Genomic DNA, 144,179 nt, shown 5'->3' with positions numbered 1-144,179 from the left:
ATGATGGAGAGGTTATTGCACCGCTGCAAGATATTGCCTTTGACATTGTCCAGTAGAGTGGTACCATTCAGGCATACATGTCTTCCCAGAAAGGTGGTGTAAGACCATCACAGTGAACCAAGATTATGTTGAAAAATTGGGTTTTGTAACCAAAATAGCGGGGAATAATATGGTGTACTGGAATCCTGAATAAAACAGACCTGCTTTCAGAAGAAAATGTATTGCATTACTTATTGAACATCCCTTGCATATAAATGACCTAGTGGGCCTCTCTGCAGGCAATAGGCCTGCTGTTTCCCACATGAAGAATGCAACACCAGAATACTGTAACAAAATGCAGGAAGATCTGTAGAGGATCAATGATTGGTGCAACGGCTGGCAGCTGTCAATTGCTCTCAAAAACAAATCATCGCTTTGGTATCTACTTTGAAGTAAGCTATGAATTATGTCTCTGTACAAAAATAGTTTTGTGAAACACTGTCTATTTCCATCAACTGGTACAATGACTCAAGAACTGCTTTCGAATTTGGAGACGTGTTGCATGCTGTGGCTGTGAGCGTATTTGAATTTATGCAGCAAGTCAATACAAAGAGAGTCCTACAGTACTCTTTGGTGTCACTGCCAGACACAACACTTGCTAGGTGGTAGCCTTTAAATCGGCCACAGTCCGTTAGTATACGTCGGACCCGCGTGTGGCCACTGTCAGTGATTGCAGACCGAGCGCCACCACACGGCATGTCTAGAGAGACTTCCTAGCACTCGCCCCAGTTGTACAGCTTTGCTAGCGAAGCTACACTGACCAATACGCTCTCATTTGCTGAGACAATAGTTAGCTTAGCCTTCAGCTACGTCATTTGCTACGACCTAGCAAGGCGCCATTACCAGTTTATATTCAGTGTAATAATGTCTAAACAAGAGCGATGTTCTCCAATTGTGGATTAAAGTTAAGTATTCCAAGAAGTACGTTCTTTTCTTTATAGGATAATTACTTTACCTTGTTCCAGACCTCATGCCAATCTGCGTGAGCTTAACGCGTGCCTTTCGGCTACCTCCGAGTGGCTTGGCTGTCTTGCCACGCCACTACATACTCATTCATCAATAATAATATTGAACCATGTCTTCTGATAACAGCTTTCTCATTCAGAGCTCTAAAATGATTAATTTCACTGCAATGAGATACAAGGTTTTAAACACTTATCACAAAAAGGACTAAAACTGGAATTCACATGCAGAGCCACAGCGGTAGTGTCTTCACTTGTGACCCCCCACCCCTACAAAAATATCAAATAAGTTTCTTTGAAGAGACAGTTTTTTTATAGAAGTGATTAAGTAAGAAAATTACAATGTTAACTATTTTCTAATCAGTTTTTTAATGGAAACAAATAAGTAAAACGGATTTTTAAAATAAAATAGTGTTGTGTCCTCACCAATGGACGCAACAGAGAGAGTTGCAGCTCATAGCTACAGTTCATAGCGGACATCTGCCTGCGAGACTCAGTCTACAAGTGTAGATGCCTATATTCTTTGCATAGGGATAAGTGTTTACTACAGTGATTGACAGTGTGGCACCCAGGAGAGGCAAAGTCTTCTTGACATTTTATTCAGTAATGCACACCTTGACAGCCTACTGCTTAGTCGTATCTGTCCACAAGCACATCCAACGAGTTGCTGAACAACTTAAGTATCACAGCATGATAAAGTGTACATATGTGTGTTACTGCTTTGTTTGCACTGTCACAGTTCCTCTCTCCATCTCAGAGTGCCTACAACTAATACAATGTCTGTGAGCCATTCTACCCAGATGACCTGTACACATCAAGTAGTTTAACTCATGATTAATTATGCAGTACAAATAACCAAAGATTTCCTCAGTGATAGGTGACTTTAAATGTAGCTTGCACTCTCTTTCTTCTAACTTTTTGTGAGACAAATTTTTAAAGTATGGCATCAAAATCAATAACTTTGGCTACACAGTTTATGACTGACAAAATTGCCAAAATAAAGAGTTGTACTTGACTCAAAGTGGACCTAAGATCATTTGTTAATTAGAACAAGGGAACAGATTCAAAAATTCTTACTCAGTGATGAACTGCAAGAATCTTAAAGATGTCAAACCAAGAGACTCATCTTTAAGAACTTTGGCAGGTTGCAGAAATCTTCTTATGTGTGGAAAGATAGTACTTTCAGAAATCTCATCATAGCTATCAGATTACAATTTTAAATAAGTGGTAAGTTCCAATTCTGATGTTTCTGAGTGATTTTCCAAATTTATTGGGTTTAGGGGCAGTCTGTAGTGGTACATGATATTACATATTTTTTGCCCTATAATGGTCCAAAATTCGTGAGTAGCGAACAATAGGCAGATTTCTGCATCTAATATGCACTTAATGTATTTCACACATAAATACTAAGGGACAACAGTATTTGATATCACAGTCCATTAAACAATCAAACTGTAGGTACTGGAGTAGGTATAGTACCTTGTCTCTCATGAAGTCTGTAGCGACAGTGGATAGAAATTGGGAATGTGCTGCCTATCACTGGTCCGCTATCAACCAGAAAGTTGCGTTTACCTGCTAATCTCCTGTCCAAAGCCATGGAGATACTATTGTTATTCATCTGCTGCAAGTGTTTCACCACCTAAATTGGTAATGTAATTAAAGAAAGGCTACAGTGGGAAAGCTATGTAACAGTAATAACGAGTAATTGAAATTAATTCCCATTATATTGAAAATTAAGTTTTAGGAAGTCTTTTCTGAAGGCATCTGTCTGGAATGCAGCCTTGTATGAAAGTGAAATGTGGACAATAAGCTGTTCAAACAAGAAGAGAATACAAGCTTTTGAAATGTGGTACCAAGGGTGCCCATATGATAGCTGATAGGGATAGGGATGGTGGTGTAGACCCATTTTTACTATATTGGAAGATGAATGGTGACTTGTTTGTAGCCCTAAAAAAAAGCTTCAGTCCTGGCCCTTTTAAAATCTGTACAATACCAACTTTTAAATCTCCACTCGCTACTCAGATCCTTAGGCCCATCCCAGAACCTCTCCCCGAAACCCGTCTCTCTGCTTACCCCTGCCACTCCCCGCACTCCTACCTTCTACATGCTTCCTAAAGTCCATAAACATAACCCCCCCAGGACGCCCCATTGTGGCCAGTTACTGTGCCCCCACTGAGAGAATCTCTGCTCTCATAGACCAACACCTTCAAACAATTATCTGGAACCTACCCTCCTATATAAAAGATACCAACCATTTCCTCCACTGACTCTCCACAGTTCCTGCCCCTTTACCACACGGTGCCCAGCTCATCACTATGGATGCCACCTCCCTGTACACTAACATTCCTAACGCCCGTGGCCTTACTGCTATTGAACACTACCTTTCCCAATGCCCAACAGATTCCAAATCAACAATCTCCTTCCTAGTCACCATGACCAACTATATTCTCACCCACAATTACTTCTCCTTTGAAGGCATTACCTACAAACAAATCCAAGGTATGGCTATGGGCACCCACATGGCACCATCCTATGCCAACCTATTCACAAGCCATCTAGAGGAATCCTTCCTAAACACCCAGAATCCTAAACCACTCACCCGGTTCAGATTCACTGATGACATCTTTGCTATCTGGATCAAAGGTGAGGACACCCTATCCACATTCATCCAGAACCTCAACAACTTCTCCTCCATTTGCTTCACCTGGTCCTACTCAGCCCAACAAGCCACCTTCCTAGATGTTGACCTCCACCTCGAAGATGGCTTCAACAGTACCTCCATCCATATCAAACCTACTAACCATCAGCAATACCTCCACTTCGACAGCTGCCACCCGTTCCATACCTAGAAGTCCCTTCCGTACAGCCTAGCCACCTGTGGTCATTGCATCTGCAGTGACGAGAGGCCCCTCTCAAAACATACTGAAGGTCTCATTGAAACCTTCACTGACCATAATTATCCTCCCAATCTTGTACAAAAACAAATCTCCCATGCCTTATCTTTTCACTCTCCCACCACCTCCCAAAGCCCCACTGTACGGCCACAGAGGAGCATTCCCTTCATAACTCAGAACCACCTAGGACTAGAGCAACTGAATTACACTCTTTGCCAGGGTTTCGATTACCTCTCGTCATGCCCTGGAATGAGAAATGTCCTGCCCACTATTCTCCCCATCCCTCCCACAGTGGTATTCTAACATCCCCTGAACCTATCGTCCATCCTTACGCAACCCCCTGCTCCCAGTCTCTTACCTCATGGCTCGTACCCCTGTAATAGATCTAGATGCAAGACCTGTCCCATGCATCCTCCCACCACCACCTACTCCTATCTGGTCATTTACATCACCTATCCCATCAAAGGCAAGGCTACCTGTGAAACCATTCATGTGGTCTACAAGCTAAGCTACAACCACTGTGCTGCATTCTATGTAGGGACGACAACCAACAAGCTGTCTGTCTGCATGAATGGCCACTGACAAACTGTGGCCAAGTAACAAGTGGACCACCCTGTTGCTGAACACGCTGCCAAACATGATATCCATCATTTGAATGACTGCTTCAAAGCCTGTACCATATGGATCCTTCCCACGAACACCAGCTTTTCTGAATTGCACAGGTGGGAACTCTCCCTGCAATACACCCTAGTTCCTGTAACCCTCCTGCCCTCAACCTTCATTAGTTGCTGTTCTCACCCACCCAGCCCCTTCCCTGCTCCCATTCCAGTACTACATAGCCATCATTCCACTACCACACCCAATCTTTTTTATTTATTTTATTTTATTTATTTCTCTCTATTTCTCTCCTTTTCCATGGCTTACCCCCTCCCCTCCCCTGCCCAACACCCAACCTGACCTGCAGCACTTCACTGTCCACCATCCCCACCATATTATCCCTCCCTCCCCCGCCCCAGTCACCTCCTTTCCCCCACCCAGTCTCCACTCCCATCCATCATGGACTGGTCGTGCTGCTCGCAGTGTGCTTTCAGTTGCCTGAGACTGTAGTCATGTGTGTGAGTTGCGTTTGGGTGAGTGTGCATGTACATGTGTGTGTCCATTGTTGACAAAGGCCATTAGCCAAAAGCTTTAAGTGTGAAATCTTTTTGTTGTGACTCAGCATCTCTGGTATATGGTAAGTAGCAACTTTCCTTCTCAGAATATTATGACTGCACTATACTTTTTCCTTTCCCTGTACACTGGGGAGGGGGGGGGGGAGAGACCCCCTTTCCCCTGGATACTGGTGCTCTTTGTGGTACTACAGAAGAAGATTAGATGGATAAATGATGTAAGTTCATAGAACACATTCTGAGACATCAAGAAACCATCAATTTAGTATTGGAAGGATGAGTCAAAGGTAAAAATCATATAGGAAGACCAAGAGCTGAGTACAGCTGGCAGTTGTAGATGGATGTGGATTGTATTTGTTATTAGGAAATGAAGAGGCTTGCACAGAATAGAGTATGTTGAGAGCTACATCGAAACAGCATTGAGAATGAAGACAACAACAAAATATTGAAAATTAATACATAAATTTGAGGTAGCCCTGTCACAATGTGTTACCATGTTGACTCACAATTCTGAGTGACTTGGCAAACTGCCACCTTGCTGTAGTACAAGTAATGAAATAGAAAATTCATCAAGACACAATGGAAACTAAATAAGAATGTGTCCAATCCCTAGTGAGAATATCCGAAGTGAGATGACTTAAGAGAAGGGAAGATGTTAGCCAAGAGTGAAATACAATCACGGAGACAAGAGCAGCACAACAAAGTTTACTGCATTGCTATCAGTGGAATCACAATGCTGGGTGCTCATGGTGCAAATGGCTTGATTGTATGGTAGCAATCAATGTAGTTGCTGCAAGCATTCTATCACAAAATATGTTAATTAAACTAGACTGTCTTCACACAAGGCTGCTCCCGTGGTAACAGAAGACAATGTTTGTGCATTAAAATGGTGGTAACTTCTGCTCTACTACCATCCACACTGGTAAGATGTCGACAATCTGCAACCAAATTGACTCAAAGCGCATTGTTTCCATGCTTTTGTAAACTCATATGCCACACCAGAGTGTGGGTCCATGATTACAAGAAGGTTCCCCTACCCAACATGACAGGGAGTGGAGGTGGAAGTGATGCTGCTGCCTCTGGCTGGTGGGACAGTATAACCTCCTGGTGCACAAGTTGAGGGACCTGCTTTGCTGCCAATTTTTCAAAAAGTGCATTGAATTTGTACCAACTTAAATTCAAAAGTAATGGCCTCAAACTTCAAGGGTTTTCTCCATCTTGCACACTTGCTAAATTAATTAAATAGTTAATCTGAAAATTAATTGATCTTATCAATCTATGATCCTCTGTGGAAGTAAGCTGTAGTTGGTGTCTGCAGGACAGATAAAATTAATTTTTATTAAATAAAATAATTGATTTAGACTAATGACCTTTTACTTAACTGAGGTCCTCAGCTGTAAACCATACTAACAGGACAAGTTGGTCATTTTTAAAAATTGCGCAATAAAGTTTCAACAAAATTTCATAAACAAGTACATCTATTATATTTCAAGTATATCTATTATGATCTTTTATTCAGACAGGTCATTGTTTTCAAATATTTCAGAGTAATGACATATTTTTAAAATTGTAAATTCAGTATGAAAGATATTCTCGAAAATATGTCAATGAGTATTTAACACCGCTACTTGCATATTAAGTGCACTTACCATGGGTTAGCAATGACTGACAACTGTGTTCTTGTTAGGTGAGTTAGTGATATATTACTGTGAAACATCACAAACCACAAAGTTCGAACAACCGAAGTTTTATTACCAATTTTTGAAATAATAAAGTGTAACAATCTAAATAACTAATCTCTGTTTCAGCAAAATATGAATAAAACAAATCACGTGGCATGTTTTACATGCAATAACACTGTTTTCTATTGACTCTCTCTTTCCACTGTTTACAACCAAGGTCATCAATTGCCAGTCAGGCCCACAATTACTATCAATGACCACAGAAATTTGCAAGCAATTCCAGTGTGTGATTGAAATTATGGAATTAATTTTCTTTGGCTCTCTTTCTTCATGATGAAGAGTGGATTGTACATCCATTGTGGCTTTGACATGTGCACTGTATGTATTCTAAAAGTCTCCACATTGTAAATGCATCTTTTATTTTCTTGCAATTTTCAATGTCTTATTGTTACACTACACAATATAATTGACCATACGGGTAGCTATAGCAAAAGAAACAGCTCTTTTTTTGTACTACACTAGTTTTACTATTGGGTCTTGCTTTTTACATCTGAGCGCTTGATTACCCCATCTCCAGGTAAATGTGTGATAATGTAATTCTGTTTTTTAGCAGGGCTCCTCTGGCCAAAAGGCTGTTTATTTCATTTGGTTTTACCATCCAGACCAGAATAAAAGGAGACCTTATTCATAGTGACCATTTCAACACCATAATTGATATTAATATTTGAGTAAGTATCATATTCACTTCCTTCAACCTTATCATGTTCAAGCTCAGAGAAACATCTCAAAATTCATCACTACCACCACCACCAGCACTGCAAAATAATCCCACAAGAATTTTCAGGCTTTGTGTATAAAAAAACTGATAAATAAATAAAACAGTAAAGAAAGCACTTGTCACCTTCCATATGACTTTTTGTTGTTGTCTATACTATCCTAATGCATTCACTACATTGTTTTGTAACAGCTTACATGTATTCCTATTTTCTTATTCATTGTTACACCTTTTCCTCCTAAACCTCTATTTGATTCTCCACTGATAATGTTGTACTGATCCAACCAAAAGTCCTGTTCTTCCTGCTACTGCACTTCACTAATTACCACAACATCCTAAATTCAATCCATCCTTTCTAAATTCTCTAAGCTACCTTAGGGGATCTAACATTCCACATTCTCACCCATAGAACAACAGTCTTGTTTTAACTGATAACAGCATCTCCCTGAGTAGTTCCTACCCAGAGTTCCAAACAAGTGAGCACCTTACCTCCAGAACATTTTACTGAAGCAGCTGCCATCACCATTAAGCCTCACAGAAGAGCAACATGAACTCGAGGAAAAGGGTAATGACTGGAGTTTCCTGTTGCTTTTAGCCATTTGCAGCAACTTTGCTAAGCCATATTAGCTGTTACAAGACTAGATCAGTCAATCATCCAGATCATTGTTCTTGCAACTAATGAAAAGGCTTCTACTACTCTTTAGTCTGGTGTCTCCACAGATACTCCTCCATCATGGCTGCATGTACGTTACAGCTATCTGTATCCTTCATGCACACAAGCCAACCCACCATGGCAAGGTCCATGGTTCATGGTGGGACTAAGAGAAGAAAAAAATGTGTACAAAAAATATTCATAACTATTTCCATGTACTTGCATACAAAAAAATAAATATTTTATTTGATCTTCTGTAGAGCATATCCTGCAGCATAAAACACTCACTCACATTGGATCACACACAATAAGAAGAATGCCATCACTTACATTTGGTCAGACACGCAATAACAGCAGTTTACTGCAAAACAGTAATACAAACAATGACCAATTACATTACTCCAGGCATGTAGACAATAAAAGAAAATACACTGCTGCAGAAAGTGTCAGAATAGGAACAGCTCATTTTGATTCACATTGAATACTCATGCACATAGTTAAAAAGTATTTAACAGTTCTGGAGAGAGCACAGCATCAAAGTTAGATGATTTAACAAATGTAACAGCTCTGGATTTGTTATAAATACGTACAACCAACTAGAGACCCTGAACAAAATTGTTATTTAATATACTTATATCAGTTTATATATATTCAAACAAATTAATTATATTCAGCTACACATTTTTTGCAGAAACACTTCACTGAATCCAGGAAGCTCTGAATTAGGTATCTCCTCCATATGGAACCTCAGTTTTTATCATCGGAGCAGCTGTGCTAATAAATGATCAGTTTTATTTATTTTACAGTCTCCAATCTCTACTTACCACAAAATAACAACAGCAAGAAAATGTTCACGGCACAACCCAATTGTAAAAATAATCTTAAGTACTGCGTGAGGATTTTTTTACACATTATTTGAGCCGTTATATGTGCGTATTCATGCTACAGGGCCTGATCCAGTTCGTAAGCTCTCTATTTGCCATCTGCTCCTACAAGTATCAGGAATGAAACATCGAATCTATATAACTCATGCCACAGAAGCTAGCAAGTTTTGTCATCCCCACAGACTGCACCTCCTGTGCCCCACTACCTGTAACACTTCACGTAAGCATTACATTTGTTTTCATCTGTTATTAAATTATACATTTGAAGTGCTGCTTTGGCATCACCAGGCCCATCTCATGTTGTCTATAAGTGACTCAATTTCACTTTGTGAAGCAATCTTATTGTACATCCTACACACAGTACTATAAAAAAGTTATGGCTGTCATACGATTGACCACGCTGTTCATATAGGGCATCCAACCTGGTCTGAAAATTTTAGCCACACACTGTTGTCACACGCAGGATTTATGACTTTTATTCGTGTGAGCTTCCACTGTAGCCATATAATGTCTCCTCTGTAACTTTTGAGAGTATCCATCTCCCCTAATGACACATTCATTATAAAAGTTGATGGCCATCCTTCTTCCATCTTTGTGTCAACATCTGACTGTTGCCTAAGGATGATTATGTTTTCCCATTTAGCTTTTATTCTGAGCCTTTATTTGTAAATGCATGACAGGCAAGTAGTTTTACATTGTTTGTCTTCTTACATCTGTGATAGGACTGAACCTCTTTAATTCCCACACTCAAGCTGTATGTTCTGCTTCTGTTTTACTTATGTGTAGTAAATTCATAGTAAAAGCCTTGCAGATAGGAATTATTGGACATAAAATCATCACTACCACAATGATGCACTGATCACTATTCCCTAATCACCAATATGTATCGCCCACAGGTGTTATGCTGTTATTATCTCAACTGTTCGCATTTTTTACAGTGCCCCACCGAATGTTGCAGAGAATGTGTGCCAATCATAACATTCTATAAACCCATGTGAAATATCAAATGTGGAAAAAATGGTTAAAGTTGACATTCCAAAGACTTTCCTTTTGTCATATGTGACAAATATGGTTAGACTAATCTTCCACATCTGCACTATTTATTTCCAAGAATGTCACTTAACCTGCCTCTGGCAGGGCAAAGTCATAAGTAAAAGTAGAGAGCATACGTATTGAGATAGAGTGGCGAACACTGCTACAGTGGTCACATTTTGTCCAAACTGAGACGTATCGTACAAACCGATGATAGTGGTGTGCAAAGTTCACAGAACTATTTCTGTCAGTGAGACAGCAACACATAATGAAATAAATATACCAGTTAACATTTTTTTAACTACTGGGTCAATGCTAGAATCCCTAGTGCTGTTTACACTTACACAACATGGAGATCATATAGTGAATGTAAAAGCCATTTAGGCACATACATATTTCAGCTTTGAAGCTTATTCAGGAGACAGGTCTCTGTGCCAATAACAATACAGAGAACATTTAAGATTTGTTTTCCATGTAAAGTGTAAAAAGTTGAAACTGAAATACATTATAGCAGATGAGAGACAATCATAAGCAGTCAGCCATTCTGACAATCGACAGTCTTTGAAAATGAAAACATTCACAGACTTATGCTGAAATAATTTCACGGTGATTTGATGAATAACAGTCACTTTAGAGATCCCATAAACTTATACCGTACTTCAAAAACAAAATAAGACAACAAATGTAACAAGAAAATAGCCTCTGCCGCACAATAAATATTACTTCCTTAATATGGATTTGTAGTGTGTCATGAGACTGTAAAATGACTAGGCAAATTGTGCAGCAAAAACTCAACTGGACATTTATTTACAATGAACAGTGCAAAAACAATGCAAAAAATGTGCTAACAATTTATCTGCTCAAACAATCATTAGTAATACCAAAACTGAAACAATGCCTAGTCTTCCAGGTTGCAATATAAGGTGTGATCAAAAAGTTTCCATTCAAAGGCCATATAGCCCAGAATCAGTATGCCAGTCAGTCATCCCACTGACACACCAGGTTGAGGATACCCATTTGATAAAATACCATGTCCTGTATCATGAAGAAGTCTGTAACCGCCTGCCGTACACCCTCATTTGACAGAAATCTTTCGATCATCAAGGCCTTTTTAAGGGACCAAAGGCATGGGGTTTGCATGGGTAGAGATTAGGACTATAGGGCAGGTGCCCAAGTGTCTCCCACTTGAGTCTCCCATAAGAGACTGGGCTCCCAAATTGACTGGAATCGTGTCAAATGGCGAGCAGTACAGGTCTTGGTGCACCACTCCACATCAGTGATTTTCAACAAACACACTGCCCCATATATATTCTTCATTCTCTGATGTATGTCTATTGGTGCCTGTCCTTTGGCAGCCACTTAAAGAATAACAGCATATTGGTCCGTCTGAACACATTTCTAACAACATCGCCACAGTTCATGTTTCTGCAATACCACACACATGAGAAACACAAATGCCATACTAATCCCTTGCCTACATACCTGCATACATAGCATATATGTTGAAGCGATGCCCCCAAACAAAAACTTTTTGATTGCTCCTCATAAAATTCAGATTAAAACTCTACATTATGAGCAAGGACCACCCAACACAAGCTTCATGGAGCCCGATGGGTGTAATGGTGATATTTTTAGAGATGTAGTGCACAAAAAAGTTACTTCATTGCACTACTTGGTGGTCCATATGACATGAGGGAAGATCAGAAGTAACACACAATAATTTTATTACCAGGAATTTTAATAGACAAGAAAACAAAAAAAATCACAAATGAACTTAAATTTTTTACCTTCTTTTCTACATAGCCAACAATGCTCTCAAACAGATGGAAGTCTGATGGCGCAAGGACCAGACTTTATGGTGAATACTGCAGCACCTCTCATCCAAATCTGGTGATTTTCTCATGAACAGGAGCAGCAACATGGAGCGAGCACTGTCATGAAGAAGTTTGACACTGTCAGCATTAATGTTGTGGCATTTGTCATGAAGGAAATGATAAAACTTAACCAAAGTTTTAATATAGGCTGCAGCATTCACTGTGGTCCCATGTTCAGCAAATTCCATCAAAAACAACCCGTGCATATCCCAGAACACTGTCACAACCACTTTCCTAACAGACCGAGTCATTCTGAATGTTTCTCATACTGGGGAACCAGCGTGTTTCCACTCCATAGAGATCTGCTACGTTTTGAGTGTGTGGTGGTACAGCCACGATTCGTCACCAGTCATTATTCCTTTCAGAAAGTCATGTCCTTCTGTGACATAACACATTAAGTGATCCTAGCTTGTCATCATTCCCCAGCCCTCGCAGTTGTCTATCGGTTACTTAGGAACCCAGTGAGCACTAACTTTACAGAATTTCAATGTGCCATGAACAATAGTGTAATCAGCCCATAGGAAATTTTGAACTGCTGTGATGAGGTTTGCATTTGTACACACCAGTCGTTCAAAATTGCTGTCTCAGTGGCTGTGACTTTTTGCGGGGTTGCAGCTGTAATCGGCTACCTGGAGCACAATGGATCACTAAGGTTCACAGGGCAATCTTGGATGAATCCACACCACCTGGAGACATTGCTACAGTCCATACAGTTGTCCCCATACACGGCATGCATGTCCCTGTGAATTACACTTGGTTTATGACCTTTGGGCCAAAAATATCGAACTACACTTTGCTGCTCTTCACAAGTTGACATGCTCATGCACATGAAAACAAAATATCCTCTGTAGTGCAAACTTCAAATATATCATCATGAAATTTCAGCATCCCATCTGGTATATCAGGGAAGAAAAAAATTATTGTGTATTACTTTCTGATCCTCTCTCATATTTGCAGGAACAACCTAAAACAGTCACAAGACATTTTGAGAGTCACAATGAGTGAAGTAAAGAACCAATGATTGTGACTGGCATAGGAGTAATCTAATAGATTCTTCTTGTGTAATGGAGGTTCAAAAGCAAGGCAGTGTCTATAGAAATATCTGTTAGTCAACTTCCAATGGACTTTTTCCCTGTGTTTTATATTTCCTTTGTTTACTGCTTATGTCCACTGATTTCTGCTTTCCTCATTCTGTAGAAATAAAAGCGTAGAATACTTTTTTATTTCTAGAGACCAAACCGTATTACCCCTGTGTATAATTTATGTCATTTTCATAACATGTTATTCTTTTTAGAAAATTATTACAGTCAACTGTGCAATACATTTTTGTACTTAACAACACTCAAAAATTCTCTAATCTCCAAAGCAACTATTTCAAGTGTTTTTTTTTTTTTAATTTAATTTAATTTTATTTTATTTTATTTATTTATTTATTTATTTATTTTCGAGAATTGAATAATACTGCTTTAGGAAACTGATGTCAAGGTGTTGATCTGCAAGCCCTGTAAGTCTGAATGAAATTGAAGAGAGCAAAGCAATTTCTAAGGTCCTCTTCTCACTCACTCGATACAGCCTGCTTCTGGTCAAAGTGTAAACACATACAGTGTGCATAACATGCCCAAAAATAAATCAGTACAATGCAAACATCGCACAAGGTTCAAAAACAGTATTCCTCTTCCGGCATACACAAAGATCACGAACGATACAGCAGAGAGGGCTGAGAGACAATGCCAGCCAATAGAATGCTGATTAGGACGTCAATGACAGGAGCAGCCTCTACACGACAAGATTAAAAGTGACACGATGCCTAGCCTTGGGCGCACTAGAAGGCGGACTAGAAGATGGGTGCTAGAAGAGCTGCACTAGAAGAGCCGTGACTTGTGATCCATATCATTTAATTGCACAGAAATTGTATATTTTGAAGGACACTGATTGTTTGCACGTCACCAATTGCTCGAGACACCACCTTGTACATGGGCAAGTTAAGTACTATTAGTTCAATTACACCACCTTGTACATGGGCAAGTTAAGTACTATTAGTTCAATTACTGTAATAAACACCATTAATATGATTTGCTTGTATGTTGTATAGCTATCCGAGACAATAGCTTCCTAGGCACCCTATAAGAGTAGGATCCCACAATTCCAGCAGTGAAAAGCACTGCAACATATTAATCAAAAGACAACCATAGAGAAAGCATGACCTCACAGCTGAAGAACCAGTCACGCAATTTCACCTATGAACACTCTCCCTCTGCATTCAAGTGGATGCTCTAAATAAAAGGCTGTGTTGGCACTACCATTGGCAAGAATTGGAACTGACTGTTGCAAGAGAGAGGAAGAACATCATAGTACACCAGCCAATGGCGGAGCCATTCAAACTACCACAAAAGAATTAGATGTAGAGGGAATGATAAAAAATATCTATAATTTTCATTTTAATAATGTAAAAAGAGAGTTGGATGCATACATTTCATATTTTCTATTTAGCCTGAAGGTTTCCCTGCTAGTATGAAGCAGGTGAAGCTGATTCATCATCTGCCCCCTTTTATAGAAGAAAATAAAAACCATAACTAAAAGTATTTTTTAAATTGTTGATACTTATAGTTTACAGGAAGTAGTGTTGAACCTGAAATTCCCATCATTTGCTTCCTTTTGCAAGGAAGTATTGTGTGCAATGTAGAAAGCTGTGTAGGAAAAATAAATTATTTTTTTATCCATATAGTGTCTTTTTTTTTTTTTAATTTACATATTAAATTCACACTAAGAAGTCTGTCTGTATTATCTGTCGTAAACTACTTAGAAAACTAAATCTAATATGAGTTTTACATCATAGCAGTATGCAATCATCATGCTATAGTTTTTGTGGCTCTATGTACAGGATGTCCCTGGAGGAATGGTAAATATTTAGCGATATCACTGGGACCATCATTCAAAGCAAAAAAGTCTAGTAAAAATGGTCTCTAAAATGCATATCATAAGAACTACAAGCACCATATCTTTGATACCATAAAAGAAATCTCTTCTACTGCAAGCTTTTTGCTTTCCAAATTTTGGGAGCAGACAGTATGAATCAAAACAAGAAGAAATTGTCTAGCAAACATGGGTAGTAAAATTAAACCCTTAAGAGCTATGAGCACTTATTTAGTAGATGAGGTGTGTTGCACAGTAGTGAAGATGAACAAGTGCTCATAGCTTTTACGGTATGCACTTTAGAGCCCATGTTTTCAGGACATCTTTCTCTTGGTTTGGTCCCATTCAAAGATGAAGTGCTCACGGATACTATGGTATGCATTTTAGAGTCCACATTTCCTACACTTTTTGCTTCATATGACATTCTTGTCATACCCCTGGACACTGACCATTTCTCTTGGGACACCCGTATTCCATTCATTAAGAGGTAAACAGTTAAAAAGAAATAAATGAAATGATCTATGAGTTTGCACCTCTGCAGTGAAATAAAAGATCTTTTTTTCTAACCTTTTCAGTGAATTAGTTATAAACTTATTTAACATTATTTTTTTCTTGTCGATGATCAATGCCACTTCATTTTAAGCAGCTTGATAGTGTTATACAACACTCTCAGGCATTGTGCAGAGTCAGTAGTGGTACATTGTCACAGAATATTACGTAGTATTACTAGTTACACAAGTTATTACTGGGTACAAGTGTCAGTGAAATAAGGAGCCAGTTACATAATATCTCACCCATGCAGTGGTAAACATGAGGCACAGGGCCACATTTAGGAACTATGGCCATTTCTAGGTAGAATCTTTGGTGCAGGCATTGCCAAGGGACATTTTATGATAATAATGCAGCAGTTAAGATTCACTATTACTTTTGTATAAAATTTTACTACACTATTTATAATTTAATGAACTGATGAGATCTAAAAAGTGAAAAGAACTGAAATAATAAAAATCAATATACCAGTTCTGAAAATAACATAATGTAACCATATGCAAACATGTATGTAAGGCAAATACAAGATAAAAATAATGTTACAACTAACCACTGACCTAAACAATCTGCCTTAACCTAAAAGTTTCAATTAATCTTAAGAGCGAATTGGTTTGCACCTACACTTCATACTAATGCACCTTCTTACATCATCATTATTCAATTTTTTTCAAACTATCACTTTCAATGTTAACCATAGACAAAATGTTGGGCCTGTCTTCTAACATCGAGATTTGAAGCGACATTAATTTCATTTTGAAAATGACCTCTTTCGATTACTGTTTGTGACCGTAGAAGGTAGGTACATTTTAGGACTGACATTGATACTATGATTCTACTGCCGCCAACATACATTTCGTTTAAGGACAACGAAGACAAATAAATGGCTCTGAGCACTATGGGACTCAACTTCTGAGGTCATTAGTCCCCTAGAACTTAGAACTAGTTAAACCTAACTAACCTAACGACATCACACACATCCATGCCCGAGGCAGGATTCGAACCTGCGACCGTAGCGGTCTCGCGGTTCCAGACTGCAGCGCCTAGAACCGCTCGGCCACTTCGGCCGGCACAACGAAGACAAAGTAAGAGAAATGAGGGCTCGTACAGAGGGATATAATCATCAGTTTTCCCCCTTACTCCATTTGCGAGTGGAACGGGAAAGGAAATGATTAGTAGTGGTGCACAGTACTTCAACCCATATGCCATATGGTGACTTGCAGAGAATGTATGTATATGTGGATCCACCTCTGCTCACTAATTACTTTTTTCTTGTTCATTTTCTTTCCAACACTCGTGGTAGAAACCCTTGAACTCAATAAATTTCCTAGTTGACCGCATAAGTCCTTGTTAAACATCTCAACTATGCCTTTGTGCTGCTGCAATTCTCTCTTCTTTCAGAATATATCCAGCTAGATTTCTGGTGCTTGAACAGTGTTAAGAGGTGACAAACATTTTCTTCTTGCACTGTTCGACATTTGTTCTCAATGCATTATGCTAACTCAGCAGCTTCCACCTCACCACCATCATCATAGCTGCCCTTTTGTTTCTATGAAGTGATGTCAGTACTGATGCAACTGTCTTCATGTAGAATTTTTGTGCAAAGTTTCATTAGTTTTGTTTATTTGTCTCAAAGTGTCATCCCAACGTATTGTATAGGGCCCATTTTCTTCTTTGACATTTTGTTGTCCATCTTTGACATTTTGTTGTGCCAACTTAAAGCAATTATGTGTGATCTGCATGGTCATTCCATGTCTTCTGAAATTTTAAAAAGTGAATTCTCAATTTTTTATGACCTCACAGGAGCACTTGTACAGCATCAGCTCAGCATGACCAATGTGTTGTTTTTATCCTTTCTGACATGACAAGTAGTTTATCAGTTTTGCTCTTTTCAAGCAGTTGGTTGGAACTTGTTTACAGCCTCAACTAACACGCATTAAGTTCTTCCACACAGAAAAAAATATTATCATCATCTTCTTGGAAATGTAGTTCATCTTTACAACTAAATATTTTAGGAGTGCATGAAATGAAATTCTTACTTGAGAATCTAGATGATACACAACATTACACAACTTATAAACAGAAACAAACAGTAAGAATAACAGAAAACACACCAATGTTTGAAACAGCATTTTATGTAAACAAAAAAGCTTAGACAGTATAACAGATTTTGAGTTAAAATCGGAAAGGATGTCCACATTAACAACAAAGTGCAAGGATAACAGCTACACCTAGTAAATTGTCTTGCACCTAAAAATGAAGAAAACATAAGAAATCTACATAAAGTAAACCAATTTTGGGATCCTTTAGAATATGACATCTGCAATACACTTAGAAACAACGTTAACCCATTAATGCCCAAAGCTTGTGACAAAGCGAACTGGGATATTTTACTTCCCCTCTTGGTTTGCCATCTGCCTCCTTTAAATTCATATTTTCTACTTTTAACTAATTAATAATTTGCATTTTCATAAAAGAGAAAGGTTGGCCCTCAGTTTTAAAAAATATAACACCAGATCTAATTTTGTGCTCAGTTTTATGTTTGTAATTGATTTTCTAATTTATTTCAATTATTCATAGTTAGTATCTTTCATTATAGGGCAAAATCAGTAATTGTTTCATAACTTAAATTCTATTGTTGACTTGAAAACAAATATAAATTCTGTAATAATTATAAACATTTGGAACACAAACTGCTACTAATCTTAAAGTATCTGTTTGGCTCTATTTGAAAACATGTTAGCAAAACCAGCCCTTAATTAATTCCATGTTAATTTCATCATTTCAACAAATAATTCAGGCTAAACCTTGTAGTAGAAGAAACTGTTAAAAATATAGAAGTTTTTGATGTATGCAATTAATGTAATGATTGAAGTTTTAATTGTAATTCTTGTAAATTTAACTTTGAACAATGTGTAGTTTCAGTACCTATTATTGTGATGATATATAAGGGCCTGATTTCTGAGCAAGAGACAGTCAGACCACGGCCGAGTTTCAGACAAGAAACCTGTGTTGGTTAGAACAACAACAATGCTTCAACTCAACTGTGAAATAACTGTTACACAATTAGGCAGTGTTAAGACAATGACAGTGTCTGCTCCATATGTACCTTGCTATTCTTCAAGAACTGTGAACTTTGTGATTACGTTTTTACTGCTCCTAGATGTTCAATAGTAAACTATTGTAGCAGTATGTGGATGTTTGCTTATCAAAAGTTAAACAATAGTGCAGTGGTCATACAACTGTGTAATATTGGAGCGCTGTAAACAGTGAAAGTAAACTACTGTGAAATGCAACTGTGCACCTGTTGGCTACATTATTTAAAGTAGACAGTGTTGTACTTCCACAACCCACTTTTCAGCCAGTGTAGTGACGCAGTACGTCGACATCAAGGGCAACAAACAAAGAAATAAAAGTAGGCAAGCGTTGTGACAAGCTATATTTTGTTTTTGATTCCGATGAAATTATGTCAAAGTAGTTCTTTTAAGAGTAACAGCATGTATAATGACTAAAACATTATTTTTTTAAATTTTTAACTGTTTTGTTTCATGTATGATAAAACATATGATGGGCATTAACATTTACAGTTCAAGAGCACAATGTAATTTTTTATGTTGCAAGAAAACAATGTTAAATCTAATTTTATTCATAAAAACTGATACATTACTGTCTTTCCAATTAACAGTTCAGTCTTTAATGGTATTAGCAAAATAAAAACAAACTGGATGAAGTCCAACATCACATCATATCAGTGATATGTTCTGTATTTTGCACAATGTTTACCTGTGATATCACAAGAAACAAGAATCTGGGTGAAGACCAACATTACATTTTATGCAACAAAATTTTGTTGCATTTTCTACAATTTTTACATCTTCTGAGTTAGAATTTTGTCCATGAGGTGTCTAACATTGTCTGTGCAGATATCGTTTGGTACATCTTTCCTGGATTTTGGCATGGGCCCTTGAGTTTTATCTATTACTGGTGACGTCAGTAGAGACAATACAACACCTCATTGGAACTCCCACAAACTTACATTAATCACCTTTCTTTACAGCATCCCTCTGGTCCTGTAACACTAACCAAAACGGCCTTGCTGTTGTGGTACTGCAAACAGCTGAAAGCAAGGGGAAACTACAGCTGTAACTTTCCTCGAGGGCATGCAACTTTACTGTATCGAACTGGTATCCCATCAGGTCCAGCGGCCTTTCCTCTTTTGAGCGATTTTAATTGTTTCTCTATCCCTCTGTCGTCTATTTCGACAACAGAGGGATAGAGAAACAATTAAAATCGCTCAAAAGAGGAAAGGCCGCTGGACCTGATGGGATACCAGTTCGATTTTACACAGAGTACGCAAAGGAACTTGCCTCCCTTCTTGCAGCGGTGTACCGTAGGTCTCTAGAAGAGCGTAGCATTACAAAGGATTGGAAAATGGCACAGGTCATCCCCGTTTTCAAGAAGGGACATTGAACAGATGTGCAGAACTATAGACCTATATCTCTAATGTCGATCAGTTGTAGAATTTTGGAACACGTATTATGTTCAAGTATAATGACTTTTCTGGAGACTAGAAATCTACTCTGTAGGAATCAGCATGGGTTTCAAAAAAGATGTTCGTGTGAAACCCAGCTTGCGCTATTCGTCCGCGAGACTCAGAGGGCCATAGATGCGGGTTCCCAGGTAGATGCCATGTTTCTTGACTTCCGCAAGGCGTTCGATACAGTTCCCCACAGTCATTTAATTAACAAAGTAAGAGCATATGGACTATCAGACCAATTGTGTGATTGTATTGAAGAGTTCCTAGATAACAGAACGCAGCATGTCATTCTCAATGGAGAGAAGTCTTCTGAAATAAGAGTGATTTCAGGTGTGCCGCAGGGGAGTGTCGTAGAACCGTTGCTATTCACAATATACATAAATGACCTTGTGGATGACATCAGAAGTTCACTGAGGCTTTTTGCAGATGATGCTGTGGTATATCGAGAGGTTGTAACAATGGAAAATTGTACTGAAATGGAGGAGGATCTGCAGCGAATTGACGCATGGTGCAGGGAATGGCAATTGAATCTCAATGTAGACAAGTGTAATGTGCTGCAAATACATAGAAAGATAGATCCCTTATCATTTAGCTACAAAATAACAGGTCAGCAACTGGAAGCAGTTAATTCCATAAATTATCTGGGAGTACGCATTAGGAGTGATTTAAAATGGAATGATCATATAAAGTTAATCGTTGGTAAATCAGATGCCAGACTGAGATTCATTGGAAGAATCCTAAGGAAATGCAATCCGAAAACAAAGGAAGTAGGTTACAGTACGCTTGTTCGCCCACTACTTGAATACTGCTCAGCAGTGTGGGATCCATACCAGATAGGGTTGATTGAAAAAATAGAGAAGATCCAACGGAGAGCAGCACGCTTTGTTACAGGATCATTTAGTAATCGCAAAAGCGTTACGGAGATGATAGATAAACTCCAGTGGAAGACTCTGCAGGAGAGACGCTCAGTAGCTCGGTAGGGGCTTTTGATTAAGTTTCGAGAACATACCTTCACCAAAGAGTCAAGCAGTAAATTGCTCCCTCCTACGTCTATCTCGCAAAGAGACCATGAGGATAAAATCAGAGAGATTAGAGCCCACACAGAAGCATACCGACAATCCTTCTTTCCACAAACAATACGAGACTGGAATAGAAGGGAGAACCGATAGAGGTACTCAAGGTACCCTCCGCCACACACCGTCAGGTGGCTTGCGGAGTATGGATGTAGATGTAGATGTTGATATGATTAAATGATGATGGCGTCCTCATGGGTAAAATATTCTGGAGGTAAAATAGTCCCCCATTCGGATCTCCGGGCGGGGACTACTCAAGAAGATGCCGTTATCAAGAGAAAGAAAACTGGCATTCTATGGATTGGAGCGTGGAATGTCAGATCCCTTAATCGGGCAGGTAGGTTAGAAAATTTAAAAAGGGAAATGGATAGGTTAAAGTTAGATATAGTGGGAATTAGTGAAGTTCGGTGGCAGGAGGAACAAGACTTTGGGTCAGGTGAATACAGGGTTATAAATACAAAATCAAATAGGGGTAATGCAGGAGTAGGTTTAATAATGAATAAAAAAATAGGAGTGTGGGTAAGCTACTACAAACAGCATAGTGAACGCATTATTGCGGCCAAGAGAGACACGAAGCCCATGCCTACTACAGTAGTACAAGTTTATATGCCAACTATCTCTGCAGATGATGAAGCAATTGATGAAATATATGATGAGATAAAAGAAATTATTCAGGTAGTGAAGGGAGACGAAAATTTAATAGTCATGGGTGACTGCAATTCGACAGTTGGAAAAGGAAGAGAAGGAAACGTAGTAGGTGAATATGGATTGGGGCTAAGAAATGAAAGAGGAAGCCGCCTGGTAGAATTTTGCACAGAGACTCAATCATAGCTAACACTTGGTTCAAGAATCATGAAAGAAGGTTGTATACATGGAAGAACTCTGGAGATACTAAAAGGTTTCAGATAGATTATATAATTGTAAGACAGAGATTTAGGAACCAGATTTTAAATTGTAAGACATTTCCAGGGGCAGATGTGGACTCTGACCACAATCTATTGGTTATGAACTGTAGATTAAAACTGAAGAAACTGCAAAAAGGTGGGAATTTAAGGAGATGGGCTCTGGATAAACTGACAGAACTAGAGGTTGTACAGAGTTTCAGCGAGAGCATAAGGGAACAATTGACAGGAATGGGGGAAACAAATACAGTAGAAGAAGAATGGGTAGCTTTGAGGAATGAAATAGTGAAGGCAGCAGAGGATCAAGTAGGTAAAAAGACGAGGGCTAGTAGAAATCCTTGGGTAACATAAGAGATACTGAATTTAATTGATGAAAGGAGAAAATACAAAAATGCAGTAAGTGAAGCAGACAAAAAGGAATACAAACGTCTCAAAAATGAGATCGACAGGAAGTGCAAAATGGCTGAGCAGGGATGGCTAGAGGACAAATGTAAGGATGTAGAGGCTTATCTCACAAGGGGTAAGATAGATACAGCCTATAGGAAAATTAATGAGACCTTTGGAGAAAAGAGAACCACTTGTATGAATATCAAGAAATCAGATGGAAACTCAGTTCTAAGCAAAGAAGGGAAAGCAGAAAGGTGGAAGGAGTATATAGAGGGTCTATACAGGGGCGATGTTCTTGAGGACAATATTATGGAAATGGAAGAGGAGATAGATGAAGATGAAATGGGAGATATGATACAGCGTGAAGAGTTTGACAGAGCACTGAAAGACCTAAGTCGAAACAAGGCCCGGGGAGTAGACAACATTCCATTAGAACTACTGACAGCCTTGGGAGAGCCAGGCCTAACAAAATTCTACCACCTGGTGAGCAAGATGTATGAGACAGGCGAAATTCCCTCAGACTTCAAGAAGAATATGGTAATTCCAATCCCAAAGAAAGCAGGTGTCGACAGATGTGAAAATTACCAAACTATCAGATTAATAAGTCACACCTGCAAAATACTAATGCGAATTCTTTACAGACGAATGAAAAAACTGGTAGAAGCTGGCCTCGGGGAAGATCAGTTTGGATTCCGTAGAAATGTTGGAACACGTGAGGCAATACTGACCTTACGACTTATCTTAGAAGAAAGATTAAGGAAAGGAAAACCTATGTTTCTTGCATTTGTAGACTTAGAGAAAGTTTTTGACAATGTTGACTGGAATACTTTCTTTCAAATTTTGAAGGTGGCAGGGGTAAAATACAGGGAGCGAAAGGCTATTTACAATTTGTACAGAAACCAGATGGCAGTTATAAGAGTTGAGGGACATGAAAGGGAAGAAGTGGTTGGGAAGGGAGTGAGACAGGGCTGTAGCCTGTCCCCAATGCTATTCAATCTGTATATTGAGCAAGCAGTAAAGGAAACAAAAGAAAAGTTCGGAGTAGGTATTAAAATCCACGGAGAAGAAATAAAAACTTTGAGCTTTGCCGATGACATTCTAATTCTGTCAGAGACAGCAAAAGACTTGGAAGAGCAGTTGAACGGAATGGACCGTGTCTTGAAAGGAGGGTATAAGATGAACATCAACAAAATTAAAACGAGGATAATGGAATGTAGTCAAATTAATTCGGGTGATGCTCACGGAATTAGATCAGGAAATGAGTCACTTAAAGTAGTAAAGGAGTTTTGCTATTTGGGTAGCAAAATAACTGATGATGGTCGAAGTAGAGAAGATATAAAATGTAGACTGGCAATGGCAAGGAAAGCATTTGTGAAGAAGAGAAATTTGTTAACATCAAGTATTGAAGTGTCAAGAAGTCGTTTCTGAAAGTATTTGTATGGAGTGTAGTCATGTATGGAAGTGAAACATGGACGATAAATAGTTTAGACAAGAAGAGAACAGAAGCTTTCGAAATGTGGTGCTACAGAAGAATGCTCAAGACTAGATGGGTAGATCACGTAACTAATGAGGAGGTATTGAATAGAATTGGGGAGAAGAGGAGTTTGTGGCACAACTTGACTAGAAGAAGGGATTGGTTGGTAGGACATGTTCTGAGGCATCAAGGGATCACCAATTTGGTACTGGAGGGCAGTGTGGAGGGTAAAAATCGTAGAGGGAGACCAAGAGATGAATACACTACGCAGATTCAGAAGAATGTAGGCTGCAGTAGGTTCTGGGAGATGATGAAGCTTGCACAGGATATAGTAGCATGGAGAGCTGCATCAAACCAGTCTCAGGACTGAAGGCCACAACAAACGACATACAGCATCATCCACATATTGATGAGGCTAACGTCAAGGCAGAATTTAACGAGAAGTCAGTACCACTTCTTGAAGTGGATCCTGGTTCTACACAGGCCTCTCAGTTTAACAAAAAGATTGACACCTCCCATCCCTTTGTTGTAGAGTTGTACTAAGGTCGATTGACCCACGGGTACATGCTTTTGTTCTCTCTCGCAGGTCTCCTTGGCAAGACAATCACTGATTTACAGATATGTTGCTAATGTCACTTGGCAGTTGGCATACCACCTTAGCAGAGTCAGTTGTTCATCTTGAAGGATGTGATAAGATCCACGAGGTTTCCTTTTTAAGTCTTTCAGTGGTGCTTTCTCAATCCTGTCTCTCCAGATAGTGCCAATGAAGTGTAGTTCATGCCTGCTTAGTGTTTCCAAGAGTGGCAGAGAGTTGAAATAGTTGGCAACAAAGACAACATAATTAGGAGGAAAAAAAACCTACCCAAATTTTTTTTCTGTAATTGAAGTTCCCAGTATATTTCCTTCTTCTTCGTCACCAGCACCAGAATAAGGACTGAATTTCACAACACAGCCATCAGATGTTGCAGGGCACCATAACTTGTAACCACAACAAATATGTTTTCCCCTTATGAATTGTTTCATCCTGTCATGTCCATAGTAGGGTTCCATGGCTTCATCTAAAGAGAATGAATGTCCTAGCGACCGAACAAGTAGCAGAAACATAATGTCGATGTGTTTCAAAAGCAGATAAATTTTGTAAGTGTTATTGCTTGGATCTATAGTTGTGTTATCATTGAAATGCGAAAGCGATGAATTTGTTCAAACCTGTTTCTGTTGAGTTAATTACTAGATAATTGTAAATATCTGTCCTTCTCTCCCAATACGTTCTTCTAAATGGCACAAAGGGACTGGATTGTAACCATAAAGAATAAGAATTCCAAAATATTTGTACAACTCATTAACTGAAAGTTGAAATTTTAATATCCTCTCTGAGCAGCAATTTTACTGTCTCTTTACAAGTTTACTCCACAAATTCTTCCTTGAAAACGTACTTGAATATATCTACAGGCATTTTATGAGACAGTGAAATCTACTTGACTGCCAACAGTCATGGTTTTCAGTTCCTTTAATATGCACTTCCTTGGTATTGTTTTATATTTCTTTGGTAGTTCTGGTGTGTTCTTAGCTGCACTGTTGCATTCTCTCACAGGCTGTACAATAACATCATTTCTGTTTCCTTCTGAAGTGGCTTGTACTTCTGTTGGTTGCAAAAGAACTCCTTTACCAGTGTCACAGAAACTAACAAGCCTTTCATTGTCACAAGGCACATCATCACGTGGTGCAAGAAGGACTAAATCCATCTCATCAGCTCGTTCTATTTCACTGCAGATACTATCTTCATCACTAAGATTCTTCATCACTGTAATTCTCAAGCACTTTTAGAATCTCTTCTGCACCACGGGGATTGTCAGGATTATAATAGTATTTGTCTGACCTGCCAATAAGCTATACTACATCAGAATCTAACAGAATGACCTCAGGAAACAACTGGAAATGGTGTGATCAATATGTGCAAAATGTTCCATTTAAAACTGGTGTCCACCCATTTTTGCAATCTGCAAAGAAATGCCAAAACTTTTCATCCCCATATCTAGAAGAATTTCAACTGCAGCAGACAGCTATATCCAAAATGAATATCAAGGAATTATGGATGTTAAAAGCGATAATAAATGGGGGAATTTGATAATATCGTAATCTCTTTGAGGTTGAAATATGAGCTAGCCCATCTAAGAGAAAAACAAAAACCCAGAAAGCAGTCAGGTGTAACTCTAGTACAGCCACTATTACAAAAGAAAATACGAAAAAATTATAGAACGCGAGACAGCTGAAAAAGGTGACTGGTATGAACTCCAGGTACAAATTACTACAGCAGCAAAGAAAACATTAGGATTGGTCAAAAATATAAAAAAATGATGAGTGCAAAGAAGCACTAGAACAAGTATTTCAAAAATGAAGAAAAGGAGATGTTCAGAAAAGAACACCTGAAACAATTAAGATCTCAAAGAAAAGAAACATAAAAAAATATTCTGGAAACTCAAAAGAAGCTTTGAAAATCTCAGCTTATAGAAATACATGAAAATTTCGTCAAAAATAAAACTTTTGAACACACATTTAAAGTGTATCAAGCCCCAAGTATTTGTTTAAAAGCTGAAAATGGCATATTGGGATTAAATAATACAGAAAGTTTTGAAATATTACTAAAAATTTTTGTCAGGCTGTTACACCACTTACCTCAAATAGTTAAGTTAGAATTTCCAGGAATACCAAAAAAATCTTGAGAAAGATTTCCCAATGACAGAGCTAGAAATTCATGAATACATCAAAACGCTCAAAAACAAAGCAGGTGAGAAGATGACATTTCAGCAGAATTATTGAAATTGGAAGACCCAAAGATTATTAGTCATCTACATTTGCTTTTTGAAAACATTTGAAGAATAGGAGAGTTGGAAACAGCATTAATCCACAAGCTACATAAAAAGGCAGAGAAACAAAATATCAAAAATTACAGAGGAGTATCACTTCTGCCAGTGGCATACAACATATTGCAAACATTCTCCTGGAAAGAGTTGAAGAAACTTTAACAGGCAACTGGGAGCGTATCAGTGTGGATACTGCACAGAACAGATTTTTAGCTGAAAAGCAATAATTTGCCACACAGTGTTCACCAATAAATAGTATCATTTACTGATTTTAAGGAAGCATTTGAATTGGTAGACAGACAAATATCAGGGTGTATATGCGGACAAGGAAAAATTCCCAGATTTTTCCCTGATTTCCCAGTTAAAAATACACTTTCTCTGGTGAAAACACTTTTTCCATGTTAAGTGACAGTATATTTTCCCTTGGAATTGCAAAACTTATCAATCCTTTGAATGGTTATGGTTTTATACACGGGCGTACAATTTCCCAGCACTTTAGAAAACGAAACTCAGGGGGGGAAACACCTTTTGAAAATATCTTTGATGTGCAGCAACATGTACGCTGCGTATTTTTGTATTACGAAAGTATAAATTGGAATTCCGCCATACACCGCATGTTACTTTCTGAATCATTGAAATCGAGATTGCAATGCGCTTTTGTAAGCGTCATAGCTCATGTCACGTGGTCTCGCCAGCCGATGACAGCAGATATTCAGAGCACTGGACCAGCCAAAAGCTACATCACTGTTAAGTAGCACGAACACACAAACAGGGAAAGTTAATAGTTTAAATTAATATACATAGTGTTGCTACAAGAAAAGTAAAGCTTTCACATATAATATAGGTCTCTAAGGTTAATAAGCTGCAAGAGAAGCTAAGCTTTCACATACAACGTTGATCTTTTTTGCACATGTTACACTTCAAGATATACACACAAATGAGCCAGTAAATTTTTTAACAATGACATAAATGTCTGATGTTCAGGGTTCGAAATTCTTCTAAATTGGCTCGCCATCAAAGAGTTGATTTTTAAATGAGAGTCAAACGCTCTGTGATTTAAGAAATTCATGGTACATTCTCGCACGTAGTTCAACTTAAGTAAAAGGATATTTACTTTGAAAGTAACGCTTTTCAAGCCACCATTCGCAATATTTTCCCGCGACCTATTAGAAATAGGTTCGTTTCAGCAGTTGCCAGAGAGCGCAGATAACAAGTGACATGGCACTTGTGCAGCTACCATGACGTAGGGAGCCAGTATGTACGTACGTGTAAGACACTGAAAGATCATAAATTATGCCAAAAAAGAAATAATACATCAGAGGATACTCCAAGAGCATCGTAATTTCATGAACCATACTAAAATGCGCACATTTAAAGTGCATACTTAAAGTGCACATTCGTATGTCTAGATTCCCAATGAAGTAGACCTCAACCTGATATTAAGCTTTTCAGTGTGGTTTTCAGGATGTAAATTTTCTTGGAGCACCAGTACTGTATTACATCATGTTTGGTTCATTATTATGGCATAACGCCATACATGCTGGAAGATGAAAACGAGCACTTGAAATGCAGCTAACAGCTGAAGACAGCCAGTACTGTGGAATTAAACATTTCGTTTCAAATACATTGACTGCCTCTGCTGGAAAGGTTAATGAAAGTCAAATTTCTTTAGCAAACAGACTAAAATAACTTCATTGTTCTGCAAGGTGATTAATGCTTGACTGTCAGAAAGGTGGAAATAAAATAAAATCTAAAACTAATAACATATTTTAGGCTTCCATAATTATGTGAATGTATTTTAATTCACTTGATAGCTCCCAGCCACAGATATCCGTTTTGTTTTCATTTGACATGAGAGTAAACGAAGGAGAAACAGCAAAATCACTAAACGTAAACACGGGTCATGTGGAGACTATCCACTATAACTCAAGACTGCACTGTGCATCAGCCCCAGATCTACGATATTTGATAACCCGGTCAATACCAAAAAAATTGAACTTTCAAAAATATGTTCATCTTGTAGCGCACATCTTTCTGAAAAGTCTGAAACATAAAACATACGTGCTCGAGAAAATTTAAGACATGTTATTTGGTCTTAAGTGTGCCAAAGTGCAGTGCCACGCCTCTTCATACAGCATTCTTCTATCACACGTCACTGTATTTCGCTCTGTGGAACTGAAACGTGTATATTTTGTAATGGATGCCATCAAACTGTATTCAGGACAGTGGAAATTGAAATGTCCTGTGGTGCCTCTCCTGCTCCCAGTCGACCGGTTTGACAGCCTGACCAACCCCCCACCCCCCCCTCCCACCCCCCCCCCCACCCCCACCCCACCCCCCTGTTTTAAAAAACGGCTCTTTGTGAAACAAGTTTTTTTTCCTCAAGAATATGAATTTAACACCCCCTTTCCCTATAGCATCTATCTGCTTGCTGCGACTGCTTGCATCACCAACAGCCACATTCCTGTAGCCAGAAACGGGAGAATCTACAACTCAAACGAGACTTAACTGTGTGTGCGCATGAACCCATTCTTAACTGCTAAAACGAATCTAATGTAAACAGTACACACTTTGCTGTTGGCAGATGCTTGCATGAGCACTGTGTGTCGTTGTTACATATGGCGCATTTCCTTTGCAATTTAAGTAATTTTCGTTTTTTTTCTCTCGTTTATGTTTTGTTGTTGAAGTATTATTCTGAAGTAGTGGGATACAGTAATATCCTTTGTTAGAGTATCGGTTCTTATCAGTCGAAATTACAAAAATTTAACAGAAAACTAAAACAATCTCAAATTCCCGGAATTCTAAAAAATTCCTGGGTTTTTCCCGGTTTTCTCCCGGATGAAAAAATTCCCGTATCTCCCAGTTGTCCCAGGTTGTATACACCCTGAATATTAGATAAAGTCCTTGGAGACTTTATCTCAGCCATGTGAAATAAAACAACATTTTTTGCAATGTTTTCGAAATAATTGTAAGAATCTGGAATTTTGAACTAAAAAAAAAACACAAAATTGAACCAACAATTCTTTCTGGTTAGAAAGACAAATGAGATTAAGGAAAAATGCCTGGCTTTTGCAGACATTTTCACAATACTTTCAGAAAATCTAACAGAGGCAGTTACTCACATTTTCTGGAAAAAAATAATGAATAGTAGTGAGCTCAAAATCTAAGCTGCAAAAAATGACAAATATCAAATATGCACCAAAACACACAGAAACACAAACAAGTAAAATTGAGTGAGACTATAAATTTAAATATTTTGGAGAAGCTTTACAGCAGAATGGAGTAGGTAAGTTTGCAGTAGAGACGTAAGAGTTATAACATTTTGCAAAGAAAAAACATCTACAATAAAAAATACATCTCTAAAAAAAGAAAACTAAAACAATCTACCACAGTTACCACTGTGGTAAGAATAGAATGTTTATACACATATGAAAACCTATGATGAATTTCATGCTGAGCAGAACAGAGCCAATTGAAAGAAGGTTTATTAGAAACATAGTTGATGAATTACAAATTAAAGATGGTTGGGAAATTAGAAACAACAGGGAGATCAATGAAAATATCAAGAAAGTATCAGAGGTGATGGCAAGGTGAAGATTAATCTCCTTTGGACAGTTCTACCTAAAGAATGAGAACACACTAATGAAACAAATATTCCCACTTTTTTGTAAAAAAATCAACAATACCATGAAATATAGAAATAACAAAATAACTACACAGAAACGCTATCAAGGAATCAGGAATAACAGACAAACATTTTTCAGAATAAAATATTAAATTTATATGTCTTTCAATGTAGAAAAAAAAGAAAAAAAAACAAACAAGAAAACAGGAGCAAAACGGACAGAAGAAAGGAATAGATGACAAGATAAAGCACAGGAAAAATAGAAAGCAGCAAAGAAAGAAGAGGTAATGAAGTTGTTAGGTGACTCTAGTTGACCTGCAGGGCAGCCACAGCTCAGATTGCTAAAGAACATACTTCTGGGTTACCTAGAGATGCACCAGCCCCAGATCAGATCCACCTTAGTGATTACTGGCGATGGACAGGATGCCAGTCAACCTGGCTGCGATCCTTAGCCAGTTTCGCACATCTGAGTAAGAAAATACCAGGCTGGTATCCACGTCCTGCTTTTATATACACATTATTCAGACACTCAGAAAATGTTATGCCATTTGAACTTGAGATATACATTAGATGACACAGATAAGGTAGTGGTAATGCAGATGACAGCTCTGTTGAAATGCTGTGCATTTGCATTTCCAAGCATATATTACAGATCATGGCAATTTAATCTGTTGCATGCTTCCTTTGTGGTGTTACAATTTACTTTACAACAGTGTAAAATAATTGTTGTCATAATTATATGGTACCTAATAATACATTTCTTCACTTACTTAATTTTATTTTTTACCTATTTTAATGCAAAAGAATTTTGTAGTGTAGTGCTTCAGCAGGTATAAATTTTTCTTCTTCCTTACTTAAAAGAACATCCCTTTCCTTATTTGCTGCTGCTGGTTACAGAAAAAACTCAAAGTGTCTTATTTTGAACTCAAAATGTTTCAGGATCAAATCCAATGACAAGTAACTATTCAAATTTCCAGGGAAGTGGACTTTGACCATAATTTATTGGTTGTGAAATGCATGTTAAAATTGCAGAAAGGTATGAAATTAAGGAGATGGGGCCCAGTTGAAAGAATCAAGAGGTTATTGAGATTTTCAAAGAGAGCAATTTGGCAACATCTGATTGAAATAGAGGAAAGGAATACATCCGAAGGTGAATGGACAGCTTTTGAGAGGTGAGATATTGAGGTCGGCAGAGGATCAAATAGGCAAAGAAACAAGGTCCAGTAGCAATTCTTAAATAACAGAGGAGACACTGATTTAATTGGTAAAAGGAGCAAATATAAAAATGCAACAATTGAAGTGGGCAAAGAAGAATATAGATGTCTGAAAAATGATATTGACAGGAAGTGCAAAATGGCAACACAAATATGGGTAGAGGGCAAAAGCAGGGCTGTACAAAGAAGCACGAATATTGCAAAGATAAATTAAAGAAATCTTTGGAGAAAGGAGAAGCACCTGTATGAGTGTCAAGAGATCAGATGGCATGCCAATACAAAGCGTAGAAGGAAAAGTTAAAAACCAGCAGGAATGTCTACAATGTGTCTGACTATTACAGGCAGAAATGAAAAGGAACAAGTAGAGGACAATCAAACCAAGCGAACAGTCTTAATAAACAATGTATTATCACTGAGTACATAAACACCTTGTAAAAGTTCCCAAGGATGCAGACTGCAGATATGCACATGGGAACAAACACATTATAACAAGTGTCCCACTTTATGAAGTATAACATGAGATTTTCCAGAATGACATGTTCCACTACTATCCTCTTAGGCTGATGAAAGATGATCATGAAAGTAGAAAACATAATTTAGGTAGTTTGTAGGTAGCAAACACACAACTGTATGCACTTTATGTTGATACATGCAGAAACAATAAATGAAGTGAGGACACAGGACATCGGCAAAGTGTTATGATGATAGAACATCTCCAGCTGCTGTGAAGGGATTGCTTATGCTTTGGCATCACAGCTTGGTGATATTTTGGATGGCAGAGACAAAGGGCTGCTGTCTACAGTGTCAACACCCAAGAAAACAATTGAAATGATTTAAGTCTGATATGTAGCGTGACTCGATGTACTCTTGACATGATGTCATAAGATTCACTTCCAATCTGTTGCTCGAATTAATGAAATATGTGTTCACCCAACTGTGTCATGGTTTTATTTGAGCAACAAAACTCAGAAGAGTTCTTTCAAAAGCAGTTACATCAATTCGTACTGAGTTGACATAGTTGTGAGCTCTCTTACAGGTCTTGAGCCTCCGCAGGTGACAAAGAAGTCCGCATGATATAATTTAATAGAACTGAGTAGCAGGTCCATAGCTTCAAGAAAATACAACAAGGTAAACATCAAGAGTTTTTACTATGTACAGCATTGGGGTGACAGATCCAACTAGAAGTGAGAACATAGTTACAATCCATAACAATGGAATCCCACTGTGTCCCACTTCAATGACCACCAATCATGTGAAGGCAGGCTTCAACACATCTCCTCATTGAGCCTGTATATGTTCATACATCCTAAGTATGTTTCAAAGGCACTGACAACCATCCACAATGCATTCCCACAGTTCACCAATTCTGTCAACAGGACTGGAATACATCTAAGATTTTTGCATATTTCCACACAAAAAAAAATCCAAGTGATTTAAGTAAGAGAGCTATGGCACTGGCAAACCAAGAATGATAATAAAACACAAGGCAGTTTTTCACTTTGTAATTTACTCCTCACTTGCTGTGTTTTGACAGAAACATAGCCTTGAACATCAACAGCCTTTTAACACTGGCACAACTGCACTTGTGCATCAGGTTTCCCAAACAATGTTTATCACAATTATATGGTTTTTTTTTCATGGTCCTCTACTTGCACCTTTAGTTTATGCTTATAATAGTCAAACACCCAGCAGAAGAGCTACACAACAGAAATTAATGTCAAGAGAAAGATATTAGTTTTATGTTCCACTGATAATTTGCACTGTAAATCATGATGTGGAATGAGTCATTTTACATTCAGATCACAAATTAATTTGTAGATATGGCTGCATGTGACGACTTACAAGAGTTAATATGTACATGTGAGAGAAATTTCTGTCCACCACCTTCCATACACTACAGCAACAGAATTTCTTCTATGAAATATCAGTTATCAAGTAGATGTTTTCAATTTGCTTTCAAATTTTACTTTGCTTTCTGTCAGACATTTTACATTACTGAGTAAATGATCAAAAATTTTAGTTGCCACATTGTGCACCCGTTTCTGGGCTACTCAAAACCTTATTGTGGTGTAATTAATGTCATTTTTTTTCTTATGGTATTGTACTTGTGAATGTCATTCATCCTTTCAAACTGCAGTGATTCATTTAAACAAACTTTATGATAGCATAAGTGTATTGTGAAGCAGTAGTCAAAATGCCTTACTCCTTAAACATATGTCTACAAGAGAATCATGTGTGACCATTATGTAATATTGCTACAGCACATTTTTGAGCTTAAAGAAGAGTTATCTAAGAACATTATTCCAAAAAACACTACTAAATGAAAATATGCAAAATACACCAACTTGCTGATTTCTCTCTCCAAGTTCAAATGTGACTAAACTGTGTTTGTATTAAAGAGTATGTTATTGTTCTTTTTTCAGTTTAAATTTTTACCAGTATTAACAACTAAAAATTTTGAAGTTTCCACCCTATTTATTACTTCCTCACCAAAGTTGGGAAAGGGAATTAAAGTTCAGTGAGAAGAAATAAAAACAATGTTTAGCAATGACATTGTAACTCTGTCAGGAATGACAAACGATATGGATGAACACTTCAATTAAATGGGTAGTGTCTCGCGCTTTTGAAATGTAGGGCTACAGAACAATGCTGGAGATTAGACAGGAAATCGATCAACTAATAATGAGAAATTAAACTGAACAGGATGAAATTTATGGTACAGCTTGACTAAAAAGTAGGATCAGTTGATGGAACACTTTCTGAGGCATCAAGGAACTCACAGTTTGGCAATGAAGGAAGTGTATGGGGTTGTATGTTTGTAGGAGGAGGTCAAGGCTTGAATACAATGAACAGGATCAAATGATTGCAGATGGTACGAAGAGGTGAAGAGGCTGGCAGAAGACTCTGCATCAAACCAGGACGTGTGCATTCAGCATTTTCTGAACAATTTTGTGGGGACTGTAATTATAATGTCAGACACAATTTTTGCTTTGTTTGCATGCCTGAAGTCAAGATTTTTCTGTCTAATACTTTTCTGTTGCTCTGTAACATTGTAGGCTGCTATTTTTCAGTCAACTCTTTTTTTTTGTTGCTCTGGAACATCAGAGGTCACTATTTTCTTCGTTTGAAACATCGGGAGTCACTTTCTACATGTTCTCCTGTCTCCCTCACTCACCTTCCCATGGGAGCCATTTTGTAACCACATTCCCTAGTTTGTGTTCAGATCCCATATTTAAAATACACAACACACAGACAATTTATCAATACGTTTATTCTGCTTTTATAACATGAATGTGATTTTAGCATTTTCCACATTATTTATGTTAAACATCAATTAAAAATCGGCTCTATAGTAAGTATGTGGTTTTCTTGTTACAGTCCTATAATTCTGTACTTGCATCTATTCTATCAAATTACAGGTACACCTGGAAATTTTAGTATAAAAAAGTCGTTCTCGATTGGTGGCTATTATAAGAAAAAAAAAAACATTCAAGAAAGAATTTAAAATAAATATATTTCACTGCAATAAAAATGTACACTGAATACTTTGTACAAACTAACACAACTTTATTTAAAAAGTACAGAGTATATGACTAGGAATTTGTATCATTGCTGACAGAATATGCACATACTGTGGAGCCTTCACATTTATTCTTTGGTCATCTGCCTTTCACAGCTCCTTTTTTTAAAAATTATTTTATGACATAGGTATCATGGTATTTGATGAAAATAATTAAGCATTGCAAATAGTTACATGTATCCAGAAGAGCTTGTACAGTCAATTATGTTCATCACAATTTGCTATACACATGACACTCACTTAGAATATGTATTACAGAGAAATGATTTTTCAACCAATTAATACTGTTAGCCATATCATCATTTGTACAAGGTGACAAATTCAAACATTATGTTCCAACAGTACTTAAAGGTTTTACATAAAAATTTATAGAGTGCCACTGTCTGTGACATGATGATATTAACATGTTAACATTGTCTCTAAAGATTATATCAGATGTTTGAGCATTAAAAGAAAATATTAATCATGAATAACAGAAGCTTGCCAAAATTGTAGGTAGACATATTACCAGTAACAAGTAATTACCAAGTTGAAACAGCAGAAGGAAGAAGTGAGGAACACCTAGAACTGCCCCACTGACGAAGATTGCAATACAGTCCCAACTTTCGATCATCACATAATTGTTAAAGTGGCATACATAAATGAGTAAACACAGAATTGACAAAACAGTCGAAGCTGCTCAACAGATGATTGTGTATTGAATATGACACAGCTGTCATTAAAATCTGTATTAAGTAAGTGGAAGAAATGGTTATCTTTCAACATCAGTTTACTGTAGGCAACTGGTGCAGTTAAGTGTCAGGCAACCAGATTCATGCACAAGTCATTCTAATCTGTAATAAGGGTTGAAAGACATGCAATACTGCCTGCCAAACACACTTATGTAAATTGGTTTTAGAATTATGGAATACATTTTGTGCCCGCATTTGATGACTTTTAGAGACTGAACAGCTAGTCTGCTGGGATCAAGACTAATTCTGCAAGAACAAATCATGTGAAAAATAGCTTATTTTGTTTGTGCGTGGTATGCAGAAGACAGAACTCGAGTTGATGCCATGCTTCATATTCAATATAGTCTCAGATCATTATCTGGTACACAAAGTACATCCTTACTGAAGATGCAGGGTTGCAATCGAACTGAGAGATTCCCAGCAAATGGAACTCAGTAATACTCGGTACTGAGGTAATGTCAGAGGAGAAATGGACATCTTGTATACCTCATGATAATCGCATTAGGCTGTTAGTATTCACTATGGAAGACTTTAAAAGACGACACCTTTGGTTCAAAGAGGCGCTTTGCCAATGAGTTGGGCTACGTAAAATAAGCTCAATACTTTATGACTATATACTTTGTCATCAGTCACTGAGTAAATAAGAGAATGAAAAATAATAGTCTGACATTATATCCACTGCAGATACCCTTACTCTTAAGATACTGAGGGTACACTGTCTCCAACATAAAGCCTTCATAATGGCCACAACTGTAAAATTAGATAAACTTATGTTTCGAACAGTACTCTTTCCTGTCTGCCATATGCTAACCCCCCTCCTAAACACACACACACAAACACACACAGTGTATGGTTGTTTATGGAGCAGAAATGCAAATGTAAATGGACATCAGAGAACACGCACCATGTATTCTAAAGCAATAATCACTCTGTATTTAGCTAGTAATTTTCTTGATCATAATGTTCCATTTTCCCTAAAAAAAAAATAAAAAAAATAAAAAAAAAAATAAAAAAAAATAAATACATAAATAAAAGGCCACCTCTAATTTCATATGATGACAGCAGTAGCACAATCACTGTATTAATGTCTTCTTTTTCACTATTTGTACAAGATGTCACGCAATTTCGGCTGACAGCATGGGGATAATGGTTGTCCTTTAAAATGTCGACACACAAGGGGTACTGTTAATCTTTGATGATATGATATAGAGATATTGATCCCCATTATTTATCACTGGCTTACAGTATTTTCGAACCTTGGAGTGCTTTTTCTCTGGAGGGAGCATTGTCTTGCTACATAACATCTACAATGCCACAGTGGTACCGGTCAAATGCCAAGTTAAGAGTGGAGAGAGTGTAAGTTAGGCTTCAGTAAGAAGTGGACAGGAGCAGCCAAGTTGTGGATAAATAGTGTGAAGAGTCTGCTAGAAAAATATATGAGACACTTGTTCATATTAGGCACATGGTAAGGTTTATCTAATAACAAAGCGAGTTCTCTCAGTAAAGCCACAAAACTCTGGTTCATGAAAAAGATACTTAACAAACCAGGGGTACAGAGCAGGTGTATTACACTTGTCTGTGTGATAGGACACAATTTAATTTTTATCACTGTAGCAACAGAGAAGGTAAGATATATTACAAAGCTTCAAAATTTTCAAATAATCTGCAAGCAAACTTCCAAACTAGAAGAACCCATGAGAGGTGAAATGAGGAAAGTAAGTAGAAAACATAAAAGCATGATTAAAAAAGGTAAATCACAGGGTTTTAGAGTAAAACAGGAAAAGTTAGAGTCAGGAACAAGCGAAACTCTAGCACAGGACTTTAAAAGCTTATTGGACTACGAGTAGTCTCACGAAATTGTAGAATACTATTAACCACAGATGAAACTATGAAATTTATCTCTTCCTAATAAGAAAAACAATTTTCCTTTGAGCTGTGTTCTTCTGTTCTGTTCATTTTACAGTAATGTTGATTTCACGTCCTCTGACTCCATCTTGAGAAACATGGCAGAAGTGCACAGTATAATAAACATTGGCAAAAATGTTACATGTTTTTTTTTTTTTTTTTTTCTATCAGCTGTACCAGGAGTGGATCCAGATGAAGTAACATGCTAGCAAATTAAGGAATTTCTAAATAGGACTTCTCTTTTTATACAATAAATCACCTTCTTGGTCCACCATTGTCTTGTTATTTCCCAAAGTGTTAGACTTCATTCTTGTCTGTTGTCTGTTCCAAATTTCTTTTAAAATGTTGACTTGTTTTGTGTGTCTGGCAGTCAGTCTCCTCCTCTCTCCTGCTATCCTTTTTTGTAGAGAGGTCCTTTTTCTAAGGTCAGTTACCATTTTTCCTACTGAGATGCTGTTCATTCTTGTCTAGAAATACTTTTTCTTTCCTGGAGAATCTCTCACTATGTACAGAACAAAGTGACAAGCAACGAAAAAAATTGACAATCAGACTTATTTCCTTGCTTGCTAATAATTTTTACTCATTTGGTGATCTTTTCTTATTTGGATGAGTGAACTACTTTCTTCATCCAGCCATCTTCTTCCGTTAGTTTTATTTCCTTCAATGACCTTTACAGTGTCTTTAGAAACTTACTTTATTGGAAAATTGTTTGGTATAATTTATTACAAAGCCCAACAATCCTTTTTGAACACTTTGTCTGACACCTATTTGTCTCTTATAATGTTACTTTTCATCAGTGTTACTTGTCCCCCTTTTTAATTAGTAGCCCTCTGTTTTGTTTCCAATACTACTCTATCTATAACGACCTCAATGCCAGTGGGATATTAAATCCTAATCTATCTATCTTTCTCCCTTCCTTCCTTCCTTCTTTCTTTCCTGTACCATTATGTGTGCTTTTCTCAGCACTCCTGTAAAAATGCATTCACCCTAGCTAACCTACAGTTCTCATTTTTCACACAATCCTGCAAGATCTTTGGTACTGCCTCCAAAGACTTCATCTTAAAAGTTTTTATACCAAAGCACTATCCATCTTTTCAATGATAAGTTTTTAAACTTCAAACAGTCAAACCTTGGTGCCTGTTAGCGTTATCACTGACCAACACATTGTCTCTGTTGGGTACTTGAGAGCTATCCACTATCTATTCAAAGATATACCAGCATGAGGAGTACTCTATTCTTAATATTGCAGCTCTGGTATTTCAGTACATTTGGTGGTTAAAGAACTCAAATGTCACTGAAACAGTAATCGTAATCACAACATATATGGAGAAATTCTTGAGGATGTAAAGATAGACACACCTGAAGTTAAGTGTAATAGCTTGGAAATTTGACAATGATCCACTGCTGCATGCTGAATCGGATTTTTTTTTTTTCTTTCTTCCTCTGGCAGTTAACATGGAACCATCACTTTGAGAAGTTCAATCTGATGCTACATTAGTTCATTTTCTACATACTACCTTGAGTTTAAGCAAACACTGTATGAAACCTGAAATTCTGGATAACTCTGCACTAGTAAAACTTCAAGATGTTCAAAACGACGGTAAATGCAAAGTTTATTTATTTAGGATTCGATACTTGTAAAAAACTGAAGATAGTTAAAAAGCATTAAGGCTACTAAACTGCTTCTGTTTCAAGAAGGATGTCATGTATCACTTATTTTTCCAGTATACATTGACTTACAGACTGACAGAAGCTGACGGTAATCTAATTCAAACCATCTCCAATTTGAAAAACAATTAGTTGAATATAGTACTTTAAATACTTGCACAAAAAAAAGCAACTTCGTGGTTCTGTAACTGGTGGGGCAATGTGCAAGTTACATTTATTTACCACATATCTACGAATAACCGATGTGTTGGGAAAATAAGGTTGGGCAGAAAAACTGGATGATCATTTTTGAGAAATGTTCTAGGCAAAAAATTTGCCAACTTCATGCATACAGTTAAAATGACAGTGTTTCCCAAAGCAATAGTAATGCAGAGTGAGGCTTCTTTGTGAATGCAGAGTGCATGTTTGAGAAAAAAAAAGTATCAGCTGTCACATGTTGTCAATCCAGGTTACTGTAGATAAAAGTTTTCAGGTTGTCAACGTGCTTCTTGACTTCAGTAAGGCATTTGATACAGTTCCGCAGTATCATTTAGTGAAGAAAACATGAACTACCGAGAATCCGAGCAGATTTTTCACTGGATTCTGGGCTTCCTTACAGAGAGAATTCTACACATTGTTCTTAACAGGACAAAAATCATCAGATGTAATGATAATTTCAAGAGTACTATGAGTAAATGTAATAGGACCATTACATTTTACAGAATATCTAAATGATCCAGTGGATAATGTCGAAAGCACCATAAGGCTGTTTGCAGATGATGTGGTTGTCTATAAGAAGGAAGCATCATCATAAGACTTTAGAAAACTGTAGGAAAACATGCTGAGGACTGGTGAATAGTGCAGGAAGAAATGGCAATTGATCCAGAATGTACATAAATGAAACATCTTGCACATAAATAGGCTACTGTCCAATTACACTATTTGTGGCACGTCACTGGAAACATTAAGTAAAGTAAAACACCTATAAATTACCATACAGATCAACCTAAAGTGGAATGAGCACATAAAACAAGCAGTGCGGAAAGCAAATGCCAGACAGATTCATAGGAAGCATCTGAAGTAAACGTAATTCATCCACAAAATAAGTGGTTTACAAAATGTTTGTTTGACCGATTCTTGATTATTACTCATTAGTCTGGGACTTCTACCAGGTCAGACATCGGTCACCGAGCAGCCGAGCTGTGTGGACGCGGCAGGAGCGTGTAGCAGGACGAGACACCTCCTACGCGTCAGAAGCAAAATTGTCGTGTCATAGGGCCGACATAGACGACAGGCGAGGCCACCCATGCTAAATGGGCAGTTAAGACACATAGACGACAGGCGAGGCCACCCATGCTAAATGGGCAGTTAGATGAATAGCATAGGGTTCAAAGAGGAACCAGGGCCTCATCCCCGGGCGGCTAACCAGCATATGGCCGACTCCCCGGCGGGTGTACGTCCGCGCTCCTCAAGGCAAAGATCCAGGAGTAGGACAAAGGCAGATTCCGCGGCTAGGTCTGAGCTGAACCAACCACTCACCCAAATCGTCAAGACGGCATTACGACAACAAATTGAAAAACTGCAGGGACAACAGAAAGCTGTAATGGCTGCCAACGCCAGTGCCAACATGGCCGCCGACTATCAAGGACAAAGGACCGATTAGCATATGGAAGATGAAGAGAATGACGCAGTAATGAAGTACCAATCGTCAAACACAGACACATCAAGCGAGGAGGAAATGGAACAGGGAGAAAATGAAGGAGAATTCCAAAGCCCACCCCGCCGGAAAACCATAGAAAGGAAAAACTCCACAGATGGGGGAACCCCCAATAAGCAGTTCACAGTTACAACTCAAAACCGTTTCGAACCGCTAACAGGGAGAACAACCACCGGCAACGCTGCAAACACCAAGGCAGCAAATCCACCTACACAAGAAGAACGCAATATGCCTCCAACCGCGGAAAAAATACCGCGCGTACATCTGATCACAATTCAATATGACGGACACTATCTCACCCTGAATGCGACGCTCAAAAAACACATGGAAGGACAGATCAAAGCCATCCACAAGGGCAAATCAATAAAGTACCATTTTGACACCACCACCGATCAGAGAACAGCACTGGCATTCTTCAAACACCACAAGATTCATAATTTCACACATCAACCACAGGAAGAAAGACAACTGAAAGCCGTAGTAAAAGGACTACCGGTCACTATCACGGAAGACGAAGTAGCAGCCGACCTCCGACTACCAAATTTCAATCCCAGACACGTCTACCAATACCGAAAGAGAAATACAGAAACCAAGGATCTTTACCCAATGGACATCTTCGTCGTCACACTAGACAAAAAACCAGAAAATGACGCGATCTACCATGTCCGATATATATTGGACACGAAAGTCACAATCGAAAGTTACGAGAGCATGGAAGGCCCCCCCTCAGTGCAAAAAATGCCAGGGTTTCTTCCATACAGCGAACTATTGCGACATGCCCACCAGATGTGTACGCTGTGGAGGGGACCACAGAGCTAGAGACTGCACCAAACCGCCAAATGCAACTCTCCACTGTGCAAACTGCAATCAAGACGGCCACCCTGCGTCCTTCAGAGGGTGCGACGAATACCAGAAAGCAATCAGGGCATACCACAAACAAAGACCAGTCAACACAGCAACCACCAGCAGACAACTGCAACAAACCATAAAGAACACTGCAATGCCAACCCAGCAGAAGCATAACAAATGAGGCACAGAGCCTGGGCAACAAATGTACAAGCAAATGAAGCAACCACCTCATCCAGCGACAACCAAAACCAGCAGACCGCAAACAACAATCAACAGAACAACTTTTCGTCCTCCTTCAAAATGTTCAATCAGATCAATTCACTGTGGGAACGTCTTAAGTGGAAAAATATAATTACAATACCAACAACAACTATTCAAGAATTTACAGCAGCACCAGACATCATGTCAAAGATCATGGGAATCACCGGAGGAGTGATGAAATTCTTCGGCTCCGATAATGGAAATTAGACCCCCAAAACGTTCAAACCTCCGATTTTGCAATTTTAACGCAAGAGGAATTAAAAACAAGAAACACATTTTAAATGAATTTGTAGAAGACCAAAAAAATAAATGAATTCATGTCCGACCACCTTCCCATGATCGGACATGTCGGAAAAGCGATTGAGCCGCCAAGACCGAGATGCACCACCACAATAGACTGGGATCAGTTCGAAAGAAGGCTGAACAACAATGTACGGCCAAACATCGAACTAAACACATAACAATAAATTGAAGAAGCAATAGAGAAACTAACAGGAAAAATCAAATCAGCACATAGGCAAGCATCAACAAAAATCACATTTCTGGAAGAAAAATTCAACACCCTCCCACCACTCATCCAAGACCTCAAATATCTAAAGAACCAAGCAAGACGCAGGTGGTTACGATCCTGAAATCCGGCAGACAGAACAGAAATAAACCAGCTAACGAAACAGATCCACCGTAGAGTGAAGGAATGGAAGGCAGAAATCTGGGAGGATCGAATGAGTGAACTTCACCTCAGCAACCGAGACGACTGGAAGTTAATCAAAGGCATCGGAAACTCCAAACCAAGAAAATCCGCACTCTAAGACAACACCACCACCTTAATCTTCGACGCCCTAAGAAAAGCGGAACTCTTCGCTGCCACATATGAAAATCAAAACACGATAAATGAAGAAGCTCAGCCACACCCCGAAGCAGCAGACTTCGAAGACAGAGTCGTAGCCACAGCAAACCGCATAAGAGAGGACCCAGTAAGCGATAGACCAGAACTCACGACACCTGCAGAAGTCAGAAAAATAATTAACCAGCTAGGAACGAACTCTGCACCAGGACCGGACCAAATCTTCAACATGCAATTGAAACACCTGCCACGGAAACCCTTGGTTCTCCTAAGAAGAGTAATTAATGCGTGCATGATCCAACACTACTTTCCTCATGCATGGAAAATCAGTAAAATAGTACCAATACCGAAGAAAGGAAAAGACCTGAAAAAAACAGAAAACCATAGGCCCATAAGCCTACTCTCCACTTTATCTAAAGTACTAGAAAGGGTGCTATTACCCAGAATCAGACAACCACTATTAGACGGAAACATCATACGCAGGGAACAATTCGCCTACCAAGAAACTCTATCTGCGGAACTCCAGCTACTGAGAATAACGGAATACATAACAAGAAATATGAATTTCTCCAAATACACGGCGGCAATCCTACTAGATGTCGAGAAAGACTATGACAATGTGTGGAAGGAAAATCTACTGGCTAAACTCGGAGTGGACACAGACATCCCACATTGCTACCTAAAAACCATTGACAGCTACTTAACAAACAGGAGGTTCTACATACAAATCGACGGCAAGAGATCTGAAACAAGACCGCTGGACCAAGGAATCCCCCAAGGATCGCCCACCCTGTTTACGGTTTACATAAATGACATACCACTAACTGGAAACGCCCTACTCGCAAAATTTGTGGATGACACAGCGCTACTAGCGAGTCACCATCGTCTGGATACCACAATACGAAGGCTCCAAAAACAGGTCGACCTCACAGAAAAATGGGCATAGCTAAATAAAGTCAAAATAAATGCGGAAAAAACAAAAGCAATTATGTTCACTCGCAGAAGACCCATCCTCCATGACAGAATCGAACTGAATGGAAGATGCATTGAGTGGTCCAATGTCGTTAAATATCTCGGGGTCACAATCGACAAAAGAATGCTTCAAGAAGCGCATAGAAGAGAAAAAGACAAGGATCAACAAAGCCATCCATGCAATCTACCCACTACTTTCCAGTAAGGAAACTGAAAAGCTACAAATCAATAATACAACCCATGATGCTGTATGGTTGCTCGTCCTGGGGAATCACAAGCAAAACTAACGCCAAACCATTACAAATATTACAAAATAGATGTCTTAAACTCACACTCAACACCCCATGGCGGACAAACACCAAACTGATACACCACGAACTTCAAATGCCGAAGGTAAAACAAGAGATAACAGAAGCAACAAGAAGGCTAATAGAAAAGGTAGATCAGCTCAGACCTGCTAGGAATCAACTAGAGAACCTTGCCACTTTTGAGCCAGCCCCATGGCACAACGTCAGAGTACCCCTGACGATTGTAAGAAATTAAAACAAAATTTTGGAAAAAAAAGACTACAAATCAAAAGCAACAGAACACCAAGAAGGAATGCCTAAAAGGACCAACTTGAGCCCAAAGGCATCTCCAAAGATGACAAAATGGTACCCATATAATATTAATAAATGGTGTCACAAGTAAGCAACTGTACCCTACACACACGAGGGACCAATCTCCCCAGGAGATAGAGCCCAGGCCTCGAACACACACAAAAAGAAAAAAACCAGGTCGGGCTGACAGAAGAGACAGTCACGGTTCAACAAAGAGTGGTGAAATTAATCACAGGATGTTCAGTCTGTGCCCATGCTTTATGGAGATTTTCAACAAACTCCAGTGGCAGTCGTTACAATAGAGCCATTTACAACTGAAATTTCAAGAGTATGTTACAGGAAGAGCCAAGCAACATATTACTTCCTCCCGAGTACGTCTCAGAAAAGGACCACAACAAGACAATCCAAGAAATTAGAGTTAAAAGAGAGGTTTACCGACAATCCTTCTTCCCGTGCACTATTCCCAAATGGGACTGGGAAGGAGTGAGCAAACAGAGGTACCAGAAGTACCCTCTCTCACACACCATATGGCACCTTGCGGATTACAGATGTACATGCAGATGTACTATGCAACAGGACAGGATAGAGAATGTATGCTTAACAAAGTATCGTCTATTCAGTGTTAGATATGGACTTCCTTTGCACTTTCAAGATAAGGAGTAGTTATGAAAACGGGCTACTGTCGCACAGAAGGGATGGGAAAAGAGAATGATGCTACACAAAGCAAAAGAGTTGTGACATACAGGGAAAAAAAGACCTACTGACAGAGGAAGTCAGTACAATGGCAGCTAAGGTTTTGTTATAAATTTACTGACTCAGAGGGGAAAAGTATTTTTCCGTTTATTTTAAGTGTCCATAATAAACAGTTTTATGTTGCGGAGGGGAGGGGGGAGGGGGGAAGTCCCCAAGAGAATACAGCAGCTAAAACATGTCCACATCTCCACGAGACGAAAATGATCCTTGAAGAGCTTCTAAGGAAAGTTTTAATAACACATCAAGAACAAATAGCTATGTATCTTCTACAAATATGAATAAAGCCTAAGAAGTCAGAAACAACACTGCATTACTACTTTCCCTCAAATGAGGACAAAAAAGATGTGTTTTGCATGAAGCATAAGGGAAGTGCCAGGAAGATGTGAAAAACTATATTTACAGCCAGAAATCTGCAACAAATCTAGGACTTCATTCTACTGGTTGTTTTGAAATGTATCATATTTTACATAAATATAAAGTATCTTCAGCAAAACTGTTGTTTTCCCTCAGTAAAAACATTAGAAATCTGCAAGTATATGCAAACATACACAGTCAATCATGGCTAAAAGTTTGTGCTGGGTGTCTCAAGGAAAAAGAGAATATGACCGTAACAGATTGAATGGAACACATTAAGACAATAATTGTGCCACAGTGATAGGAAATCAATTTGCACCAAAAGAAAAAGAGAGCAATAATGCTCCTAGGCCTGCACATCCAGGCCGAATATCTTGTGATTGATGAATGATCACCTTCATAACAAGAATGTTCACAATGTTATATTTTTCATAAACATGAAAAACAGAAATCACAATCTGGTATCACACATAATTGACAATACAAAGCTTATTTATTGTTGTCTTGATATAGAAACACTGACAGCAGGATGTGTGGCAATAGATAAACAACACTGATGATGCAACTTACAATGAGCATCAAGTTTGAACTGTTTCCCACTTTACAATTTCTTCTTCTATTATTACAATATCAACGTTCTCTTATATTAAACTTCTATTTTGCTAATTAAAGCATCTATAATAGATATATGACATAAAATGGCCCCTTTTTCAATTCAGTACAATGAGTAAACAAACTGACAAGGTGTGGAACTTTAATTAATTATCACAAAAAAAGAGGTGTTCAAGGTGTACAATCAGAAAGTTGAAAGTCCTGTTACTTATGATATAAAAATATGCCACAATCATCAATGGAAATGAACTATGCATGAAGTAAATGGCAAGCATAAATATTAAAGTTAACACAATACGATCAGTATGTATAAGATGTCTGCTCTATCTCATTCAAACTATGTTAAATGCAAAATGCAGTAATACAGGAATGTAACATTCCTACTGTAACACACTGTGCTTTACACAGATTAATTCACACTATTTTTTTTTAACTGATTTGATGATAATTTTGAAACAACTGTCAGTTACTGGCAACATAACAACAGAATCTAAACACTTTTCCTTCTTTATACTCAGTTACACTTTCACATTCCACAATGGGGAGTACTTCTGAAAAACCTCAATTTTAGAAGTACCTCATCTTTGAGATAATGCATTTCTATCAGACTTCTGGTTGTGCACTCTTCCTGTCTTATCTCCCTCTTAAGTCAGTGGCACATTGCACTGACCTGACAATTTCTTTTTTAATGAAGGAAGCTTTCTGAAATAAATAAAACAATTTCACTGCAATAAAGCTTATCAGAAAAATGCTTCAACAAAGATCAAGAATTATCTCAGATATAATCAAAACTCATAATATCTGAAAGTTCCTTAAATTTCAAGACACCACTACAAGATGTAAATACAGTAATAGTTGGTGAAGCTTCCAAGTTGTATGCTCACGGTCCATGACATTTTGTCCATAGCTGTGGCAGAAATCTTCACAGGTGCTCCTGGTTCAACCACATCTTGATGACAGAACCAGGAGGATCTCTGAAGATGTTCAATGCGGCTCTGGACAAAATTTTACGAACTACAACGTTTCATGGATCATGAGCATACAACCCAAAAGACTCACCAGCTACTAAGAAAATCAAGAAAGAATAGGCAGTCTCAGTCGCGTAATGGTTTTTTATTTATTTAATTTGCAATGTGTGTCACTACCACAGGGGCATCATCAGATATCTGGGGGAAAAACAAGTTCCTCAGCCAGGAATTAGCTATAAAGTTACATGTTGTTGTTGTTGTTGTTGTGGTCTTCAGTCCTGAGACTGGTTTGATGCAGCTCTCCATGCTACTCTATCCTGTGCAAGCTTCTTCATCTCCCAGTACCTACTGCAACCTACATCCTTCTGAATCTGCTTAGTATATTCATCTCTTGGTCTCCCTCTACGATTTTTACCCTCCACGCTGCCCTCTAATGCTAAATTTGTGATCCCTTGATGCCTCAAAACATGTCCTACCAACCGATCCCTTCTTCTAGTCAAGTTGTGCCACAAACTTCTTTTCTCCCCAATCCTATTCAATACCTCCTCATTAGTTACGTGATCTACCCACCTTATCTTCAGCATTCTTCTGTAGCACCACATTTCAAAAGCTTCTATTCTCTTCTTGTCCAAACTAGTTATCGTCCATGTTTCACTTCCATACATGGCTACACTCCATACAAATACTTTCAGAAACGACTTCCTGACATTTAAATCTATACTCGACGTTAACAAATTTCTCTTCTTCAGAAACGATTTCCTTGCCATTGCCAGTCTACATTTTATATCCTCTCTACTTCGACCATCATCAGTTATTTTACTCCCTAAATAGCAAAACTCCTTTACTACTTTAAGTGTCTCATTTCCTAATTTAATTCCCTCAGCATCACCCGATTTAATTTGACTACATTCCATTATCCTCGTTTTGCTATTGTTGATGTTCATCTTATATCCTCCTTTCAAGACACTGTCCATTCCGTTCAACTGCTCTTCCAAGTCCTTTGCTGTCTCTGACAGAATTACAATGTCATCGGCGAACCTCAAAGTTTTTACTTCTTTTCCATGAATTTTAATACCTACTCCAAATTTTTCTTTTGTTTCCTTTACTGCTTGCTCAATATACAGATTGAATAACATCGCAGAGAGGCTACAACCCTGTCTCACTCATTTCCCAACCACTGCTTCCCTTTCATGCCCCTCGACTCTTATAACTGCCACCTGGTTTCTGTACAAATTGTAAATAGCCTTTCGCTCCCTGTATTTTACCCCTGCCACCCTCAGAATTTGAAAGAGAGTATTCCAGTTAACATTGTCAAAAGCTTTCTCTAAGTCTAAAAATGCTAGAAACGTAGGTTTGCCTTTTCTTAATCTTTCTTCTAAGATAAGTCGTAAGGTTAGTATTGCCTCACGTGTTCCAACATGTCTACGGAAAGTTACATTGTCAGTTAAATAAAGCAACAGGGAAACATTGGCCTGAGTTGTGAAAAGAGCAAAATCAAAGACATACTCAGCATATAAAAACACTCTAGGACCACTGGCAAGCGTACAGAAAGTTGTGCAGTCACCAGAAATGGCTCATCGTCCAATAAAATTTACAGGACACATCCACCGGGTAAAAACACTTGAGGATTACTGGCAATAGTACAGAACATCCCGCAATGACCAAAAATGGGACACTGTCAAATAAAACATATGCAACACATCTATCTATGGAAATAAATAAGAATATGTTTCAAAGCGAAGGGTGGTAAGCGGACCAAACGTAAGGAACCACATAAGTAAGGTTGGAGATAAAGGAACAACTACTGAGGGCTAAGATACCTTTGTTCACAGAGTTGTGAGCAATATAAAGACTAAAATCATACAAGAGTCACATGTTACCTGTGTTAAGCATATCCACTCTTAACACAACGCAGCACATGTTTACAACATAGGTCAGGTGTATACATCATCCCTATGACACACATTTACAGCTCTTACTACAGAGCTATGAATCAAAGTGAAAGACACCATAGTAGGTGGTCCTGCCAGACAGGAAAACAGAGAATGTGTTTACAGAATAATGATATACTTAGATCAATTAAATAATATAAAAATAAGGAAGCACAACTAAACCATACCAATGTATAAACCAAAGCCAAGTGTGCAAAGACATTTATTTAAAAAGTAACATCATGGCCTTAAAGTAACCCAGGTTATAAAGGCCCCCCATAAAAGATCAAACATTTTGTCAAACTTGACTATGCTTGTCAAATATCTGACTGTGAACAGTGCAGTTTGACATGTTTGTCAAGCATAGATCATGTTTGATGCGTTTGTGAGAAATTTTGATTGATGAAAAGTTTGACCATACTGTGTACGTTGTTTGTGTCTATGTTTCACCATGCTTGTTTAGTGAAAAATTGTTGTATTACAATTTATTTCACTGTATCGTGAGTTTCCACTACTATGATCAAGTATAAAAAAGAATTGCACTGACAATCACCAAAATGATACAGGTGCCACACCTTTCCCAACCATATATTATGCATGAAGAGGTTAGGAACAAAATCAATATTTTACATATACAGTGACATATAAGTGGAGTGTAATGAAATAAAAGAAATCTAAGTTCTCCGGTTCTTCCATGGACGCTGTGGGCTAACCATGAGGTTCTGAGTGCAACATTTCCATTAACAGGTTTCCAGTTATTTATTATCTAAATCATTCCTTGGACCAGCATCTTGTTTTCTTCTTCTTTAAACAAAGGGTCAGAAGCAAAGTTAGGAATGCTTTATCAGTACCAAAATACAGCATACATGAAAAGAATCTGCTTCGAAAGTAAGGAAAAACTGACAAGCTTTCTCAGTACATGTACAGGGTTGTTTGACACATCCGTAGCTACGTAAGAGATAACTTGACAAGCTAGTTTGTTCCAGATTTAATAAGTTTTTAAAACATTTCACTGTCCATTCAAAGAAAGTTGATGTACTCATTCTGGGAGTAATATTTCCTTTAGCATATGTACATGGAGTACACATTCTGTGGATCAGAGTTATTTTTTCTGTCTCCTTTAACCACAGTACTTCGTCTGCATTTGTGGCCATTCGCACTACTCTCAAAATATACATGAACATGAATATCATCTGCTTCAAAGTGAGGTTAAACTGACAAACATTGTTTGAATGTGTACAGACTTGCTTGGCACATCTGTGGCTAGGTAAGAGTGATTTTGCCAAACACATTTGATCGTTTATGGGGGCCTTAAAGGGTCAGTCGTTTGTCGAGCAGGCCTGGGCTCTCAAAATAGACTCTTTTCAAAATTTCAAATTCTTTGAGGGTGTTCATCTTCTTGCCTTTTTGTACGACACGCAAAATATCAAGGTCATTTATGGATGGTGTGTGATGGTGAAAAGTTTTCAAATGTTGTGCAAAGGGAGAATATTTTTTAAGTTGCCCTTTTTTTGTTAAAAATGCTCACTGAAACAGACTATAAAGGACCTCCCGGATTGGCCGATACAGTGTGTCACAATCAAGACACTTAATTTTATATACTCCTGACCTCAAAAGGAGGAAAGATCTAGGTTTCTCATTAGGTTTCTCATTGTGAGGAAGCAGGAACTGTGTTCCCACGTTTCTAGAGAACACAATTTGCACCTCAGTGTTCTATAGAAAAATGAGAACACAGTTTCTGCGTCCTCCCTTTCTCATGACTTCAAACAATAATCATAATTAATAATGTGTCCAATATTTGTTTAGTCTTTTGGTCTTGCTAATGAGTAAGATTTTCCTGGAGTGACTTTTGTATATACCTGCCTTCCCACACAAATTAACACGTACAATTTTCTCTTTCTGACTTACTATACACATGGCACTTTTCCTTTTATGAAATTGGTCTCACATGCTTCTTTGAATAGCATTTTCAGGTATCTGTCAATAAAATCAATATTTATCATTTAATTTTTACCAACAGTTTAGGATGACATGAAAACATAACACTACATACTTTAGTCTCTCCCTAAAAAGAACAACATGTCCATCCAGAAGTTATTATGTAACATATCAACCAACAAGTAAAATTGGTGATGAGTTTACAGTTTCTCCCTTAAGCCTCTCTCTCTCTCTCACACACACACACACACACACACACACACTGTGTGTGTGTGTGTGTGTGTGTCACATACTCTGTTCCAATTGTAAATATCTATATATTTGTTTAAGTAGAGAGCAAGATTGAAGCATTTGCTCAACATATCATGTTCAGTTGTTTCTGTAACAAATGACCGAGATAGAAGGTTCAGTTCAAATGAATTTATCTGAGAACGACAGTCAATCAGCAAACTATTAAATTTAAGTTGGGTAAAATAACAAGAACAAAACATTTATATAGACTACGCCTGAATCACAGTTCAAAGTAGGTAGAAAATGGGTATCTTGCAATACGAGACAGAAATGAGAGTTGCAGAATTTGAGTGAAAGAAGAAAACAAAGTCATTGCCAACAGAGATGTAATCTTTAATACAAGGTCTGGATGTTGTGATAAGTGACTAAAATTACAATTGCAGGACATTGAGCAAAATAACCATGGAATGCATGCAGCTCAAAAAGTTATTAAAGATGAGAAAAACTCAGACAAAGGGTCTGATGAATCAGACTGATAAGAACAGTGCTGTTAACAGAAAAGAAACTGTTTATGGTACTTCTTTGACAATTATGAAATTGTTCAACATGACTTTGCAATCCTTGATGAAGAGATAACTAATGGAACAAAAGGAAAAATGAAATGATGGTATGACACACACACACACACACACCGTGCTGCTTACAGTCCTGAGATATATCAGGCTTCTGACACAAACACATCCAAACCATTAGGCACCATCATAGCAGATACAAGAACGATGAAGCTGTAATCTGTAATCTGAAATTGTAAGGTGACTGTGAAATCAAAAACAGTAAACTTAAATGTGAAACCACCATGCTCTTGTTTCAATGCAACATTAGGGGTATAAATGGAACTGTTAGAGTGAAATTCACATACATGAAAAGAAGAAATTAGAACAGAATTTAATGGAAGCCTTCAGCTGAATTAAAAGACAGTGAAAGAAAAGACAAACCCAACAGTTTCATACAATGGTTGAATAATATTTCAAGCAAGAACTGAGAATTCAATGGGTTCATCTTCTTAGTGTTCAATAAATTCTTGTGAAATTAATGAGTAATAGCCTGTATTAACATATTATTAGCTAACTTTTCATTGTGTTTCATCTTTGCTTAAAGTTTGCTTCTCTGAGACAAGTGCTACAACAATTTTTGGCCAAGTACTACTACGACTACTACTACTAATAATAATAATTATTATTATTGTTATTATTATTATTATTATTATTATAAACTGTGGAAACATACCTTAGCCAGGTTATATTTAACAGTTCTTAGGCAACACTTCCTTCCACCAGTTACTGGGATAGTGGTACTTCTGTATCTCGATACCTTCACGTGGTACAGGCATGACGTACCCACCAAATTCCTTCTGAGGCAATGGAGGAGTGATCAGCCTTGGCGGGAAGCATTGCAGGGAGTCCATGCTCTCGCAGTCCGGTGGAAGGACCCTGCGCTTCCATCCTACTCTCCTGAGCATGTTTATCTGGACCACAAAGGAATGTAGTGTTCATAAATGAAAAGCACATTTAATGTCTGAAGATGGCCTTGTAACTCGAAAACAGATTAACACAATACAAGTAATACTGTAGAACAAAAGCAAACTACTGCTTTTCATTTATCATAATGTTATTCTAGAAAGAACCGACAGAAGATTCAGTTAACATGGATGTAGTGTTAACTTAGAACAGAAATTTAGTAACATAGATCCCCTACCATGGTGACATCTGCAACACAAACACTGAACAGCAATACATAAGACCACAAAAAGGTGTACAATGAATGTTTTAACAGATCTAGAGTTAAAATATAATGCAAAAATGTCACCTAAAAACCATCAAATTTGGAAAAATACAACTCTACAGAAGGTGAGAACAATGTCAGTTTTGATAGTTCCCATACAGATGGCAACACTTATCTCTCAGTTTTTACGTTTGAGGGCTAGCACATTTTTCCATGCATATCTTTATACAATAAGTTGCAGGAGGAGTTCCCAACTGCACAATTCACAAAAGGTGGTGTTGGAGGGAAGAAGCCAGATGACTATGAAGTGGTCAGTGAAGACAAGCATGGAGTGTTGTGCAGCATGCTTGGCAATGAGGTGGTCAAGCTGCCTGTGTCACAGTTTGGCAGTGACCTTTTGTGTGAACAGACAGTTTGCTAGCTGCCGTCCCCCAGTATGCTGCACAGAGGTTGCAGGTAAGTTAGTAATACACATGGCTGCTTTCACAGGTGGCTCTGCATTTCATGGGGGGTAGGAAATGCATGTGACAAGACTCAAGTGTAGCAGTGGGAGGATGTAAGGGACAGATCTTGCAGCTATGCCTTTTACACTAATAGGAGACTTGGGGGGCAACCCAGACAAAGAGGAAACAACAAGAAATTTTGAGAGAATAGGATTTGTAGTTCCCAACTGCTATGCGGAACAAGAGGACAGGATACATTTGATGAAATAAATGCAAGGAGATCACAAACTACCAGTGGAATATTAGAAGAAAAAGAGGATTAAAATAGGTGAGAAATTGCATACTAGCAAATTTGCAACCACTAAGCCACTGTGGTGAAGATACACACCAAAAAGGAATGTGATTGTTGAGCACTTGAACCAAAACTGTATGAGAAAGTACTATGATTGTAACCATATAAGCTCAGGTTGCAGGAAGCTGGTTGAGAAATGTAACACATGAAGACATCAAACCACTGCCCACAAGTGTGAAGGCAATATTTGTGGTGAGGAAGAGTGCGCAACAAATGAACACATGCTTATTGTAAACATGTTTCAACAAACAGCAGGTCACAGCAATAGAGATAAATTTGGGAATGTGGTTTATGATGTTCAGAACCATGACTGTCAAAATATTGAAGTTCTAGAACAACAGACAGGAAACACACAAATATATAGACACTGGACAAAACTGTAAAAAAGGATGACAATTATAAGAACAACAAGTTGGATTCTAGTATAACAGGCAGGAGTAGTACAAGAAGAATTACTTGACTTAGTGCAAGGTGTGAAGAAATGGTCTATGAGAATTCTACTCAAGAGGAGATATACAACATTGTAGAGCATTGTAAAAAGGAAGAGAGTGCTGCAGCTGACATTACAGAAAACACACACACACACACACACACACACACACACACACACACACACACACAAAGAAGAAGAAGAAGAAGAAGAAGAAAGCCTCTAATTGCATTCTGACGTTTACACAAGCAATGAAGATGAAGGTACTGGTAATGAACAGGAGCACAATTTTAAAGTGAAGTGCCACACAATTAATTGTGAAAGAAGATTTGTGTGAATTTGAAAAAGACTGGATAGAAGCATGAATTTAAAAGAAGTTGCAGTGTAATTAACAATATGCACTAAGAAGAAAAGAGGTAGATTTGAAAGAGAATGAAGAACATAGGGAAAGATAGATTGCTGCTTACTGTAAAGATGACACCCTAAGCTGCAGGCAGGTACAGGGTGTACATAAAGTCTGGGAACACTTTGAATTATTTATTGCACAAGAACTAAACATTGTACAGATATCACACAGTGTAGTTTGGTAATTTGTGGATAGTCAGCGCTAGTCACAAACATAGCAAATTCAGGTGTGGAGTGAGCTTTCTGTGTGTTGGAGCTCCAAAAGCAAATGTGCTACAGCTGTTCAACAGATGTTTAGAACCAAGCCACCAACAAGGAAGGCCATTTACCACTGGCACAACAAATTCGTTATGACAGGTTGCTTGTGCCCAGCAAAGAGAAGCGGATGTTCCAGTGTGAAGGAAGTGAATGTGGAGCGTGTATGAGAGACATTCATAAGGAGTCCAAAGAAATCGGTGCGTCGTGCAGCTCGTGAACTCAAACCGGCTCTAAGGACAGTGTGGAAAGTCGTGCGACAGAAACTGCCCATGAAACTAGTCAAGCTGGAGCTAGTGCGGAAGCTCAACGACGATGACAAAGACAAGCATTTTGAGTTTTGTTTGCAGTTGCAACAACTGAATGAGGATGGTGATGGCATTGTTGATTGCCTAATTTTTAGCGACAAAGCCGCTTTTCTCACTAATGGGAAGTGAGCAGGCATAATTGTCGAATCTGAGGTACAAAGCATCCACACGAATGCATTAAATTTGAGTGTGATTCTCTAAAGGTAAATGTTTTTTGTGCCTTGTCACATCGAAAATTATACGAGCCATTCTTCTCCCTGAGAAAACTGTCACTGGATATTTCTACTTGGACATTTTTCAGCAATGGCTGATGCCTCACATGCAATCAGGCTATCCGTTCATCTTTCAGCAGGATGGGGCTCCACTGCATTTTCATCGTGAAGCTCGTGGGTACCTGAACACGGCGCTGCCGCATCGATGGATCGGCTGTGCTACAGAAGGAGACAACTGTTTCATGAAATGGACTCCCCGATCACCAGATATCATTCCATGTGACTTTTCTGTGGGGACACATTAAAGATCTGGTGCATGTACCACCTCTACCACATGACGTAGCACAGCTCCGGGAGGAGAGAATATGGGAAGCAACTAACATGGTCGACGATGCCATGCTGAGACAGGTATGGCAAGAATTTGATTACCGTATTGACATCTGCTGGGTCACTCATGGTTCGCATATCGAATGTTTGTAAGAAAAATAAAAAAATAAAAATAAAATAAAAAATAAAAACTTTTGAGTCTCTTCAAAATGCAGTATGACATCTGTAAAATGTTTAGTTCTTGCGCAATAAATAATTGAAAGTGTACCTGGACTTTATGTACACTCTGTACAATAAAGAGACACTTAAGCCCACTTCACACGAGTGACTTTCAGCTCAAAACTGACAACTCAAAGTGTGTGTAGCTTTTGTGCCTACATGTAAATCAGCAATCAACCATGATGAAATGTGTGTATGATGTCAATGAGCTACAGATTGTAGAGTTCTAAATTACTAAATATGCTGCAAACTGCACATGCACAGTGGCACGGGATTATGAGGGCATTTGCTAACATCGGAAGTTATGACCTATTCTGGTTGAGTTAGTTCACTTCCATTATAGAAATGGATTTTGTGCATTCATGTATGCTGTATATTTACTATGTTGTTTACTTAATTTCTGTGACACACTGGAAAGGTTGCACAAGGTCTTGGCATTTTTCGTACTAGTTTTCTCCAACAAAAGAGATGGAATATATGAAAGCAAAAAGTATTTACATTTTATAGAGATGAAAAACCTACACTGTGCACAAACAAGAACATAAACAGATAAACATATTTTAATGGCATTTATTTCAACAGAGAGAAACTCAGTGTTATTGGACAAGAAAAATAATTTTCATAGTAAGCTTATTTGGCACTTAACACAAAAAGCATGTTACAAAGGACAAAGCAGAAAGGCACTATTTACTGTGTTCTACATTTTGTCTAATGTGTTTGCAAATATATATTTTCTCCAGCAAATACATGTTTATGTTCTGAAATGTTTGGATGACAATTTTCCGACACTTTCACTTCTCAGGAATGTGAACAATTTATCACAAGACCTTCGACAAGAACTTCCAATAACAATTCCTCTTTAGTCTTTAATAAACTCTATTGTCATTGCCTGTTCCTACATTCACATTGATTTTCCCGTAACATGAATAGCGCCTCATAGCCTCACTTTCACCACTCAGATGAAAAACTGCACAGTAGACATCTCTCACACCGGCAAATTTGGTGCTGACAGGCAGGAGCACCACAGTCGACGCACTTGTCTCGAGTAGTCAATTGAGACAAGCAAGAAAATCATGTAAAAAGGGCTTTACACATTAGTTTTTGGCCACAGCCTTCATCAGAAAAGGAAACACATACACATCCACTCGCAAAAGCAAGCACAGCTAATACACACATGACTATCATCTCCAGCAACTCAGACCAGACTTCTTTACCAGTCCAAGCTGCCTCAGATGGTGGTCATTTCGTGTGTTAGGTGTGCTTGCTTGTGTGATTGAATGTGAATGTGTTTCTTTTTATGACAAAGGTTGTGGTCAAAAGCTAATGTGCAAGTGCCTTAATTGTCGATATCTGCAACTTAGCGTGTCATCTTTACAGTAAATACGAGGGTTGTTTTTTAACTAAGGGCCGTTTTTATTTTTAAAAAAAGATACAAATACTCTTGTAAAAAAAAATTATTTTCTGATTCTACACACTTTTACCTATTTTTCTACATAGTTGCCTTGTTTATTTAAGCACTTGTCATACTGTACAACAAAGTTTTTAATTCCCTCTTCAAAGAATTTGGCAGCCTGCTCCGACAGCCAAGAGTTCACGGCCGCTTTCACTTCATCGTCGTCATTGAAGCGCTGCCCGCCAAGATGGTGTTTCAGGTACCGGAAAAGGTGAAACTCGCTAGGAGCAAGGTCGGGGCTGTATGGTGCATGGTCCAAAACTTCCCAGCCAAAAGAATCAATCAAATCCCGAGTCTTTTGAGAGGTGTGAGGCCTAGCGTTATCGTGCAGGAGCAAAACTCCTTTTGTCAGCATGCCGCTAGAGTTGCACAGTAGGCATCTGAGTTGACTGTCATTCCTCGTGGCATAAAGTCCACTAGCAAAACACCGCGCCGGTCCCAGAACACAGTAGCCATAATATTGCGCTTTGACAGCGTCTGTTTGGCTTTGACCTTGACGGGTGAGATTGTGTGTCGCCATTCCATCAATTGTCGTTTGCTTTCGGGAGTGATATGGGATACCCATGTTTCATCTCCAGTGACAATTTGACTCAACATGTCATTCCCTTCTTCCTCGTAACGAATCAGAAAGTCCAATGAAGTGGCAAATCTCTTCCCTTTGTGGTCCTCTGTGAGGAGTCTGGGTACCCACCGAGAACACAGTTTCTTAAAGTTTAGGTTTTCAGACACAATTTTGTACAAAACCGATCTTCAAACTTGTGGAAATTCCAAAGAAAGAGTGGAAATTGTGAATCTTCTGTCATCACGAATCTTTGTTTCGACTGCAGCCACCAAATCATCAGTGATCACAGAGGAGCCGGCCTGAGCGTTCTTCGTCATGGACGTTTTGACGGCCATTTATAAACTCTCTAACCCATTGACACACTTTACCTTCACTCACTGCATTCAAGCCATAAACTTCTGTTAACTGACGATGAATTTCTGCAGCTGATAGGCTTCTCGCGGTCAAAAAACGTATCACTGACCGTATCTCACACGCGGCGGGCGATTCAATAATCGTAAACATTATAAAGTAGCACAGTGATGCGTACACGTCAGCTACAGAGCTGCAACTTGCATCAGTGTGAACGGGAAGGATGCTGGCAAGTGGCGCGGTAGCTTGTTGCGGCGTGCGCGAACTACGGGACTATACGCACGAACGGCCCTTACTTAAAAAACAACCCTCGTAGTAATCTATCTTTTTCCTTACATTGTTGATAATCCAGTATGGAATTTCCATTGTTTAAAGAGAATAATTAGAAAGGAAAACATGAAGAGATGTAGAACAGGGGCAGCATGAAAATATGTTAGAAGACTTTTGAAAGCAGCAACACAAACCAATGTTCGCGAACAAAGCGAAAAGCTCAATATTGTAGAATTGAGAAACGTGATCATATAATCAGACCAGCACAGAACATTTTTAGTAAGCAGGGGAGAAAGAAGGAGGGACTGACTTCTGGTGAGGAAAGATATTAATACCTGAGCCAATCAAAGAATGGAGTGAAGGAAGCATGACGAAAGAAAGTCAAACTGTGATAGAAGCATTAATTCAGAGTCACAACAAGTTGAAACGCTATTTCATGGGTGAGAAAGACAGGAGGGGAAAATATGATTTTCACTGTATCAGTGAATGATGATAATTTACATACTGGGAACAAGTGGAAGAAATACAAGGAACATGGAAAGAGATACTACAATTGCTACACTTGCTCAAACAATGGATGCTGGTGTAAATAATGAGTCACAAAACTCACACATGAAACTTTTGAACTTAAATCACAAATTAACATTACCACATTCCTTTAGAACTACTGATAACCTTGAGAGAGCCAGCCCTGACTGGTGAGCAAGATATATGAGACAGACAAAATACCCCCAGACTATATATATATATATATATATATATATATATAAAAAAATAACCATCAGTTTAATAGTCACAGTTGCAAAATACCAACACAAATTCTTTACAGATGAATGGAAAAACTGGTGTAGAAGCCGACCATGGGGAAGATCAGTTTGGATTCCGCAGTAATGTTCGAACATGTGACGCAATACTGATCATACGCCTTATCTTAGAAGATAGATTAAGGAAAGGCAAACCTATGTTTCTAGCATTTGTAGGCTTAGAGAAAGCTTTTGACAATGTTGATTGGAATATTCTCTTTCAGATCCTGAAGATGGCAAGGCTGAAATACAGGGAGCGAAAGGCTATTTACAATTTTTACAGAAACCAGATGACAGTTGTAAGAGTCGGGGGGCATGAAAGGAAAGCAGTGGTTGGGAAGGGAGTGAGACAGGGTTGTAGCCTATCCCCGATGTTATTCAATCTGTATATTGAGAAAGCAGTGAAATAAACAAAAGAAAAATTTGGAATAGGAATTAAAGCCCATGGAGAAGAAATAAAAACCTTTGAGGTTTGCTGATGACAATGTAATTCTGTCAGAGACAGCAAAGGACCTGGAAGAGCAGTTGAATGAAATGGACAGTGCGTGGAAAGGAGGTTTTAAGATTGTTTGTTTTGTTTTGCTTTAGGGCACAAAAAACGCACCCAAGTCAAAACTATAGAACACGAACACAGAGAGGAGTTAAATGACTATATGTCAGTCTCAATGGACAGAATAGGAGACAGCTAAAAACAGGCACGTGGAAAAAGGGCTAAAAAGAAACGTGCTATTGTTAAGCATCTGTCCAATTTTAAAGTCAATTCAATCCAGAGTACACATGAATTCTGACAATATGCAGTTTAAATGTGATAAATGTTCCTAAAAAGCCACATTACGCATTGTAGATTCCATATTTGGCAGCACGGCGAAATTTTCTTCCTGCACAACACCCTCATTGCCCACATTTGTCGTAATTCAACTTCTCTCTCAAGCTGGTGTCACTGCTCCCCTTCCAACTATTCTGTAGTGCTGTACTTGAGCAATAGTAAAACATGGACGGCAATATCTTTTAGGGTGCAGATCATATGTAACAACAACAACTAGTATGTAAATAACAGAAGCAATCAACCACGATTCAGTACAATTCTCAATCTTTTGCTCGTCCTGCAATCTAGTGACATATGTCTCTACTATCTCCAAAATGGGTTTTTTCTGCCATAATTTATTCCTGCAAAAAATTGCTGCCTGTTAAAAAAAAAGAGCAGTGAATTCTGGATTAATTTTCTTTCTCGTTTCATCTGAATGTCACCATCCTGTTGTAAGGTTGGTAATGTTTTTCCCGTTATCCTGACACATGAACAGCGACCAGATTTCTCATTTGTGACCCACATGGAAAATCATTACAGTTTCTCAGAACCAAATAAAATATTGACTGTGGTTCAGAATCAAGCAATGGACTTTGAGGGACAATGTTTTCACCTCTGAATGTTACCTACACTTAAAAAGCAGCATAAATTCATGCATACAGTACCGGTAGATCTATAAGAACTTTTATAGCAAACCTGTTTAAACACAACAAAATTTTTTAAGTTGATAGAATTTAATGCTATTTCCTCCCATGATTCACTAAACTGTCGATTTTAAAGCAGAGCATTAGACTATTTTACTGGCTAATTCATAATTTCTTGACTAGCCTTTGCACTAGCACCCCAAGTCACACATCATGTGATCATTCGAGCAAGATTGGTACTGTATCAAGCGCTTTGGCATACTGGGGAATCTCGAGCCTATTAGAATACAGATATTGTTTGCTACGAAATCTCAATGACCAAAGCTTTATTTGTAAATGTAGGTTGAACCCCATAGTCATATATTAAACAGTGTGAAAATGTTGACCTCAGCAGCAATAGTTTAATCTGAGAATATAAGATGACCCCGTATTTTTTGAAAGATGGATTTGGGGAAAAAAAACCTTGTCTTATAAACAGATAAATACAGTATACTGGTGTGAACAACTCCCCTCATGACCACCTCACCTCCCAAGGATGATGTTTAATGGAAAAGAAATTTAAACAACAATAACAGATCAAAGTTCAAAATTTTTATGTTCTTATCTTTAAGTAACATAAACTGAATTACTTGTTGTCATGGTCTTCAGACAGAATACCTGTCCGATGCAGCTCTCCATGCTACACTATTCTGTACAAACCTCTTCAACTACAAATAACTACTGCAGCTGACACCCTTCTGAATCTCCTTACTGTACTCATCTCTTTGTCTCCCTCTAGGATTTTATACCCCCACACTTCACTCCAGTACTAAAGTGGTGATCCCTTGATGTCTCAGAATGTGTCCTATCAAACAATCCCTTCTTTTGGTCACGTTGTGCCACAAATTTCTTGTCTCCTCATTAGTTACGTGATCTACCCATATAATCGTCAGCATTCTTCTGTAGCACCACATCTCAAAAGCTTTTATTCTCTTCTTGTCTAAACTGTTTATTGTCCATGTCTCACATCCACACAGAGCTACACTTCATTCAAATATTTTCATGAAAGACTTCCTAATACTTATATCTATATTCAACGTTAACAATTTTCTCTTTTTCAGAAACACTTTTCTTGCCAGTGCCAGTCTGCATTTTATATCGTCTCTTCTTCAGCCATCATCAGTTATTTTGCTACTCAAATAACAAAACTCATCTACTACTTTCAGTTTCTCTTTTTCTAATCTAACTCTCTCATCTGATTTAATTTCACTACATGCCATTATCCTTGTTTTGTTTCTGCTTGTATTTATCTTATATCCTCTTTTCAAGACATGGTCCACTCCATTCAACACTGCTCTTCCATGTCTTTCACCATCTCTGACAGAACTACAATGTCATTCACAAACCTAAAAGCTTTCATTCTTCTTCCTGAACTTTAATTCTTACTCTATACTTTTCTTTGGTTTCCTTTACTGCTTGCTCAATGCACAGATTGAATAATGTCAGGGATAGGCAACAACCCTGTGGCATTGCCTTCTCAACCAGTGCTTGCCTTTAATAATAAGTTTATTGCAGCCAAATAGCCATACAAGTTCAAGGTACAATGATTATAATACACGAAATTAGAAATTTTACATACTGTGATTTGCAGTCACTTACTGACTGTGTCCTTTTGGTACAGAGTTCTATATGGTAACATTTGCATATTTGATGACACAGCTTACACTCACACATTGTGTCTGGTTCATGATATGGCATGTTGCTGCAAATATGGTGATGGAAACCATGGACTGCCATTTTGGTGATCACATGTCTCATTTCGAAGTTTTCTTTTGTCCATGTTTGGTCAATCATGGCGCTTGTGTTGTGAAATTCTGGGGTATATCTTCCTTTTTTCCTGCAATGTTTTAATTACACTTTCCAAAGTGCTGGTATTGGTTAGCATCAGGTTTGTCCATAGATTTTCAATGAGAAAGGGTTCCCTCGCCAGCAGGTGTACAAGTCTGGATCCTGTTGTTTTGAGCATCCCTATTGCTTTCTTTATATAGGTCCCTTCACTCTTTCATGTGTCATTAGGTTTTTCAGTGTAAATTCTATGCCGAACAGTGCTTGCCTTCATTTCCCTTGACTCTTGTAACTGCCATCTGGTTTCGTGTAAGTTGTAAATAGCATTTTGCTCCATATGTTTTACTCCTGCTACCATCAGAGATCCAAAGAGTGTACTTCAGTCAACATTGTTAAAAGGTTTCTGTAAGTCTACAAATGCTATAAATGTAGGTATGCCTTTTCTTAACCTACCTACTAGATAAGTCATCGGGTCAGTATTGCCTCACATGGTTCTACACTTCTCCAGAATCCAAACTGATCTTCGCCAAAGTTGGCCTCTACCAGTTTTTCCATTCTTCTGTAAGGAATTTGTGTTAGTATTTTACAATGATGACTTATTAAACTGATAGTTTGGCAATATTCACTCCTGTCAACATCTGCTTTCTTTGCAATTCAAACTATTACATTCTTCTTGAAGTCTGAGTGCATTTTACCTGTATCATACATCTTGCATGCCAGATGGAAAAGTTCTGTCATGGCTGGCTCTCCCATGGCTATCAGTAGTTCTGATGGAATACTGTCTACTTCTGTGGCCTTGCTTCGACTTAGGTCTATCAAATTCTTCTCACTGTATCAAATCGATCATCTCATCCTTCTCTTCATCCTCTTCCAGTTCTATAATATTGCTTTCAAGTTCATCTCCCTTGTACAGACTCCAAATTACTTATGCTCTTATAGCTGAACTACAAGAGTTGAACTACAGTAGTTGTACATTTACAATATCAAAAATGTGATGCTGAGTTTTGGCATGTCATTATAGTTTATTTAATATTGATTTTAATTTGTTTTGTTTAATAATTTAGTTTGATCCTTAACTCAGAAACAGAATAACAACTTGGCAGCAGAATTGGGAAAAGTTGTCCAAATCCTAGCAGTGTTACAAGAAGTTAGAAGTTAGCTTTGGGGAAAAAATTCTTTTACTTATGAATGCCTGTACACAGTGACAATAATTTCATAGCTAGTAGCTTTTTGGACCATTCTACCAAGACAAAGGTCATATAACAGTAAGCAAAATTACCTGCATGAACAAACACACAGCTTAATGTGTAAATCCATTGTGTCAGATGGTTATGATAAAAATGCTTTCAACATTAGTTCTATTACAGCTTCAGTTTTGAAACACGATGTATGGTGCTAATACATGAAGTGTGTTTATGCCTTCATGAGGTATAGATATCATATATGAAGAGAAAAGGCTATAGTTTCATAGCCAAGAATATTCCAACAAGCAAGCATGGAAAACATATTTCATACACATGGCTTACCATGTGGTCTTCCTCAAAAACAATAAGTTGCACAGATCCACCAGCAAACTGTGGATCCTTGACAGTGTACCTCCCTTCCGCACTATCGTAGGCCAACTGTAGGCCTTGCTTCCGGAATGCTCTGAGAAGAAAGACTTCATCCTTCCTAGCTAGCTCCTCATTGCGGAGGCACATCTCTACATCAGACTCCCATGGCAGCGAGCGGGACAGTCTTATTTGGCCCCACAGTGCTCCGTAGCAAAGGAAGTGTGTCAGTCCCAAGGAAGAAAGAACTCTGTGTGTTCTGTAAAACAAATTACAATTTTTATTTTGTATTTTAAGTCCATAACTGTACAGTAAATAAGGACCAAGTTATGCATAATGCAATGTTTTTAAAAAAAGTTGATTCAACAACTAAACCTTTGTCTAGCAATAACATTAGTTACAATACAGCAGTTGTTTTGTGACAAGCAAAACTATGTCCCCCTAGATCGAGTGCGCCACCATCCCTACATCTGGGAAATAGAGAAATGGAAGTAGAAAGAGTATCCTTCAGTGTTGCTATACACTGAAGAGCCAAATGAACTGGTACACCTCCCTAATATTTTGTAGGGCCCCCAAAATCACACAGAAGTGCCGCAACACAATGTGGCATGGACTCGACTAATGTCTGACATCGTTCTGGAGAGAACTGACACCATGAATCCCAGGGCTGTCCATTAATCCATTATGGAGAGTTAGAACGGAAAAGATCTTTTTTTCACATTTCTGGATTTTTCTCTCCTTATAAAATTTGCAATTTTCCAAGTAAAATAATTATATATCACTTATAAACTCTCATGGAAAGTATTTTATTTTATTTTTTTTAAATATAATCTACACCAGTTGAAAATGTTAAAATTTTTACATGCATTACTTCAAGATCTAATAAAATCGGTAATTTTTTATATAGAAGGCTGTGGATTGCTGTGTTACACAAGTTAAATTACGTATTTGTATTGGTAGCACTGTCAAAAACAGTATCGTATCATTTCATAGTATGAACAGGCATTGTATGTCGAAGTGCTAATGTTTTTCTGAGGAAAAGTGACGAATAGATTGGTAAATCTCTCAAAAAGAAAAGTAAGACAGCAAAACGAAGTGTTTTTAAGAAATGTGAGTTTCACGGAAATAAGTTTTTGAATAAAGGGAAACACTGTGTTCAACATGTGGTGTGAGAAGTTACAGACAATGACATACAGGCAACCTCATCAGTATCTAGAGAAACACCCATTAGTGTTTCGAAGATTAAAATAAAATGTGATACACAGCTTTCTCTAGACGAAAGTGATGTAAATGGTAGGTTAGGTTATATTCTAATACATTTACATATACTAACAATGGTGTTAGGTGAATGAGTGTGTTATAAAATATGTGGAGGGCCAGTTTGTTTACATGTAGACAGCAAGGTGTCAAATGGACTAGCCAGGAAACTCATCATTAATTGTGCCAGTTGTAAATATACTCATTAATTTTGGAATTCTGATAAGTGTACAGATAATCATTTATTATAGTACGTTAGGTGGTTTTATGGACTGAGAGCCATTGGCAAAGGACACACTGCAGTACAAACAATGTATGCCGTGTATGAATATGCCACGCCCACCTTGTAAAATCGACAAGTATGCAGGATTTATTGGAGCTGCTGTGGAATCTGTTGCGTGTGAGTCAGAGAAGGGTGCATCAAACAAAGCTGTTGAAATAAATGATGATATGACTGACATACCAGTAGCTTTTGATGGCACTTGACCGAAGCGTAGCTACAGCTCTAAGAATTCTGTTGCTATGGTGACCAGTGTGGATACTGGAAAGGTAGTAGATTCCCAGATTTTAACCAAACATTGTTATAAGTGTAAGTCAGGGAATGAAGAAGGGCATATCTGTGACAGAAATTAAGAAGGGACAAGTGGTGGTATGGAGGCCTCTGCCGCTGTTGAAATTTTTAGTCGATCAGTCAACGAAAGGGGAGTGTATTACACTAAGTTCTTAGGTGATGGAGACTCAAAAGCATGTGACAGTATAGTAGCCACTCAGCCTTATGGTGAGAAGATTATCACAAAACTGGAATGTGTTGGCTGTGTCCAGAAGAGGATGGGCACCAGATTTGAGAAACAAGAAACTGTCTGATGGTAAAACCAGGCTGACAGACAAAATGATTGATGAACTACAGCAGTATTATGGGATGGCCATTAGAAACAATACAGAAGATATATTGAAAATGAAGCAGACAGATGGGCTTCCTTCTTCCACAGACCGTCAACTGATGAAAAACCAGTACACCACCTTTGCCCTCCTGGACCTGATTCATGGTGCAGTTACCGCAACACCCAGTACTCAGGCAGTTCATACAGCCATAAACATTCCATCCCAGCAGCAGTCATGGATATCATAAAACCTATTTACAGACAACTGGCAAATAATCCTGAATTACTGAAGAAGTGACTGTGTGGTCAGACTCAAAATCCCAATGAGTCGTTCAATAATCTTATATGGACTCGCTTACCAAAAAATGTTTTTGTTGGAATGAAGACACTAAAATGGGGAGTCAGTGATGCTGTTATTGCTTTTAATGATGGCAACCGGTAGGGTGAAAGTGCTACAGCATATGGGACGTAATCCTAGAGTAAACTGCATCAGAGAACTTGAATGAAGGGACAAGGTTCGCATTGATAAAGCAGAGTATGCAACACAGTTGGTCACTAAGGAGTCCAGAAAGAAGAAAAAACTTGGAAAAAGATCAAGAGAATGATATACAGTATGGTGCAGGGTGCTTCTGCGTGACAAAAAAATTAAAGATTAAGCATATATTAAGTGAGTTATTGTCTTTTGAAGCTTTAGAAGCTGTTCCTGAAAATTTACATTTTCTGTTGCATTTTTCCTTCAATCTCGGAAACCACTTTGAGCAGATTATTCAAATTTTCAGGGAGTAATAGCATACATATCCTGTGTCTACTGAACTAAAAGAAGAACATAATGTTATGTATAATAAAAATTATTTAGAATAACGTACAAAAAAGTACACAAAATTTTAAATGTGTAATTAAAAACTTGTATTTCTGAAAGCAGAGGCTGAAATGCAATTAGTGTAGTTCAGTAGATTCAGAACACACAGTTTAATGCCCTGTAAAAGTTTCATGTCAATGGCTATAGTGGTTCCTGAAATACAGGGAAGCCAAATCACTAAATTTAACATTTTCGGGATAGGGCGTTCCACCTCCCTTTAAGAGTACAAGGCGTGGAGATCTCTTCTCAACAAAAGGCTGCAAGGCATACCAGATATGCTCAATAGTGTTTTTGTCTGGGAAGTTTGGTAGCCAGCAGAAGAGTTTAAAGTCAGAAGAGTTGGTTGGTTTGTGGGATTGAAGGGACCAGACTGCTAGGGCCATCAGTCCCTTGTTCCAAACCTTCAAACACCCACAAAGAATAAAAACAAACAATGGAGACGACAAGAGACGACACAGGACAAGAAAGACTCAAACAGAGACCAGACAAAAGGAATTAAAATCACACAGAGTGTGACTGTGGTTGGCCGACCATAGAGACAAAAAAGGAAAAGCCAACCACCAAGAAACACACTAAAAAACTCAGTCTAAAATCGTAGGCCAAAGGCCAGACTCGACACAAAATAAAGACAAACACTTAGATCAAGTGATAAAAGCCCCCTGCACGAATAAAACGCAAAACTAAGCTTGTCATGGCAGTGTCATCTGTTAAAAGTGCAGGGAGCGTATCAGGCAGTGCAAACATCTGCCTGAGTGTAGTTAAAAGGGGACAGGCCAACAATAGGTGGACCACCATCAAAGCCGACCCGCACCGACATAGAGGCGGGTCCTCATGGCGCAGTAAATAGCTGTGTGTCAAGCGGGTGTGGCCAATGCGGAGCCGACAAAGGACAACTGAGTCCCTTCGAGGGGCTTGCATGGAGGACCGCCATACATTTGTCGTCTCCTTGATAGGACGGAGTTTGTTTGGTGTGGTCAGGTTGTGCCATTCAGTGTTCCAAAGTTCGAAAACTTTGCGGCATAAGATAGCTCGCAAATCAGTCTCCGGGAGGCCAATGTCCAGAGATGATTTACTGGTGGCCTGTTTGGCCAGGCGGTCAACATGTTCGTTGCCCAGTATCCCAACATGGCCTAGGGTCCACACAAAGACCACAAAGTGACCACGATGGGCAAGAGTATGAAGGGACTCCTGGACAGCCATCACCAGACAAGAGTGAGGGAAACACTGCTCGATAGCTCGTAAACCGCTCAGGGAGTCGCTACAGATAATGAAGGACTCACCTGAGCAGGAGCGGATACACTCTAGCGCACGAAATATGACGACCAGCTCAGCAGTGCAAACGCTGCAGCCAGCCGGCAATGAGTATTGTTCATAATGGTCCCCTTGAGTGAGAGCTTAACCGACACAACCAGCAACCATCGAACCGTCAGTATAAACAACGCCAGAGCCCTGATATGTGGCAAGGATGGAAACAAAGCGGTAGCGGAAGGCCTCAGGAGGGACCGAGTCCTTCGGGCCCTGTGCCAATTCAAGCCGAAGGCATGGGCAGGGCCCGGAAAGGAGGTGGAAGAGGGAAAACCCCAAGCCCGGAGAGAAGCTCTCTGACGCGGACCGCAATCATACAACCCTACCGGGGCCAACATTCTGGGAGATGGACGACCGTCTGAGGGAACAGGAGACGATAACTAGGATGCCCGGGCAAGTTATAAACATGTGTAGCATAAGTGGCCAGTAAACATTGGCGCCGTAACCGCAGTGGAGGGACGCTTGCCTCCACAAGTAAGCTGTTGACAGGGCTGGCAAGGAAAGTTCCAATGGCAAGTCGGATCCTGCTGTGAAGGATGAAGGACAGGGTCCAGCACCTGCAACGCAGAAGGGGTTGGTGAACCATAAGCCAGGCTCCAATAAACCAGACAGGACTGAATTAATGCCTGGTACAGCCGTAACAGGGTAGATCGGTCAGCTCCCCAGCTGGTGTGGCTCAAGCGTCGCAGAGCATTAAGATGCCGCCAACACATCTGTTTAAGCTGCCGAATATGAGGGAGCCCAACCGATGTGTCTCCACCAAAGCAAGAGGTTCGCCGTTAACATAAAGCCGTGGCTCAGAGTGAACTGTGCGTCGGCAGCAGAAATGCATAACACAGGTCTTGGCAGCCGAAAACTGGAAGCCATGCACTGCAGCCCAAGACTGCGCCTTGCGGATAGCGCCCTGCAGCTGACGTTCAGCAGCTACAATGCCAATGGAGCTATAGCAGAGGCAGAAGTCATCAGCATACAAGGACTCCGAGACAGACGTTCCCACCGCCGCAGCGAGCCCATTAATTGCAATTAAAAACACCCAGACACTTAAGACAGATCCTTGTGGTACCCCGTTCTCCTGAACTCAGGGGGAACTATGGGAGGCCACAACTTGCATGGGGAAGGTACGATGCGACAGAAAATTTCGTATGAAAATCTGCAGCGGACCCCAACCATGAAGCTTAGAGAGGATGTGATGATGTGATGTCGCCATGTCAAAAAAGACAGCGACGAGGTGCTGACGGCGGGCAAAGGCCGTACGGATGGCAGACTCCAGGCTCACCAGATTATCGGCGGTACAGCAGCTCTTACGGAACCCAACCTGAGACGGAGTCAGAAGGCCCCAAGACTTTAGCACCCAACTCAACTGCCAGCTCACCATGCGTTCGAGCAACTTGCAAAGAACGTTGGTGAGGCTAATGGGGCAGTAGCTGTCCACCTCCAGAGGGTTCTTTCCAGGTTTCAAAATGGGGATGACGATGATTTCCCGCCATTGCGACGGGAACTCACCCTCAACCCAGATACGGTTGTAAAGGTCGAGGAGGCGTCGCTCGCAGTCCACTGAGAGGTGTTTGAGCATCTGACAGTGGATGCGATCTGGCCCGGGAGATGTATCAGGGCAAGTGGCTAGGGCACTTTGGAATTCCCATTCACTGAATGGAACATTGTTGGATTCAGGATGGCACATGTGAAATGAAAGGCTCCGACGTTCCAACTGCTCTTTAATGGAGCGGAAGGCCAGTGGGTAATTTGCAGAAGCGGAACTCCGAGCAAAATGCTCTGCTAAGATGTTGGAAGTTGTGTCCAGGTCAGTACAAACTGCTCCATTCAGTGAAAGCTCAGGGACACTGACGGGGGTCCAATAGCCATAGAGTCGCTGAATCTTGGCCCATACCTGTGATGGAGAGGTACAGAGGCCAATGGTGGAGACATACCTTTCTCAGCACTCCTGCTTGTGTTGGCGAATGAGGCAGCGGGCCCGCGCACAGAGCCGTTTAAAGGCGATGAGGTGTTCTAATGAGGGATGCCGCTTGTGACGCTGGAGCGCCCGCCTGCGATCTCTAATCGCCTCAGCGATCTCAGGTGACCACCAAGGCACAGTGCTCCGCCGAGAGGACCCAGAAGAACAGGGAATAGCAGATTCTGTGGCAGTAATGCTGCCGGTGGTGGCGGAGTGAACCACTGCATCAATGGCGTCATTGGAAAGAGGCTCAATAGCGACAACATAGGAGAACAAGTCCCAGTCAGACTTATTCATAGCCCATCTGCAGGTGCGCCCAGAAGGGTGGCGCTGTGGCAGTGACAGAAATATTGGAAAGTGGTCACTACTGCACAAGTCATTGTGCACCCTCCATTGGACAGATGGTACGAGGCTAGGGCTGCAAATCGAAAGGTCAGTTGCTGAGTATGTGCCATGTGCCACACTGAAATGTGTGAAGGCACCATCATTTCAAAGGGAAAGGTTGAGCTGTGCCAATACATGCTCAACAGTGGCACCTCGGCCTGTTGCCACTGATCCACCCCACAGAGGGTCATGGGTGTTGAAGTCGCCGAGTAACAGAAAAGGGGGTGGCAATTGGGCTATCAGCGCAGCCAGGACATGCTGCGGGACATCACCATCCGGTGGAAGGTACAGACTGCAGACAGTAACAGCCTGTGGCATCCACACCCGAACAGCGACAGCCTCTAAAGGTGTTTGTAGAGGGACAGACTCACTATGAAGGAAGTGAAGGATGTAGATGCAGGTGCCACCAGATACCCCTTCATAAGCTGCCCGGTTCCTATAATAACCCCGATAGCCACGGAGGGCGGGGGTTCACATTGCCAGAAACCAAGTATCTTGAAGAGCAATGCAGAGGAAAGGGTGAAGGCTGAGAAGTTGTCGGAGCTCAGCAAGATGGTGGAAGAAACCGCTGCAGTTCTACTGGAGGATATTGTCCTTAGCTGAGAAAAGCGTGAAGGGACTGGGGAGGCAGATTACGCCACTGGGTCACCTGCTGCCATTGATTGAGTGCCTGTGCAAGTGCTATCCATGGTGTCTGAGGGACCGGCGAGATCGAGGTCCTCAGTGGACGCCAGGATCTCCACCTCACCCTCAGACGCAGAACTCAAATGGTGCAGTGGGGTGGGTGCCACCGCAGGTTCCTTGGCCTTAAAGGTCACCCTCTTGGGCTTCTCTCGCTGCACCTTGGGTTTCACCAGCTGGGAGGGCTTCGTCGATTCAGTCTCCGGGACAGAGGAGAATTGCGAAGCCCTACAACCAGCTGCTTGTGGGCACTTATGCCACTGTCGGGCGTCATCCTTCCCGCTTGTGGAAACCTGGGAAGGGAGGGACCCAAAGGACCCCTTGCGAGCGAGAGTAGCCGAAGAAGTTGGACGCTTCTCCAGCTTAGAAGCGGGGACAGACGTCCCCAATGGGTTGGGGGGGGGGGGGGGTTGCTTCTGAGGTAGGTGGCACAGGAGCAACTGGGTGGGTAGTGCCCCCCACAGGCAAGGGGCCATGTGGAGTTATACGGCTCGGCGATCCGACTGGAATTTGCTGAACTGATGGGGCTAGCATGGTTGTTGTAGCAGCGGCATATGAAGATGTCATTCTCACAGGATGTAGTCAGTCATATTTCCTCTTAGCCTCAGTATAGGTCAGTCGGTCCAGGGTCTTATATTCCATGATTTTTTGCTCTTTCTTTAAGATCCTGCAGTCTGGCGAGCAAGGCGAATGATGCTCTCCACAGTTGACACAGATGGGAGGTGGGGCACACGAAGTATTGGGATTTGATAGGCGTCCATAATCTCGACATGTGAGGCTGGAAGTACAGCGGGAAGACATATGGCCAAACTTCCAGCACTTGAAGCACTGCATCAGGGGAGGGATATAGGGCTTGACATCACACTGGTAGACCATCACCTTGACCTTCTCCGGTAATGTATCACCCTCGAAGCCAAAATGAAGGCACCGGTAGCAACCTGATTATCCTTCAGACCCCGATGAATGTGCCGGACAAAATGAACACCTCGACACTCTAAGTTGGTGCGCAGCTCGTCATCAGACTGCAAAAGTAAGTCCCTACGGAAAATAATACCCTGGACCATATGTAACTCTTATGTCGTGTGATGGTAATGTTAACATCCCCCAACTTGTCACAAGCACGTAACCTTTGTGACTGGGCAGAGGATGCCATATTTATCAAAACTGACCCAGAGCGCATTTTGGACAAGCCCTCCACCTCCCCAAACTTGTCCTCTAAATGCTCTACGAAGAACTGAGGCTTTGGGGACATGAAAGACTCCCCATCAGCTCTCGTACAAACTAGGAACCAGGGCGAATAACCGTCACTGCCATCCTGAGACTTATGCTCCTCCCACGGTGTGGCCAGGGAGGGGAATGTTTTCGGATCATATTTCTGAGCGTTAAATTGAGCCCAAGAACACTTAGAGACTGCTGGCAGCTGGCCACCAGCGAGAGATGATGTACCACGCTTCATTGCGGGTCATCCGCCCTGATGCCACCCACTCTGACCAAGGGCCCTCCCCACGGCACCACCCAGCCTCAGCAAGGGCCACCTGGCAGGATGGCCATTGCCGGGAGTCCCGATGCCCCAGGGAGATAGGCATCTACTCCTTGGCATACATGGGGAGTTAATGGCGCAGGCCTCACCAGAGCGATCCCTGTGTTGCAAGGGGGCTACAACCAACAGAGTACATGGCGGTCCCACCACAACGGACTGGCTACCGTGCTGGACATTAGGTGACAAGTAGTCCATGTTCGTCATCAGTGCAGAAAGCAGCACTGCACACTGCATGGCAGAAAATGCACGCAGGAAGGTACCCATGCCCAAGAGATGGAGAGCGGGCAGTACTGCAATGCAACTATCAATAAGCTGGCGAAAGGTCTTTGGAAGAATTTTGAGATATGGAGGTCAAACTCAACAGGGGACCATCACATAAAGGCCGAAACATTTGAGACTCCTTTTAGTTGCCTCTTACGACAGGCAGGAATACCTCGGGCCTATTCTTACCCCCGAACCTGCAGGGGGCTCAGAAGAGTATTCCTGGAGCCACTCTGTAGCAATTCTGGGTGTGTGGGGTGTCACATGGTCCTGCAGGAATTGCCCCAGTTCGTCAGAATGCACAATGGACATGAATGGATGCAGGTGATCAGACGGATCTTACATACGTGTCACCTGTCAGAGTCTTATCTAGACGAAACAGAGGTCCCATATCACTCCAACTGCACGCCACCCCACACCATTACAGAGCCTCAGCTTGAACATTCCCCTGCTGACATGCAGGGTCCATGGATTCATGAAGTTGTCTCCATACTCTTACAGTCCATCTGCTTGATACAATTTGAAAAGAGACTCATTTCCAGTCATGTTTCCAGTCATCAACAGTCCAGTGTCAGTGCTGATGGGCCCAGGCGAGGCATAATGCTTTGTGTTGTGCAGTCAGCTCCAAAAGCCCATATAGATGGCGTTTCGTTGAATAGTTCACATGCTGACTGTTATGGCTCAGCATCTGCAGCAATTTGCTGAAGGGCTGTACATCTGTCATGTTGAACAAACCTCTTCAGTCGTCTTAGGTCCCATTTCTGCAGGATCTTTTTCTGGCCGCAGTGATGTCGGAGATTTGATGTTTTATCAGAATCCTGATGTTCATGATAGACTCATGAAATGGTTGTACGGGTAAATCCCCACTTCTCGCTCTGTGAGAAGCATGCAGAGAAGACTGCCACAAGGTCGTGGTCTCGATAATTGTCTTCAGTTTGTTTGGGGGAATCAAGGCAGACCATTCTGATTTCCATACTTCCAGCAGTGTATGGCAAGGTCTGGTTCTGGGACCCCAATTTCCAGAATTGGAATCTTGGTGGCCAGCTTAACCAATGGGTCAGCTTGTTCATTTCCAAAAATCCAACATGACCGGGGTCCAAACGAAAATGACTGGTTGTCTAGCTAGAAGGAGATCAGAGACAAGATCCCGGATAGCCATATCCATTGGGTTAGGACAGTAGCACTGTTGTATAGCCTGAAGGTTGCTAAGGGTGCCATAACAGATTAGGATACTCTTGCCAGTGCAAGAATGAACATGGCTAACGACTAGTGTAATGGCCACAATTCAACAGTGAAGATACTGCAGACATCTGGTAAAGGGTTGAGTTCACTGCACCGTACACATGTACATGCCAAACCTATTTGTCTGTCGGCTGTTAAGCCATTGGTTAATACCACTTCTGAACCCGGATACATGTCAAGGATAACCAAGAACAGGTGGTGAAAAATAGTGGAGTCAATGGAATCTTTTGGACCAAAGGAGTCTTTGAGACAAATCCAAGGTCAGGGCACAAGCCATGTGGCAGATGTGATTTCTTCATGACCAGAGACGACAGTCGAGGTGGTTTCAGATTCGAGCAGAAACACTGGAGGTGCGCAGCAGTTGTAAACCCAGTTCTGGGTCGCTGTTATGGGAGGCGGAGCTCCCTTCCACGGAAAAGGACACAGTAGTTAGGATATTCAGGGAAGGCACAAATGCATATAGTGTAATGCAGCAGCTATTGTTGGTGCCTGTTAGGTAATGGAGGGACTCCAGCCTCAACTAGTAAGCTGTTCACAGGGTTAGTTTGAAAGGTTCCTATCCCAAGTCTGCTACTGCAATGATGAATAAGGTCCAGTATCCACAATGCTGAGGGTGATGCTGAACAATATGCAAGAATCTTATAATAAAGACGGGAAAGAATCAGGGCTTTGTGGAGCTACAAAAGGGTAGAGTGATCTGTTCCCCAGCTAGTGTTACTGAGGAAGCGAAGTATATTGAGGAGTTGCCAGCACTTTCGTTTAACTTGGCAAAGGTGGTGAAGCCATGTCAGCTAGGAATCTAAGACTTGTCCCAAAAAGCAAAACGTCAAATTACAAGAAGTAATTGATGGTTTAGGTAAAGCTCTAGGTGTGGGTGGGCAGTACGGCTGTGACAGAAGTGCATAACACGAATCTTGGCAGCCGAAAACCCAAAGCCATGGGTGAGAGCTCATGAATGCGCCTTTTGTACGGTGCCCTGTACGAGATGCTCAGTGCCCTGTAGGCGATGCTCAGCAACAACCATACGAATGAGCAACAACAAAATCAAAAACCATCAGCATATTCGGAGGGCGATACCAAAGACCTTACAACTGCCACTATACAGCTGATGGCTACCAAAAAAAAGAGGGTGACGCTCTGTACAGAGCCCTGAGGAACCTCATTCTCTTGGACACGGGGGGGTACTGAACGAAGCACCCATCTGAATCTGGAGCACACAGTGCAACAGGATGTTCTTGACAAAAAATAGGGTGTGGACCCCAGAGACCCCACCATGTAATGTAGTAAGGATGTGGTGATGCCCTGTCATGTCATAAGCCTTCTGTACATCGGAAAAGACAACAAATACGTGCTGATGATGAGTAAAAGGCCGTCTGGATGGTGGACTCCAGGTGACCCAAATCATCAGCAACAGAGCGGCCTTTGCGAAAACCATCCTGATATGCAATCAAAAGGCCCCAAGACTCGAGGAGCCAATACAGCCCCTTGTTCACCATGCATTCAAGCGACTTACAGAGAACAACGGTAAGGCTGGTTGGATGATCACTGTCTATCTACAGTGGGTTCTTACCTAGTTTCAGTGCCAGAACTACTGCACTTTCATTCCACTGAGACGGGGACTGACCCTCGTCCCAGACCCAGCTAAAGGAGGCAAGGGTGTGACACTGACAATCCACTGAGAGATGTTTTAACATCTGGATGTGGATGCGGGCTGGCCCTTGGGCCATATCCGGGAAAGTGCTAGGGCACTGAGGAGTTCCCATTCACTGAATGGAGTATTATATGACATATTGCAGGTAGTAAAAGATAAATGCATTGGTTCCGCCCACTATTCAATGAGCCAAAAGATGGGTTGGTAGTTGTCAGATGCAAATGTGCAGTAATAATGCTCACACCGTCTGGATCAGTATAAATAGCAACATCTAAGGAAATACTTGATGTACCTGACGGAGTCGAAGCTGTAGAGCAATCTAATTTTTGCCCATACCTGTGATGGAGAGGTATGTGGTCCAACAGTGGAAACATACTTTTTTCAGGACGCTTGCTTTCATAGTTTTATGAGGTAGTGGATGCGGGGATAGACCCATTTAAAGGAATGGGGTGCTCCTGCGAAGGGTGCTGCTTATGGCGTTGGAGAGCCCTCCTACAATATCTAATGGCCGCAGGGCCCAAGGGGTCCACCAGCATCATCTGATAGGGGGATCCCAAGGAAGAGGGTCTGGCTTACTTTGCTGCTAAAAGAATGGCTGCCATTGTATGCTGAACAGACACATCAATACTACCTTGCAATGGGGAACTAAGGATGACAACAAGAGGTGAACCCATCCCAGTCAGCACCATTACAGAGAACCCATCTGGGGACGCATCCAGGAGAGCAATGCTAAGGGAGGGATAGGAAGATCGGGAACTGATCACTGGACTGCACAAGGAGAGATCAATGGCCTATTAAGTTTTGTGTTCTACACTGAAGTTTAGGGAGACACCAGAGTTCAAGAGGCAACTGATCACTGTACCACCCCACAAAGGGTTATGGATGTTGAAGTCACCCAAGAGTGGAAAATTGAAGGGAGGTGAGAAAGCAATGGAGGCAGTACATTCTGGGACATGACATCATCAGGAGATAAATGTTATAGATGGTAAAATCTGGAGGGAAATAAACATTACAGATGGTAAAATCATTATGTGTCCTTACCTGGTCTATCACAGCCTTCAAAGATGTATCACGAGGCACAAGATCACTGTATACGGAGTCCAGCACATACAAACTCCACCTGATACCCTCTCATAATCTATGTTTCTTAACATAACCTCAGTAGCCATGAAGGGCAAGAGTTCAAATTGCTGGAAACAACATTAACTGGACTGCAATACAGAATGCAGGGTAAGTGCTTAAAAGCTACTGTAGCTCAGCCAGGTGGTGGGAAAACCTGTTACAATTCCACTGGAGGATCGGACTGTGTGAATACTGTGGGCCCTGAAGCGACTACACGGGAACAGGAGGGCAAGTTATGACCCTGGGTCATGTGCTGCCATGTCCCTGAAATGGTTTCAGAGACAGAGGAAGAATGATAAATCTGCTGCCAGCAGCCTGTTGTCACTTCAGCCACCGGGTGCTGTCTGGCTGGGGACCAGCAGGAACCATGTAAAGACGAGTCCCAAGGGACTTTTCCTTGCTAGAGAAGCCAGAGGAGGATGAGGGGCCTCCAGCTTGGGGTGGGGACCAGTGACCCCAGCATGTGAGGACCAATGCTCCCGAAGTAGGTGTAGTGGAAGCACCAGAAGGGACCTCAACAGTCGAGGGGGGGACGGGGTGGGGCAGGTATCAGCAAATGGCTCGGAGGACCCATTTTAAGAGGTGCAACAGAGGAAGGCACAGTAGAGAGAGAAGGCGATGATGTTGCAGCTGTAGTGTAAAATTCTGTCATTTGTATGGGATTAATATGCTCATACTTCTTTCTAGCCTCTTGATATGTGAGCCTGTCCAGGGTCTTATACAATTGGATTTTCCTGTCGTGCTTAAAAACGGAGCCATCTGTTGAGCAGAGAGAGTGGAGCTTGCAGCAATTTACACAGATGGGCGCAGGGGCACAAGGAAAGTTCACATGCAGCATGGCCACAATCCATGCAGACACGATTAGAGGTGTAATGGGGAGACATATGTCCACACTTCCTAAACCTAAAGCATCTCATAGAAGAAGAAACTTTGTGTTTCATGTCACACCAATAGACCAACATCTTGACCTACTCAAGCAAAGTACCACCCTCGAAAGCCAAAGTGAAGGCCCCGGGAGCAACTTGGTTTTCCCTTGTTCTGGTGGTGGTGATGGTGGTAAAGTTCCTATAGGACCGCACTACTGAGGTCATTGGCCCCTAGGCTTATACACTACTTAATCTAACTTAAACTAACTTATGCTAAGGACAACACAGGCACCCATGCCCGACTCCAACCTCTAACAGCGGGAGCTGCATGAACCGTGGCCAGGCGCTCCCTTGTTCTCCTATCGACTTGCCAGATGAAGTGTACACCACATCGCTCTAAGTAGGCCAGCAGCTCCTCATCAGATTACAAAAGAAGATCGCAGGTGATGTCCTGGATCACACTGAGACTCTTGCGGGGAATGGCAGTCACAGTAATGTTACCCAACCTTTCAAGAGGGAGCAGCGTCTGTGACTGGGCAGGAGATGTCATTTTTATCAGGAGGGAACCTCTAGCTTCATCTTAGAGATGGCTGCAATTTCCCCATAATTGTCTTCAACAGGCCCCACAAAAAATAAAGGCTCTCTGGCCAAAAAGGTGTTCCACTGGTCCAGTTACATACCAGGAAATGGGGAGAGGATTTTACTCCTTGTCATCTAGTTCTGCATTACTCCTATGGCATGGCCAGGGAAGGGAACGTGTTGGGATCATACTTTGTTGCATCATATGAGCCCTTTCCATTTGAAGACTGCTGCGTCGATGTAACCAGCAGCAGGAGAAAGTTTAAGTCACTTCATGTGCGCACTATCTGCAATGGTGCCATCCACTCTGAAAGGGGGCTCTCCCCATGGGCACCACCCAGCCACAGCAAGGGCTACCTGGCCAGTAATCAGTTTCCGTGAGTCCCATGCCCCAGCCATGATGGGCAAATAATCCATGGCATAGACGGACAGTGTGCAGCGCAGGCAACGATACTACACTTCTTGCATGGTCAGGGGGCTGCCATTGTGCAGGTATTTGATGATCCTCAGAACGGGATGGCTACCATGTTGGGTTTTGGATGTACTATGACAACAAGATGGAAGGGTGCCAGGGTAGAAAGGCACAGAGGTGGAGCATACATCACAGTGGGCAACCTTCCCTGCATGACAAGCACTTCAGTAAAATTTGGAAAAGATGGCAGGCCAAACCCTATAATGACGACCATATAATCACTAAGGTGAAGATAGCAAAGTCCAGCAGGTCTGTACCAAAAGGACCATCTGAGGGGAAATCAGAAGAGATATAAGATAGTCAAAGTGTAGGGATTTGCAGCACAGAAAGAGGAAGTAGTACTGCAAAGTCTGAGATCCTGTGTTAGCTACCCCATACTCACCAAAGAGTGGTTGTGGTGGTAAGCGGGGTTTCGGAGGGGGGTAAGGGGTAAGAGGAAGGGAGTTCTGTAATAGAAAGAAATGATAAAGGCTAAAAAACACAATGAAAACTGGCATGATCAACAACACTAAAGTAGAGTAAGAGAAATTATCAGATCGTCTTATATTAACCACGGATTACTCACAGCCAATGCCCCGATGAGGATGATGATGATGATGATGATGATGATGATGATGATGACGATGATGAAGAGTTGGGTTGAGGGGGCACTCGACATCACGGTCATCAAGCGCCCTGATGAAACAACAACAGGAAATCTCATGGGTGGGGATGAAGGCTGTCCCCACATGCAGAGTAGTTTATAACATACTAAAGTCTGCCGCCCTACCCCACTAGTTTAGGGATGAGACCTGACAGTTCACAAAATTTCACCACTCTGTTAACACTGGTATTGGTATCTGCGAAGACAGTGGGCAGATCTCCAGCGAGACCAAGGGCTGCCCTATTAGCAGTATAAGGACACACGTAGCCACAATATGCTGAACTGAAAGTGGCACACCGCAAACTTCACAGAAAGGTGGATTCTCCCCCCGGAGGAGGAAGCTATGTGTGAAAAGGCTATGCCCAATGCACAGTCTGGTAAGCAAAACCTCCTTCCAGCGGCGAGGCTGACACGAAGTCCATCAAGCTTTTGTGGTCAGTTTGAGTGACCGCAGTTTGATGTCCGACACCTGCAGCTATTCAGTCTCCCACTGACGCATCTGTCAGAAAATGAGATAACGGCATGCAACGGGATGGGACATTGATGGACAGCACCATCCCAACATGCTTCCTTGGCAGCTTTATCACCCATGTCGTTACCCTGTATCCCAACATGGTCAGGTACCCGGCAAAAGATCACCTTCTTGCCACGGCGTTGGAGCCGCTGTAAGCAGTCATGGATGAGGTGAATCAGCGGGTCTACCGGATACATTTGGCAAAGCGCTTGCAGTGCACTAAGAGAGTCGGAACAGACATGAAAACTCGTACGGTGATGTCTGTGAACCTTCTCCAGTGCCATTAGAATGCCATATAACTCCGCATCATAATTTGTAACGCACTTTAAAAACCCCATCAGGGAAAACCACTGAACAACCAAGAGCATTCCCCTGAAACAATGGAATAAGAGAGCCCTATACGAAAGGGCCAATAATATTTCATGTGCAGAAGTATATGTAGCCTGTGTTGATTTGCAGAGAAACTTGGAATTTAGGACGGTGGAAAGATTAGAAAACTTAATGTTTTGGGAGAACAACATTTTGCACGACTCCTGCAAGAAAAAGTTAAGGTCCCAAGAAGCTTTAAAGAAATTTGACAATATTCAGAATATTTTTTTCATGTGCAGAATAGTTATGGACTTTTAACTTTATCACTAACATAAATAACCACTGCTTACTGTAACTTTATTTCTATGCCACTGGTGCTTGAGCAAACTTCCAAAATTATATGGGTTTGCGAAATGGAGCAAGAACTGAAAGTTAAATTCATCAAATTTTTGTGAACTCGCACTTGTTCACAACTCTGATTAAATTCACTCGCACTGTGTATACTTTTCACTCAATAAGAATTCAGAGCAGTTTTTCAGGTCAATGCTACGATAGATACAGATGCTGTTGTATGTCCATTCGGGGCAACATCAGATGTCAAGTGTGATTTATAAACATACCTTTCAATAAACAAATATTTAAATTAAAATTGCCACGTGTTGTCAACCTTCATCTCAGTCAGAAATTGGCAGACCTATAGAGGTCAGATAGCTAAAAAAGAGAACTTGCAGATTGAACACCAGGGATTTAACTCAGCTGTGTGGTTACCTGTAGGCAAACTGTGAACCAAACTGACCATACATTGTCCCACCATCCACAGGGCAAGCCAAATGACAAACATGTTGAACAGAACTTATTTCCCGAGTGATGAAGTACACACAATAACCCCCCTCCCGGTAGCACCGTAACACGTGCTTTACATATACAGCTTGCTCACAGCTTCACACACACAGAACTTGTGCGAACATGTAAGCCCCTGCAGTGTGTAGAAGTTTTGGTTGGTTGGTTGGTTGATTGGAGGAGGGGGCGGGGATGGCCCACAGGGTCACCAATCCTCTGATCCAAGAGCACTGCATCCAGAAGAAGAGATGTTCACTGAAAAAATTTTCTGGTCTAGTTGTGAGATTCAAACAGCAAGACAGAGAAGGCTAAAAAATGTCATGTATATCTTTTGTACCATCAATAATAAAAGCAAGATGAACGAAATATGGAAGTCAGCTGATAGGCATCCTCAGGGCTCTGCATGCAACAGGAAATGTCCTGTCCACAGATGTCCCACCCTTCATCCATTACAGTCAAGAGCACACACTATTCAGCAAGGTGCAACACCGAGAACAGAAAATTGGGCATGGCAGAAAATAGGCAAACTGAAGCTAAAAGTCATTAAAACTGAGTAATAGAGGGATAAGAGAGAAGCCTGGTCAAGGAGGTAGGGTTAAGGATCCCCCAGACCTAGCATACAGTGGGAGACAGCCCATCCCCAACCACCCTGCCCCTGCTCCGGAAATAGATTAAATCCTAAAAACTGAGGGGTGGGGGAGGGGTGAAGGGCAGGGGGGGGAGGGGGGAGGAATTATAAAGAAAACAGAAGCAGGTCAAGGGCACACACAACCACAATGCACAATGTGGATGCTGCTCATTACACAAAATATATCTCTGGGTTAATCTGGTGTCACCAATGCAGAGATAACATAGGACTGTGAATTCCCCCTGGGAGAAGGAGAAGGAAGAGCACCACCTTGATTGCGCAGAGATTATTAGATGGGCAGTAGCCCACCAGATGTCTTTCCACTTTTCGAGTGAGCACAGATCTCGTGTGCACCCACAAAGCCACACCTGGTGTTGGTACGGCAAATGGGAAGTGAGTAAGTGCTCCTCTAGCCGAACAGTCAGCCAGTTCATTCCCCAAAACACCCACAAGACTTGGGATCCAGTGAAAGACAACTGAGTAGGCAGCACAATGAAGGTCAGCAAGACAGTACCGGAACTTCAAGCGCTGATAGAAAGCACCGAAGCTGAAATCGTTATAGGTACAGAAAGCTGGCTTAAGCCAGAGATAAATTCTGCCGAAATTTTTACAAAGGTACAGACGGTGTTTAGAAAGGATAGATTGCATGCAACCGGTGGTGGAGTGTTCATCGCTGTTAGTAGTAGTTTATCCTGTAGTGAAGTAGAAGTGGATAGTTCCTGTGAATTATTATGGGTGGAGGTTACACTAAACAACCGAACTAGGGTAATAATTGGCTCCTTTTACCGACCTCCCGACTCAGCAGCATTAGTGGCAGAACAACTGAGAGAAAATTTGGAATACATTTCACATAAATTTTCTCAGCATGTTATAGTTTTAGGTGGAGATTTCAATTTACCAGATATAGACTGGGACACTCAGATGTTTAGGACGGGTGGTAGGGACAGAGCATCGAGTGACATTATACTGAGTGCACTATCCGAAAATTACCTCGAGCAATTAAACAGAGAACCGACTCGTGGAGATAACATATTGGACCTACTGATAACAAACAGACCCGAACTTTTCGAATCTGTATGTACAGAACAGGGAATCAGTGATCATAAGGCCGTTGCAGCATCCCTGAATATGGAAGTTAATAGGAATATAAAAAAAGGGAGGAAGGTTTATCTGTTTAGCAAGAGTAATAGAAGGCAGATTTCAGACTACCTAACAGATCAAAACGAAAATTTCTGTTCCGACACTGACAATGTTGAGTGTTTATGGAAAAAGTTCAAGGCAATCGTAAAATGCGTTTTAGACAGGTACGTGCCGAGTAAAACAGTGAGGGACGGGAAAAACCCACCGTGGTACAACAACAAAGTTAGGAAACTACTGCGAAAGCAAAGAGAGCTCCACTCCAAGTTTAAACGCAGCCAAAACCTCTCAGACAAACAGAAGCTAAACGATGTCAAAGTTAGCGTAAGGAGGGCTATGCGTGAAGCGTTCATTGAATTCGAAAGTAAAATTCTATGTACCGACTTGACAGAAAATCCTAGGAAGTTCTGGTCTTACGTTAAATCAGTAAGAGGCTCGAAACAGCATATCCAGACACTACGGGATGATGATGGCATTGAAACAGAGGATGACACGCGTAAAGCTGAAATACTAAACACCTTTTTCCAAAGCTGTTTCACAGAGGAAGACCGCACTGCAGTTCCTTCTCTAAATCCTCGCACAAACGAAAAAATGGCTGACATCGAAATAAGTGTCCAAGGAATAGAAAAGCAACTGGAATCACTCAATAGAGGAAAGTCCACTGGACCTGACGGGATACCAATTCGATTCTACACAGAGTACGCGAAAGAACTTGCCCCCCTTCTAACAGCCGTGTACCGCAAGTCTCTAGAGGAACGGAGGGTTCCAAATGATTGGAAAAGAGCACAGATAGTCCCAGTCTTCAAGAAGGGTCGTCGAGCAGATGCGCAAAACTATAGACCTATATCTCTGACGTCGATCTCTTGTAGAATTTTAGAACATGTTTTTTGCTCGCGTATCATGTCATTTCTGGAAACCCAGAATCTACTATGTAGGAATCAACATGGATTCCGGAAACAGCGATCGTGTGAGACCCAACTCGCCTTATTTGTTCATGAGACCCAGAAAATATTAGATACAGGCTCCCAGGTAGATGCTATTTTTCTTGACTTCCGGAAGGCGTTCGATACAGTTCCGCACTGTCGCCTGATAAACAAAGTAAGAGCCTACGGAATATCAGACCAGCTGTGTGGTTGGATTGAAGAGTTTTTAGCAAACAGAACACAGCATGTTGTTATCAATGGAGAGACGTCTACAGACGTTAAAGTAACCTCTGGCTTGCCACAGGGGAGTGTTATGGGACCATTGCTTTTCACAATATATATAAATGACTTAGTAGATAGTGTCGGAAGTTCCATGCGGCTTTTCGCGGATGATGCTGTAGTATACAGAGAAGTTGCTGCATTAGAAAATTGTAGCGAAATACAGGAAGATCTGCAGCGGATAGGCACTTGGTGCAGTGAGTGGCAACTGACCCTTAACATAGACAAATGTAATGTATTGCGAATACATAGAAAGAAGGATCCTTTATTGTATGATTATATGATAGCGGAACAAACACTGGTAGCAGTTACTTCTGTAAAATATCTGGGAGTATGCGTACGGAACGATTTGAAGTGGAATGATCATATAAAATTAATTGTTGGTAAGGCGGGTACCAGGTTGAGATTCATTGGGAGAGTGCTTAGAAAATGTAGTCCATCAACAAAGGAGGTGGCTTACAAAACACTCGTTCGACCTATACTTGAGTATTGCTCATCAGTGTGGGATCCGTACCAGGTAGGGTTGACGGAGGAGATAGAGAAGATCCAAAGAAGAGCGGCGCGTTTCGTCACTGGGTTATTTGGTAACCGTGATAGCGTTACGGAGATGTTTAATAAACTCAAGTGGCAGACTCTGCAAGAGAGGCGCTCTGCATCGCGGTGTAGCTTGCTCGCCAGGTTTCGAGAGGGTGCGTTTCTGGATGAGGTATCGAATATATTGCTTCCCCCTACTTATACTTCCCGAGGAGATCACGAATGTAAAATTAGAGAGATTAGAGCGCGCACGGAGGCTTTCAGACAGTCGTTCTTCCCGCGAACCATACGCGACTGGAACAGGAAAGGGAGGTAATGACAGTGGCACGTAAAGTGCCCTCCGCCACACACCGTTGGGTGGCTTGCGGAGTACCAATGTAGATGTAGATGTAGAAGGAGGTCATGAATATTGGAGACCAAAGGGTGACAGAAATAGCATCAGTCAAGCACCTGGAGAGTGCTCGCTAAGTCACTACATATTAAAAAACCGGGACAGATAAGCCCCTTTAATAAAATAGAGGGCTCTGCTAATGGCTGTTAGCTCTGCTGTACACACTATACGTTCCTGGCAGTGAATGGCATTCCATATCGACAGAAGATGTAAAAGCATAGCCCGTATAATTCACAGTTTTAGAGCCATCATTGTAAAAGATGACAGCATCCTGGAATTCTTGAAGAACTACGCGACAGACACTGAAAGGTCATGGGGACCAACAGAGACTAGGACCTATACTGGTCCTAATTCATGGCCTGGTCACCATCCAAGGGGGAGTGCATGAGAAAACAAGGCGAGCACAGTCCAGGGAGGAGAGATGGAGATTTTAGCAGAGGGAGGCAAGGTGCTTTCCAACCAGTAATCCCACCTGACAGTGGGAATCAGGATGACATGCCTTGTGTGTAAAGAGAATGGGATACATGAGATGATCAGGGAACTGTCAAATGTCAATTGCATAAGAAACTAGGAGCTGGTACCATCGTGTCTGATGAGGAATGATCCCCACTTCAGCAATGAGACTGTCTGCAGGATCGGTCCAAAAGACACAACAGACATGTCACAATGGTGGACTGGGTCTAACAGTCTCAGAGCTGAAGGAGCTGCCAAGCCATAAACCAGGCAACATTAGTCCACTTGGGACGAAACCAGGGCACAGTAAATACGGACAAGAGTAGTACGATCTGCACATCAAGACGTGTAGGCAAGAAAGCATGAGAGCATTAAGCTTCCACATGCAGCTGCTTCTTCAGGTGACAAATATGGGGTAGCCAAGACCAAATTTTTATCAAAAAGGAGGCCCAAGAAATGGGATTGTGCAATAATGTCCATTTTGCAGCATACCTAAGAAGAGTTCTGGGTTAGGATGGACCACTGTACAATGGCAGGAGTGCATGACCGGCATTGAGCAGAGGTTATCGAGTGGGTGCTATACAAAAACCAAAAATCATTGACTTGCAACACAGGGATGACCAGCAGCCTGACAAGAGGTCACTAGCCCATTGATGGTCAGCCAGTGGGATAGAAACTAATGAATGAAAGTTGGTAGGGGACTGCAAAAGCTCCAGTCATTAAATGGTAAGTAAAATGTGGTGATGCCTAATGGTATCATAGGACTTTGCTGGTCAAAACAGACTGTGAAAAGGTGCTGGCATTTAGAAAAAGCCTGTCAGACTGCCATCCCACACCTAAGCAGATGGTCAGTTGATCGTCCCTCTCAGAAACCACACTGATAGGGGGACAAAAGGACCATTTGAGAAACCAGAATAATTGTGGGCAACCATCTTTTCAAGCAGCTTACGAAGTATGTTGGTCAGGCTAATCAGTTAGCAACTGTCGAGAGACATTGTGTTCTCACTGGGCTTAAGGATTGGTATATCTACACTATCTCACCAATGTGAGGGGAAGGCATCTTGGAGCCAAAGACAGCTGAGGCCCTAAGTTGTTGCCTTTCAGGAACATTCAGATGCTAGATCATGTGACTGTGAACTGAATGAGGAGACATAATGCTCCCAGCATTTCTTCTTACTGTGTTTGAGTAGATAGCAAACCTAAGCACAAAGTCACTTAAAGTGATTAGCTTGGTTTGCGAAGGATGTCTGAATCGCTGCAGGGCTCATCATAGCTATTGCAATGTCTCAATGACTTTACAGTACTGGCCGAGGAATGGCCAGGGGCCAGGATGAGGGGGATACCCATAGAAAGTGAAATAGCAGTTCCAGTGGTGTGAATGACTGTACCTGAGACACCTTGCACAACCTCATCAACACAATCTGACAGAGAGGAATCAAATGTAGCAGCAGAGGTATACAAAGGCCAACACCAAATGGCTCTGTGAAGTGCTGAAAATGGTAGTCAGTCAGTGGCAAGGAAATGTCACATCACTGAAAAGTGGTCACTGGCAAAAATGTCATCACGCAACAACCAGTATAGCGAAGTCATAATATTAGGGGAAGAGACTGTTAGATCGACAGCTGAAAAGGTGCCATGGATGGCACAGGAGTGAGTAGGAGAACCATCATTAAGGAGGCACAGATCAGGTCTGTGAAAGGCCGGTCAATTAAAAGGCCATTACCAAGGGAAATGTTACCCCCAAACAGGGGACGGTAGTTATTGAAAAAAAAAAGGGGGGGGGGGCTGTGGCCAATTCAACGTAAGTGGCCTGCCTGGTGATACATAAATGTTGCACATGACGATTGCTGAGGTCATTCACACATGCGCCACTGTTGCCTCAAATGAGGTACGAAGAGGAACCCATTCACTGATGACATCTATATGAACTAAAGTGTAGACCTCTCCAGAAGCTCTCTCGAGACCAGAATGGTTACGACAGAATGCCCGACAACGATGGAGAATGGTCATCAGTGAAGTGCATTTCTTGGAGAGCAATGCAAATCACAGAAGAAGAGGAAATAAGGTGGTGTTGTATCGGCAGGTGTCAACAGTATCCATTAAAATTACACTGAATGATCACATGACTAACCAGGTTAGGCAAGAAGGGGCCAGGAGCACCAGTCACACGGCAGGATCACTGCCTGTCACCAGTGAAGATGAAACCACATCCAAAAACACCAGCTCAGAATCCGACAGCGTGGGGGAATCTGGCACCTCTGGGGACAATGGAGGAGCCTTGTGCCAATTCTCCTCCTCCTCCTCCTCCTCCTCTGCAACCTTTGATGGGCAAGGTTCTTTCAAGGGAATATCTCCATTGGGTGCTGCAGGGAGAGCTGAAGAGCAGCCAGATCTGGGACTCTCAGGCCGTGGCTCCTTCAGCTATTGTTTGGTGTCAGGCCTCTGGTCCAGGTGTTGTCAGGGAGATGGATCCCAAAAAACAGCCCTGTCACCAAGAGATGTCAAAGAAGAACGCTTCTCCAGTTGGGTGCAGGACACGGTTCCCGAAGAAGGAACCGTGAGAACCACAAGAGAGGTGGGTGATGGGAGATCTGTTTTGGAGAAGGTTGTATGGGTGCTTTTTGTCTCCTTAAAAAAGAGAGAGAGAGAGCGAGCGAGAGAGAGAGAGAGAGAGAGAGAGAGAGATAACAGAAAGAAACTGAGAAAACTGGCAGACTTGAAGGTTTATGTACTGGGCACTTTCCACAGAAAGGTAGATTTTCATAAGGACTACCTTCAAGGAGTGATCACTCATCGCGCCAAATTTTGGGTCCGTCATGCAGCAGGATGACATATGCCCAAAGCGTAAACATCTTAAGCATATTATAGGTGCATGCCACATATCAGTCCAGAGTTCCTTGCCTGTTTGGAGCATAAGATCTCTGTGAACGGTGATTCCTTGGACAATTTTCAAAGTTTTGTGTGGGATAATGGTCAGGGGTATGTCACTCAGACGTCAGGGGTATGTCACTCAGACAATCAGATGTCTGAAGAGCTGAAGATTGGCAGCAGACGAAGTTTTAATTTATAACAAACCATTTTGCATTTTTCCAAGAGACTCAGTTTCCCCACATTTGCCTTCAACTTTTTTGACAAAAAATGATGCTTGCATTGGAGTAAAAGTACCCCCAGCAGTCTGAGTATATACCAAGTATTAGGTGAAGCATTTCACTCCCAAATGTCTGGCTTATCCTTCTTCCACAGCATAGCCAGGGAAGGAAACATTGTGGGGTTGTATCTCTCTGCATTGCAATAACATTTCCCATCTAAAAAGACTGCTGGAGACTTGCGGCCACCAGTGGAAGAAAGTTTAATTCAGAAGTTTGATGAGAACTGGGTCCACAGCCTGCGTGATATTTTTAAGTGACATCATTCCACAGCTTTCTAATGTATATGGTATGTGGAACAGCAGATAAATTTGCAACTCCACAAGCAATTGCTCTTACACAGTATGTCAAAGCTTTATATTATTGTGTGGGTTACAAAAATGTAAGTAGCTTTAAAATTTTCACTTTACCATTTGTCAGTTTCATAGTTACGAATATTATACTTGACGACTGACTGTTTTCACAAAGCTTAAAAATGACCATGTGTCAAAATTTCAATCACAATAAATAAAGTTTTAACAGTCTAAAGCAAAATGATTTTTAAAAAAAGTTTAATTAGTTCACGTGTGAATCTTCTGCCATGTTACCAACCACTCTTATCATGGGTTCACCTCCTGAGGACCACAGCAAGGGTTACTTGGCCAGTAAACCATTGCCCAGAGCCTCTTTGTCCCAGCCAGGAAGGGTACATACTCCTTGGCTTGTGTGAGGAGCTTCCAGCTAAGGCGGCAACAGTATGATCCCTGCGTGGTCAGGGGGTTACCACCATGGCCCCCTGCCCTACAACTGAATGGCTACCATGCTGAGTTTTGGGCACAGTAGTTTTGCAGGAGAGGAAGGAAGCAAACAGAGAAAGGAACAAAAGGTGGAATATACACCGCACTGGGCAACATTCCTTGCACAACACACACTCCTGTAAAATTTAGAAAAGAGAGAGAAGATCAAAGCCAACAATGGGGGCCATACAGATAAGAATGAAAAGTTGTAGAATGCCAAAAGGAAAGAAAAATGAATGTCCAAATTCACAAACCAAATCCAGGCATAACTGCCAACCAATAGACAATCCAGCAAATAGGCAAAGAGGAAATAAGAATAGTAGAAAGATAGAATTGTAGCGCAAAAATGGAAGTAGTGCTGCAATGGCCATGGCCATGGCTTTGTGGTGGTCAAGCATGCACTCACAAGAGATGTGAGCACCTGGGGGCCCTCATTTTTGCTTCATAGATGTGTTTAAGAGGAATCTGGAGAAACTATTATCACTCATAGTAAATGAACATATGGAAATTCATTGTTTACATGAAAGGTGCATGGTAGCAGGCTGTGCTTTGAATTAAGGCACCAGAAGGCCAAGAGTAATCTCCCCCATCCCCCTCATTTTACACATACAAGAGAGAGAGAGAGAGAGAGAGAGAGAGAGAGAGAGAGAGAGAGAGAGGTGGGGGGAGGTGGAGGGAGGGAGGTTGCTTCAGTCAACAGACCTTCAAACTTTATCTGCTTGAACTATGCAAAAAAGGCTGCCATTCTCAAGTGGGTCTAATTAGACATTCCCAGAAATACAACAATTAAATTAGCGTAATACTCCACTTTGTTATGATGATGTACACATGCCTACAATTACAATTCCAAAAATCTACATCTACATGATGAAATTAAGAACTTACAGGTATTTCATGAGTGTAATGAATCTCAAAGCAGGACAAGTCACATGAAACTATGTTATACTGACAAATATTTTGTTTGCACAAAGTCAGTCAGCCTCTCTCTCTCTCTCTCTCTCTCTCTCTCTCTCTCTCTAGGTCTTTCCATCTAATCCTGTCTGATAAGTCTCCCCTGACCTGTGGGTCTGTCTGACTTTTCCAAGCTCTCCCCATTTCCTAAACTTCACCAGTCCTTTTCCATTACCCCTTTTCCTTCCCCTTCAACCCTTCTGCCAGAAGAAGGAGCAACTAGCTCCAAAACAGTTTGCAAACTTCCATACCTTTTTTAAATGCATTCTCTTGCTGCCACTTAGTGAGTAGTTTTTCCCTCTATCCAAAAAAATTACATATAATATGAAGTAAGCCTCAAAATATCAAATGGGTAAGCTGTTACACAACTTTATTCTTAAAAAGCTGGAAAAATAATACATTGGCTTTAAAAAGTTTTTTCTGTAGTTTCCTACCGAATGATGGAAGATACAGAAAAAATATCATATGATTTTTTGTAGCATATTTGTAGAATAGTTGCTGTCAAAAATTATGTGGATGAACTTATTAGCTGTGAAGCTTTGAAAAGTTAAAGATTTCTTTAAGTGATAAGAAACAAATGGGCAACATCTCACAGTGGTGAAAAAAATCACAACAGCAATAGGCATATGTCTGTCCTAAGCTTCTTCTTCTTCTTCTTCTTCTTCTTCTTCATGTGTTTTTGTTCATGCAGGTCTTTCACAAAGCCTCTTCCAATCTTCTCTCTCTCCCACTTTAGTCCTCTTCGATTCACATCATCCTCACACAGTCTTTACATCTTGTTCATGGTCTCCCAAGTATTGGCAGTTAAACAAATAAACCTTATTCACATGACAAAATGCCTGTCAGGTGCAGACCATCTAGTGCAGAACAAAAAATGAAATATTAACACAAAGATCAATGAGAGGTCTAGCAAGCCAGTGCTAGCACACCATCACTGTTTTCAAAAAACAAATGAACTTGGGATTCAACCCCCATGTATTAGTTAAATTTGCACAAAATGCCAGCTCAACCAGTTCCAAAATTTATATACAGACACCATCTTGTCCTCATGATTTATCTCATACTGTCACAGTTCTTTAAATGATAGTCTAACTGGGGAGAACAACAGCTTGAAATAATACAACCCAATCAAAATTATTTTGAAACACAGACATTTGTCTGTTCTACCACCCAGCTAGATCATTCATATGTAAATCCCTGCATTCATGTATAATCAATGTTTGAAGGTTAGCAAACCTAAAGATTACAGAGGCACATGTAACTGGAAAAAAAGTGTCAAATTTTATTTTGAACTCAACCCAGATATCTTGTTGATTTTGAATGCTTGCATCATTTGAAAATGTGATATCTGTGGATTTTGACATTGGACTACTGCAGTGCCGATGCACAGTAAATAAAGTAGCATGTGCACTTGGCTTTGTTAAGTGGGTGTTCTGTTGCTCAATTGTGAAACTCCACCTTCGCATTTTGATGACAAATACGGGAATAAGTTCGAAACCACATCAGCTCATAATAAAACAGGTTAATTCCTTCCCTCATATTTTAGTAAACAACTTGATACATCATTTTCATAATTATATGATACATTGTTATTTCTCATTCTAGTTATTGGGTTTGTATTTTGTTCCTCTATTTTCATCTCATTTAAGTATATACAGTGTACGTACACACACACACACACACACACACACACACACACACACACACACACACACACACACACCAATATGAAATGCTTTTGTGAGCTGTGGCTACCCTAAATGATGGCAATCTGAGAATGGTTTGCAGGCTTTTGTCATTTCTTTATATTTGGAAGTTTTCTTTATTATAGTACATTTATAACTAATGTTACTGACTTTGAAACATTTAAAATAAAATCACAAAGACATGTAAAGTAAATGAAATTCGTTTATTTCTTTTAAAATAGTTTCTTTGACACAAGTGAAATAACTTTAGTGTAACCTCTTTCACGTAAAGCTTTTTTTGGCAAGAAGGGTTGTAAGTTATGCATCATGTTGTTTGAAAGTGTTTAGCAACTACTGTAATAATATTTGATAATTATGAATAAAAGTGTGGAAGACTGAAACCAGTGGCCTGAACATTTTGTTTAGTAATGGGGTAAGAAATTTTGTGAGCAAGAATTTCCAAGATAATTGTGTTAACAATGACACAACGACTACTAATGGACAAGCAATACAAGATACATAGCAGAAATGCTCACTTGTTATAAAGCTGGCATATATATAAACATAATATAACTGTTCCTCATACTTTTTCTCAAGGTTTGAGAAAGTGGACTGCAAATGAAATCACAGCAAATATTTGGGAGTTTTGATGAGAGTTTTGAAAAATATTTTTTTTTAATCTTAATTCAACATAAAGAGGGGAGTTAGGATCTGTAACAATATCTCTGTCAAGCTGCATTATTAATATATACACCTGGATGCCCTGTAATTCTATTTCGCAACATGGAGGATGATCTTTTAAAAATACATAAAAATCTCTGCGGGTAGGTGTACTGTATATATTAACACACATTTTTTCTAGCAAATGTTCAAAACTATTTGTCAAACAGCACCCTTCATTCACAACTGTTGTGAATCTGCTGGTCATATCTCCTGGTTACGCAGTTTTAAATATCTATATCTAATACAAAATCATTTCTCCTGGCCAACCCCCCCCCCCCCCCCCCCCCATGGACAAATTTTTAGTTAAAAACTGGTAGCCTATAAGAAACTAGTTTTACATTGTAGTTGCATGAGTAGAACTAAAAAGTATGTTCATCAATGTTAACACTAATCATATGTGCATATACTGTAAATTGACTTGTTCCACATCATTTTGATAAAAGAACCATTCAAATGATCTATGGACTACATAACTCATTAACTAACTATTGTTTCTACAGTAACCATTGCTTCTGCAGTCTTTATATTAGTCAACCTTCAAACACCAACTGTAAACAAAGGCATAATTTGCAGATAAATTGCCTTGCTGTCTGGTAGAACATGCACATCTTCATATTTTGGTACCATTTTCATTTGGTTTTAACTGTTAAAAATACGATTCTTTCTTTGTAATATGGAGAAGATCAGAGCAATAACATTATTTTGGAATGAAAGACTGGTGTATCTTACCTGTCAGCTAAATTATGAAGATCATCTTGGAAATTGGTTGGGTGATGGCACGTTTGTGTGAAGGCCTTTGTATGCATTTGCTTCAGCACCACCCAGGTCAGCATAGTAACAGTACACAGGCACAGCGAAGACAACACTCTGGTGAGTGTGAAGCGCATCCTACCTGTAAAAATTAATAAGAAATAAACACAAAGACAGAAGTGAAGAAAACACAAAAACCGAAGTGAAGTAGTGCCCAATTACCATTTACAACCCTTCAGTTTAAATTAAATTAGTAATCATGTGACATTTATACAACACGTTTAAAGTCAGACTGATTTCTAAAACAATAAAGATGTTAACTGAACATGCCTACTTTTTTTAGTGTTTAGTGAACCATACTGCTATCTGAATGAGGGAAGGGCTAACACACAGGGCAGGGTGCCTAATGAATTTTGCTTAATGGAGGAAAGACAACAGATTTCATTCAACTGTTCCAATCTCTCTAACATCCTTCTGTTGGAGAACCTTACATCAATTCTGAGCTCCAACACAGGGAGACATGTCAAACAGAATGAGCTTCTCCAGCCAGACCAGCATGGATTCTGGAAAAATACGTCCTGAGAAACCAAACTCCTGCTTTTCTCACACATCCTGGAGGTCACAGATTACAGCAGTCAGATAGAGTAATATTTCTTGACTTCTGGAAAGCATTTGAATCAGTACCATTCATACACTTTTTGTAAGTACAATCCCGTGAAGTATTAAGCGAAATTTGTGACTGGCCTGATGGTTTTCTCATTGAGAGAACAAAACATGTTATCTTGGATGGAGGCTCATCGTAATACTTGCTTTAAACATATAGAAATGTAAAATTATGCACTTCATTGAACGAAAAAATGCAAGACCCTACAACTACGACATCACTGAGTTGTCACTGAAAATATCTTGGTGTAACAATTTATAGGGATACAAATTTTAGTATCAGCAGTAAGTGTGACAACACCTCTACTCAGTACAGTTGGCATGGGTACTACACAGGCTAACAGTTACTTGGTTACAACCAGAAACAGAACCTACTGAACGAACTCACTGTGCAAATTGAATTACGGGATACAGAGCGTCAAAGCCATGTAAATATGTGCCATGACAACATACTCAGCATGCGACTGGCACAGCCAGCTAATGACTGAACATACGACAGCTCTTGGCCCAAGCGCAAGGTTAGTTCTGAAGCCGATGAACTCTGCAGGACTTTTGGCCTGCTCTGCATACTACCATTCACAAGTAAACACCTCTATCAGCAGGTCTGCCTACATGACACAATGTGTACACCCTCCATGGTAGGTTTCTGATCTATTCTACTATTCTACCCATACCAGCTCAGCTACCTCCATTGGGATGACCACTGATGGGGTTACTGAAGAAACTGAATCATCAAACTAACATAGGATACTGAACATGCGTAAGGAATGTCAGTACAAATTGTCACAGGTTTGTCTACATCATGGCAGAATCTTACAGAAATGTCGGAAAGTCCTTACTTGGCAGACTCAGGAGGATGGACGCAAATTATACCATGAAAGCTTTGTCAACCTACAGGGTGTGTGTGTGGGGGGGGGGGGGGGGAGAGGGGGGGGAGGGGGGGGGTCAAGGATAGGGTGGGGGGCTGTGGCACTATTATTCTCTGCAGATAGCTCAGAGATTCAGTGCCACATGTGGTTGGGCATGGTACTCCACACAGCCAGTGCAGCAGCACTCTGCCAGAGTACCACAAGCTACGAAACCTTCTGACATATTGCTCACTGCCTCAGCACTTAGGGAGATTAATGTTGTTTATATCTGCCACTTCAAACTGATGCACTGAATTACTGCCTATGATGTCACGCAACAGTGCAAGCTTCATGTTTCTGTCAATTTTGTAGAAAGTCAGCATTTTGGAATAGGTTGAAGTGAGACTCACAGAAAGACACCATTTTTTCCTACTCTGCATGCCACTGATGAAATTTATATTCCCAATGTGAACAACAGACCTGACAAATTCTGCCAGTGCAGTCCTCTGCACACGACACTGCAGTCACTGAGTCAACATCGCAGGTGAAGCTGTATATCATGCACAAATAAACAAAATGATCATAAAATCTGTTGCAGAAACTGGAGGCCACAGTTTTCACTATAAGAATGTCCCCTACACTAAAATACATAGGTTTGTTTACTTTCACTATAAGAATGCTCTCACTGTCTTTTACACTAAAACATGAAGGCTTGTTTGCTTTGCATACTTTCACTTGCACCATCTTTCATTTTGGGGCAATTCTGTGCACTCGACAAGAATATTCTCAGCCCAGAAAAGGGGGGCCACAGATGGATCTGCAGTGCCAGTTCGTAAACTTTGCGTATCTTAGAATTATAGCTCTGCCATCCCTGTATGTGGGATCTGTTGTTGATAGCACTGACTTATGCAAATAAAAGTGCAATATTCACTTGGGGAACACCAGACGGAAAAATGATGTGTGCCTGGGTAACATTTCCTCGAGCCCTGCACAGAATGGTGTACACTATTCAGCATATTTTGTATTCAACAAGTTTGCAGAAGAGCTGAAAATATTGAGTGATGAGTCCCATTGGACAATTCCATCCTCCTACAGATGAAAACACACATACACAAACACAAATCACACACATATGGGCACTGTATCAAGTCACAACAGCCCAACTGTGACTGTATGTGGAGGAGCATCAATCTGCTGGGATGGGCAATCAGGTGGCACAAGGCAATGAGGGGGAGGTATAGTAGGGAAAAGCTGGGCGAAGCTGCTGAGGGGGGACGGGGGAGGAGTGGAGAGAGTAGACAGGGGGAAAGGACTGTAGGTGTGTTGGCAGAATACACAAGACATGTGCAGTACTAGAATGGGATCAGTGAATGTGACAAGTAGTTGGGAGGCGAGAATTAGCAAAGGTTTAGGTCAAGAAGGTTAAAGGAATAAAGGATATGTCAGCGGGAGAGTGCAATTCAGAAAATCTGGTGTTGGTAGGAACAATCCAGATGGTGCAAAGCGGTCATTAAAGTGGGGTACATTATTTTGAATGGCATGTCCAGTAGCTGAATTGTCTGGCAATCTCTTGGTCAAAGTTTTACGGTAGCCATGCATGCAGAAAGACAGCTAGTTAATTATGATGCACATGAAGAAACCAAAACAGTGGCTGCAGCTTAGTTGGTAAATCATGTGGTTGCTTTCACAGGTGGCCTTGCCTTTCATGGCATAGGAGATGCCTGTGGAATGACTGGATTAGGTGGTGGTGGGAGGATGTGTGAGACAGGTCTCACATCTTGGTCTACTGAGGGGCTATGAGCCAAGAACAAGAGGCTGGGAGGAGGGGTGGAGTAGGGCTCAACCAGGATACTGCATAGGTTGAGTGGGTAGCGGAATATCGCTGTGGGAGATATGAATAGTATAGTGGAGAGGATATCCTTCATTTCTGGTCAGAATGATGTAGTAAAAACCCTGGCAGAGAATATAATTCAACTGTCCAGTCCTGGGTGGTACTGACTCATGAGAGGAGTGCTCCTATGTGACTGACAGTGAGTATGTGGGAATTGGTAGTGATAGGCACAGGATATCTTTTCCTGGACAAGGTTGGGAGGGTAATTTGATCTGCGAAGGCCTCCCTGAGACTCTTGGTACATTTAGAGAGGCACTGCTTGTCACTATAGATGTGATAACAAGCAACCTCTTTGTAAGGAATGGGTGGCAGCTGTCTAAGTGGAGGTATTGTTAGTAGTTGGCAGGTTTGATGTGGACGGAGCTGCTGATGTAGCCATCATTAGATGGAGGTAAATATCGAGGAAAGTGGCTTGTTGGGTTGAGGAAGACCAGGTGAAGCAAATGGATGAAAAGGTGTTGAGGTCTGGAGGAATGTGGATAGGGTAATCTCACACTCGATCCAGATCATGAAGATGACATCAATGAGACTAAACAAAGTCAGGCGTCTGGAATTCTGGATGGTTAGGAAGCCTTTCTCCAGATGGCCCATCAATAGGCTGGCATAGAGTGGAGCCATGCGGGTGCCCCCTGCTGTACCAAGGATTTGTTTGTAGGTGATACCTTGAAAGGAGAAGTATTTGGGAGTGAGGATATAATCGGTTGTGATGACCACAAAGGAGGCAATAGGTTTGGAGTCAGTCGGGTACTGGGAAAGATAGTGCTCAATAGCAGCAAGGGTAAGGGCATTAGAGATGTTAGCATAGAGGGAGGTGGCATCAATAGTGATGAGCAGGTCACTATGTGATAAAGGAACAATAACTGTGGAGAATCAGTGGAGGAAATGGTTAGTGTCTTAATATAAAAGAGTAGTTTACACTTAATATGCTGAAGGTGTTGGTCCATGAAATCAGAAATTCCCTCTTAATAGGCACACTAACCAGCCGCAATGGGGTGTCCTGGCTGTTTCAGTTTATAGGAAGCATTTAGAAGATACAACTGCAGGGAGTGGTGTAAGCGAGGAGAAAGATAGACTTGGAAGAGAGGCTCTGGCATGGACCTAAGGATTTGAAGAGGGACTGACGATATTGCAGAATTGCTGAAGTGGGGCTATTGTGGCAGAGTTTGTAAGTGGATGTATCTGACAGTCCCCCGCCCCAGGTGATAATTGTGGTCCATTACCACAGAATGTCTTTGTCAGCAGGTAGGATTATAATGTCAGAGTCAGCTTTTAGGTAGTGGACTGCAATTCTTTCTGTGGATGTGACGTTGGTTTCCACCTTGAGGAATTTGAGGAATGGTGGTGAGGCAAGGTCAAGTTTAGGAAATTCTGAAAAGTTGAGAGGGAGTGATTTGTGAGCAGTAGGTTTGCTTCACAGTTGGATGGAGGAGCGAGACATGGTTCAGTGTAGGTTTTGAATTGAGTCTGATTAGTAGTGTTGATGGGAGTGAGGGTAGGAAAGAAAAGTCTTTGACGAGCCAGCATGGCTGAATTTAGGAGTGGGGAAAAAGGTAAGGCCTTTGGAAAAGATTGATACTTCTGTGGGACTGAGGGTTTTGGAGGACAGGCTCATGACTATAAATGTCGCAGGTCTGTGAGGTAGTGTTTGCTGGCTATGAAGAGCTGTGGGGAAGGTTTGGAGGTTCTTGTAGAGGTAGTGGATAGTGGTACTCCAAGGCAAGAGTATGAAATGAACAGGATGGAGAGTTTTTTGGGTAGATGCTGCTGTAGTTCCTGGAGGGAAAGGGTTTTAATCTGGGAAATGGGATGCAGGAATCTGGGATTGCAGAGGAGGAGAATTTTATGAACACAGAGGAGGTACTGCAAGGAGGTTTGGGCCCAATTCTCTGATTTTGAATCACTAGGCTGGTGAGGGCTATGCACCGATGGAATCTGAACAGGTAGAGGTCAATGTGGAAGGAGGGGTTGTGGCTGGAGATGGTTGACAGTAACACCATTTGTGAGGATTCCATGAGCTGGGTAACATTGCACAAAAAGTATGTTGGACTGGGTTCTGGGTAGGGATAGGGAAACTTTTCTGCACTGGCACAGACAGAAGGATCAAGGATCCGTGGTCGAAGATTAAAATATATATATATATATATATATATATATATATATATATATAAACAAAGATGAGGTGACTTACCGAACAAAAGCGCTGGCAGGTCGATAGACACACAAACAAACACACAAAATTCAAGCTTTTGCAACAAACCGTTGCCTCATCAGGAAAGAGGAAGAGAGTATATAATTTTTTCCCACGTGGAATGTTTCCTTCCATTATATATATATATATATATATATATATATAAAAAAAACAAAGATGAGGTGACTTACCGAACAAAAGCGCTGGCAGGTCGATAGACACACAAACAAACACAAACATACACACAAAATTCAAGCTTTCGCAACAAACTGTTGCCTCATCAGGAAAGAGGGAAGGAGAGGGGAAGACGAAAGGAAGTGGTCTTTAAAGTGGTCTTTAAATATGTCTGCTTGTGTCTGTATGTGTGGATGGATATGTGCGTGTGTGCGAGTGTATACCTGTCCTTTTTTCCCCCTAAGGTAAGTCTTTCCGCTCCCGGGATTGGAATGACTCCTTACCCTCTCCCCAAAAAACCCACTTCCTTTCGTCTTCCCCTCTCCTTCCCTCTTTCCTGATGAGGCAACAGTTTGTTGCGAAAGCTTGAATTTTGTGTGTATGTTTGTGTTTGTTTGTGTGTCTATCGACCTGCCAGCGCTTTTGTTCGGTAAGTCACCTCATCTTTGTTTTTATATATAATTTTTCCCACGTGGAATGTTTCCCTTAAAATTACCATTGTTCCTAGTAACTTTCCAAAGACTGTGTTTTTTACTACAGTTACACTTTTGGAATTTCAACAAATGCTGTTCAAACTATGCAATGTCTTGAAATTGTTTCAAGTTTCGTCAATGAGGAACATGCTACATGTACACTGATAACCTCCAAATGCTGTTTATTGGAGGAGAATATTTCCCTCATTTGCAACAGACAATCACCTGACTCAAATTTCACAGTTTAGGATTAAACTGTATATATGCATATCTGGAGCAAAAGAAGTAACAATGTGAAACAATTTACTTGACTCAGGAAAGGTTGGAGGCAACGTGTAAATGCACACAATCCATGTGAGTTGTGGCACAGCTTCAACTTGATTGACCGTTGTTGCTGGCTTCTGAATAAGTGAGTTTTTGGCCATACCACTGTGTTCAATATGCTCACCAAAAATATGGCTTATACTGCAGTGGACAAGTGAGGCGAACACTGATATTGCAAAAGTTGCACTACTGGCACTGTCATCTTCAAACGCCTCCTGGCCTCATCATGGAGACATTTGCAAATGCTATGGGAGCTGTGCTACAACATACGAATCAACGATAGCAGCCTGTGGCACTCTGTCACCATATTAATTTGTCCACATGAAACTATGAGCTACATACTTACCTATGCCTCTGTAAAAATGTTCCGGCACTTGCTTGTAGGCCAATAATTTACAATCATCTGAGGTACTTAATGCATCCCAATCAATTTTGTAACAAGTGCAATGACTACAGCAACATTGCTGGGGAGTTGCTGGAGGAAACACTCTGTGGCAAGGAAAAAGCTCTTAAGCAGCGCACTCAATGAAACGTAATAGTTGGACTGAGCAGGAGGCTGCTGCTGACAGTAGCTCTGTGTGTGGCAGCCATGAGAGTACGGTCCAGACCACAGGAGTGAGCAAGCACTGCGGGCTGTATTAAGATGCCTTGTTTTGATGGGATGCAATGTGTGCACATCCTTGAGATGCAAGGTATTCGGTAGCACAGTGGATGGCTGCTTCTATGGTGAGCTGGAAATCTGAACATTGGGGACTGTGTTGGCATCACAACTCATTAGAAACGTTATACAGTGCCTTCACTGCAGTTATTGGATTTCGAATTTATGTCCTTGTGGGAATTTCAAGGCTTTAATTGCTAGTGTCAATCTCACTTCACACATTGTTCAAGTGGCTGCTTACACATTTGTTCATTAGAGGGTGAAATTGTGAAAGAAGCTATTTTGGAAGGAATGACATATTTTGTCGCCAAGAACGACATTTATGAAAAAACCATTTTGGATTGCTGTGTCTTGTCAATTGTGCATGTTGTAATGCATCTGCTAATTAGGCACACATATTGAAATGTTTGTTACTTGAGTTACCGAATTTCACTTCCCTTTTGTTGTAGAAGTCTGATAATACACTGTGCTCCAGTTTTCTGTGCTGCCACAGGATTGTTTTGTAATTTATTTGTAATTGCAGGCGGCCTGCAGCTGGTTTGTAGTTCTTGACCAGCCAATGGGATGGTGCACAATCTGGGTCTGGTCCTGTAATGTTTAACTGAGCTGCACATCCTGGTATGGTGGTACACAAATTTTCTGGGCTTAAGTTTTCAAGCGTATTTTACTGCTTTGTTCGTGTTTAGTGTTATTGTAACAAATTGCCAATGATCATTAGTCATTTGTTGATGACAGCACATTGTTTTGGATTGGAACTTACGTCATTTTATCTGCTGTAATGTACTATTAAAAAGGTGGTTAAAGCTGATCTTAGGCAATGACCTACTGGTATTTATCAAAGATAAAAGATTCTGGTGAATACTTTAGAATTTCCTTCAATAACTTCAAGATACAGGCTAGGACCCATCGAGATTTGGTTTACTGGTGTAGTGTCTTGTATTGTTTGATGTACAAGCAGTTGACTCAGTGTTCTCTTTTAAAACGCAACTACAAGTTAATAGTTCCCATTTGCTTGTATCACTCTGTTTACATTAATATTGTTTCTGCTGAGGCTTTGCCCCATATTTTCTGGTTTTTAAAGAATAACACATATTTATTGCTTAAAAGAATAATATATATTTACTGCTTATATGAGCTGAAGTTTTATTAATGTATATGTTTTGAGTACCAAGGAATGAAAGCTTTTCCTAGCCAACCTGCTCAATTGGTGTAAAATCACGAGCAGTTTCAGTATCACATAAAGAAAGATAAAGCACCTCCACATAAATAATGATGTTTCGATTATATTATGCACCACATAAAGGACATCAAGCAAGTTGACAGTGAGTAAAAAGCACTGGTGGACACACACTCCTGTAGGGGTGATCACGAATAAACTCTACTTTGAAGCCCTCCATCTTGCACAGCAAGAGGACACACCCGTTGAAGATAAAATGAAAGACAATTCCCATAACAAAGAGAACGCATATGACAGTATCTGCTAGAAGATTATGGTGAACATCTCTAGCAGGTGAAACTGTATAAGTATTTAGAGATATTACTAAGAAGTGATCTTAAATATGACGGTCACATAAAAGCCATATTAGGGAAGACAAACCAGAAGAGTCAGATTTGCTGGAAGGATTCTGAGAAAAGCTATGCATCCGAAAAGAAAGGGGAAAAAAAATCAGATACAAGGCACTAGAGTTATTAATTGTAGAATATTGTTCCAGTGTTTGGAACCCTTGTCAATAAGGTGTGACAACAAACATCAAATGTTTTCAGACACTATAATAGGTAGGTACAGGCAATTTATAAGTGTAACAAAAATGGGGCATACAGAAGCGTCCGATTCCACCTGTTGGCGTTGAACCATGACATCACCAATACAGCGGAAACTTAACAAACACGAAAATACATCAAAAACCGTCACACTCTTCTCCCTCCACAAATATAGTCAAACGAAAGGGACAAGCATGGGAAATTGAGGGTTTTTGGGTGGGGGCAAACTAAATATAAACACACACCACCGTACCAAACACCACCAAACCACAAAATAAAATGACAACACAAAATCCCCAAATTCCACTACACACAGTATCCTCTGGAATCGGTCACTTCCCTTCACCTATACAGCTCAACCGCAATTGCTGATACCACACTATAAAACTCCAAAAATTACACCACCACCACAACTATTAGTACCACAAAAACAACACCTAGACAAACAAAATTGGTAATAAACACTCCCCTTGGCCTATATAGGTCACCAGCAGCTCAGGATACCAAAAGACTTATAGCTACAACCGTGCATGGGAATCGAACACTTCTCCTATATAGGTCAACAGCAACTCACAATACCAAATCACCGATACCACCAACCAAACAACTCCCAAGTACCCCACCAACCATTATAACACGCAAAAAATACACCAAAAAGAACGACTACTTACCACAAAAAAAGTTCCGGCACTGCACTCTAGGTCAGCCACCACAATCACACACATCCACACACACAGCCCAGTTGCAAAATTCTGATGAGGGACAAAGCATTGTCCCCCATCTCCGCACGGAAACGCGCACTGTTAACTTATCTGCCATATCCATACCTAACAAAGGCAGCAACAAATTAATTTAAACAAATTCACACATAACACACAACAAATAGCACTACAATAACTTAGACACAACAAAAACTAAATCGTTAAGTCACTGAAACCAATTCCTGTCGAAGCACACTCAAAACCAATACCTCACGGGTCAAGCAGTAACACGAAAATGAACCCAATACACCACATAACACGCAACCCATATACACACACCATCAGAGGGCACCACAGACCACAACAAAATGACACGTATAAACACGCCACACTCATAAACTAAACTCCGCGCCATTGTGACGTCACACACCGCAACAGAAGCCAATCGGTGGTTTCAGACGCTTCCGTTGACCCCAAAAATGCTCAAGGAATTTAAATGGGAATACTTGGAAGAAACATGGCAACTCTCACATAACACCCTGTTTGGTAAATTCAGAGAATCTGTACTCAAAGAGGACTGTGTGACCATTATGCTGCCACTATTGTAGATCTCCTGTAGTGCACATCAGCGTGCATGGGGATGAGTCAATAGACAGACAAGCTTGAGAGCTATCCATTAATTTTTAGTGATGAGCATTCTACCTCAGATCCTTACCATCAGCTTCTGCATTCCATCATGCTCACGTAAAAGAGAAAGAAAACTGTCCTGTAAGTATGTGCTAACACCGTGCACAAGTAACACAAGTATCAGTGGTTTCAATGGTGTGTCGATACTTCAGATTCACCAGTGTGAAGAACAATGTTATAAATTGCAAAAGAAACTGTTGGATCTTGTACGACATGTAACAACTAAGCGTTAAAATGTGGATAAAAACAGGCAAGTTAATTGGCACTTTTAAGATTGCTGCCCACTTAATTATCACATACAGAAGTCTTTTGTACATGTTCTAGGCAAAAAGTGAAATGGTGGAATAATACAACTTATCCCCACCAAAGGTACTGAATAAATTACAGAAATAACACTTCTTCAATAAGTCAAATCATTGCACTAAAAGTCGTACACAAGACAACAGCTGCAATAAGTTCCATGGAAGAACAATACCAGTGCTACAGACGGGAATTAACCTATACAACTTGTGTACGTCCAACTGTGGAAAAAAGAGGAAAAAAAGAAGAGACACAACATGTACTACTGACAGTGTAACATTAATTTTGGAATTAAATAAACCTGCCTGAAAAACCACTCAGTTGTACAAAATTGGCTAGCTGTTCGAAATTCTCAGTAAAATACATATAAGCCATAGGTGAAGAGACTGGTAACATGAAATATATACAGGAATCAAGATAGAACAATAAGGGCTAGAATGCGACACAGTACCCCATCTCCACATCCCCCTTTGGAATCCTTGTTGTGGTGACAGAATGATCTGTAGTGTAGTCCGAGGTCTAAGTTACGTTGGAAGTTGATAATTTAGTTGAGGGTTGGTGCAGCCAACAAATGTGAATGCAAAATAAAGGCCGTGGTAACAAACAGATCTATAGTATCACCTGATATTTTTCCATATGTAATGCAATTTTTGTTGTTAGAACTAAACGGCATTACAAATTCAGAAACGCATAAAATATAATGGGCAAGCCTCCAAATAGTATTTGTGTGCATATTATACACCAAATGGTACCTACAAAAAGTGTGATGGATGTCCACTATGTGACTTATATTGCAATCAAAGTGGGGAGATCAAGAACAAATTACTCAAATAAAAAATGCGCAAAAGGCAAGGATGCAGTCTCTTGCAATTACTGCTCAGTCTATTACAACAAGGAAGCATTGAAAGAAACAAGAGAAAGGTTGAAATTCTGGGTGTAAGGACATCAGTGACACAGTTCACTGATGACACTGATGTACTCAGTGAAAGTGAGCGAGAAATTACAGGACCTTTTCAATGGGATGAACAGTCTAATGAGCACAAAATATTGATTGACAGTAAACAAATGAAAGACTAAAACAGAGTGTAGTAGAAATGAGATTAGCAGTAAATGTATCAAAACTGATTACCACAGGTTAGATGAAGTGACGGAATTGTTACCTTTGATGCAAAATAATTAACGACTGACAAAGCAAGGAGGATATATGACAAACTAGCACAGGCAAAACAGATATTCTTGATCAAAAGAAGTCTACTAGTATCATACATCACAATTATTTTGAGGCAAAAATTTATGAAAATGTATATGGGCCTATGGAGAACAGCACTGTATACAAGTGACTCATGGGCAATGGGAACACCAGAAAAGAAGAGAATTCATGTGTCTGCGACGTGATGCTGTACGATGATGGTGGGCTGAAAAAATGAAAAATGAAGAGCTTCATAGAATTGGCAAGGAGAGGAATATTTGAAGAACACAATGAAACAAATAACTCACAATGATATGTGGAAGTACTACTCCAAAATCAAGATGTTGTCACAGGAGAAGCCATAACAAGCTGCAAATCATCCAGAAGACTGGTAACTCAAAAAGTACTTATAAATCAGTATCTCTTAACTTTTAACTATGTTTCTTCTTGTATTACGTTTAAAAGTCCAATGTCACTGTAAAATAATCTGTGAATGAATAAATAACTATTACCTAATCATGCAGTCTCTTCAATCAAATGTGCTCTTGGAAATCAAGTATGGTTGTACTAAAAAGGTAATCCTACATGATAAAGGTTCTCCAACTTATTCTGAATCCTGTGATTTAACACTGACCTAATCTTTCCCATCGACTTAATTGCTCTTCTAGCATAAGGAAATCCAAACCAAACAAGTAGCAGGTTTATGTCAATAATACTGGCCACAAATGATCCTGTAATACTGTACAATTTCATGGGGTCCACACTGTGTTTACATTTCTGTAATTGCAATTTCTTTCTTGCCAGATCTAAGCTACATATTTGATAGAAACATCCCAAAGTTTCTGCAAAACAATATTCTGAAACAATCAATCCGCTGTCCCGTTATTCCACTAGTCACAAGTATCCCCCTCACCATTGATCCCCCCCCCCCCCTCCCACCCCGCCCTTTTCAACGTTGTTTTGCCAACTACCAATGTTACTTCATTATACTGTTCACGTTCCAATTGCCCTATGATACATATGAACATATCTGTCCGGCACAGCAAATGTTGACACCCAGAAGATATAAGTATATGAAAGATTGTCAATATTTAAACATAAACCAGCATTTTACCTCACTACAGCCCGTCCGTACAACGCACCAGAATACCTATAAGAATATTACTGCAACTAACACAAACTGTGTGTGTGTAAGGTATTTACCATCACGAGTGCGAACTTGCCTGACAGTTATATTATGTTGTCTGAAGTACCGACTACGTGTGTTTTTTCGTAAATATTGTCTTTGTTGGTACTCAAACATAAATGAATACTACACACAATGTGAAAGTAATTACGAGACCGTGTACAGCACAAGGAGCAACAATACATTTTTAAGACTACGTAATATTCCATTATCTGTTTGGATCTAATTCTTAACGCAAAACTCTGTTACCGTTACTTACGTTAACTAACACGTCTGCTATTTGTAAACTGGTCTAACGACAAACAAACTAAACACTGTTTACATTACTCACCTGCGTCACGAATGATAAAAACATTACTTATCCATGCTTACGTTTGTCCACATTATCTATTTCTCCGGGACATTGACTCTGAGAAAGGGCAAATGTAATAACAATCGCCGTATTTCTTCAGTCTCATGTATCTAACGTCAGGAACCGGCTAAGCAATTTTGCATCGCCTGTTCAACAATAAATTAGCACATCTAATTGACAGACGCGCCTCGCCACAGATATGTTTTTATTTGTATCGTTATTTACATTTATATTAAGAGTGACAGTGTTCTTTCCAAAGTTATACTTTGAATTTGTCGAAGGGACGTACTTGTTGCAATGGGCCTTGGACTTGTACTATTTCGGTGTTCTGTGAGTTTATGGCTGTTTGTCCACTGGTGCAACGCAACGGCAACGCGATGTTTTGGCTACCGTTTCGTGAGAGTTGCGTTTCACTTTCTTCGTCGACTGATGCAAATCTTTTGCGACGTGCGACCGTCTCAAATGTGCTGATTTTTGCCATTCTGCTACACAACGCCAAGCTATGCAGTCCGCAATGGTCTCATTGCGTATTTGCATTTGAAGAAGCTTCAAAGAGAGTGGATATTCTGGATTTTTTCATTCCTTCGCAAGAAACAGATACATTCAACTTTCGCTTTATCACGAGAACTCGAAAAAGGCGAAGCAAAATTTAAAGGAATTCATAGGATGTCGAAGAATCTATTTGAGGAGCTGACTGAAAGTATTCGACCAACCATTCCAAAAAAAGATACAAACTGAAGGAAAAGTGTTTCAGCTGAAGTAAAACTGCTACTTACTTTGAGGTAACATGCATTTTATTGATTATAATAATATATAAAAGAATTTCATGGTGAAGCAAATCCATATACCTATAAATCTCAACTCATCACAAAAGATATAATTCTACAGTATTTAAATTTTTTTTAACATAAAAAATGAAAAATGATGATGTGAGTTCTTATAACTTAACACGTGGGCTGTCAGCATCAAATTGCTACCAGCTGACTGATGGCTGCTGGGAACCCTCGGAAATAGATGGTTCATGGGATGTGGCACCCAGAATTGAGGTTCCATGTTCGTGAGCTTTATAAGCGGTGTTCCAAATAAAGTCATCCATGGGCATGGAGAATACATCTGTGTTGAGTTCGAGGACTCTTGAATAACATCTATCAATGGTAGCACTTCGCTTCTGAACTGAAAAAAAAGACTTTTTTGTCATGCTTTCCACATCTGCCAGTAGATTAGTAAAAATGTTTTCTCAGACCGTCTTCTCAGACACTGCTTTGCTGATCACAGAACTCCGTCGGCTGCAGGTATCAGTGATTGATTTATGACCTTCTTCACAGTGTGTTTAGTCTTCATTTCGGACAGTACAGGTGTTGGCTGGAACTGGGTTGAGATGACTGGGATGGAGTGGTGCTATATGGAGAGGCATGTTCGTCTGATCACTCGTCATCAATTTACTCCTCATCATCATTGATATGTGCTCTGATGAGAGCCTGAATTTCTTGCTCAGGTACTGGAGGCAAATTTGCAGCAACGTCTGCTAGCAACAGTTTCACAACTGGAATAAGAAACTGTAGCTCCTTAGAGAAGTACTGTCTGCTTGAAATACTGTCTTCACATTTCTCCACCTTTTCTTACAGAAAGCAACTAAAATATAAAGAAATAATGCATTACTTAAGAAAATTGTTCTACCAATTTGTTTGTACCTACATTTCCTAAAGCTGCTATAAATTTCAGATGTCTCTCAGCAATGGTATTCGAGAAAAAGGTACAGAATTTCTTCTTTTTCAAAATTTCTAATTTAATTTAATATAATTATTTTAAATAATAAGTCATATCTCTATGAATATTTAGTAGTATTCCCTGAAGTATAGTGTTTTCAGTTGATAGGTTTCAGTTTTTTAGGTCTGGTACTGGTTGAAGAAAAATATAAACTTTAGTAGTGTGATTTTGTCTACATCTTTCCTACACTGACAACAGAGACTTTTGTTTCAGGTACTTGGAATGTGGTTCAGTTTCTCCTCACTATCGTTTTGTTTCACTCATGGGAATAATACCACCAGAAGCACAGTGGAGGAATACTGTGACGCTATTTGGATTGGGCTACAGAAGAAATACATGCCAGCTCCAGACAAAACCTTTTCAATCTGTCTGGAACCTACTCAGCTGCATAGGCACAATATATGGAACAAAACATGCAAAGTAAAAAAATTCTATAAGTGATCAACAATTCCAACTATAAGTCATATCATTCAATTGTCCTGATGACTGCAGTCGATTCTGATGGAAATTTCATTATGATTGAAACAAAATGCCTGGGAAGAAAGAGTAGTGGCGGAATTTTCAAAGATCGAGATTCAACCACAGCCTCGTTCTGCAATGATCAATCAATTTGGCTGCATGATGGAGAGACCTTCAAGCAGCTCTTGGGTTTCACGAGTACCGTACCTCATGGCATTACAAGATTTTATTTTGTTGCTGATGAAGTATTACCTTTCAAGAAAAATTCCATGCAACTATATCCTTAAAAAAGACTGAATCACAGCACATGGATTTTCAACTACATATTGAGTCGGTATTGAAATTCTATAGTGTGTGCATTCGGCATGCTGAGCCAAAAGTTCCCAGTTTTAGAGAATGCTATAACTTGCAAAAATATCTCGAAAGGAAAAGCTATGTGTGTGCTGCACAACTTCGTCAGAAGCAGAGAAGGGATACTTCGCATGGCTTTGAAAGGATCAAATTGGAGAGCCAGTGCAAGTAGATGAATCACTCCAATTGATGACACCTCAAATGCCCAATAATTACGAAATCATTTAACACAATATTTCCTGGCATGTTGCTTTACCTTGGCGATGGAAGTATTGCGTTTACAGTAACTACATCAAAATAAAATCGATTATCAGTTGTGCAAGTGCATGGAAGGTTTGTTGTTGCTCTAATAAAAATAGTTCATAGCAAATTTGAATAAAAGCAGATAATACTAAACAACGCTGTAACTGGAGATAGTGGAAACTGCTGTATACTTCCCACAATTTCATATGTACAAAGATACTACTGAAACAACAAATAATGCAACTACCACTCACATCAGTTAGTTTTCCTACAGCTGCCCATGCCTTTTCCACAGCAATTTTGTTCAAACACTCTGATAAAACTTGACTGAGTAGACATGGATGCCTCTGCTACATCGGATATGGTTGAATGGGAGTCACACACAGGTTGTGCACTGCAGTTGTGCCAGAGGATGATGAACAATACAGTATAACGGCTCAGACCAGTGATCTCTATGCTACCTGGATGTTGAACTTCAGCTATCTGATCTTGCCAGCCATAGATGCTCATATTTCGTTTCTTGCCAAACTACAACATGGCTGCCAGGAAATGTCACTAGAACAGGAAAAGAGAATACTTTTCAATTCCTCTCCCTCATAAGCCTATTACTTCATATGTTGACATAAAGTTCAAAACAAGAAATCAGTCTGCAGTTCTGTGTCACATGCAGACTGATGGAAATTTGTTTGGCAAACTACAATATGGCGGACGATGCAGAGCACGTGTATTTGCAGACACTAAGCAGTTCTATACTCAGAGACCAGACTTCTACAGCCAGGTTGTATAGAGATCACTGGCTCAGACTCACAAGAGACTGCTGTCTGGTACCCACACGACATTTTGTTGCAGATGTATTGCGCCAGTGGACGAACAGAATTAAATGAAACAGCACTTATTTTCTCCAAAACACTGCAAATTTTGCCACATGTTCCTCTATAAACATCTGCCAATATGCTGTAATCGTCATTACTAAAGCTTCCTTTACATCTTTTGACGCATTATAAAAAGCACCATCAACAATTCCACCAACTTCCTCCAATACATCACACGAATTGTCACTACTGTACAGCACCACATCAGAATTTATAGTATACTCGAATTCCGCCAAATTCGTGTCTACTTCTGCCTCCATAACATTATCTCTCTTCTCGGACGCCTCCACCATTCTGTGCTTTAATATGCTGTCTGACTCATTATTTTCTCATTCATCTATTAACACTCACTCACAATTCAGGTTTTCATCAAGAGCCATAAGTTCACTTTCGTCAATATAAATAAATTTACAAATTACTTCCTCTGAGATATCTAGATCAGTAGATTCAACCTTCACTACTTCAGCACCTGAAACAAAACTGTTATCTTGTTCTAAGAGATATATTGTTAGAACAGGATAACACTTCCGCCGATACATTATAAAATGCATCGCTAGCTGACAAGACTACCGCTGCGCCGTCTACACAAATATCTTCACATGTTTCCATCAATACTCCATAACATACATCTCCAGATGACAACAACTATGTCGCCTTCACAGATAGCTTCATTTCTTCCACAGATACAAACTCATCTACTTTAGTTTCATCTACATCACTATAATTGTTGTTACTGACCAGTGTCTCGTCTGAATTCATGATACATCCCACTTCCACCAAATTTAGATACACTTTGGCCTCCATTCTGATCATAGTTTGGTCAAATACAGCTTATCTCCGTATGCTCAAGAGATACAACGTAGTCAAGCAATAACTTTATATTTACTAAAGCTCGAACACCAATCAACTGAAAGACATAAGTCAGTACAAAGAATACTTATAAAAATCAAAGAGTAAAGCAGACTGTCAGTGTGATCATCGCCACAGAATAATGCTGCGTTTCGTTGTACTTTCACAGATGTTCTTCTGGCGACTCCCACAATAGAATTTTCCATCAAACATACATTCATTACATCATTCACTTTCCCCTCACAAAATAAATATTTCAGCCCAATATTATCAATATCAGATTTCTCCACACATTATACGATATTCCTTGCGCCCACTTTGTTGTTGTGCCTCTCAAAATTATTCCCCATTTTATTCCTACTTCTTACTACCTCTCTTTCCAACATTTGCGACTCCTTGCCAAATTATCAGCAGCCACTGAATTTTTAAAACAACATTTCTTTTTCAATGCCGATTTATTTCGCCACCTCTGGACCTAAGACGCGACGATCTCGTTTTCTGACGTCTTATTCAGGTTTTGCATTTCGTGATGCGCCTGTCCCTCAAATATTCATTCCCAGTTTTGCTTTCCATTGTCAAAAATCCCATTCCCCTTTCCTTTGAAAGTTATTACTATCATTACGATAATAATTATTTTGGTTCTGATCATGATAATTATTTTGATGATTATTGGGTTCCTGTTCTGGTACCCATTTTCCTGTCTGTTGTTCTCATCATGCAGCCTAAATTTCAATGCCAATTCTAAGTTTTCAACAAAATCTAAAAACTCCATTGTAAAAATTCCGGTAAGCGTTTCTTGAGCATCGTGATTTCTGTTAAAACTCCCAAGGGACGATTTATATACATCAACGTATTCAGTTCATGTACACAAAAATCCTGCACGTTTCGAATTAGAAACTTGGTCCATTTAGGAGCTGATTCTGAAGTCACGTTTGCTTTGCTTCACTCCAAATTTTTCAGAAAACAGCTCTCAAATACTACATAGGTAGTAAATGAAGCACTCATTAAACGTGCCCATGATTGAGTGTTGCCCTAAGCATGCCTTTCCGGCAATTTAATTTTGGCATCTTCTGAGATTCCTCTCGCAAAACTATCTCTACATGCAATAATATAGTGAACAAGATGGTACTTTCCACTATTAGCAAAATACTTTGTCGTTTATGAATTAACCCATGGAACATCTGTGCTGAAGGTGGCTAATGGGAAATATGTAAAACCTACAGGAAGATGAGTCATTCGTGTGGATATAAGTGGCCATACACAGAATTCATCGTCATACAAGGGTGTAGTCATGACGTCATTCTCGGATGAGACATTTTACCCATACTTCTTGAATCCACTGCTCCTGCTGAAAAACTTCATTTTTATTCCTGGCTCAGAATGCAGCCTATTTTTGATCACTTCTTTCTCACACTTTACCATTCTACCTGACAAATTATTTACTGATTTAGTGGTGACTTCTTTTGCCTCAACACATAATCCTTAACACAGTTAACCAGCTCGTCCTGCACCTTCTCCATTTTGTATCCTAAATCTTTTTCCACAACGCCGCCTCTGATGTTAACTAGGCCAGCCTGCTCAGAAATTTTACCCCTGTCTGCCCTTACAGCCTCTAATTTTGTATTAATCATCACTTCAGTATTGATCTAATCTTTCCCACCTCAGTTTCTACATTTGTCTCTACATTTTCAGTTTTTGAAATTAGCTCTGTTTTTAACTGAATATAACTCAGTATCAAATTCCCTCACGCTAAATCACATTTCTAGCAAAATTTGCATTAATTGTGACAATGTGTATCTGAAACTTTACTTCCCCTCTCTGATTTTGGACTAACTGCCCCATTAGTAAGTTCAATTTCGACACCACCACATTCAGATTTAGGACTAACTGGTCCGGTAGTATTATCTGAACCACACTGATTGGGTGATTGCTTGTTCATTGTAGATTTTATCACTGGTGGCCACAATGTGGGTTTACACATATTAATACTCTCAGCAAGCATACTCAAGTTTTCAGTCACACTCACTGCTTCTGCAACGTTGCTGCTGTGATGCCGATGCTGATGAAGTCGCGCCAGTGGCTGCATGGTAGCTGCTGCTGCTCACACTGCCAGCATAGTTTCAGCTGCTGCCTGCTGCAATGTGGGACTCAGCATGTCTTTTTCAAGCTGCTTCTTTTTTTATGTTCTGTGGCTCACTTCCTCACATCTAACTTCACTACCGATCCTCATGCATCTAACAGCTGGAAAATCGGAACCCTGTTATGTAATAGGTTTGGGACCTGGATCATAGAATACTGTAAAGTGTTAGAATTATAATTGTAACTGTATTAGATTCACATGCTGGATGAGAAAACTCTAACTGAAACATTATGTAGCGAATATTCCGCTGAGTAGCTTCTCTAACCAGCATTCCATATGACCAAACTGAGTATGACTTTACCTGATGTTACTCGTACCTTATGGCTCTGTTTAAAAAGAATAGCTTGATAATGTTGTGGAGTCAAGCCACATACATGCGCTTTCATGCCTGGTAGATAACTTGCTGCAAATAGTAGCCTGTAGCTGTGATTTTGCAGTCAAATAGTCTACACATTGGTTAGAATTACTAATTAATAAAATAATGACGTAAAATAAAAAACAAATAAAGAATTTTTTAAAACAAGGTTCTATTCTGATGTGAGTAATTGATGTAGATGACACAATTATGTTTATTCCAGAAAGAAAGTCTCAAATAAATGGGAAGTGATCCTATGATAACCAGTTATGATACATACTAAAAGATAACCTTATAAAAATCAATAAAGTTGCAGTAAGTGCATTACAAGAACGGTAGTAGAATCTCCAGGCTAAATAGTTATTCAGTATCCATATAAAACTAAGTCTATTCCATGGATACCCTACACAAAACAATCGCCTATTCAAAATAATTTAGAGTTCAGCATGACTGTTTATATATTAACACATGGAGATGGCAAGTAGTGACTCATACTCTGTCTATTCTCAATTTTGTACTGTAAACAACAAAGTTAAAGTTATGCACTGGAGCATGTTCAGGCCTTCTGCAAGATAGAGTCTCTTCAGAAGTTAAAGTATTGTTGTGTCCATTCATCGCCCAGAATCAGACACCCACATGGCTTAAACTTACACATTCTCTCAGGCAGGTCTGCCTTCTACCAGAACTCGTTTAAGTGTTAATGGTTAGTCTTGCAACAGCCATTCACCATTTACATGAAAATATCTGTTTTCATTTGATTCCGGTAGTATTCTGCTACTGTCCATCTCTTATTGGGTGAAAGCCATCCCCAGCAAAATACATCACTCTTAAGTTGTACAAACATGATTTGGTTCAACCCGACAGCTTTCTGCACTAATAAACAAATGTTACAAACATTCTCTTAGACACAGGCCATTCACAATAAATTTAAATAAAGGTTCATTCGTAAGTAAGTAAGTAAGCATTTTTATGCAAGTGTGCTCATATTTAATGACAACAGAATTCATTAAATATTGTTTGAACAATTATTTATATCTGCTTGATAGAAGCATCTTTTGACACTCTTTTCAATGATGGTGTCAGCTAAGATGTACGATTGACCATTTTTAAATCACACTTATTTTTCATACTGACTGTAATCATATTTAAAAAATGTTATTGGCGAAAATAGTAGCATATCCTTTAAATAACTGCACAAGTATGACAAGATATGAAGTACCCATGCTGCATTCAGTCACTGTTTTATTGTGGAGGAAACAATGTTATGACAGACATTTGCATAACAAAAAGGTATAAAATATGAAAAAGTAACAAATAAAATAGTTACAGGTACAGAGCTCTCAGGCATGATAGCTATAGTGCTATGCTATCATCTGAAAAATCGATTGCTGAAATCGCATGAAGCATTTAAAAGTTGTTAATTTCAAGGTTCACTGTAAAAATATTCAGTCACTGTAAAATATTAAGTTCTGTAGTTTTTAAGTTATTGAAAATATTATCGTTTCATTGGATGTGCTTAATTTTTCTGATGTGGCAGATATAGTCGTATCTGCTTTATTACATAACTGTGTTTTACTATGAAACAACAGAAAATTCAGGGTGGATATTATTGTGTTTTACTATAGAATTTCTAAGAACTCTATGAAGCTGTATTTCAGACTGTCTTAAAGGGTGCCACTTCTGGTGCACTTTTTGATCTTCAGCTAAGCAAGCAACCACCATCCAAATTCCCTCCACTGAGTTTTACCAATTTCTGGACAAGTACTGTTCTCCTTTGTACTTGGCCAGGGCCATAGCGGTCGCTTCACTGGACCAACCATGGTGTGCTCTCGGCCTGCCAGCTAGTATATATCCATACAAACAAATTGTCCTTGCCAGCTACTAGTTCTACACAGCCAAATAACTCGCCTACTCACACATACTGTTTCAGTGTGTAATCATACAATAATCCAAGAGAGAAGGTGATGTTAATTTCGTGAAAACGGTGTTGAGAAATTTTAGAGAACCAACACCTCTGACTGACAACAGAATGACTCTGTTACTGCAAATACACATTTTGCATAAGGAGCACGAAGATAAGAGAAACAATTAGGAATCATACAGAACCATATACACAGTGTGTTTTTCCACTTTTTCGTTTTGCAAATGGAGCACAGTTCCCTCCACAACGCACCATATAGTGGCTTGAGGGATACATGTACTTTCTAAAAATTTAGGAGCCATAATGAAAAATGATGTCATAATCATGTGACAAATTATAAGCATATATTGAATTTGAGTTCAGACTATCATTAGAAACAAGCCAAGAAATCTTCAACATGTGCACAGAATTAGAGAGCGCTCCAGTCTGATGATTGTTTGGACATCTGGGTATGTAACCCTTGGACTGACTTCACGTCTCCAAAGCAAAATAGTATTCCATGAAGGAGATACAACATAGTTTTCGAAAAACTCTGCTGGATAATTTTTTAGAAAACGTACATTTGATGTAGCTTCCACGATAATTATATACTACATCTATTACTCCAACCTGATAATGATGATTCATCACTATAAATAGTCCACAGCTCGTAATCTAGTGGTTAGCATTGCTACCTCTGGATGATGGAGTCCCAGGTCCGATTTCCGGCTGGGTCGACGATTTTCTCCGTTCAGGGACTGGGTGTTTGTGCTGTACTCATCATCTCATTATCATTCAGGAAGAGCCGAGACTAGAGATGGAAAAATTTGGAACTTGTATGGGCACTTGGCAACAAGTCCTTACCCCGAGTCTTTTGAAATGTAGCATAGTCTGTTACAATGCTGCAATGTGTTCCTGGAAAATACAGCTAGATTTTTCTTAAAGTATTAACAACAGCTAAAACTTGAAACCCATAACTACCGTAATTTTTTCTCTTGATACGTTGTTTTTTTACTCATGTACGAGACTGGATTTAATTTGTCATCTTCTAAAGATTTCTGTAATAACACAGCTCCAAACCCTTCTTTGTTTGTCACACTGTGTGTAGTTCACTTTCTCATTTTGCAGATTTTTAAAACTTGATTGGATGCAAGAGTATCTTTCAGCGTCTTGAATGGTTAGCTCTGCTCTTCTTCAAAGTTATATTCTCGATTATTCCTCAGAAATTCGCTGAGAGGTTTGGTAATTGCAGAGTACTTTGAGATAGCCTTCATAAACTATCCTGTTAGACCTAGGAAACTTTGTATTGCTACAACAGATTTCGGTTCTGGCTTTGAATAGCAATTGTCTTCTCAGTTGAATGTGGGATTTGTTCACACCGTGTTACATACCCAAGAAACTCAACAGCTCTCTTCATGAACTGGCATTTTGCAAAATTTATTTCCAAGTCATATTCTGATCGAATTTTTAACGCTGAACCGAGGCACTGAAGGGCCTCATAATCACTCTTTGTTGGTACTATATCATCTACGCAAATAAATATGACGTTCTCTCAATCCAATGCGCAAGAAACAGTGTTTATAAAACGCTGGAACACTGCAGGTGAATTTTGATAAACCAAATGGAACTTTCCTGAACAGAAACTGCCCTGAGTGTGTCTGAAACGAGGTATATTTTCGGTTTTCTCTTCAAGATCAAAGTGAAAAAAATTATTCTTGTGGCCTAGGTGGAAAACACCAAGGCATCTTGTAATTTATCTAAGAGATCTTCTATGATGGGCAATGGGTAATGATACTTCACTGTGATCTTGTTTAATTTTCTATAGTCTATAGAAACATGATAATCTCCATTTTTCTTTTTTAAAACTGCAACCTCGTTAGCACATTCATATGAAACTGATTCTATTATTTCTTGATCAAGCCAAATCAGGTCTTGGGTATTGCCGATTTATTTCACTCCTGGTGATGATCTTCTGAGTCTAAGAGTGTTATAGATTACTTGTTGTCCTCACAATAATCTTCATTCTTACATTAACGGACTTTGTTGGGGCACAATTAGTCACTAAATCTTCGATGTCTTCCTTTGTTTTATCAATAATAGAGCTTTCAATATCCAATTCCTGTGTGTCTGCTATGTGGAGACACGTAAGATGAGCTTCCTCTTCTGGCCTCCCAGAAGTGACTCTGCCCTTGTTAATTAAAACTTCAGTTCGTTCTAGAAACTCGTTCCAACTACCATTTCTAAATTCACAATGTCTCTAGAAACCACATAAATATCTGTTTCCATTTTGACATCATCAGTCTCAACAATGCTTGTAAAATATATTGCAGAGAGATGGAGTTTTTCCCAAATCCTGTCAAGCCAATATCTGTGTTTTGCAAATTTGGAGCATCCACATCTCATAAACACCCTATTGTAATAAATTAAATTGATGCCACAGTCAAGTAGAGACTTCTCCTCTCGGTTACTGATTCGTACATATTTAAATTTACAGTTGTTAATACTCTTCTTAACAGTGTTTACATTCATTGTCGGATTCAATCATTCTTCTCCTTCATGCTTTCGGATGAGATATGGCCAAACTTGTTGCAATTGAAGCATCTGTTTCCCTTTCTCTTGAGGTTGCAATCACTTGACCAGTGACCGCTGTAATTACAATTAAAACCCTTTCGTTTGGATCCAAAGTTACACTTTTAGTATTTCTATTACTTGAGCCTTTAGCAGCTTTCTTACTGGAGTTTAAATTTTGATTGATGTTTTGAATGTACTGAGAATCGTGTTTCACATTTGTTACGTATTTATAAATCGAAATGTTTTTCCATCTCCTTTTCGAGTAAACTCGATGTTTTGTCACTATCCATTAGGATTGCGTGCTCTTCTTCATTGCTGGCAACATCAGCATCCTCTACGTCATCGTTAATTTTCACCTCAAATATGTCAGTGTTGGATAAATAATAACAAATCTCGGTAATCATTTCAGTTTTAGTACCACTATACATCCACAACATAATGCAGATTGCTCTAATGCTTCAATGGATGACTTCTTAGCTTCATGTTCACCATCTAGTGATTTAATAGTAAAACCAGGAAATTCTCTCAAGCATTTCCGATTTCGCCTGTCATTTGGAACTGTTCCAAAAATTAATTTATGTGAAGATTTAATGGTTTTAAGCCGTGAAGATGTTACACTTCTATTTACTTTTTCCATATTACCTAATATTGTCATTTCTAGATTTTTTTCTTATTTTTCATCAGCTATTTCTGCTTTTGTCACGTTTAAAATTTCTCCCTGCGTCGCTCTGCACTATCAATCATCGTTAGAATGTGAATCTTCGTCATAGACCCAAAATCACTACATTATACATCACTCCGTCGTCTCAAGAAAAACTGCGCCAAAAAAGTTCTTCATAAACATCACAGACTAGGCAGCAAAACTGAGCCATCACTCATTCACTTGACTTCAGAAAGAAACCCCACTATTTGTCGATAAAATGGTTCTGACTTTCATGTTGAACTATTTACTAATTTTGAACATACTACCTGCACCAAATTATAAATTCCCCTGCCATAGTTATTATCACTATTGATATGAAACAGATAAACAAGAAAAACCATGAATTCACAGCTAGAAACTTCAACAAAGGTTTCAGCGACCACTGTGCACAGCTTCTTGAAATATCTTCAGTGTTGAACTTAAGTACACAATCAGAAACGACGAAAATAGGAAGAACCATCAGCCATCAAAACATTGAGTACTTAAACAATATTATGAGAAGGAAAGTTGCTACCATATAGCGGAAATGCTGTAGATAGGCAAAACAAAAAAACTCACACAATTATTGCTTTCAGCCATTAAGGCCTTTGTCAACAATAGACACATGCACACACACACACACACACACACACACACACACACACACACACACATATGTAACTCACACACACAACTGAGTCATGCATACATTTGTATGCATGTGTATTGTTGATGAAGCCCTTAACAGCTGAAAGGTATAACTGTGCGAGTCTTTCTGTTGTGCCTATCTGCAACTCAACATCTCCGCTATATGGTGAGTAGCAACTTTGCTTCTCGTAATATTGTTACATCCCATACTGGATTTTCCATTGTTAAATCATTGAGTACTTTAGGAATTTGGTAAGAAAGTAAACAAGAACTGAACAGATATGAAAACACAGACGAGAATTTAAACATATTTATAGATATCTTTACACATTATTTTAGCGTATCATTTCCAGTTAATAATCAAAAAATCGAATGTACTAGGCATAACAGAAAAATTGCTGGTTGACAACAGATATAAAACATTCATGTGCTGAAAAGCGAAGATTATACGAGATCTGCAATTTTTCCATAGTATCTAATGACGTACTTATATATTTCAAAAAATATAAAATGATACCTCAAAAGGGCATCAACGCAACTAAATTAATGGCAAATGACAGCTATATAACTGTATATATATATATATATATATATATATATATATATATATATATATATATAGTGAAACAGCAAACTAATAATGTTTCTCTTCAGAATTCCAATACTGAATTGAATTGTGATGGCAAAGGAATTAATGATCCTAAAGAAATAGCAAATGTGTTCAATAATTATCATAGCAATATAAGTGAGCAATTAGTCGCTGAAATATCAACATAAATCCTACTTAAGTCTTTCTCTCTCCAACAAACCAGAAAGAAGTCCTCTCCGTTATCACAACTTTAAAAATGAAGCATTCCACTGGAATAGGTGGCATTCCAGACAATTTTATTGAAAAGGTATGGAGGACTCCATTAGCTCACCTTCGTAATAGTTCCCTTCAAACTGAAATGTTCCCAGTGTGTCTAAAAACAGTTAAGGTCATACCACTATTCAAAAAAGGCAAAAAGGATTAAGTAGCTAACTAAGGCCCAATCTCAAAAATCATAGAAAACGGTTTTCAAAGAAGTTAGTAGACTTTCTGGAAGAGCACAAAATACTATCCACAGCACAACATGGTTGCAGGAATGGCAGATTAAGGCTGATACAGTAGTTTTTGCATTATTAAACGAAGTATTTCAGAAACTAGATACTAGCGAAAATGTCAGTGGAATATATCTAGATCTCTCTAAGGCTTTTCATATCACAGATCACACAAAACTAGCAAATTGTCTCAACCTATCAAACTATGAAGCCATTAAATATGGAGTGTCACTAGGCTCAGCTCTGGGACGTCTCCTATTTCTATTGTATGTGAATGACCAAAACAAATTATGTGAGAACACTTTCCCTTTTGCTGACCATACAAATCTGCTAGTGAGTGGAATAGAAATGGCAGTGTTTCAGAAGTCTACAACATAGACACTGAACAATACTGAAAACTGGTTATATCACAACAAATTGGTAATAAAGGCAAGTAAGACAGTGGCACTAAATTTCTATAATGTGGAAAAAGGTGAACAAAATGTTCAGATTCAGATATTCGACATGGACCTTCAAAGTGTGGATAACATTAAATTCCAACCAGAACACATACGGTTTATATACAGTTACAGAACATTCCAGTACAATGATTCTTGACATTTGTGGATACTTCTAGAATGTACTCGAACCAACTATAGAAATTAAAATTTTACAATCCAGGTGAGCTTTGAACTCATGACTGTCCATACAACAGTGTAGTATTACAACCACTACACCACTGTGACTGCACTATTCAGCTTCTTCTGCTACACTGTTCCCTCCTTAAGAGAACAGCGTCTCAGTGTTACGTCCTCCTAGTTCGGGAACGAGTCATCGGTCCTGCGTACTCCGACTACTGATGACTGATCCTCGCCCTGACAGTGATCTTCTCAGAACTTCTTTTGCCGCTCCGCTTTCCATCACCTTTCCGCTTGTTGCCTGTCACTGGAGCTTCGAATTTACCCTGGGTGGCAGGATCCTTGTAGGGCTTCATTCGAAGGACGTGGGCCGTATCTCTGATCTTTCTTCGTATTGCATCAGGGTTGAAATCTTCAATTTCTTAAGTAACATCAGACAAGTGTCTTACAAGCTTATAAGGTCCAAAGCAGCGCCTGAGGAGCTTCTCAGAGAGACCAACCTTCCGAACAGGAGTGAAGATCCAGACGAGGTCACCAGGCTCATAGACAACGGGGCGGTGGCTCGCGTCATACCTTAGGGCTAAGCGATCGTTTACTTGAGGCTGCAACGTGAGGAGTCGAGCTAACTGCCGAGCTTCCTCAGCTCTGGTTAACACCTGGCCGATGTAGTCGTCGTCTACGTCATCAGGATGCAACGGAAACACTGTGTCCATCGTCGTAGTCTCCTCACACCCATGCACCAGGAAAAATGGTGTAAATCCTGTGGTGTCTTGTTTGGCTGTGTTGTAGGCAAACGTCTCGAAAGGTAGCACCTCATCCCAGTTGCTCTGCTCAGCATTGAAGAACACTGATAGCATGTCGACGAAGGTCTTATTAAGGCATTCAGTAAGTCTGTTAGTTTGCAGATGGTAGGCAGTCGTCATGTAATGAGTAATGTTGCACAGAGAGTTTATCTCTGTCACAAGATTCGTTTGAAAAACTTTCCCTCGATTCGTAATTAACAACCTTGGGGCACTGTGTTTTAATAAAATGTCTTCCACGATGAATTTGGCCACCTTGAATGCTTCGGCTGTTTTCACGGCTTTTGTAATGGCATAGCGTGTCAGATAATTAGTGCAAAAAATAATCCATCTATTGCCACTACTAGTTGTTGGAAATCGTCCGAGGAGGTCAATCCCAACACGGTGGAAAGGCGTTTGGGCTGGTAGTATTGGTATGAGTCGGCCAGGTGGTTTCTGAGCAACTGCCTTTCTCCTCTGGCACTCTCGACAGTGCGACACATAGTGACAGACACTCCCAAATTAACTTGGTTAGAAAAATCTCTCGTGGATTGTATGCTTTAATAAATATTAGATGTCTGGCCTCAGGTGTGTCATGGAATTTCTGTAGAACATCTAAGCACATGTGTTTAGGAATCACTGGTAGCCACCCCTTTCCAAACGGATCAAAGTTTTTCTTGCAAGATAATCCATTAACTACCTTAAATTGTAATTTCACATCCTCTGACCGATTTAAGGCAAGCATAATTTGAGATATTTTGACGTCCTTCGTCTGCTCAGCAGAGAGATCCTGTAGTGCAGCAAGATAGTCACTATCTTCATCAAAGTCTTGAGAGTCTTGCACAGGGTTTTTTGAGAGACAGTCGGCATCTTGGTGTTTTCTTCCACTTTTGTACACTATGGTAATATCATACTCTCGAAGACATAGTGTCCACCTGGCGAGTCGTCCTGTTGGATCCTTAAGACCTGTCAACCAACAAAGTGAATGGTGGTCTATAACGACTGTGAATGGCCTTCCATAGAGATACTGTCGAAATCTGTACATGGCTCAGATCACAGCAAGACATTCCCTTTCTGTAGCTGAGTAGTTTCTCTTGGCTTTTGTAAGTGTCGTAGAAGCATAGGCTATAACTTTGCACCAGAACAGCACCGATCCCATACCCACTGGTATCTGTGTGTAGTTCTGTATGTGCTCTCTCATCATACAGACCAAGTATAGGGTCAGTCGTCAGAGTTTTTCGCAGCACATCGAAAGAATCCTGTTGAGCACCACCCCAGATAAATTTAGCATTGGCGTTTAACAACTCTTGGAGTGGCCTGGCTTTGATGCAAAAGTTTTTGGTAAAATGACGGTAATAAGAACATAATCCGAGGAAGCTTCTCACATCTCTAATACTTTTAGGAATAGGAAATTCCGTCATAGATCTCACCTTTTCTGGGTCTGGCCGCACACCTTCGTTTGACGCAAGGTGTCCAAGTATTTTGATTTCTTTTGCTCCAAAAAGACACTTTCTTGGATTAAGTTTCAGTCCGGTTTGTTGGAGTCACTTAAGAACGGCCCTCAGTCTTTTTAAGTGTTCATCATAAGTCTCTGACAATACTATAATGTCATCTAAATAACAAAGACACATCGTCCACTTCAGGTGACTTAGAAGCTTATCCATAATCCGTTCAAAAGATGCTGGTGGATTACAAAAACCAAACGGCATTACCTTAAACTCATGCGTGCCCTCAGGGGTGATGAATGCAGTTTTCTCACGATCAGCCCCATCTACTTCGATTTGCCAGTGTCCCGAGTACATGTCCATGGTTGAGAAAAACTTAGCCCCCTTCATACAATCTAGTGTGTTACCTTATTAAGCTTACTGTAATCAACACAAAAGCGCCAACTGCCATCCTTCTTCCTGAAGAGAACCACTGGTGACGACCATGGGCTCTGCAAAGGCTGAATGATGTCATTTTTCATCATTTTCTCTACCTCGTCGCGAATTATTCGACGTTCCGTTGCCGACACACAGTATGCTCTCTTGCCTATTGGTTGATGGTCCCCAGTGCTAATCCGGTGCTTCACCGTCGATTTGTCTAATTTGCTCTTACCTGTGGACTGAAGCATTCAGAGGACTCTTGAAGAATGACAGGTAGCTTCTTCTGTTATTCCTTAGTGAGCTCTGGTGATAGTCGAGCTGGAAGATCTTGTCTCGTAGTGGCAGCGCCAATGTCGCCCACAGACTCAGCATGGGAGGTTTGTATGACACTCAGCTGTTCAGCAATTATTGGCTCAGTGTTTGCTACGCACATGCGTCTTGGAAGGATCTGTGGGTCTCGGCGACAGTTAACTATCCACAATTCGCCGAATCCGTTCTTAAACGAGACGACAGAGGCTGGGATGACCTAGTTATTCTTCAGTGGTATGCTTCTCTTACATTCCACTACAAGATCCATGGGTTGATGCATGGCATGACACATGACAGTTACCTTTCTAGCGCTGGCTGCAGGAATGATCACTTCAAGCAGCACACATAGTCTCCATGCACTCCGATGCGCATCTTCCTGTCCACAGTATCTCATCTTGTCTAGCACAATCTTCGAGTTACCACAATTTATAATTGCCTGAGAAGCTTTCAAAATGTCTCATCCGAGAATGACGTCATGACTACACCCTTGTATGACGATGAATTCTGTGTATGGCCACTTATATCCACACGAATGACTCATCTTCCTGTAGGTTTTACATATTTCCCATTAGCCACCTTCAGCAGAGATGTATTGCTGTCGACGAATACGGTTTTCTGCTACTGGCGACGGAACTTCTCCGAAATGACTGAATATGATGCTCCATAGTCCACAAGAGCTTGGGCTGGTGGGCCATCCATGAGGATATCGTAGTTTCCTATCATTTTTGTAGTGATCGACGGCCGAGGATTTTTCTCTTCGATGGCCTCACCTCCAAGGAAGATTGCACCCTTTTCCAGCGGCTAGCTTGCGGCTATGATGATCTACGTCGTTCTGCACCCACATCTTCTTGTTCATCTTCGTCGTCCCGGCTGTAAACAGCGATGGAGACCTCGATCGGCGTGTTGGGGAGCGTCCTCTCCAGCGGCTACCTCCCGGCGATGGTGACCTATGTCGTCCTGCCCCCACATCTTCTTGTTCATCTTCGTCGTCCCGAAGTTGGCGTCGGCTAAGATCGGTCTGCTGTCTTCTGGCGCGGGCGTCATCAAATATCTGCCGCCTTTCTCGACAATAGCGCACCACACGTCCCGGTCGTCCACAGTGGAAACGTACTGGTTGGTTATCCTGGGTCCTCCAGACGTCAGTATTCCTTGATGCCCAAACAGGTTCCTCATGCGGCATTGTAGGAAAGTAATTGCACCTGGGTCTCAACGTTTTCACCGTTTCAAAGGGAAATAAAGGACGGGAGATTCGGTTCAATGTCTGTTCCACTTCCTCCCTTATGATCTCTTGAAGCGTCTCGGTTTTTTGCTCGTCATGCAATCCAAGTGCTTTCTGAATTTCCTCTCTCACTATCAGACGAAGAACACTTGTGAAATCAGTTCCTTCCTCCATCACAGACATCGATACGACGTTTGGACGCCATTCAAACTTCTTGCATGTAATTCTTTTTTTATGCATTGTCTTGATATACAGGCACGATTTTATGAAGTCGTCTGCTGTCGAAACCACCTTCAGGAGTAGGTCTTGTTACATGTCCTCAGCAACACCTTCATGAAATGTGCAACCTTATCTTTCTCCTTCATTCTACGATCCACTATTTTACACAGCTCCACCGAGCGAGGTGGCGCAGTGGTAGCACACTGGACTCGCATTCGGAAGGACGACGGTTCAATCCCGCGTCCGGCCATCCTGATTTAGGTTTTCCGTGATTTCCCTAAATCACTCCAGGCAAATGCCGGGATGGTTCCTCTGAAAGGGCACGGCCGACTTCCTTCCCCATCCTTCCCTAATCCGATGAGACCGATGACCACGCTGTCTGGTCTCCTTCCCCAAACCAACCAACCAACCAACACAGCTCCAAGACGTCTTGAATGTAGGATGCTGTAGTTTCTCCTGGACGCTGCTGGATTACTTCCCAGCTTGTGAACTTCTCCTCGTTGTTCTCATACCATTGCCTGGCAGTGCCCTAGAAGTAGAAAAATACGTTAGCCAAACACACAGTGTCATCCCATTAAATAAATTAGGCTATACGCTCGTATACCTTCAGCCACTTGTATGGATCTTGGCTATCGTCACCAGAGGACCCGTAAGGATGTCTCACATGGTGGCACACAGTTTCTGTCATCGGAACGTCCTTTTCTTCTTCTGTTTCCGATACATTGCGATCTGCGAACTCGGGTTTCTCGCCACGTAAACGGCGGCTCTGTCATGGCCTGATGGGAGCCACTGTGTCGTCGATAATGTGCGCTACCACAAGTTCGAATACTCAGAGTCCTCACCAGAATAATTTCACGTAGAAGAAGGTGCAATTAGGTGAATGACGAACACTAACTTCACCTAACGAAGGTTTATTCAGCGCTTGCACATACAAGAGCGCAGAGCGAACTGCCTCCAGCCAGAACACACACTGTATATATACAGTTACAGAACATTCCAGAACAATGATTTGTGGATACTTCTAGAATGTACTCAAACCGACTATAGCAATTAAAGTTTTACAGTTCAGGTGAGTTTTGAACTCACGACCCTCCATGTGACAGTCTAGCATCATAGCCACTACACCACGGTGACTGTGCTACTCAGCTTCTTCTGCGATGATATGATATTATTTTCTGGGGTAACTCTTCTCATAGACAAAAGCTCTTTAAGCTACAAAACGGAGTTATAAGTATAATGTAAGGTGTAAAATGGAACAAAACCTATGGACAACGGTTTAAAAAGCTAGAAATCCTCCCACTTCCATGCATATATGTGTATAAGATAACTGTTGTTGTCAAAAAATATCCATGGAACATCCGAATTTCTTCGAAAAAAATGAAAATATCCACTCCTGTAACACTAGGCAAAAAGAAAGCTTTCATTTATAGCCTAACAACACAACCTTAAATAAAATAGGAACCCTATATTATGGGAAAGTTATTTATAATAAGCTTCCATCAGAAATTAAGCCAACAAATGACCTGGCCAATTCCAGGTTAGCTGATAGGGTGTATCTGTCTCTTAACTGTAATTTTTCCTGAGGGCATGCAGTTTTACTGTATGGTTAAATGATGATGGCGTCCTCTTGGGTAAAATATTCCGGAGGTGAAATAGTCCCCAATCGGATCTCCCAGTGGGGACTACTCAAGAGGACGTCATTATCAGGAGAAAAAAACTGGTGTTCTACAGATCAGAGCGTGGAATGTCAGATCCCCTTAAAAAGGGAAATGGATAAGTTAAAGTTAGATATAGTGGGAATTAGTGAAGTTCGGTGGCAGGAGGAACAAGACTTTTGATCAGATGAATACAGAGTTATAAATACAAAATCAAATAGGGGTAATGCAGGAGTAGGTTTAATAATGAATAAAAAATAGAAATGCAGGTAAGCTACTACAAACAGTATAATGAACACATTATTGTGGCCAAGATAGACACGAAGCCCATGCCTACTACAGTAGTACAAGTTTATACGCCAACTAGCTCCGCAGATAATGAAGAAAATGATGAAATGTATGAGGAGATAAAAGAAATTATTCAGGTAGTGAAGGGAGACGAAAATTTAATAGTCATGGGTGACTGGAATTCGAGAGTAGGAAAGGGGAGAGAAGGAAACATAGTAGGTGAATATGGATTGGGGGTAAGATATAAAAGAGGAAGCTGTCTGGTAGAATTTTGCACAGAGCATAACTTAATCATAGCTAACACTTGATTCAAGCATCATAAAAGAAGGTTGTATACATGGAAGAATCCTGGGTATACTAGAAGGTATCAGATAGATTATATAATGGTAAGACAGAGATTTAGGAACCAGGTTTTAAATTGTGATACATTTCCAGGGGCAGATGTGGACTCTGCCCACAATCTATTGGTTATGAACTGCAGATTAAAACTGAAGAAACTGCAAACAGAAATGCAGTAGAAGAAGAATGGGTAGCTTTGAGACATGAAGTAGTGAAGGCAGCAGAGGAGCAAGTAGGTAAAAAGACGAGGGCTAGTAGAAATCCTTGGGTAACAAAAGAAATATTGAATTTAATTGATGAAAGGAGAAAATATAAAAACGCAGTTAATGAAGCAGGCAAAAAGGAATACAAACGTCTCAAAAATGAGATCGACAGGAAGTGGAAAATAGCTAAGCAGGGATGGTTAGAGGACAAATGTAAGGATGTAGAGGCTTTTCTCACAAGGGGTAAGATAGATACTGCCTACAGGAAAATTAAAGAGACCTTTGGAGAAAAGAGAGCCCCTTGTATGAATATGAAGAGCTCAGATGGAAACTCTCGGTGAGCACGATGCATGAGACAGGCGAAATACCCTCAGACTTCAAGAAGAATATAATAATTCCAACCCCAAAGAAATCAGGTGTTGACAGATGTTAAAATTACCGAACTATCAGTTTAATAAGTCACAGCTGCAAAATACTAATGCGAATTCTTTACAGACGAATGGAAAAACTGGTAGAAGCCGACCTCGGGGAAGATCAGTTTGGATTCCGTAGAAATGTTGGAACACGTGAGGCAATACTGACTATACAACTTATCTTAGAAAATAGATTAAGGAAAGGTAAACCTACGTTTCTAGCCTTTGTAGACTTAGAGAAAGCTTTTGAAATTGCTGACTGGAATACTCTCTTTCAAAGTCTAAAGGTGGCAGGGGTAAAATACAGGGAGCGAAAGGCTATTTACAATTTGTACAGAAACCAGATGGCAGTTATAAGAGTCGAAGGGCATGAAAAGGAAGCAGCGGTGGGGAAGGGAGTGAGACAGGGTTGTAGCCTCTCCCCGATGTTATTCAATCTGTATACTGAGCAAGCAATAATGGAAACAAAAGAAAAATTCGCGGAAGGTATTAAAATCCATGGAGAAGAAATAAAAACTTGGAGGTTCGCCAATGACATTGTAATTCTCTCAGAGACAGCAAAGGACTTGGAACAGCAGTTGAACGGAATGGACAGTGCCTTGAAAGGAGGGTATAAGATGAATATCAACAAAAGAACAACGAGGATAATGGAATGTAGTCAAATGAAGTCGGGTGATGCTGAGGGAATTAGATTATGAAATGAGGCACTTAAAGTAGCAAAGGAGTTTTACTATTTGGGGAGCAAAATAACTGATGATGGTCGAAGTACAGAGGATATAAAATGCAGACTGGCAATGGCAAGGAAAGCGTTTCGGAAGAAGAGAAATTTGTTAACATCGAGTATAGATTTAAGTATCAGGAAATCGTTTCTGAAAGTATTTGTATCGAGTGTAGCCATGTGTGGAAGTGAAACATGGACAATAAATAGTTTGCAGAAGAAGAGAATAGAAGCTTTCGAAATGTGGTGCTACAGAAGAATGCTGAAGATTAGATGGGTAGATGACATAACTAATGAGGTGGTAATGAATATAATTGGGGAGAAGAGTAGTTTGTGGCACAATTTGACACAAAGAAGCGACCGCTTGGTGGGACATGTTCTGAGGCACCATGGAATCACAAATTTAGTATTGGAGGGTAGCGTGGAGGGTAAAAATCGTAGAAGGAGACCAAGAGATGAATACACTAAGCAAATTCAGAAGGATGTAGGTTGCAGTAAGCACTAGGAGATCAAGAAGCTTGCACAGGATAGAGTTGCATGGAGAGCTGCATCAAACCAGTCTCAGGACTGAAGACCACAACATCAATAACTGCCTCTATAGCCTCCACAAGCCCCTCCAGCAAGTACATTAATTTGGATTAGTGATGTATCAAATAAATGCTACTAGCACCTTAATTATTTATGATGTAAATGTTACTGTAATGCAAATGTTAATCTGCCAGTATAGTACATGTGCTATCTGCCTTATAATGTCTTCTCTGTATTTTTGTTCAATATTTGCTCTGTATATTGTAACTCAATGATCATTTATGCAGAAATAGTGAAATTACTGTAAATGTAAATTATTTAATATTTTTTTACACATTGATTTGTCCTACATCTGAATGTAACATTTGTATAGTATATGATTACTAGAACCAATTAAATTCTACTCTGCGCTACTGTACTCCTGGTTACAAACTTTAGCACTGCGCTGTGAAAAGAAACAAAAGAACTTAATCAATAAACTAGTGTTTTTATCCATGAATATTGTTTCTCTATGCACATACATATTGCTCAATATTCAGCTTCTCTGAGAGTCACCAGTCTCATGACCAGGGAAACCCTTAAAGCCCCCATTCAAATATATATGTATAATGTGTGTGTGTGTGTACATAAAGTGAAATTGGTGCATGTGGTGTTTGGAGAGGTCCAAAAGCATCATAGACAGACTTCACGAACTGCACCAAAACCTTAGCTATCTCCACGGCAACTCGTCCTTGATTGCAGATAGTGGCCCCCTTGAAACTTGGACTGGTGATGTAATCTCTTTGTGCCTCAATCTCCATCCCAAGGTAAACTAAATGAATTTTGTGGTATTATCTAATATTTTCCACTGCTTTCCCAAAAACTGAATTTTTCATTAACTCATAACAATCTTTTTCAGTGTCCCACATTCGGTATTTACATCAATGTACTCCTTCAGCCAGCAACGTTGCTTGAAGGATATGCTGTATATGATTCTAAAAAGTTTCATCCCCAAACAGAGACACATCTGAAGGTTCCTGTAGTTTGTAATATATTTCTGCTTATTCTCCTTGTCTTCAGTTTCAGGATGGAACCATTCACAGAACTAGGCACTCTGGACACAGTGGCAACGTGCTGTATGTATCATGCAAATGAGTGGGATATGTGACCAAGTAACGTGATGCTCCTCTCTGGGGGCCACCACCTTGTTGAAGCACTGTCCATGCAGGTGGAGAGGCTTACATGTCCACGTGAAGCTGAGGGCTATGCCGTAGGTAGAGGACCTACTGGTAGAAAGACTTAAGCTAATGGATCAGACTAAGAGTGTCCCACAACGTTCCATCTTTGTTATCCACTCCTAGTCCCTATCCAGTTCCCTTTCCTAACCCAAGGTGTGATGCTATCCATGCCAAGGAGTGCGTGGTACATTGGAAGATGTGTCACAAATGGAGCCTCAGGAATACTGGATGACCTCCCTGAGTAAGTAGCCTTACACTGTGTAGGGTATTCGCGGTGTGGATCGTGTGGATCCCCAAATCTCGTGGGACCAAGATGAACACGACTAAATAAAATACATTAAAACTAACTGAGGGGCAAACTGAGACCTCAGACACCGAAACATTGGGGTCAGGACTGATGGAATGCATTCCGAGGGTCTAGACCTGAGCCAGAAGTAGGAACTGTAACTGAGAAATTGAACCAGATCAAGATTAAAGCCTTGTCTAGGGCCCAGAGTAGGAAACTCTTCAGGAAACAGAAACAAAAGGAAAGGAAAGAATGGCTTCCAAAAGACAAGTGGAGGGAACTAAAAGGGTTTGAGCCTAAGGCACCCAAGAAAAAACTGTCTCAGGTTGAAGGGTATATGCAGACCACTGCAATGTCGAAAACAGGCAGCAAGAGGATAAGGGAGGAATCTAAGATTCCCTTCTCCCTGGATAATCGAGGAAGGCTATCCACTGGTAGCCATCACCTCGCTGCAAGAGAAACTTGTACAGATGCTCCTATTCGGAAAGATCGGGGGGGAGGGGGGCTGGTGCAGGACCCAACTTCAAGAGGGTCTATCTAGATCGTACTGCTCTCATTTTTGTCTGCGAGGGGAAGCACATGGTGGAATGGCTTAAGGACAAGGTGCCCATGATATCCCTATGGGAGGATGTGAGGCTGCTGGTCAAGATGGCAGCGGAGCTTCTTAAGGCCGCAAAGGTATCAATATGGGTATCAAAGATTCTTAAGGATGTCTCCCTTAAGGCTCTGTTCGAGAAAATAGGGGTCCAGAACCCAAAAGTCTCGACAGAGGACTGGAGAGAAGGTTGTACTGGAAGAATGAACCCTGGTGGGTGGAGGTTGGAGAGAAGTCCCTCAAGGCAATGCGAGAGCAAGACCTGAAATTGTTTTTAGGGTTCTTGCAGGTCACCGTCAGGGTTATCAAAGACCTCAAAGGCAATGATGGTAATAAGACGGAGACTGGAGGTGCTGCAGATTAACACAGTAAAGAGGCCTCTGCTGCCCTGAGCCGCTGCCTGGGGAGGCAGGAAATGGACATGGCCCTGATACAAAAACCCTAATTATATGATGGGTGCATACTGGGCCTCGGTGACACTGGAGGTAAGCTGATTTATGCTAGAAATCTAAGAAACTCCAGAACATGCATCTATGTAAGAAATGGAATTTCTTTCATGCCAATGATGGATTTCTACTCCAGGGACCTAGGGACCACCAGACTGCAGCAATGTGAAGACGATATCACGAGGGAAATTATTTTGGCCTCAGAATACCTTCCTTACAAAGACAGCTCTCCTCCTCCTTTGGAGGTGAGGAGACTTATAGAGGCTTGCCATCGGCAAGGTGACCATATGTTGGTTGGATGTGACACCAATGCCCACAACCTAAGGTGGGGCAGCAAGGACACCAACAGTAGAAGTGAGTACCTTCTTGAATTTCTCTTAGCTAACAACTTGGAGGTCCTGAATAGTGGCAATGAACCTATATTCACGAATAGCAGAAGGGAAGAAGCAATTGACATAATCTTTGGTTCCATGATGATGGGCAGCTATGTCAAACGGTGGCATGTGATGTTAGAGCCCTCCTCATCAGACCACATGTACATTAAATTCAAGGTTGAAACGGGAATCAGACAGACCATGACCTATAGGAATCCCAGGAAAACAGACTGGGAGACATATAGGAGGGACCTTGCCTTAAGCTTATCGGAAATTAAAACCTCAATAAGGAATCCAGTAGAGTTTGAAGGAGTAGCAGAGGCTGTTACCTCTGCCATAGTGACCTCATATTAGGACAACTGCACAATCACCAAGAATTGCAAAAATAGGAGTGTGCCTTGGTGGAATAATAACTTGGAAACACAGAGAAAACAGGTAAGAAGATTGTTTAACCTTGCGAGATGTGAAGGACAATGGGCAAAATGTCGTGAGACCCTTGTCAACTACAACCTTGCAATTAGACAAGCAGAGGGGGCATCGTGGAAGGCATTCTGTGAGGAAGTGGAGAGCATGGCTGCTCAAGCCAGAATTCACAGAATCATCATTAGAGTACCAACCAACCCTGGAGGTACGTTGAAGAAGGAGGATGGGGGATATACAAAGACAGCACATGAGACACTGGAACTGATCCTCAAAACTCACTTTCCTCAATATGCTCTGCCGGACAACACAGACCAGAATGTGATCCCAGAGAGACAATGGTTTTCAGGCACTCGAAGAGAGGACTAGGAATCGGCCAAGGAGTGTGTGGATTTCAATAAAATCCATTGGGCGATGGGAACACGCCAACTGTTCAGTCACCTGGCCCAAATGGAATCTTTCCAGCTCTCCTGCAACAGTAGTCCTATGCAGGTTATTCAGGGTTAGCCTAGCAGTAACAATCATTCCCACTGCTTGGGGGCAGTGAAGATTGTATTCATTCAAACCCAGGGAGCTTTGACCATACCAAGGCCAAGGATATGAGACCAATCAGCCTACCCTCCTTCATTCTTAAAACATTGGAAAAACTGGTTAATGTATACATTGGGGAGAGGATGCTAATTAGGGCCCTCTACATTCAAACCAACATGCATATCAACCAGGTAAATCATGTGAGAAAGCTCTCCATCAATTTGTTGGGAAGGTGAGAAATCACTTCACTTCCAAGAAATAGCCCTCTGCATCTCGCTGGACAGCGAGGGGGCCTTCAGTAACACGACCTTCTATTCCATGGTAAGGACAGCAGATGTGCATGACCTAGGGGCCACTATATGTAGGTGGACCAGGGCCATGCTTAGTGGAAGAAAGGTAGAGGCTACTATGATTAATGAAAAGATGGTAACTAACCCCACTAGAGGTTGTCCGCAAGGAGGAGTTCTGCCCCCTTTATTGTGGAATCAAGTGGTGAACGAACTCGTTGAGGAACTTAATTCCAGACAATGCTTTGCCAAGAATACGCAGATGACCATGTCATAGTAATACTTGGCAAATTTACTGACCCAGTTATAAAATGGCACAAGGTGCATTGGGCATTGTGCAAGACTGGTGCATTAAACAGGATCTAAGGGTTAATCCTAAGAAGACTGAGCCGTGCATGATTCGTGTTCCCGCCATCAAGTATCTACACCCTGTTTTTAACGTACTTCCACCTCACTACGTTAATTTAAATTACTACTGTCACTGAGTAGATGCTTTGCCTGACAGTGACTGGCACTAACAGTGCATATCAATATATCCCCTCTCGTAGTACGTTTGCTCCACTGCTATTACTTCCCAGTTGTCGTCTGTAGTGCAGTCAGTTGGAACGTGCCAGCAGGGCAGTTCAGATAGCGAGTTCAGGCTGCCAGTCAGTTGGAACGCGTCTGGAGCGCAGTCCAGACCTGCCAGTCGGGGAGTTGCATTGCGGCACTAGTGAAGTCGGGTTGGAGCAGTGAGGTCTGTTTCGACGTTACTCTTGGGTATCGTTCAGGTCTTGGTGCAAGTGTTTGTCAGTGTGTGTCTGTAGTTGGCGTTAGTTCCACTGACGACTGTTTTAGATGTTGTCGGCATTCTGTCGTGGAGTCAGTCGGAACGTGCGAGGAGGAGAGTTCACGGCGGCAGTTCGGATCGTGAGTTGGGTTCTGGCAGTCAGTTGCAACGCGTCGGGAGCGCAGCCCGGGCCAGCAGTGAGCCCTGCGTGGACATCGCCACGCATCACTTAAGCTGGGCCTGACTTTTGGCGGATTGTTGGTCGGTCTGTTCGTCCGAGGACGTCTCCGTGCGTCGTAGTCGACTGGGCCACTGGTGGTCTCTGCGCAGTGTCAGAATCTGTCTAGAGCTGTCTGATCGGTAGGAGCATCGTCGCTCGCTGACCCTGAACGTGAAGGTTGATTTGTTTTGAGCATTACGTTGTTGGTTCCGGTGTTGCTGTTGTGGAGGTTTTCCTGTGAGCAACAACGAGTGAAGTGTTCGAGATAGCCGCCGTCGGCTGCTAACGCAGTTTTTAGGTAGCGTTTTTTCCTCATCTGTTGCTGCTGCCCAACATGGTGTGTAGTTTTGGTAGCTCAGTTCACATACGCGTTTGTTTGTGGATAGTGATACTTGTTACTTTTTTGGGGCCTTGAATTCTCGTGTACTCCATCATGGCAAGCAAGCGTTTGGTCAGTCGGTCCGTGACTGTCCCTCAGTTGGGTTCGCACGAATTAAGTCTCGCCTAAGTGAAAGAGGGCAGACCGATCGACTGGAGACTCTTGAGTGTCGTTCTCTTAATTATCCTTTTGGCAGTCTTAATGTTGTTGTAATTTAACTGTAATTTATATTTTTAATTTGGCAAGGTTAGTTGCGGGCCTTCAGCCCTGGAAACATGTTCTCAGAGTTTGCTTCTAGTCCAAACATTATCGCCTTCTGCTCTTGAAAGGTTATTGTAATTTTCTCTGAAAGATTTTACAGGTTATTGTGGGCCTTCCGCCGTTGGTGTTGCAAAAAGGAAATTTTTAAACTTAATGTATTGTTTTACCGATTGTTGCAACATATATTTCCTTAATTTGCAGAATTTTACCGTGTGGCCTTCAGCCATCTTATTGCATTTGTTTATCTCTTTCTGTGCACCCTGTAGGCCATCAGCCCTGTTAGCATCTTAAAACATTGTGGCCTTCTTCCTTTAGTAATCATCATAGTATATTTGGAATTTTGAAGATTTAATCCAGCGGCCTTCAGCGGCTCCACATGCTGATCTCATATATGTAAACGATTTATTTTATTCGTAAATTTAACTGTGTGATGTCTTTTTCAAAACAGAACTTATTCTAAAGCATCTGTTTGGAGGCCTTCAGCCGTGAACCAAATTCAATTCTGTCAAAAGTGTATTTGTAAACTAAATTATATTTAATTACAATTGTGAAATGATTCCGAATGCAGCTCCCTTTGTCCTTTCCACAATCCTAATTACCTGTTCGCTCTGCGTGATTTAGCGGAAATTTCAAAGACTGTTGTGGTGCAATTCACTAAGAGGCATATCCAACACTTAAGTTGGAATCTAAAGCTCTTCGATGAAATTCTAAATGTGAATGGGATAGTGAAATACCTAGGGGTTATGCTAGATAAACTAACATGGACTTCTCACATTAGGAGCATCTGCTGCAAGGCGAAAAGTACTCTAGTGAGTGCCAGAAGGACTTGTGGTAAAAACTGGGGCCTAAGCCCTTAGAGGTATGCACTGGATATACACCATGGTGGTTAAACCTAGGATTTCCTACAGGGCTGTAGTGTGGTGGAAGAAGGTAGAACAGCAGGTTACAGCTAAGGAGCTTGCTAAGGTGCACGGACTGGCTTGCTTAGACATAACAGGTGGAATTAGCAGTACACCAACTGCTGCTATGGAAGCCATGCTGGACATGCCTCCACTGCATCTTTGGGTCAAGATGGAGGCAGCAACTGGGGCATACAGACTTATAACAGGTAGAAATAGGATCTTCTCAGGATATCCAGAATCACACACTAAGATAGTGAGTGAGTAAATATAGGAATGGCTGGAGAAATGACAGCTGACTATATAATAACTCCCAACTGCTTCAACAAGCCTTAAAATATAATAATTGGAAGCAGGGAGCAGTGGGGTGTACAGAGTTCAGCCAAGACTAGGGGCATCATGTCTCTAGGAAAACTGGCCTCGGTATTCTAAGCTGAAATTACTGCAATCAGGACATGTGTGGACGAGAATATGCATAGGTGCTACAAGGACCGTAGCATCTACATCTATTCAGACAGCCACACAGCCCTGAAATCATTGGCAGCTCCTGCAACGAGATCTAAGACTGTTGCAGAATGCCACAGGGCTTTGGTGGAGGTAGGGGAAAACAATAGGATAAACCAACTGAGGGTCCCTGCCACTCAGGGATCTATGGCATTGAACAAGCCGACAGAATGGTCAGGATGGGAGCAATGACTCCATTTATTGGACTGGAACCTATCCTGACAATCACCAAGACTATGATCAAACTAGAACTACAGAACTGCCTTAGGAAACCACCCATGAAATATTGGACCAAGGTCCAAAAACAAAAATATGGTAAGGTAATGATGCCCAAGTCATGCTCTAAAAGAAGCTCTGTAATCCTGGGATTGAACGGGAAAGAACTCAAATTCATGACTGGACTAATGAGCGACCATGGGAATTTCAAGAAACACCTACACACAATGGGTATAACGGAAGAAGACCCTAAATGTAGATTTATGATGAGAGTGAAGAAACTGCATCACACCTAGTCTTCAAATGAATGGCATTAGAGAGCAAAAGGTACAGAATCTTCGGGACAACTAGACCCAAAGAAATTGTGTCTAACAAAAAACTGGTAAAGGGACTCCTTGCACTATTTAGGGACATTGGTTGGCTGTAATAGGAAGTGCACTGCACAATGAACTCGGTTTCGGTGCGAGCAGTGGTGGGTTAAACCAAAACTACTTTAACTTTCCTGTCAAAATCAAATCAACCTGGTGCTCATAACTGGATGGATCACGATGTTGACGGTGCTAGGCCCAGGATGAGATGAGTGACTATCGTCCAGCCATAGCGATGTGGGTCAAGCTCACTTCTGGACACGTCCATCATTCCATCAAAGGAAGTGAAATGAAGCTGAGTGGTATTCTGTACCAATAGTGCTATAAATGAATTGTGTTTTCATTATCACATTGTAGCTTTAAACACAAATATAAAAAAGATGTTACATATGGTTACTATAACGATGTAATAGTATTTTTCTTTTCTTTCCTGTCTGAGTCAAACTATATCCCTTTCTAAGAACAAAAAAGATAGTCTGACTATGATCTGTAAATCATAATGCTTAAAGTTTGGAGGAATGTGTTCAGTGTCGAAGTTATCTTTGTAAAACAATATCCATCTTTTGTCTGACATACTTCTCTTGCCACTTCCTCCTTTATATTTACTCCTGAAACTCATGGTCTCTTAAGATGCACATACTACTGTAAGTTTCTTTAAGTGAGAACAATCGTGTATTTGTGTTCAAGCATTGTGTCATGTTGTTTTGTTTTTTACCACTAGTAGCCTTGAAATATTATTCACAGGTGTTTTTAGTGGAAGTGCGGGTGAGTCTTGACGTATGAACGGAAATAACAGGCTTGGGTTATACCTACTTAGCTGCCATTATGGCCATCGCTCTGAGATAACTACAAACTGTAGTAATTACTTAGAGCCTTATCGTCATTTAATTCACGAAGTCTGATTATCCAATGTGAAAAAAATGACGTACTTGAGATATTCTAAGCTTCTACATTCGCGAAAATAAAAAGCCAGTTAGTTACTGCTAAGCAGTAAAAGTTTGTGTCTCATAAGAATTCAATCTGTAGAATTTTCACCAGCTCGACTCACCCTCTGTGGAGAGTTAAACACATACAGTATCTTCAGTTCAAGGGCGTCTAATTGTCTTGACAGATGCATCAGGTTGGCTCTTCATCCTTGCTGCTGCTATCGACACTGTTGATGCTGCGGGTAACAGTACTCACACTGGAAATAACTTTCTGACTGAAATGCCTTTATTTTTAGGTGAAAAACTGTAACAGCCAGATTATTTGGTGGATTCAAATCAGTAGGAAAGAAGAATGGATCAACCCCTGTCATGTGATTGTAGGAAGCACTATCTTATCTCACTTCTATCAGTGTCCTCAGATAATGGTATTATTTTCGGTGCAGGTGTGTGCCAGTATTTCGCGTGGATACGGCATCTGCTGAACAAGAGAAGAAAATTTTTTCAGTGCTTTTGCGGTTCACATTGCGGTAGGACTGCTATTGCAGAAATGCCCACATGGACATTCTTGGGTCACAAAAACACCTTTTGAAGATACCTTTACTGGTCGGTGTGATCCGCTGGGGAATACGCCAAATTCAGCCCTTTGCAGCTTATGCTGCCTGGTGAAGCACTATGGCACAATCATATGGTGTCTTATGCTCCTAAGCTGTACTGACCTCACATTCATGTCTCGCTGACTCATGAGAATGCAAAGCAATAGCCACCTAATAACATGCTTACCGCATCTCAGTAGCAGCTAACCCTGAGCACCATTCCCATTCTGTTCCAGATCCGCAGTTGCGTTTCAAATCAGTCTACCTCCAACAATAGCTGTGATCCAGCTATGGTTGTGATGGCACCCGATATTGAACGTGAGTAGCTTAACATTTATTTATGTGTGGCATTATAAATGGTATTTCTTTGTTTGTTATCTGTTAGTATATAAGAGTCGTCAAGCACATTTTCTCTGACGTTTCAGCAGATATTTGCAATGTCGCTTTTGTGAAATATATCTGGAGTCAGCCCAAACACAATACTACTCATACGTCTTTCATGAGGTGCCCAGTGCTCACGAAAGAATTGCTTTGTTTCCCGTTACAAAGGAAACGATTTTTAAATCGAAATATTATATTTCAATTCGACAGAGCAGTCTCAAATTACTCTAGCGTGATATTACTTTTATCGACTTGTGTTAACAGCGACAGTAAAACACGAAGAATAATCAGTACTCCTGCAGTGATAGCACCATCTTTGCCCACATACCTAAAATGCTACCGCCATGCAACAACTCTGCTGTGTTGCCGTTGGCATACTAGGATATTCTTCGTATTTTATTGTCCCTGTTAATACATATCAATAAAGCGAATATCGCAGTAGACCCATTTTGGACCACTTTGCCGATTGGAGATGTAAAATTCTTATTTAAAAATCAGTTTTTTTGTAAAAGGAAACAAATCAATACTTTTTGTGCAAACTGGACATTGTATGAGAGACTTAAAGAAAAATATCTGTTTCGACTGATTCCCGCTGCATATTACAAGAATAAAAATGCAAATATCTGCCTAAACACCAGAGAAAATGCGGCTTATGACCTATAGGGGAGACACGCAGTATAGTGTAAATGCAAAATTCCAACATTTATATTCTATTTATTTCCATATTAGGTAGTTTGTAAGCCATATTTAAACACTTACAATGTGTTCCAGGTGGTACGTTCACTCTAAGGATCCAACATTTAAACAAGATATTTGTATGATGCGAAAAGTTACAATTGTCTCTGTTGTTGTTGTGGTCTTCAGTCGAGAGAATGGTTTGATGCAGTTCTCCATGCTACCCTATCCTGTCCAAGCTTCTTCATCTCCAAGAAACTACTACAACCTGCAACCTTCTGAATCTTCTTAGTGTATTCATCTCTTGGTCTCCCTCTACGATTTTTACCCACCACACTGCCCTTAAATTCTAAACTAGTGATCACTTGATGTGTCAGAATGTGTCCTACCAACCGATCCCTTCTTCTAGTCAAGTTGTGGCACAAATTCCTCTTCTCCCCAATTCTATTCAGTACCTCTTCATTAGTCACGTGATCTACCCATCTAATCTTCAGCATTCTTCTGTAGTACCATATTTCGAAAGCTTCTATTCTTTTTGTGTCTAAACTATTTACTGTCCATGTTTTATTTCCATACAGGGCTACACTCCATGCAAATACTTTCAGAAAAGACTTCTTAACACTTAAATCTATACTTGATGTTAACAAATTTCTCTTTTTCAAAAACGCTTTCCTTGCCATTGCCAACCTACATTTTATATCCTCTCTACTTCGACCATCATCAGTTATTTTACTCCCCAAATAGCAAAACTCATTTACTACTTTAAGTGCCTCATTTCCTAGTCTAATTCCTCAGCATCACCTGATTTAATTCGAGTACATTCCATTATCCTCATTTTGCTCTAGTTGATAGCCATCTTGTATCCTCCTTTCAAGACACTGTGCATTCCATTCAACTGCTCTTCCAGGTCCTTTGCTGTCTCTGAAATAATTACAATGTCATTGGGAAACCTCAAAGTTTTCATTTCTTCTCCATGGATTTTAATTCCTATTCCAATTTTTTCTTTTGTTTCTTTTACCGCTTGCTCAATATACAAACTGAATAATGCTATTGTGTCAAAAACTGACATTTAGAGCCTGTGGCTGTGTACAGAATATAGGTTGATTCTTACATAGAAGGTTACAGCAACCAGCCACTTTTTAAATTGCTGTTTATTTATTTAAACAGCGCTTTATTTATTTAAACAGCACTTTCATCTCATGTGACGAAACTTCTTAGTGTGTGAGTGGTGCTTTACATTATGTGAATGTTTATATACAAAAAAAGTGCATTATACATTTTTTGCTGCTGCAAGATGATAAGCAGCCTGCACTGGAACATAATGGTATGGATTCTTCATCGGCACAACCACCCCAAAGAAATCTCGTCAGATGGGGAAACGAAAGGCGAAATGTAATGTAAAACGTGAACTAACCGTCTGAAGATGAACCTGTCACTTTGAAACTGGTAACAGCGCTGCTTAAACAAATAAATAGCATTGTGAAAAATGGCTGGTTACCGTAATCTTCTATGTAAGAGTCAATCTATAGATTGAATAACATGGGGGATAGGCTACAACCCTGTCTCACTCCCTTCCCAGCCATTGCTTCTCGTTTGTGCCCCTTGACTCTTATAACTCCCATCTGGTTTGTGTACAAATCGTAAATAACCTTTCGCTCTCTGTATTTTATCCCTGAGACCTTCAGAATTTGAAAGAGAGTATTCCAGTCAACATTGTCAAAAGCTTTCTCTAAGTCTACAAATGCTAGAAATGTAGCTTTCCCTTTCATTAATCTATGTTCTAAGATGATTCGTAGGATCAGTATTGCCTCATGTGTTCCAACATTTCTACAGAATCCAAACTGATCTTCCCCGAGGTCAGCTTCTACCAGTTTTTCCACTCGTCTGTAAAGAATTAATTTTAGTATATTGCAGCCATGACCTATTAAATATTGATAGTCTGGTAATTTTCACAGCTGTCAACATCTGCTTTCATTGTGATTGGAATTACTATATTCTTCTTGAAGTCTGAGGGTTTTTGCCTGTCTCATACATCTTGCTCACTACAGTTTCGTCAGAGCTGGCTCTCCCGATTCTATCAGTAGTTCTAATGGAATGCTGTCTACTTCTGGGGCCCTGTTTCGACTTGGGTCTTTCAGTGCTGTCTAATTTTTCACGCAGTGTCATATGAAGGAATTATTTCAATAGTGGTACAATTCCAGTTTTGTTCGCTCTGAGATACAGATTCCTAAAGTTAAATGAGTATATATACTTGAATATTTCTGGTATCTCAACTGCAGATTTTTCAGCGCACATTTAACTTTAGGACTCTGTATCTCAGAATGAACAAAAATGGACTTCTACAACTATTGAAATAAGCCCTTCATATCTCCCATTTCATCTTCATCTATGTTCTCCTCCATTTCCATAATATTGCCCTCAAGTACATCGCCCTTGTACAGACCCTTTACATACTCTATCCACATTTCTGCTTTCCCTTCTTTGCTTACAACTGGTTTTCCATCTACGCTTTTGATATTCATACAAGTTGTTCTCTTTTCTCCAAAGGTCTCTTTAAGTTTCCTGTAGGCAACATCTATCTCACCACTAGTGATACATGCCTCTATATCCTTACATTTGTCTTCTAGACATTCCTGCTTAGTCATTTGCAGTCCCTGGCGATCTCATTTATGAGACATTTGTGTGCTGCTTATGGTTTGTGTTCCTGCCATCATGTATTTTCACCTTGTTTTTAACGTACTTCCACCTCACTACGTCAATTTAAATTACTACTGTCTCTGAGTTGCTGCTTTGCCTGAATGTGACGGGCGCTAGCAGCGCATATCGATAAATCCCCTGCCGTAGTATCTTTGCTTGACTGCTGTTACTTCCCGGTTGTTGTCTCCCGTAAGGCGAGTTCGGGTCGCTAGTTTGGGTCTACGAGTCAGTTGGAATGCGTCTGGAGCGCAGTCTGGACCTGCCAGTCGGGAAGTTGCAATGCAGCACCGGTGCAGTCGAGTTGGAGCTGAGAGATCTGCATCGACGTGGCCCTTCCGGTCACTGCCGCCACGCATCACTTGAGCTGGCCACTTGGATCGTCGGCCGGTCGTCCTACCGGACGACGCGTTTTGGCCTTCCGATCGTTCATGAGTCGGCGGTGTGTGTGTGTGTGTGTGTGTGTGTGCATCGAGTCCCGATTTGTCTTCATGGGTGCTTAGTTACTGTTGGGTATCGTTCAGGACTTTGTGCGAGTGTTTGTCAAGTTGTGTGT

The 144,179-nt window shown here is 40.4% G+C and overlaps 1 protein-coding gene across 5 annotated transcripts; it reads right to left on the bottom strand.

Annotated features, from left to right (window-relative positions):
* Positions 1-46,174: 46,174 nt before the first annotated feature.
* Positions 46,175-108,067, bottom strand: LOC126418863 (uncharacterized). 5 transcript variants are annotated; one of them, XM_050085857.1, is made up of 5 exons: positions 107,803-108,067; positions 94,098-94,260; positions 64,359-64,641; positions 52,675-52,912; positions 46,175-47,021 (listed from the first exon to the last, which is right to left on the bottom strand). In XM_050085857.1, the coding sequence occupies exons 2-4, from the start codon at positions 94,253-94,255 to the stop codon at positions 52,691-52,693; spliced, it is 663 nt and encodes a 220-aa protein (XP_049941814.1). In that variant the 5' UTR covers positions 94,256-94,260; positions 107,803-108,067; the 3' UTR covers positions 46,175-47,021; positions 52,675-52,690. The 5 variants fall into 5 exon arrangements, with proteins under 5 accessions (XP_049941814.1, XP_049941813.1, XP_049941817.1 ...); XM_050085856.1 differs by lacking the exon at positions 107,803-108,067 and adding an exon at positions 107,493-107,792; XM_050085860.1 differs by lacking the exon at positions 107,803-108,067 and adding an exon at positions 107,534-107,792.
* Positions 108,068-144,179: the final 36,112 nt, after the last annotated feature.

This window comes from Schistocerca serialis, chromosome 9 (genome assembly GCF_023864345.2).
Source record: "Schistocerca serialis cubense isolate TAMUIC-IGC-003099 chromosome 9, iqSchSeri2.2, whole genome shotgun sequence".
In the NCBI taxonomy this organism is placed as follows: domain Eukaryota; kingdom Metazoa; phylum Arthropoda; class Insecta; order Orthoptera; family Acrididae; genus Schistocerca; species Schistocerca serialis.
This window is presented reverse-complemented; position numbering and strand designations above follow the sequence as displayed.

Excerpts from the sequence above, each read along its gene's own strand:
- LOC126418863 (XM_050085857.1), bottom strand. The coding sequence starts at position 94,255 with ATGCGCTTCACACTCACCAGAGTGTTGTCTTCGCTGTGCCTGTGTACT. Across the intron at positions 64,642-94,097 it reads CTTCATAATTTAGCTGACAG|AACACACAGAGTTCTTTCTT; the intron begins GTAAGATACACC and ends TTTGTTTTACAG. Across the intron at positions 52,913-64,358 it reads TTTTTGAGGAAGACCACATG|ATAAACATGCTCAGGAGAGT; the intron begins GTAAGCCATGTG and ends TTTGTGGTCCAG.